At 49.7% G+C, this 139,719-nt stretch overlaps 5 protein-coding genes, 1 long non-coding RNA gene and 1 other non-coding gene across 11 annotated transcripts; 4 read left to right on the top strand and 3 right to left on the bottom strand.

The window, feature by feature from the left end:
• Nucleotides 1–4,301: 4,301 nt before the first annotated feature.
• Nucleotides 4,302–38,656, bottom strand: Ptdss2 (phosphatidylserine synthase 2). 2 transcript variants are annotated; one of them, XM_004654164.2, is made up of 12 exons: nt 38,526–38,656; nt 31,578–31,679; nt 21,244–21,326; nt 14,902–14,969; nt 9,232–9,366; nt 8,742–8,792; nt 8,170–8,283; nt 7,966–8,084; nt 5,930–6,044; nt 5,711–5,856; nt 5,424–5,609; nt 4,302–5,111 (listed from the first exon to the last, which is right to left on the bottom strand). In XM_004654164.2, exons 1-12 carry the CDS (start codon nt 38,639–38,641, stop codon nt 4,919–4,921), a joined length of 1,428 nt encoding a protein of 475 aa, XP_004654221.1. In that variant the 5' UTR covers nt 38,642–38,656; the 3' UTR covers nt 4,302–4,918. The 2 variants fall into 2 exon arrangements, with proteins under 2 accessions (XP_004654221.1, XP_044998092.1); XM_045142157.1 differs by lacking the exons at nt 21,244–21,326; nt 38,526–38,656.
• On the top strand, nt 28,798–28,900 carry LOC123458263. The gene has a single exon (XR_006635557.1). It is a non-coding gene; the product is annotated as a U6 spliceosomal RNA (small nuclear RNA).
• A 25,623-nt stretch (nt 38,657–64,279) lies between the features above and the next one.
• On the top strand, nt 64,280–88,249 carry Ano9 (anoctamin 9). The gene is made up of 24 exons (XM_004653893.3): nt 64,280–64,377; nt 73,552–73,599; nt 73,777–73,902; nt 74,055–74,203; nt 75,330–75,376; nt 75,473–75,531; nt 75,613–75,686; nt 75,909–76,043; nt 76,159–76,255; nt 76,396–76,456; nt 76,590–76,672; nt 77,079–77,183; nt 77,272–77,424; nt 77,505–77,541; nt 77,715–77,826; nt 84,704–84,761; nt 84,848–84,945; nt 85,221–85,363; nt 85,435–85,587; nt 86,229–86,373; nt 87,144–87,245; nt 87,329–87,422; nt 87,551–87,663; nt 87,762–88,249. The coding sequence occupies exons 1-24, from the start codon at nt 64,372–64,374 to the stop codon at nt 87,787–87,789; spliced, it is 2,226 nt and encodes a 741-aa protein (XP_004653950.3). The 5' UTR covers nt 64,280–64,371; the 3' UTR covers nt 87,790–88,249.
• Nucleotides 88,250–88,834: 585 nt separating this feature from the next.
• Nucleotides 88,835–100,096, top strand: Sigirr (single Ig and TIR domain containing). 3 transcript variants are annotated; one of them, XM_045130791.1, is made up of 10 exons: nt 88,835–88,943; nt 94,974–95,137; nt 96,245–96,443; nt 97,429–97,562; nt 97,644–97,784; nt 98,055–98,198; nt 98,718–98,820; nt 99,001–99,151; nt 99,310–99,499; nt 99,767–100,096. In XM_045130791.1, exons 2-10 carry the CDS (start codon nt 95,131–95,133, stop codon nt 99,928–99,930), a joined length of 1,233 nt encoding a protein of 410 aa, XP_044986726.1. In that variant the 5' UTR covers nt 88,835–88,943; nt 94,974–95,130; the 3' UTR covers nt 99,931–100,096. The 3 variants fall into 3 exon arrangements, with proteins under 3 accessions (XP_044986726.1, XP_044986736.1, XP_044986720.1); XM_045130801.1 differs by having other exon boundaries at nt 88,849–88,867; XM_045130785.1 differs by lacking the exon at nt 88,835–88,943 and adding an exon at nt 92,076–92,244.
• A 755-nt stretch (nt 100,097–100,851) lies between these two features.
• Nucleotides 100,852–108,879, bottom strand: Pkp3 (plakophilin 3). The gene is made up of 13 exons (XM_004654163.2): nt 108,534–108,879; nt 106,442–106,521; nt 105,691–106,325; nt 105,473–105,596; nt 104,769–104,973; nt 103,548–103,722; nt 102,942–103,059; nt 102,698–102,868; nt 102,403–102,588; nt 101,922–102,075; nt 101,549–101,741; nt 101,362–101,449; nt 100,852–101,140 (listed from the first exon to the last, which is right to left on the bottom strand). The coding sequence occupies exons 1-13, from the start codon at nt 108,763–108,765 to the stop codon at nt 101,105–101,107; spliced, it is 2,397 nt and encodes a 798-aa protein (XP_004654220.1). The 5' UTR covers nt 108,766–108,879; the 3' UTR covers nt 100,852–101,104.
• Nucleotides 101,962–103,900, top strand: LOC123454154. 2 transcript variants are annotated; one of them, XR_006633198.1, is made up of 4 exons: nt 101,962–102,204; nt 102,298–102,562; nt 102,748–102,826; nt 102,969–103,900. It is a non-coding gene; the product is annotated as an uncharacterized LOC123454154 (long non-coding RNA). The 2 variants fall into 2 exon arrangements; XR_006633193.1 differs by having other exon boundaries at nt 102,748–103,900.
• Nucleotides 108,880–117,215: 8,336 nt separating the features above from the next.
• Nucleotides 117,216–131,013, bottom strand: B4galnt4 (beta-1,4-N-acetyl-galactosaminyltransferase 4). The gene is given in 21 exon segments (XM_004654162.2): nt 117,216–117,580; nt 117,821–117,947; nt 118,278–118,431; nt 118,533–118,605; nt 118,698–118,851; nt 118,969–119,252; nt 123,218–123,714; nt 123,716–124,101; nt 124,166–124,266; nt 124,347–124,447; nt 124,537–124,646; nt 124,739–124,873; nt 124,980–125,046; nt 125,590–125,668; nt 125,888–125,955; nt 126,073–126,173; nt 126,249–126,339; nt 126,418–126,513; nt 126,595–126,690; nt 127,510–127,613; nt 130,841–131,013. Coding segments are annotated over 21 exon segments (3,099 nt in total). The 5' UTR covers nt 130,992–131,013; the 3' UTR covers nt 117,216–117,456.
• Between the last annotated feature and the right edge of the window lie 8,706 nt (nt 131,014–139,719).

The following is a 139,719-nucleotide window of genomic DNA, read 5'->3' as shown; positions in this document are numbered from 1 at the left end:
GTCCATCAAGTTGTGAAGGGATGCAGAAAGTGTGCTATATACATATAAACAGAGACTATTTGGCCATAAAAGTAATGAAACCTTGTCATTTGTGACAACATGGATAGAACTGGAGGCCAATATGTCAAGTGAACTCAGCCACAAAGACAAGTATGGGGGGCTGGGGAGGTGGCTCCGCAGTTAAAGGTGCTTTCTTACAAACCCTGCTGGCCCAGGTTTGATCCCCTAGTGCCCATGTAAAGCCAGATACAAAGTGACACACACATCTCGTGTTCATTTGCAGTGGAAGGAGGCCCTGGTGTGCCTATTCTCTCTTAAACCAATAAATAAGGGCCAGGCATGGTGGCATATGACTTTAGTCCCAGCATTCAAGAGGCAGAGGTAGCAGTATCCCATGAGTTTGAGGCCACTTTGACCACAAAGTGAATTCCAAGTTAGTCTGTGCTACTGTGAAACTGTACCTTGAAAAACCAAAATAAATATATATATATATATATATACATACATACACACACATACATATATATATGTGTATGTGTGTGTATGTATATATATATACATATCTCATATATATATATATTTGTGAGAATATATATATGAGATATGTATATATATATATACACATACATTATATATAATGTATATATGTATATATATACATATATATATATACACATACATTATATATATATAATGAAATATATATATATATATATATATATATATATATATATATATATATGAGAAAGAAAAAGAGGCAGAGAGAATGGACACACCAGGGCCTCTAGTCACTGCAAATGAACTCCAGATGCATACGCCACCTTATGCATTTGGCTTATGTGGGTACTGAGAAATTGAATATGGGTCCTTAGGCTTTGCAGGCAAGTGCCTTAACCATTAAGCCATTGCTCCAGCCCTGCACACTTTTTTTTTTTTTTTTTGAGATGGTGTCACATAGCCTAGGCAGACCCAAATGCTGAGATTAGTTATAACACAATTTAAAGTCTTTAGGCAAGTGGGATGATACTAGCACGTGGGAGGATGGGGCTGGAGGATTGCCATGAATTTGAGAACCTGGGCTATACAGAGTTCCATGACAGCTGAGCTAAAACAGCAAGACACTGTCAATAATCCAACAGTTAGCCAGATGTGGTGGCATATGTCTGTTCTTCCAGCACACAGGAGATCAAACATACAAGGTGGTCATCCTTAGCTGCATAGGGAGTTCAAGACCAGCCTGAAATTTTGGAACATAACGTTTCCTGAGCTCTTGCTGTCTAGGTGACTCAGTGCTTCTGAAGACAGGTGGTCCATGACTGCTCTCCTGAGGGCTGCAGCTGTAAAGCTGGGTGCAGTCACCAACCATAGCAGCAGCCACGTATGCATCTCCCGTCCTGACAAATGGTTCCTGTTCAAGAGCTGCTGCACCTGTTGTTGGTATACCCGGCTGTGCTTGCAAGAAGTGCTCATTACTATTACCTTTTTGGAGTGGGGGGTTCGAGGTAGGGTCTCGCTCTAGTCCAGGCTGACCTGGAAGTCACTATGTAGTCTCAGGCTGGCTTTAAATTCATGTCGAACCTCCTTCTGCCCTGAGTGCTGGGATTAAAGATGTGTACCATTGAGATGGGGAGGGGATGTGATGGCAATGGAATTTCAAAGGGGGGGGGATTACCATGGGATATGTTTTATAATCATGGAAAATGTTAATAAAAATTGAGAAAAAAAGAAAAGAAAAACAACAAAAAAATACAACTTAAAAAAACGATGTGCACCACCACACCTTGCAGTGTGTCTGAGTACAGGCATGCACGTGCCATGGCACATGTAGAGGTCAGTCCCTTGTTTTTAAGGATCCAAACCAGTATTCATGCTTGTGAGGCAAGAGCCATATCCCCAGGACCCACCATTGTCTATTTTACTGTACATTCTCTAAGGGTGTCAGTGGGTGTGGGTCAGACTCCAGCCCAAAGGGAGAGAAGTTTGAGCTCTGGCAGTGATGTCTGCTGATTGGGTTTTTCCTTTCTGCTTGGATCTGTGATAGGGAGCCAGCTTCTTTTGCCATTGATGGAACTTCCCCTGGACCTGTAAGCTTGAAGTAAACCCTTTCCTCCATAAACTGCGTCTGGTTTGCATGTTCATGCCAGCAACATAGAACTGACTACAGCTTCCTTCTTTTCCTCCTTCCCTTCAATATCTTTTTCTGTTTTGTTTTTCGAGGTAGGTATCACACCCAGATCTTTTGGGGTGTTATTTATTTAGTTGGCAGAGAGGCAGATAGAAAGAATGGGTGTGCCAGGGCCTCCAGCCACTGCAAATTAACTCCAGATGCATGTACCACCTTGTGCATCTGGGTTACATGGGTACTGGGGAATTGAACCTGGGTCCTTAGCCTTCCCAGGCAAGTGCCTTACCCACTGAGCCATTTCTCCAGCCCTCTTTTATAAGTTTTTTTTTTTTTTTTTTTTTTTTTTGGTTTTTCGAGGTAAGAGTCTCACTCTGGTCCAGGCTGACCTGGAATTAACTATGTAGTCTCAGGGTGACCTTGAACTCCTACCTCTGCCTCCCAAGTGCTGGGATTAAAGGTGTGCGCCACCATACCCGGCTTGTGTTTTTTGAAGTAGGGTCTCACTCTAGGCCAAGCCGACCTAGAATTCATTCTGTAGCTCCAGGCTGGCCTCACCTTCAATGATCCTTCTACTTCAGCCTCCCAAGTGCTGTTTCTTTTTCTTCTTCTTCTTTTTTTTTTTTTGGTTTTTCAAAGTAATGTTTCACTCTAACCCAGGCTGACCTGGAATTCACTATGTATTCTCAGACTGGCCTTGAATTTATGGCAATCCAACTCTACCTCCTGTGTGCTGGGATTAAAGGCGTGTGCCACCATGCCCGGCTTTCTTTTTAAAATATATTATTGGGGGTGGGGTGGGGAATAGGCGTGGCAGGGCCTCCAGCCACTGCAAATGAACTCTAGATGCATGCACCACCTTGTGCACCTGGCTTACATGGGTACTGGCGAATCAAACCTGAATCCTTAGCTTTCACAGGCAAGCCTTAACCATTAAGCCATTTCTCCAGTCCTCTCCCTGTTTCTTAAGATCTTGCTCAGTGGTCACCAACTTGCAATCCTTCTGCTTCAGCCTTCTGAATGCTGACATTACATGCATATGCTGCTATACCCAGCTAATGAAACTACTTTAAGATTCTTAAACTACCAGTTCAAAGGGCTGGTGTTATGGCTCAACAGTTTAAGGCACTCACTTGCAAAGCATGCTGGCCAAAGTTCAGTTCCTCAGGCATACATGTAAAAACTGGGCACATCGCCTGGCATGGTGGTGCAAACCTTTAGTCCCAGCACTCAGGAGTCAAGAGGTAGGAGGATTGCTGTGAGTTTGAGGCCACTCTGAGATTACATAGTGAATTCCAGGTCTGCCTGGGCTAGTGTGAAACCCTACATCGGGGGGCGGGGGGGAAGTGGCATAAGCATTCTGTTTGCAGCAGCAGTAGAGAGACCTTAGTGCACCCTCACCCCATAAGTAAAATAATGCAATATTTTAAAAAATACATTTGAGGGCTGGAGAGATGGCTTAGTGGTTAAGGTGCTTGCCCGCAAAGCCAAAGGACCTCAATTTGATTCCCCAGTTTCCATGTAAGCCAGATGCACAAGGTAGCACATGCATCTGGAGTTCATTTGCATTTGCTGGAGGCCCCGGCACACCCATTCTCTCTCTCTCTTCCTCTGCCTTGTTCTCTCTCAAATAAATAAATAAAAATAAAAATATTTTAAAAAGTACATGGGTTCAGGAGTTTGCCTGCAAAGCCAAAGGACCCTGGTTCAGTGCTCCAGGACCCTCATAAGCCAGATGCCCAAGGGGGCTCATGCATCTGGAGTTCGTTTGCAGTGGCCGGATGCCCTGGTGCATCCATTCTCTCTCTCTTTCAAATAGATAAAATATTAAAAAGTGATGTCTTTAAAAAAATACGTTTGAGAAGTAGCTGCCCTGTCCCAGGAATCCTACCCCATGCCCCATGGTCACCAGCCCTGTTCCCTAGTGAGACAATGTGGCAGACAGTAGGAACCATGGAAAGCCCAGTTGGTTGCTGCCCAGGATATGTTCTGTGAGCATCTGTGTCTGCTGAGCCCTCTCTTCCAGTCAGTCCTGGGAAAGCTGGGTCCTACACAGCCCCAGCTCCTAACAGATGGGGCAGAGCCTCCAAGCTTTGTCTCGTCCTCTGGAAGTTCCCTGGGAACATGGAGAGGCTGGGAAGGGGAAGGGTAGGGGCCAGAGGCTGTGCACCTTCACCGGTCACTTTATCACTGTCATTTTATTTGTTCTGTTTGCTCGCAGCAGATGTCCCTAAACTCAGGGAGCCACAGAAACATGACCCTAGTAGTGGGGCACAGGACCCCAGGCCTTAGAATCTCTGACTTGTTGCCCCTTGAGGGGCCAGTCTGGTGACCTCCCTCTGTCCACACACTCTTCAAGTTAGAATCCGGGTTGAACAAAGGCTCCAGAGAAAATGGCTCAGTGCTGTCTCCAGACCCACCACTTTGTAGCCATCTTGGTGTGACGTCCTTCATTTATGCTGCCAGGAGGTGGGTGGGGGCTGGAGGGTCTCAAGAGGCCTCTGCCTACCCCACAGCGAGTGAAAGGGCACTGAGATGTTTCTCCTGGGCTGTGCAGAGGTTGGGTGCAGGAAAGAGACAGGGCAGGATCCTCACTCTAGAGCTAGTCCCAGCTACTGGCCAGCTCACAGCCCCAGGAGCCAAGGGCACATGTGCACACCCACCAGCACCTGCACTCAGGTGCACAGGGAGAGGGAGGAGTGGGCTCTCTCCTGTTTTCCTTAGGCAGGGAGCACAAACATGGGACAGAAAAGGGACAGTCCTGAGGGCTTGCCAAGGCCTGTGGGGAGGAAGGGTTCATGATGTGGCTGAGGCCGCCTCCTTCCTAGATGCTGCTGCCCCCTCGTCGGCTGCTCCCTCCTCCTCTGCAGTCCCGGCCCCAAGCAGGTCATCGTCCAGCCCCGGGTGCCCATCCCCGTTGTTGGCAGCTCTGCTCTGGTCACTCTGCTGCTTTTGTCGCCGGGTCTCCTTGTACCTCAAGGTGATGTCCCTGTGGAGCAGCACAGGCCACTTCACCACCTGCCCCTATACCAGCCCACCAGGGACACTTTCATTCCATAGGAAGTCACACGCACTGCAATTTCAGGAGCGGCTGGATGGAGGCTAAGGTGGTGTGCCAGCCATGGGCCAGATAGCGCACCTCACGCCTCAGGAAGCTGGATCTAGATCTACCAAGCAGAGCTGTTGGGACTCACAGAGAGTGCAGGGGCTGGGGTGGCTGGAGCAACGAGGCAGGGGCAGGGATGGTTGGGAACCCTGACGGCCTCTTAGCCTGACAGCCTGGGACCCCAACCCCACTCACCGCAGGAAGAAGCGCCAGACGGTCCAGGTGAGCACCAGGACAGAGCCTAGAGTCCAGCACTGAGAGATGTAGAAGGGCAGCGACAGGGTGAGTGTGTGGGGGTCGTACTTCACGACGATGAGTAGTTCGGTGACTGTGATGGCTGCCACCAGCCAGGCCTGCTGGCCCAGCTTCCTGTGGGGCTTCCTGCAGAGAGGCAGCAGCTAGATGGCTTGCCCAGACCCCACAGGCCCTTGGCACTCCCAGGCTCTGGCCCCCCACCCCCAGGCCTGGCAGGCGGCCCTCACAGTTCATCCATGAAGTCATAGATCTCGCGCATGGCCACACCACCCACGTTCACAAAGAAGACCAGCCGCAGCAGGACCAGGTAATGTTCAGGGGGCATCCACAGTACAAACTTCAGGTAGAACGTGTTCAGCTCTGCCAGTAGGAACTAGGGGACGGGAGAATGTCAGCTCAAGTACAGACCATGTACAGTAGGTGCTCACAAGGCAGCTAGAACTTACCACCAGAATGATGCCACACACAGCTAGCCAGCGGTGCAGGCTGGAGGCGGGCTTCCACTCAAAGCGTACCCAGCTGTAGGGGGTGAACTGGAAGGCAATCCTCTTTATCTTGCCCCTGGGAATCAAGAGAGCAGCCTGAGGATGACAGCCTACCCTGTCCCCATGCCAGCTCTATTCAGTCAAAGGGCCGTGCCAAAGCCTGTGAAGGGAGTTACAGCCCTCCATGACAGACCCTGCTCTGACCAGAATCCAACCTAGATCATTTGAGGAGGTTGTCCTGTACTTGGAGCACCCAGAAAGGAGGGAGCCCCACTCTTGTCCCCGAGTCTTTTCTTTTTCTGTGGTGCTGAGGTTCAAGCCAGGGCCTTCTCTTGCCTCTGCCTCCCCACTTCGCCAGTGCTGGCGCTATGGGTGTGCCTACCTTGTCTGGCTCCCTAAGTTCTTTTTGTATGTCCTTACTTACCTATTTATGTTTTGGTTTTTCGAGCTAGCGTCTTGGTCTAGCCCAGGCTGACCTGGAATTCACTAGGAAGTCTCAGGGTGGCCTCAAACTCATGGAGATCCTCATCTCTGCCTCCCAAATGCTGAGATTAAAGGCGTGAGCTACCATGCCCTGTTTTTTCAGCGATCCTCCTACCTCTGCCTCCCAAGTGCTGGGACTAAACAACTGCCATGTCCTTATTTATTTTTAATTTTTTTTTTGTCTTTTTCTCTTATTTTTGAGATAGGGTCTAAGTTATTCAGGCTAGCCTTGAGCTCCTAGGCTCAAGAGATCCTCCTGCCTCAGTCTACTGAAGAGTGGAGTCTACATGTGTAAAAAAACTGTTGTTGGCATCCTTCCTTCCTTCCCTCCCTCCTTCTTTCCTTCCTTTTCTTTCCCTTCCTTTTATTTTTTAATGGCACTTGAGCCTCCAACCACTTCAAATGAACTCCAGATGCATGCGCCTCCTTGTGCATCTGGCTTTACATGGGTACTGGCGAATCAAGCCTGGGTCCTTTGGCTTTGCCAGCAGTAAGTGCCTTAGCACCATCTCTCCTTACTTTTTTTTCAAGGTAGGGTCTTGCTCTAGCTCAGGCTGACCTGGAATTTACTATGAAGTCTCAGGATGGCCTTGAACTCTTGGTGATCCTCCTACCTCTGCCTCCCAAGTGCTGGGATTAAAGGCATGTGCCACTATACCCAACCATTCTTTTTTTCAGGGGGTGAGTAAAAATATTTTTATTGCCGGGTATGGTGGCGCACGCCTTTAATCCCAGCACTTGGGAGGCAGAGGTAGGAGGATTGCCATGAGTTCAAGGCCACCCTGAGATGACAGAGTTAATTCCAGGTCAGCCTGGACCAGAGTGAGACCCTACCTCGAAAAACCAAAAAAAAAAAAAAAATTATTTACTTGCAAGCAGAGAGAGAAAAAAAGAGACAGAGAGAAAGAGAATGGGTGCACCAGGGCATCCTGCCACTGCAAATGAACTCCAGATGCATGTGCCAGCTTGTACATCTAACTTTATGTGGGTAATTAGGGAACTGAACTCAGATCCTTAGGCTTTGCAGGCAAGCACCTTCACCACTGAGTCATTTCTCCAGTCCCTTTTTTTTTTTTATTTTCTTAAATACCAAAGTAAAGATGACAGAGTCGTCAGGTGTGGAGGTACACGCCTTTAATCCCAGCACTCAGGAGGCAGAGGTAGGAGAGGCTAGCCTGTGACTACAGAGTTCCAGGTCAGCCTGAACTAAAGTGAGACCTTACCTCAGGGGAAGGAAAAAGAAAGATGATAAGAGTACAGTTAGCTACTTGGTGGCAACAGCAGGAGCATGGGGTTGGATGAGACAGGTTCACAGCTTCTTGTGCAGGGAGGTTGGGGGAGGCAAGGGCTGAACAAGAGGAGAATGGCTGACTTTCTAGCACCACAAGGGTTGAATGCACCATCTTCAGACAGAGACTTGCCCCACCCCACCCACCACTGCCCTGAGTAGTACAACCAGATCTTTTTGTTCAGGGCCTGTTGCTCTGAGATCCCTTCCAGAATCCCCAACATACTTGTATGTTGGAATGTTCCAGAGGCCCTGCCACTTGTACGTCTTCAGGGATAGCCATTCCAGGGTCTTCATGCCACAGTAGATGCCAAGACCATTGCAGATAAGCACATCCATTATCCACTGGGGCAGGAAAGAGAGGTGATGACCACAGGGCCCAAAAGACCAGGCCCAGGCCAACCCAGGCCATGTCTGAGCTGGCACTTACATGGTCCCACCAGCATTCACTGAAGTTGGGCAGCTGGTGCTCCAGGCTGTACTCCAGGAACTCGAACATCACGCTAATGATCATGCACATCCACCAGTCACGGATCATGAGGGTCTAGGGGTGCCAGAGCAGTGTTAGGCACACCCCACACTCCCTGTGGCATGCCACTCCAGCCTCAATTCAGATTTTTAACCAATGTGGAAGGGCCCACAGAGTGAGCTCGAACAGGAGCTGCTCCACCCACACTCTTGGCCAGGCTGCATGCTGTGTCACTTTGGCAGCATGAGTATAGGGCACAGCTGGAGCCCAGGTTGGTCAGGGCTACTTGCCTCATCATCTTGCACTTCCTTTCCCCAAATGGCCACAGTGCTGGGTGCAGAGCGCAGATCTGAGCAGCAAGGTTAGTGTTCCCACTCGTCTGTGGGCAACCTTGGCACTGTGCAGAAGTATGCACCCTCTCGGGTGACAAAGGGCTATCTACCCATCACTCAGGTCAACCGTGGCCAGAAATGGCCCAGAACACAGGGTGGGCCTGGAACCAGAGTGCCAAATCAACAAGAAAATCACCCTACCTTGAGATACCAGCCAATGAAGTGTGCAGGAACAAAGCCATCGAGCTTGTCCTGTGGGCAATAGGGCATGTCCCTCAGGCACAGCCTCCCACTCTCGCAACCCCCTCCCTAAGGTAGCTTCTTCCTGCCCCACGTTACCAGCAGGGTCCCAGGGGCCACACAACTTTATTCTACAGAGGCCCAGGATCAACCGCCACGATGACCTCGAGTTGCACCTGCTAGTTTGGGCAAGGGCAAGGTCTGAGACACATGGCTGTGGGCACCTGCACGTGTCCATGTTGACTCAAAGAGCCAACACTTGTCTGATGAGCTCCTCTCCTGAACAGGCAGGCCACAGGTCTGAACCAGGAGCAAACCCCACATGTGGATCCCACCCTACCCTGCGAGAGCCCAGGAAAAAGCAGGAGGGTGCAGTTCTGCCAGGGAGCCGTGCCTGAACCCACAGAGCTCTGGCCTGAGGTGGCTTTAGGACCAAGGACGATGTCCCTACCCAGATGTTGTGGAAGGGATCAGTCTTGTTGTCTGCATCGTAGATGAGGCAGTTTCCCCCGTAGTCCCTCTCTGGCAATGGGACGCCCAACCTGGGGTCGACATACTTCAGAAACTGCCGGCCATCCTGGACAGTCTGCAAGGCAGCACTGTTAGTAAAGCCAGGCTTGGGGGAAGCAGCCTGGATGGGGGCATGTGACCTACATCTCAGTCTGTCATGAGCATATCAGTCCTTTCTTCCCAGATAGGACTAGAGATCTGGGAGGTGGGGGAGGAGGTCCTGAGCCCCAGTGAGCCAGCAGGGCACAAATATCAACTCCCACTGACATTCCTTCCCAGGAGAAGCAGGCCATAGAGCCTTGGTCCAATGGCAACAAGCCATCACTGCTGCCCCAAAGCCATCACCCCACCTCCCTGGGTGTGCATTCACTGACATCAGCCAGAGTTCTGTCCCCTCAGTGCAGGGAGTGCTTTTGGATGCCTCAGAGGATGGCGGGGGCCTGGAACAGACCACCAGCCAGGACGAAGAGGAAGCTCAAAGGCCCGGAGACCCAAAAATAAAAGGGTCCAGAAAAAGGGACAGAAGTGAAACCACACAGGTGGTGAGCCATAGGACATGGCCACACCATGGGAGGAGAGGAAACAGTGAGTGGCAGGCTGTTCAGCTGTGGGCTTGGCTTCTAAGCTCAAAGTCAAGGACCACCTATGCCTGGTGCAGAGACTTTGCAGATAGCCACGTTGTTAATGTCATGTGCCCTCCAGCAGGATCCGAGGGCAGACATGCCAAGACAGAAACCTCCCTGAGATCAACTCCCAAGTGCCACCTTCCTGTGAAGGTCCCAAGGCTTCAGATGAGGCCAGAAAAGGTGAGTTCTGGGCTCAGCCACAGTTTAAACTAGATACCTGCTCCCAACCCCAGCCAATTACAGCTCCTGCTCAACAGGCTAGAAAAGCCCAAATTCCATGTTCTACAGTGGAGGGCAGGAGGGAAGCAACTAGACTGTGGTCAGGGTCTCTGAGAACGAACTCCACAACCACTAGAATCAGCTATGATCACAGGAATTTGTATACACACAGCCAACACACACGGGGCTGTGCCTTGCAGTTGACAGCCTGGGTGCCTGAGCAATATACTCAGTGCCCAGATCCAGATCTTACTCTTTTAAGACTATCTTTTAGTAACAGAATCCAAAAAAGGGACTGACTCCAGGGACCGGGCTAAGGCTAGGGCTAGGGTAGGGAGCACAGACATGTGGAGGCCCCTACAGTCTAAGTCAGCAAGGGCCCTGAGAAACAAAAAAAAAATCAAGAACTCTTAAAGATGGGGGTTGTCAAATAACACAGGCACCAAATGCCAATGGCCTAAGGAACTTGAGCAAGTGCTGGAGAGTGGTTAAGGCACATGCCTACAAAGCCAAAGGACCCAGGTTTGATTCCCCAGGACCCACATAGCCAGATGCACAAGGTGGTACATACATCTGGAGTTTGTTTGCAGTGGCTAGAGGCCCTGGTGTACCTATTCTCTATCTATCTATCTGTCTCTCTCTCTCTCTCTCTCTCTCAACAAATAAAATAAAAAGTTAAAAAAGCCAGGCGTAAGCTGGGCGTGGTGGCTCATGCCTTTAATCCCCACACTTGGGAAGCAGTGGTAGGAGGATCACCGTGAGTTCAAAGCTACCCTGAGACTACATAGTGAATTTCAGGTCAGCCTGAGCTAGAGTGAAACCCTACCATGAAAAACCAAAAAAAAAAAAAAAAAAAAAAAAAAAAAAAGCCAGGCATGAGCTGGGCAGGGTGGCACACGCCTTTAATCCCAGCACTACTCAGGAGGCAGAGGTAGGAAGATCACCGTGAGCTCCAGGCCACCCTGCGACTACATAGTGAATTCCAGGTCAGCCTGGACTAGAATGAAACCCTATCTTGGAAAAAAAAAAAAAAAAAGAACTTGAGCAAAAAAAAAAAAAAAAAAGGAAACCAGGGCAGGGCTGGAAAGATGGCTTAGCAGTCAAGGCGTTTGCCTACAAAGCCAAAGAACCCAGGTTCAATTTCCCAGGACCTATGTAAGCCAGATGCACAAGGTGGTGCATTCATCTTTAGTTTGTTTGCAGCAGTTGAAGGCCCTGACACACCCATTCTTTCTCTTTCTCTCTCTCTCTGTGCCTCTTTCTCACAAAAGAAAGAAAAAACAGTAAAGTAGCATTATAATAGAACCAAAGACAAAATAAATATCCAGGAGTCCATGCCAATATAAACAGATGATTAGATAATTAACACATTGTATCAAAGGGACAAATCTCCCCTACAGATGGGCTGGTGAGATGGCTTAGCAGCTAAGGCACTTGCCAGCAAAGCCAAAGGACCCAGGTTTGATTCCCCAGTACCTACATAAAGACAGATGCACAAGGTGGCACATGTGCCTAGAGTTTGTTTTCAGTGGCTGGAAACTCTGGCATGCACATTCTCTCACTCTCTATCTGCCTCTCTCATTTAAATAAATAAATAGAATATTCTTAAAAAAATCTCCCCAAACAGAAAAAATCCAAATAATATGCAGACAGATATACTGCCCTAAGGAAATAAAGCCCATGTCATGGCTCTTCTGTGACTTGGGTGGACAGAGGAATACCTAACAGATACTGCATAGCCAGAGTCAAGTTCAGTCTTACTAGGGAGGAGCCATGTAGATGCCTCCCAAGAAGAACACTAGGGGTGGAGAGATGGCTTAGAGGTTAAAGTGTTCTTCTGTAAAGCCCAAGGACCCAGGTCCATTTTCCCCAGTATCCATGTAAGCCAGATGCACAAGGTGGCACATGCATCTGGAGTTTATTTGCAGTGGCTAGAAGCCCCAGTGTGCCCATTCTCTCTATCTGCCTTTCTTTCTCTAATAAATAAATTTTAAAAATAAAACAAAACATTAAAAAAAAGGAAAAACACTAGATAAATTCTAACTAACCCTGATACCAAAGCCAAAAAGCAGTTCTAAGAAATCACAGACCAGTATCTCATGAATATGGATGCAAAAACCCTAAGAAATGCTAGGTGTGATGGTGCACACCTTTAATCCCAGCACTTGGGAGGCTGAGGTAGGATGATTACCATGAGTTTGAAGCCAGCCTGGGGATACAAAGTGATTTTCAAGTTGGCCTGGGCTAGTGATCCCTTACCTCAGGGGAGAAAAAAATCCTAAGTAAAACACTAGGATTTGGAAAATATGTACAAAACTATCACAGGGATTCATAGAGGGCTCAAAATCAAGAAAACTGAGTTTGAGAGATGGCTTAGCAGTTAGGGAGCTTGCCTGTGAAGCCTAAGGTTCAATTCTCCAGGTCCTTTGTAAGCTAGATTAGATGCACAGGATGGTGTATGAATCTGGAGTTAGTTTTCAGTGGCTGGAGGCCTTGGTGTACCCATTTTCTCTCTTTCTCTCTCTCAAATAAATAAATAAATTAGAAAACTAAGAAAACCAATTGTTCCAGGTCCAGTGAAATAGGTCTGTAATACCAGCACTTTGGAGGTAGGAAGATTACAGCAAATATGAGGCCAGACTGGGCTACACAGGGAGACCTTGTCTCAAAAACAACCAAAAAAAAACAAAACAAAACAAAAAACCAAGTAAAGAGAACTTAAGATAAAGAAAATGTAATGACCCTTTACGAACAAAGGAATATCCCACATAATTGTTTCACTTAATGCAGAAAATCCCTTTTTGACAATTTAATAATTGTTCATGATAAAAACATGTGACCAGCTGGGCACACGCCTTTAATTCCAGCACTTGGGAGGATGAGGCAAGAAGATCACTATAAGTTCGAGGCCACCCTGAGACTTCATAGCGAATTCCAGATCAGCCTGAGCTAGAGTGTGTGTGTGTGGGCGGCGGGGGGGGGGGGGGGGGGGGCAGCTAAGAGAACCCAAAGGTCCACTGCTCTTGGTGGGGAAAGACTGGAAGGAGACAAGGAGGTCCACCCTCACCTCTTGTGCTCAGTGCACTGCTGCTAGGCCCAGCGGGGACAGTGAGGCAAGAGCAGGAAATAAAAGGTAGCCAACTGGGGAGGAAGAGTGACACTATCTCCATGCAGGTGGCAGAAGCTAGAAAACAAAATCCCATGGGGCTACTGGAGCTAGTAAACAAGTTTGGCCAGGTTGCAGGGCAAATCAGTATGAAAATAAATTGTTAAGTTGTATTTCTTGCTGGGCGTGGTATTGCATGCCTGGCAGCTCCTCCAACCATAAAAAACCATAAACAGGGGCTGGAGACATGGCTTAGCGGTTAAGTGCTTGCCTGTGAGTCCTAAGGACTCCGGTTCAAGGCTCGATTCCCCAGGACCCACGTTAGCCAGATGCACAGGGGTGCATACGTCTGGAGTTCGTTTGTAGTGGCCAGAGGCTCTGGCACACCCATTCTCTCTCTATCTGCCTATTTCTCTCTCTGTCACTCTCAAATAAATAAATAAACAAAAAAATTGGAAAAAAAAAAAAGCCATACACAGAGGCTCACCTGTGCAGGACTGCTGCCGGCAGGAATGGAAACTCCTATCTCCATAAAGCCTGGAGAGTGTGAACGGGACAAAGCCAGATGCCTACTACCTCTACTGCGTAGACAGGCCAGGAATACTGTGGAATGCCTTCTGGTCATGGGAAGGGGCACTGTGCTGACCATACAGCTAGGTTGGACCTCCAAAGTATGAAGCAGTCTCAAGGGTGTGCACTGCCTATGGTGAGATTCTATTCAGTAACTGAGGGGCAGAGTTGGGAGACTATCAAGGGAACCAGTGAATTTTCTGGAGATGGAACTGCTCTGTGTCCTCCTGTGGAGATGTCCTGCAAATGCTCAGAAACTCACAGGCCTACATACCTTCCCCAAATGGTGGATTTAACACAACAATTAAAAAACTGCACACTAGGGGTCAGGTGTGGTGGCTTATGCCTTTAATCCCAGCAGGGGGAGGGGGAGATGGAAGGCCACTGTGAGACTACATCATGAAGCCCAGGTCAGCCTGGGCTAGAGTGAGACTCTACCTCAAAAAAACAAACAAAAAAACCCACACCAAACCCCAAAATAAATAAATAAATAAATAAAATTGCACACTGAGTTCGGTTCACCAAGTGAAGCAGAGCAGATCACTGGTAAATACACTGATGAAACACACCCTGATGCAAGACCAAGGTGTTTCCAGCCTGTCAGCTTCTTGCCAGTTGGGCCCAGGTCATGACAAAGCTCTTGAAATGAAAGCTGGTTAGCTAGAGGCAAAGACATCAGTAACTACTGTCCCTAATGTGCCTTGCATGCTCTCTGTTTTCAATTTATTTACTTTATTTTATTTATTGAGAAAGAGACAGACAGAGAATGGGAGTGCCAGGGCATCTAGCCACTGCAAACGAACTCCAGATGCAAGTGCCACCTTGTGCATCTGGCCTACGTGGGTCCTGGGAAATTGAGCCTGGGTCCTTTAGCTTTGCAGGAAAGTGCCTTAACCATTAAGCCATCTCTCCAGCACTGCTTCCTGTTTTGAAATCAGACAATCTGTTTTCTCCTCATGTAGGGCACAATGGTGGCCTATGCTCACACATTCCATATAGCCTTCACACAGGTCCATGTTGGGGTAAGGGACAACAAGGCACAAAGGTACCCCCATCATCTGTTCTCAGTTAACCAAGAAAAGCTGCTTACCTGGAAGAGGATGAAGATGAGAAACAGCTCATAGACCACACTCACACAGAGCCAAAACCTCCAGTAAGCTACAAGAAAACAAAGTGATGTCAGGGGCTTTGCCCCAAGCTCCAGGCCCCACCCAGCTCCTCAATGCTACTGATCCCAGAAAGAATCATCTTATCATGGGCATTGAATGAAGAGGTTCAAGGGACTATGGTAGAGTCTTTAAAAAAGCAAGGTCTAATTTAGAATCACACTCAAAGGTTCTCTCTGAAATGTGAAATGGCTTTCCTTCATTTTCTTCTATTCCAGTTTTTTGAGTCTTGTCTTACCACAACGGCATGGAAGGCCTGTAAGTGCTGGGTAGGAGCAGTGGTGGCAAATGCTTGGTCATGTGTTTGCAAGTGATGCTGCTGACTGCTTGGAGTTTGCAGCAGTTTCTAGTGGATGACTCTTACCACTAATGCCTGCTATGTCCACTGAGTGGACAGGTGCAGCCATACTGTGGAATGTCTGCTGGTCATTTTTTTTAATCTAATTTTTTATTCAGTTTAGCACACACAGTGAGAACTCATTGTAAGCCTACAATTCTAATCAGTGAACTTCTAAGCTTTAGTTCTGTAGTTACTTTTTATACATAAAAATGATTCCATGCTCAATTGCACAGTTCTATTGTCAAGTGCTCAACCTTATAAGAAATGGATTCTAGCAACTGGAAAGAATATTTTTACAAAACAGTAGAAAGAAAAGACGTCACGTACAATATAAAGCTATAGGTGGTGGCTATCATAAATGTAAGCTAGATGTTTAATGTCATTAAAGTAACTTTCATTAAAAAATAGGAATCTTGGGCTGGAGAGATGGCTTAGCGGTTAAGCACTTGCCTGTGAAGCCTAAGGACCCCGGTTCAAGGCTCGGTTCCCCAGGTCCCATGTTAGCCAGATGCATAAGGTGGCGCACGCGTCTAGAGTTCGTTTGCAGAGGCTGGAAGCCCTGGCGCGCCCATTCTCTCTCTCTCTCCCTCTATCTGTCTTTCTCTCTGTGTCTGTCGCTCTCAAATAAATAAATAAAAAATTAAAAAAAAAATAGGAATCTAGCCAGGCGTGGTGGTGCATGCCTTTACTCCTAGCACTCGGGAAGCAAAGGTAGGAGTATCGCCGTGAGTTCGAGGCCAGCCTAAACTAGAGTGAAACCCTACCTTGAAAAACCAAAATAAATAAATAAATTTAAAAAATAATATAATAAATAAAAGGAAAAATAAAATTTAAAAATAAATAAATAATAGGAATCTTTGGAGTTGACTTTCCATAGTACGATGCATAAATATCACAGAAACTCATGTTTCAGAAAGAAAATATGAAGGCCTCAGAGTCATTGTCAGCTGATGTACTCAACTACAGTTTCCAGTAGTAAACTTAAATACTATTAGAAATTAATCTCAGTGAATAAGCTTCAGGTGTGGTCATTTCTTACCATAGTTAAGAAAACCTTGTGATTCTAATCCATTAAATTTTTATCAGGAACTTTAAAAAATTATTTATTTATTTGAGAGTGACAGAGAAAGAAAGGGAGAGAGAGAATGGGTGCACCAGGGCCTCCAGCCACGGCAAACAAACTCCAGACACAGGTGCCACTTTGTGTATGTAGCTTATGTGGGTACTGGGGATCGAGCCTCTAACCTGGGTCCTTAGGCTTCACAGGCAAGCGCTTAATCACCAAGCCATCTCTTCAGCTCTTATCAGAAACTTTTACTCTGCATTTAAGAGGACATTTGGGAGCTGGGTGTGGCAGCACATGCCTTTAATCCCAGCATTCGGAAGGGAGAGGTAGGAGGATCACCAGGAGTTCCAGACCACCAAGAGACTACAGAGTGAATTCCAGGTCCACCTAGACTACAGTGAAACCCTACCCAGAAAAACCAAAAACACAGAATAAAATAAAATAAGGAAAAAAAAATTCCCTTTTGTTCCTGATACCATCGTGGCACTCAACAGCCAGCAGAGCCTACCACATGCACAGGATTAGGCTTACACCTGTAGGGGGTGGGGTGTCTCTGGCCAGCATGTGTACCCTGATCTACTACTTGGTTGACAAAGGCCAAGTATGACAAGCAAGAACTGTGATGTAGAAAGCTCTTAAGGAAATTTGCTCAAGTGACTCTAGGACACAAGATGGACACTTGAAGTCACAAATGCTCTTCATGTCTGAAGGGTGCAAAGAACCTGAAAGAAGGGCTGGAGAGACAGATGGCTTAGTAGTTAAGGCACTTGCCTGCAAAGCCAAAGGACCCAGGTTTGATTCCCCAGGATCCATGCAAGCCAGGTATACAAGGTGGTGTGTGCATCTGGAGTTTATATGCAGTGGCTGGAGGCACTGGCACACCCATTCTCTCCCTCTTTCTCTCTCAAATAAATAAATAAAAATAAAAATATTTTTAAAAAGAACCTGCAGGAAAATTCTTGCTGACTCTGGAGCTGTGATGGCAGCTGACAGTGGCACGGTAACCACATGATTGGGAGCTGGTGCCGCTAAAAATCTCACTCTCCTTTTTTTAAAATTTAAATTTAAATTTTTATTTTTATTTATTTATTTATTTTAGGTTTTTTCGAGGTAGGGTTTCACTCTGGTCCAGGCTGACCTGGAATTCACTATGGAGTCTCAGGGTGGCCTCGAACTCATGGCAATCCTTCTACCTCTGCCTCCCGAGTGCTGGGAAAATTTTTATTTTTTGAGGTAGGGTTTCAGTCTAGCACAGGTTGACCTTGCATTCACTCTGTAGACTCAGGGCGGCCTTGAGCTCATGGTGATCCTCCTATCTCTGCCTCCAAGTGCTGTGATTAAACGTGTGAGCCACCACATCCAGGCTCTCCCCCCTACCCCCACCCCCCCGTGTTGAGGACTGAACACAGGGCCTTGTGCTTGCTATGCAAGCACTCATCCACTGAGCTAAATCCCCAACCCCTTCTTCCTTTTTTAATTATTAATATTTTTATTTATTTATTTTCAAGCAGAGAGAAAGAGAGGGACAGAATGAGTATGCCAGGACCTCCAACCACTGCAAACAAACCCTAGATGCATGCACCACTGTGCATCTGCTTTATGTGGGTATTGGGGAACTGAACTAGGGTCCTTAGGCTTTGTAGACTAGTGCCTTAAACATTGAGTCATCTCTCCAGTCCTCGAAGTCTCTCTTGAGAGAAGAGGCCGACATCTGCAGCTACACATCTCTGACATATGACTCTTATGTCACCAGCTCTAAGGCTGAGCTCATCTCTTTTGCCATTCCCTTTTGTTTCCCATATTCCCCTTCTCAGTGACAGCCCAAACCAGAAATTGGACCATCCCTAACTCCTTGCCCACACTTAAATGTCCAAACAACTCCAGTGTCCCCTGGTGTTGGTGGCCCTGATGCTATTGCCCCCTGTCCAATGAAACATCAAATCTGAGCAACAATCTCAGCAATGCTGGGGACATCAGAAACCTTGGCATTTGGAGAGCCGTAGATGAAAGAAAGAACCAGCAAAGGGGTTGGAGATATAGCTCAGTAGTTGAGTACTTCCCTAGTATGCATAAGGCAGGCCCTGGGTTCAACCTCTAGCACTGCACACAAACAAAAAAGAAAAAAAAAAAAAAGGATCAGGGAGGGAGGCTATGTCTAAAGGGCGAAGACCTACTTCAAAGGGCTACACTTGGAATCACAGCCAATTAGTTTCCAAATGCAGTTTCCAAATGATACAACTCCCCAGACAGGTCTGCTGGAGCCTCATTGCTGCTGCTCTAATGAGGCCAGGTTGTTAATGGTCACAGGAAAGCTTGACTAGGGGTGAGGAGACAGGAAGAGCAGGAAATCCTTTTCTGGAGTGGAACACCCTTTATTTTGTCCCTTCCAGGGTGCTATTTACAGACTTCTCAGCCATGTCACACACCTTCTGTCTGACTAGAGGGTCCAAAGTTCCCTACTCAGTGAATCAACAAAATATAAGGAGAAAGGTGGCTCAGGAAAAGACTTCCTACATGAATAGGCAAAGAATGGTGAAGAAGCCTGGGACTTACAAGAAGCACACTGAAACTTCCAGTTTAGGAGAGGCAGAGCAGAGTTCCGAGTAACTGCTGAGTGAGCATGCATGCCAACAGTGACATAAATGGAGAGCTGCTCACGTAGCTCAAAGAAACCCTGTAAGGAGCTTCTGTAAGCTTCAAAATCCTGTTTTTGGTTTTTTGAGGTAGGGTCTCACTCTAGCTCAGGTTGACTTGGAATTCACTATGTTGTGTCAGGTTGGCCTCGAACTCACAGTGATCCTTCTACCTCTGCCTCTCAAGTGCTGAGATTAAAGGTGTGCGCCACCACGCATTGCCTTCAAAATCATTTGAACCACACCTGTGACTGATGGGAAACTAAAGGAGATGAGGGTCTTCCAGAGGCACTCCCAGTGTGCAGGGGCAAGGTGCTACCCGGCCTGTCATGCCCACTGCAAGGCAGCCCCCATGAGGAGTACCTCACTGACTGGGCTTACAGATTTCTTCTAGTCGACCCAATGAGCACTTAACTTTTCACCAAGTGTTTTGGTGCTTTTTTTAAAACAAATATTTAAATTTTATGTATTAGAGACAGAGAGAGGAGAGAGAGACAGAGAGGAAGAGAGTGAGAATGGGCACACCAGGGCCTCTAGTCAATGCAAACTAACTCCAGACTCCCACCATGCACCACCATGTGCATCCTGCTTGCATGGGACCTGGAGAATCGAACCTGGGTCCTTAGGCTTCACAATCATGTGCCTTAACCGCTAAGCCATTTCTCCAGCCCTTTTGGTGCTTTTTAAACCATTACTTTTCTTTTCTATGGTGCTGGCTAGCAGTCAAACACTTCTGAGGTAAGTCTAGCTGGGCTCAGAAGGAGACCTCCTAAGCTACATAGCCACCCTTAACCATCCACAGCAATCACAGACTGTGCTTCGGTTCCTGAAGGACACTGCTTAGAGCTTCTGGGGCCACAGGAGAGCCTTGCCCTTGGCCTCAGCACTGACTCTGGACAGACACGCCCCACTCCAGAAAGCTAATATGCTCATTGCTAACCTTGTATTTCTGCTCCTACAATGATTTATTAAGCAAATAATCAGATAAGTACATGCAGATTACAAAAACTCACGATTGCTATCAAAAAACTGCCTAATTTATTAGAAAATCAGCAGGCTGGACAGCACATGTCAACTACTCAGGAAGGAGGTTGAGGTGAGAGCTTAGGAGTTAAGAGAATAGCCTGGGCAACAGAGTGAGAGAAAAAATAAAGGTCCATACAAAAAAGCAGTGAAGGGTGGGGTATGATGGTGCACGCCTTTAATCCCAGCATTTGGGAGGCAGAGGTAGGAAGATTGCTGTGAGTTCCGGGCCACCCTGAGACTACATAGTGAATTCCAGGTTAGCCTGGGGGCTAGAGTGAGACCCTACCTCGAAAAGCCAAAAAAAAAAAATAATAAATAAAAATAAAAAAAATAAAGGGCTGGAGAGATGGTTTAGTGGTTAAGGTGCTTGCCGGCGAAGCCTAAGGACCCATGTTCTATTCTCCAGGTCCCATGTTAGTCACACACACAAAGGTGAGGCAAGTGCAAGGTCACACATGCCCACTAGGTAGTAATGCAAGCGTTTGGAGCCCTGGCACATTAATTCTATTGCTCTCTCTAAAAAGAAAAAGCAGTGAAGCCAGGCACAGTGGCACATGCCTATCGTCCCAGCTACTCAGGAGGCTGAGGCACTACTACTTAGAATCCATTACTATATACAGACACAAACACATCAATATTTAATAGTGATTATTAAAAAGCATTTAAAAATAGATTCTATATTGACACAATTCTCACTCCTGAGAGAGAAATGTTTCTAATCACTATGCGGTGACCCAGAGGGAATTAACACAGCTGCAGCCACAGGTGACCTCCTTCACTGGAGCCCTGGGATCAGGCAGGTGGCTAGGGCCTTCTAGCTGAGGTTCACAAGGGGCATTCTGATGCCAAGGATTTGTCAGAACTCAGGGTGGAAGGTGATAGAAACAGAACATCTAGCAACAACCCCTAGCTCCTCAGCCCTGACCCCTGCCATAGCTGTGGGGCACTAGTGCAGGAAGCGGTAGGAAGGGTCAGTGAGGAGCAGGAGGTGGAAGAAATCCTTGCAGCTGGACAAAGAGGTGAACAAGCTCTGGCAGTAACCTTGGGCTCCAGCTTGCCCTGCAGTGAGTGAGGGCAGGGGCTGCAGGAGGTGCCGGTAGGGGGAGGACAGGACAGTCACACCCTACAGCACAGACACAGAGCAGCTGCTCAGGACAGAAAGGCCATGTGGCACACATGGAAAAAAGAAATGGCAAGTTACCTGGATGAGGTCTGGAAAATGGCCCGTCTTTGGCTTGTGTGACTCCAAAACATAAGAAAACCAAAATACTGGCCACAATACCTCTGCAAATAAAGAACAAACAGCCCCTCAGTGTGCGTAAGCTTCTCCCAGGTAGAGGTGGGAGGCAGAAGGGACCCCCATGGACACCCACTGTGGCCAGCCCCTGGCACCCAGGAACAGGGCAGGAGGAAACAATTCTGGACAGGGTCTCAGTCTGGCAGCTACTTGGCAGGAGGTTGGTCCACACCAGATCATTCAACCTCCCGGCATGTGGCTGCCTGTCCATCTGATGACCCACAGGCAGCACACTTTTTTCAGATACTCTTGTGTTCAGTGGCTGTTCATAAGTTACAGTGTTCAGTGTCACCATTAATGTACTTACACACATAAAGATCAGGACTCATGAAACCCCTATAAGATGTTAGGATCTCTGGCTCTCTACCAGCACAGGAGAAGCAGCGGGTCTTCCTTGAGATAGCTCTTATCCTGTGGGCTTGCCTCCTCCAACACAATAGAAGCCATAGAAGGGACGTGCACTGCCTACATGCACACCAAACACTGACAACAAAGGTGTGGGTGGAGAACTGTGACCCCAAGAGGGATCCAGGGTTGTGCCACAGCAGGGGAGGGGCCTTGGGGCTCTCAGAACAGGCTGCAGCTGGAAGGCTACCATCTCTGCTGAGGACCAGTTCAGACAGGTGTTTATAGGAGCACCAGCATCAGCCACATCTGCCCCAGCTAAGTGTCCCTCTCTGTTTTACTTGACACAGTATCCTGAGGCCATGTCCTGTTGGGATGGCTGGCACAAGCTCAGAAGACTGAGGGATACCTGCCCACCCTGTGCAGCCAGGACGAGGGTCCTGACCTTGGAAGGACATTTGTGCTTTCCAAGGTATATGTGAGTTTCTGGACCAGTCTCCATACCACTGCGGTAGAGCTTATTGCTTGGCTCAGCTCAATAGGGAGGAGCCACTCTACCACAGAAGCATGAGGGAGGTGGCAGATGGCAAAGAAATCTTGCAGGGGCACCTCAAAGAGTTTCCTCAAGCAAGACACAGGCCCACTTAAGCTGCCTTCTACTGCTAGAGAGAAAAGATATACAATACCATTAAGTGGAAAAACAGTCTCCTACCTCCAAAAGGACAGAAATAAAGAGAATCATGATGAAGTGAGGCCGCCACTGTGCTAGAGACAAGCCTGTGTGACACCCATCAGGGTGCCTCAGCCATTCAGTGGTACAAGTTGATATGTAGTCACTTACTTAGGCTGGGTGGTATGGGAACTTGATCACAGCTACACTTTGCATATGCATGACAATTTTGAAGGCTAAGTTATAAGAATTGCTGAAGGAAGTAACTTAAAAGGAGGGAAAAAAAACTTACTTTTCCAAATAAATCTGCCACCAAATAAAGATTATACTCTACTCATCATATTTCTTCTGCCCGCCCCCCATGTCTTCCTTTGTCCAGGGTCCCACATGGCACTGGGCTGGCACATCTCCTTGGACAAAGGGAGCTCCTAGCACAACACAGCAATGATGCATACATAACAGCTGCTTCTAATGAGCAGGACTGGCCAATCAAGGTGAGGACTTCCCTCTGTCCAGATTTGCATGCTGTTTTCCTTGTTCTCAGACTGGGACTATGTGCTTGGGAGAAAGACCACAGGGACAAAAGTCCTTTGGTCACCACACAGAGGGTCCCCACTGTCAATCTGCTCTGTGATTGTCAAGTGTGCCTGTCAGGTCTCCACTGTAGAGCAACTCCTTTCCTATGCTGAGCTCTGGGGAAGGATGGGTTAAAGAACAGGGTTTAGCGTTTTCTCCTCAGGCTCCTCAAGATTAATGTGGGATTTTTCTGTCTTTCAACCCCCATTTATTGATTTAATCACTTACTTCAGCATGGACTTATGGATATTAACTTCAGACCTCAGGTTATGTTCCAACACTACTGATTTTGTTGCTCAAATTGTTCATCTGACCACAGCACTTTGGTCGCTCTATTGCTTTGACATGATATGTCATGTGAACTTTGGCTTCTCTGAGTTCCTGATTTTCTGGCAAGACAGGAAGCTCTGGGCCCATCTTGGGCCTTTCTTACCCCAAGCTCAACCAGCACTCAGGGAGCATAGTTCTTTTCCACTGGAGAATACTAGAAGCCAACATCCAGATGCTGGATGTGCGTACTGCCATTAGGGTGAGGCAGGCTCTGGCCTAAGTTCAGAAAACAGCACACACACTTAACTGCACTCACCTGGGCCCACAATATACAAAATCACTGTAGTGTGTGCTGGGTTTTGGTTTCAGTATCCTCCAAAGACATGAAAATCTATGAGCCTCAAGTCCCTTACATGAAGTGATATTTGCATATAAACTACACACATTTGAATGTACTTTCAATCATCTTTAAACTGCATGTAGTGCTTCAGATGTAAAGGACATTGCATACAGGGCCGTCATGTTGTAGCTGGAGCTATCATGCTGCATGCAAAGCCATCATGTTACATACAGAGTTGTCATACTGCACAATTCACAAAGGGAAAGTGCCTGTGCAATTTTTTCCAAATGTTTTCAATCAAAGGCTGGTTACAGATGGGCATGGTGGCTCACATCTTTAATCCCAGCACTTGGGAGGCAGAGGTAGGGGAACTGCTGTTAGTTCAAGGCCACTCAGACTACACAGTGAATTCCTGGGCAGCCTAGGCTAGAGTGAGACCCTACCTCGGGGGGGGGGGGGGGAGGCTGGTTAACTCCTCCAATGTGCAGCAGGTGGATATTAGAGGCTGAAGTGTTACAGATAGCATATACATTTCCACTTGTAACCATCTGCTAGCCCTGACCTCTGCTTTTGGTGACCTATCCAGTCCACTGATTTCCAACATTTGTCACACAGTCATAGACATCAATAGTACCAGCACCTGTAGGCTCCTTGAGTCACTCTAGGCTCTGTGCAACTCCTTTTTCTCTTCTCTTATAGCCCCTACCTCCCTAGTACCTCAGGAAAAAAAAATTATATATATATATATATATATATATGTCTTTTTAATTTATTTGCAAGGGGGGGGAGACAGAAAAGAGAGAATGGGCATGCCAAGGCCTCTAGCTGCTGCAAACAAACTCCAGATGCATGCATCCCTTTATGTATCTGGCTTAATGTGGATACTGGGGAATTGAACTTGGGTCATTAAGCTTTGCAGGCAAGTGCCTTACTTGCTGAGCCATCTCTCCAGCCCCAAAATCTTGATGCACATGTAAACTGATCTGGTCAATCTGCCTTCCTTCAAGGGCTTCTAGCCTCTAGTATTTTATTTCATTTTTTAAAAAAATTATTTATTTATTTGAGAGCGACAGACACAGAGAGAAAGACAGATAGAGGGAGAGAGAGAATGGGTGCGCCAGGGCTTCCAGCCTCTGCAAACGAACTCCAGATGCGTGCGCCCCTTTGTGCATCTGGCTAACGTGGGACCTGGGGAACCGAGCCTCGAACCGGGGTCCTTAGGCTTCACAGGCAAGCGCTTAACCGCTAAGCCATCTCTCCAGCCCTTTTATTTCATTTTTAAACAATATATTTTACTGGGTTGGAGAGATGGCTTAGTGGTTAAGGCATTTGCCTGCAAAGCCAAAGGACTCAGGTTCGATTCCCCAGGACCCACATTAGCGAGATGCACAAGGAAGCACACACGTCTGGAGCCCATTTGCAGTGGCTGGAGGCCCTGGTGCACCCATTCTCTCTCTCTCCCTGTCAAATAAATAATAAAAATAACATACAAAAAAAATTATTTTTACTTATTTATTTGAGAGAGAGACCAAGAGCAAGAGAGAAAGAGAGAGAGAGATAAAGAAAGAATGGGCACACCAGGGTCTCCAGCCAATGTAAACACACTCCAAATGTTTGAGCCCCCTTGAACATCTATCTGGCTTATATGGGTCCTAGAAAATCAAACTGGGTTCCTTTGGCTTTGCAGGCAAATGCCTTAACCACTAAGCCATCTCTCCAGCCCCTATTTCCTTTTTTGTGTGGTACTAGGGATGGAACACAAGGTCTTACCAATGGCAGGCAAGCACTCTATCATTGAGCCACATACATTCCTAGCCCCCTACATTAGTTTTTAATTTGTTCACATTAGGGACTACTCTATGTGTTGTTCCCTAAACCTGACAAAGGCATGTCACATGTTCATCATTACAATATCACAGAGCAGTCTCACTGCCATATTAATACCATAAACTCCCTCCAGTTCTCTTCCCTCTCCTGATAATCACTGAAATCTTCGGTCTGTTCAACATTGTGTAATCTACCTCTTCCAGAATGTTACAAGCATGTGACAGGCAATATGCAGCCTTTTCTTTTTGTTTGAGACAAGGTCTTGCTCTGTAGCCCAGGCTGACCTTGAATACACAATCCTTTTGTCTCAGCTTCCCACGTGTTAGTAGAGGCAGGCATCACCACACCTTGCATTGGATGCAGTCTTATCAACTGGTTTCCTTTACTTGAGAATATGCATTTATGAGTCCTGTCTTCATGATTTAATGGCTCATTTCTTTTATTGCTATAGAAATTATTCCACTGCATGAATATACCACAGCCTATCTATCTATTCACTTACTGGAAGGCACCTTGGCTGCTCCCAATTTTTGGCAACTGTAGTGGTTTGAATTAAGTGTCCCCCATAAACTCATGTGTGCATCTGGCTGTATGTGGGTACCTGGGAATTGAACTTGGGTTGTTAAGCTTTGTAGGTAAGCATCTTGACAGCTGAGCCATCCCTACAGCCTCAATTTAATGGCTTTTTTTTTTTCAAGGTAGGGTCTCACTGTAGCCCAGGCTGAAATGGAATTCAATATGTAGTCTCATGGTGACCTCGAACTCATGATGATCCTCCTACCTCTGTTAGATTGAAGGCATGTGCCACCACACCAAGTGAATTTAATGCATTTCTAATAAAGTTACAGCCCAGTGAGTTGGGGATGCACACACTGCTGGCCACAGGCAGCTGTAGGTCCCATACCACGTGTTATGCTTTTGTAAGTCTGGGGTTGCTTTACTTAGTGAATTCTGCCACGTGGCTGCTCATAGTTAATCATCCATGTGTAGTGACTTGGGGAATCCAGGTCCTCTCACCCTGATAGTTAATAAATTATTCTCTGTATAGATTTAAAAACCAGATATATTGCCACATACCTGTAATCTTAGCACTCAGGAGTTTGATGCAGGAGAATCTTAAATTCATGATCTGCCTGGGCTTAGTCAGTGTGAGTTTTATATATATATATAGCAAGATCCTGCCCATCCTTTTCTCAAAAGAAAAAAAAACAACAAATAAAGGAGGGGGGACTGGAGAGTTGGCTTAGCAGTTAAGTACTTGGCTGTGACGCCTAAGGACCCTGGTTCGAGGCTCGATTCTCCACGACCCATGTAAGCCAGATGCACAAGGTTGCACATGTACCTGGAATTCATTTGCAATGGCTGGAGGCCCTGGTGCGTCCATTCTCTATCTACCTGCCTCTTTCTCAAATAAATAAATAAAAATAAACAAAAAAAAATTTAAAAAGCAAAACCAAAACACTTTTCTAAAGGGTGAACACTGAAAATGCAGGGATGGGCTGATGAGATGGCTCAGCAGTTAAAGGCACTTGCTTGCAAAGCCTGCCAGCCTGGCTGTTGGCACAGTCCAGTGGTGCCTAGGAGGACATGAAATGAACATGTAACACAGAAGATATAATTAGAAGGAGGGCTAGGGGGGGTTCCCTCTGCAATGAAGCCCTGTCCTGACTTTACTGGCAGTTTTTATTGAGAGTTTCAGGAGTAAAAGATATGGACAGTCTAAACATAAGACAAATCACGAGTTCACATCAGCTCAGATTACCATTTGTTGACTTATGTTTATCAGGAAATCTTTGGAGAAGCTGATGAATTCCTTGTGTCCTAGGAATTCCACCCAAGGTGCAGTTTTCCATGTCCCCAGGCTTAGCCTGAGCAAAGATTAATCTGTTGTAAACTAGCTTTTATCCATACCTGGGTTCAGTTCCCCAGCTGCCTACATAAAACCTAATGAGCATTCTTTTGCAGTAGCAAGAGACCCAGTCTGGGAAGATGGCTCAGCCATTAGAAAGGCTTGCCTGCAAAGCCTAACGAGCCAGGTTCAATTCCCCAGTACCCACATAAAGTCAGATGCAAAGTGGTGCAAGCATCTGGAGTTGGTTTGCAGTGGCAGGAGGCCCTGGCATGCCCATTCTCTTTCTTCTCTTTCTCTCTCTTGTAAATAACTAAATAAAAATATTTTTTTAAAAATAAATGTATTGGGCTGGAGAGATGGCTTAGTGGTTAAGTGCTTGCCTGTGAAGCCTAAGGACCCCGGTTTGAGACTCGATCCCCAGGACTCACGTTAGCCAGATGCTCAAGGGGGCGCGTGTGTCTGGAGTTCGTTTGCAGTGGCTGAAGCCCGGCACACCCATTGTCTGTCTCTCTCTATGTGCCCCTTTCTCTCTCTCTCTCTCTCTGTCACTCTCAAATAAATAAATAAATAAAAATTTAAAAATTAAAAAAAATAGAAATGTATTAAATTGGGGCTGGAGGGATGACTTAGCAATTAAAGCCATTTACTTGCAAAGACTGCCAGCCTAGGTCTGATTCCCTAGTACCCACATAAAGCCAGATGCACAAAGTAGCACATGCATCTGGAGTTCCTTTGCAGTAGCAAGAGACCCTGGTATGCCCAATCATATTCTCTCTCTCCTTGCAAATAAATAAATGAAAACATTTTAAACAAAAAAAAGGAAACACATTAAATTATAACCAATAAAGTTGATTTGAGAAGAAAAACAAAGTTGTATAACAGCCCGTGTCTGTAGTCCCAGCTAATCAGGAGGCTGAGGCAGAATTGCTTGAGCTCAGAAGTTCAAGAACTCCAGGCAATACAGTGAAACCCCCATCTCAAAAACAAAGAATGAAGATTCACAAACTGAGATGAAAGCTTAACAAAAATGGATTTTACAAATTTTATCTTAACAATATAAATATTGCTTCTTAAAATATAAGTCTTGGGTTGGGATTGTGGTTCTATGTTAAAATGCTTTGCCTAGCATATGCAAGGCCATGGATTCCATTACCAGTATCACATCTGTGTAGTGTACACATGAAACCTACCCTAAAGGCATTAAACTCCTATTTAATGGACATGGGAACTAGGCGTGATGGCATATGCCTTTAATCCCAGCACTCAGGAAGAAAATGTAGGATAATCATAGTGAGTTTGAGGCCAGCCTAAGACTACATAGTGAATTTCAAGTCAGCCTGGGCTAAAGTGAAACCCTATCTTGAAAAAAACAGAAAAACTGGGGCCGTGAAGATGGCTTAGATGTTAAGGCCCTTGCACGCAAAGCCAAAGGACTTCGGTTCGATTCCCCAGAACCCACGTAAGCCAGATGCATAAGGTGGCACATGTGTCTGGCGTTCATTTCCAGGGCTGGAGGCCCTCGCACACCCACTCTCTCTCTTTCTCAAATAAATATAAAAAATGTAAACATAAAAAACAGTGCTCATTTCAGCAGCACATATACTAAAATTGGAACCATACAGAGATTAGCATGGCCCCTGCCCAAGGATAACACAGAATTCATGAAGTGTTCCATACTTAAAGAAAGGAAGAAAGAAGACAAAGCTAGGCTTGGTGGCACATGTTTTTAATCCCAGAATTTGGGAGGCAGAGGTAGGAGGATCACTGTGAGTTCAAGGCCAGACTGAGACTACATAGTGAATTCCAGGTCAGCCTGGGCTAAAGGGAGATCTTATCCTGAACCCTCCCCCACAAAAAAATAAAATAAATAAAGGACACGGGATAGGGATATAGCCACAGCACCTTTGCTTGACAAGGCAGCAGAACCATGGACAGTGCAGAGTAACTTGGAGTGACCTGAGTTTCCCAAGGAGCAGCTGAGAGTAGATTTAAGGCTCCACCAGTAGAATTATGAGGCAGCTCCTTCACACTCTTGAAGAGCAACAAGGTTGACAAAAAGTAAGAAATAGATGTCTAGTGTCCTGTGGAGATGGCAGTGGGACACTCCAGTGAGGTCAGTGCTGGGTAAAAAGGGAACATGCTGTGGTGGTTTGATTCAGGTGTACCCCATAAACTTAGGTGTTCTGAATGCTAGATTCCCAGCTGATGGAGATTTGGGAATTAATGTCTCCTGGGGGCAGTGCACTGTTGGGGTGAGCTTATGGGTGTTATAGCCAGTTTCCCCATGCCAGTGTTTGGCACACTCTCCTGTTGCTACTGCCCACCTTATGTTGGCAAGGGGGTGATGTCCACTCTCTGTTCATGCCATTGTTTCCCCTGCCATAATGGAGTTTCCCCTCCAGCCTATAAGCCAAAATAACCCTTTTTTTTCTTCCCCATAAGCTGCTCTTAATTGGGTGTTTTCTACCAGCAATGTGAACCTGACTGCAACACATGCCCACACAGGTCTACAGCATTTCCTCAAGCTGGGGGGTTTGGGTCTGACCTCTCTGGATCTGGGTCACCCAGTGTTGACAACAGGGAGAACAATGGCTCTATAGCTCACCTGGCAGGTGTCTAGTGGCAACCTTGGGGAACACGTCTGCATGGACTTGCTCTTCAGAGGGAGGGTATACTCTTCTTTGTGACAACTCTTGTCCAGGGATACTGGAGTTAGGCATCTCTAGCTAATTTTAGTTACCTTGTGCAGAAATTTCTATTTGGGGAGGTTAACACTTTCTGAGGTGTGGCCAGTTCCCATTTCTTGGGACTCCACTCCTGCTGTGCCTGTCAGATGCTGCAGACCCTCCATTCCCAGGTGCCCACAAATGGACTCACAGAAACCAACAGACCCAGTTGTTTTTGTTGTTGAGACAGGGTTTCATGTAGTCTAAGCTGGCCTTGAACTTGATATGTAATAGAGATGATCTTGAACTCCTGATCCTCCTGCCACAGTATTACTGCTGGGATTATAAATGTGAGACACCACACCCAACTAAGACTCAGTTCTACTTGGTTAATTCCCTCTATGCAGTCACAGGCAACTGCTACGAGCCTACTGCCTCCACACCCTAGGGGCCAGTGTGCCCAGGAGACCCCTCTGCCAGTACGAGGGCAGCGAGGGCAGAATGAGCTCTGTTCAGAGGCCCAGACAATGCAAACTCCTCATGCACTACTGACTCAGTTCCCCATGAGCATGTTGAACCTATAGGACCAAGCTATGAACTCTGGATGGGGCAGGGGTCTTTCCAAGAAAGGAGAGAGGGGCTAGCAGGCCTGCAGATAAGAGCAAGGAGGTGCCAGTAAAGGTCAGGTCAGATGTGGTGGTTTGGAGAAGGGCTGGTGAGCCTGGGAGCAATAAGTCAGTAAGCAGGGAGAAAAGTGTAGAATGTGGGCCAGGAACAGCAGGGACAACCAGGGAGGAGACGCTACCTACCTACGTCATGAGGAAAGACGGGAGCCTTCAGGCCCAACAGACTGACAGAAACTGTTTTTTTTTTTTAACCAGAAGTGCCTCCCTGTACCCAAAGACACAAGCTTCAATGCACTGTAGGTGGCTCTGAAGTGTCCCAGACAGGCTGGATACCCTTGTGTCCTGGAACCTACCACACTGATGGTGAGCTGCTTGGGGTGATGTGGTCACTTTCACAGGGCCCACAGATATGGGGAAGGAGTACAACCATACCCTCATGTCTATACCATATACACTATTACCCCATTAAAAACAAAGTGCTGGCCTAGATGTATCACAACAATGGAGGTCCCACAAGCATGAGGGTCAGCAACCAAGGCCAACTTGAAACCTCAATGGGCCTCTAACACCTCCCTCTGCCCCCACCAGACTCCTCTCTGGCCTCCTTTCCAGACCTCCCACTAGAGCAAGTGGGGCCTGGGCCCTCACAATGCCAACTGGCCTTGCTGGGTACAAGAATCAAAGGAGCAATGGGAGAAAGCAGCTTGTTCCTGCACACTGAGGACTGACCTTGGAACCTGCCAGTGTAGCAAGGACAGCCCCTTCAACCTGCCTGCTCTGGAGACTCGTGAGAAGGTCACAGGTGTTCATCAAATGTCCAGCTGGCCTCTTGTGATGGTTTAAATATTAAGGAGGTGTTGGGATCAACACCACTTAGAACCACCAGCTAGGGAAGCAGCAGCCTACGTTCACTTGAAAGGTGACATATACCCCAGGGTCCTAGTGTCCAGTCTCTGGGGAAGAAAAGCCATGGGAGCCAGCACCTAAGACATACACAAGTCAGGGGCAGGAACACTGGCCAAAGAGAGCATTGTAAGGACAACATCCTCCACACCGGTGTGGTTACCTCTTAGTGTTGTAAGCTGTGTCCTGAGGCGTTTCTTCCAGGAGGGTCACGTAGCCCAGTGCACAGGTGAGGATGAACAGCACAGTTAAGGTGTGGGCGCGCCTGAATCCAAAACACACAGTTCAGCGTCAGAGCAGGTAGTACTCATGAGACACACCTAGTCAACCAGCACAGGACAGGGCTGAGCATCTCATGAGAACTTGAGGAGTCTATGAGTACTACCCACAATCTAGGTGTGATCACATGACTAACATAAATTTAAAAACCTGGAAGGCTTTTTCTGAGATCTTCAAAATGACTTTGGGCTGGGCATGGTGGCACACGCCTTTAATCCCACCACTCGGGAGGCACAGGTAGGAGAACAGCTGTGAGTTCAAGTCCACCCTGAGACTACATCGTGAATTCCAGGTCAGCCTGGGCTAGAGCGAGGCCCTACCTTGAACCCCCTACCCCCACACACACAAAAAAAAAAAAGAAAAGAAAGAGAAAGCGAGTTACGGGGCCTGGAAAGATGGCTCAGCAGTTAAGGATCTTGCTTACAAAGTCTGGCAGCCTGGGTTTGATTCCCCAGTACCCACATAGAGCCAGATACACAGAGCGGTGCATGCGTCTGGAGTTCGTCTGCAGTGGCAAGAGGCCCTGGAGTGCCCATTCTCTCTTTCTCTCCTTGCAAGTAAATAAATCAAATAATAAAGAAAAATGACTTTGGAGTCTGGAGACCCCAGCAGTTAAAGGCACTTATTTGCAAAGCCTGCCAGCCTGGGTTCAATTCCTGCAACCATGAAGCATTTGTTGATAGTGGCAAGAGACCCTGAATGACCCAAAATACAAACATGTAAATAAATTCTTGTTTTCCGAGGCAGAGTCTCACTTTAGCTCAGGCTGGCCTTGAACCAAGTGATCCTCCTACCTCTGCCTCCTGAGTACTGGAATTTAAGGCATATACCACCATGCCCACATGAATAAAATTTTATTTATTTGAGAGAGAGAGAGAAAATGGGCATGCTAGGGCCTCCACCCACTGTAAATGAACCCCAGATGCATGTGCCACCTTGTGCATCTGGTTTTCATGGGTCCACTGGCTTTGTAGGCAAGTGCCTTAACTGCTAAACCATCCCTCCAGCCCTAAAACTTTTAAAAGATGACTTCAGCCCTTTGGTTTCTTTAGTGGTACTTATTCATATAATGATCTTCCCAGAGATTTTTAAGTGGATGGCCAAATGGGAGCAACCCAGATCATCTCCAACTTCGAAAAGGAGCATTATCTTTCCACTCTCTCTAAATACACTATGAGCATCAGTAAAATAAACAGCACTTTGCCACTGGGATCAATGTTCACACCATTATTCAAGTAGTCACCAAGTATCTGGCCTCCCCTGGCCCTGGGAAAGCTGAAGCAGGGAGGAGGAACCAGAGGAAAGGCACCAGCAAAACAGACTGAGCAGGACAAACTTCAAGACTGTTGAAATCGACAGCTGTTAGAAAGTAAGCTTCACCTCCCTGCTCTTGCCCAGCTCTCATATACTCTTGTGTCCACACACAGAAGGTGCCTTGCCTCTTCCAAGACGCCAGATCTGAGTAATAGTACCTCCCTGCTCCTCCCTGGTGTAGGCAGACACTGGGAAGGTCTCAGTCTCATGACCAGGCACTAGATGAGAGCTGGCCTGTGTAAATCCTAGGACTCTAGTCACTGCCAGGGGGCGAGTATGAGGACAAGCTGGTTTCCTGCCACGAGTGGAAAATACCCAGTTGTTGTTCCTCCCTAGAAATGACCATGCTCACCACTCCAAGTTGGTAGGAAGACAGGCGTACCCGGATCAACAGGGGAAACACGATGGCATTGCCAAGCTGGCCTATAAGTGGCTCCCAGCCTGTGACACTGGCCCTTCTGTCCTGCTGACCAGAAAGGCCAAGAGGTAACAATTGTCAAGTCATACTTCCCAGATGTGGCTAGTTTGGACAAGCCCTAGCCCACAGTGACTGAGAAAGACACCTTCCAAAAACCCAAGGCATCTAAGATCACACAAGTACTCAGGAGACTGCAGAATGAAAAACCTACTTAGGTCGTACTGGTGACAGCAGTCCCTAGTTACCCAGAAGGTTTGCTAGGGGCGCCGAGTAGTAAGATGCTCAGAATACACAGAATACAAATTCTCAAAATGTCCACAGATTTCATTCCTGGTGGGAATTGGGTAGGTTAGATAATGGTACTGATAGGTGGCAATGTCCATAGGGACCTTTCCAAGTGAGTTTGCAAAATGTTCAAGACAATTTTTAGAGACGTATGACAATCTATCTTTGCACAATGCCTGAGTCGGTGGCTCTCAGCATTTCCTGTCTCCAAGATGTTCCCCAGTGAATGGCAGTATGAATGCTATAGCATCCTGGCTACCTGGGATGCAAACAGCAGACCCTGTGGCTGACAGGCAGTTAACAAAAACTAAAACCTTCAAACACACCCCAAAGAAGCCCAGCTGTCTTTGTTTGTTTGTTTGTTTTGTTTTTGGAGATAGGGTCTCACTCCCTAGCCCAGACTAACCTGGAATTCACTGTCTCAGGGTGGCTTTGAACTCACAACAATCCACCTACCTCTGCCTCCCGAGTGCTGGGATTAACAGGTGTGTGCCACTGCACCCAGCTCCAACTGTCTTTGAAAATAAAAATTCTAAGGTTTTGCATAATGCAAAAATTTATTTTGGTGATGCTGGAACCTAAAATCATTTCTACAAATAAATACTTTTTAAAGCCAAGTGTGGGCATGGTTACACTAATCTGACTTAGGAGGTAGAGGCAGGAGGAATAGGAGTTTAAGGTCAGCCTGGGTTACATAAAACCCATCTCAAAAAAACCTCAAGGGCTGGAGAGACAGCTTAGTGGTTAAGACACATGCTTGTAAAGCCAGATACACAGGGTGGCACATGAATCTGGAGTTCATTTCCAGCAGCTGGAGGCCCTGGCATGCCTCTCTCTCTCTCAAATAAATATATAACAATAAACCCTCAAAACCAAAATATATTTTATTATTTATTTATTTGAGAGAAGGAGAGCAAGACAGAGCACGAGAATGGGCATGTCAGAGCACCCAGATACTACAAATGTACCCCACAAGTATGCGCCACCTTATTCTTCTGGCTTACATGGGTCCTGGGAAATTGAACCTGGGTCCTTTGGCTTTGCAGGCAAGCACCTTAACTGCTATGCCATCTCTCCAGTCCCAAGATATGCTTTTTAATATATCTATTATATATATAATATTTATATATATAATATATAATACTATAATATATAATACATGATATTATATAATATAATGTATATTTATTATATATGTAACTTCTTTATTTGAGGGAGAGAGAGAGAGGAGACAGAGAGAAAGACAGAATGAGCCAGGGCCTCCAGCCACTGCAAACGAACTCCAGACGCATGCACCCTCTTGTGCATTTGGCTTATGTGGATGCTGGGGAATTGAACTGGGGTCCTTAGGCTTCGCAGGCAAATGTCTTAACTGCTAAGCCATTTCCCTAGTTCCCAAAATATACCTTTTTGATTAACTTTTGCCTATGTTCACTTTCTGTAATATTTATTACTAAAATTTTCAGGCTGGAGAGACGGTTCATTGGTTAAGGTGCTTGCTTGCAAATCCTAACAGCCTGTGTTTGATTCACTCATGTAAAGCCACATGCACAGTGATGCATGTATCTGGAATTCCTCTGCAGTAGCTGAGGCCCTGTTGTACCCATTCTCTTGTCTCTTTTCTCTATCCTTGCGAATAAATAAAACTTTTTAAATTCTCTAAAGTACTAAAGAATGTAGATATGTATGTATGTGTACTATATGTGTATGGGTGCACCAGGACCTTTTGCCTCTGCAAACAAGCTCCAGACACATGTACCAGTTTGTGAGGATAGTTTTACATGGGTACTGGGGACTTGAACCTGGGCTGGCAGGCTTGCAATCAAGTACCTTTAAACCGCTGAGGTATCCCCCAGTTCCTTTTGCAATCATCTAAAAAAACTGAGAGAGCCGGGCATGGTGGTGCATGCCTTTAATCCCAGCACTTGGGAGGCAGAGGTAGGAGGATCGCCATGAGTTTGAGGCCACCCTGAGGCTACATAGTGAATTCTAGGTCAGCCTGAGCTAGAGTGAGACCCTACCTCAAAAAAACAAAAAAAGGGGGGGGGAGTTAGAGATATTGATCAGTGGTTAGGGCACATGCCTGCAAAGCCTAAGGACCTGATTTAATTCTTCAGTACCCATATAAAGCCAGATGCACTAAGTGGCACATGTATCTGGAGTTTATTTGTGGTGGCAGAAAGCCATGGTGCATCCATGCTCACTCTCTGTGTGTCTATTTCTCTTTCTCGCAATCTCTCAAATAAATAAAAATTTAAAAATTATTTGCATGTACATATGTATAGGTGTGCCAAGGCATCTGGCTGCAAACAAGAACCAGACCCTTAAACCACTTTTTTTTTTAAATTTATTTGTTTGAGAGCGACAGACACAGGGAGAAAGACAGATAGAGGGAGAGAGAGAGAATGGGCGCGCCAGGGCTTCCAGCCTCTGCAAATGAACTCCAGACGCGTGCGCCCCCTTGTGCATCTGGCTAACGTGGGACCTGGGGAACCGAGCCTCGAACCGGGGTCCTTAGGCTTCACAGGCAAGTGCTTAACCGCTAAGCCATCTCTCCAGCCCTTAAACCACTTTTTGTATCTGGCTTTATGTGGGTAGGCTGAGAATTGAACCTGGGTCAGCAGACTTTGCAAACAAGGACCTTTTACCTCTGAGCAATCTTCCCAGCCCCCACTTTTATTTTTTCAAAGTAGGGTTTCACACTACCTCAGGCTGACCAGGGAATTCACTATGTAATTTCAGGATGGCCTCAAACTCACAGCGATCCTCCTACTTCTGCCTCCTGAGTGCTGGAATTAAAGTCATGTGCCACCATGCTAGACTCATTTTTGTTTTTTTTGAGATAAGGTTTCACTACATGGCCCAGGAGGAACCTAAACTCACTACCCTCTTCCCTCAGCTTCAGGGGCTCACAGGCTTCAGATTGCAAACATGTGTCACTCTGGCTAGCTACAATAAAAATTAAAAAAAAAAGTTTTTAAAATCCTAGCATAGTAAGTCAGTGAGGGAGGACTCAGAAGCTCAATGGCATGACTGTACAAATAGTATCAGTAATTCTTACCCAGCAGGCATCTGGTCACCTCCGTGAAGCACCTTTCCCCTACCCTAAAAGCAAGAACCTAATCCATGCAGAGTTGAGGGGACAGGGAGATTCAGGGAGGCAGTACCTGAAACCAGCTATCTCTGCATCCTCTTCTGGATCTCCTCTAACCTGCTCACAGTAAGTTCTGCCATGGCTAGGCATCTATGTCTCAAACATCCCTGTGAGCCGGGTCCTTAGTGTCACAAGCCAGTGCCTCCAAAGAGAGCAGCTCCTATCTCTTGCAGTCGACACAGTGCTGAGGGAGGCCTGTGCTCCCAGCATCCCTTCAGCTAGTACTTTCTAGGGCTTCTCAGGTTCCAGGACTGTGCCAGTCTAAGCTCTTGTTTAGCACCTACTGTATAATCTAAGATGGTAATGGCACTCACTAGAAGTCTCCAAAATATAAACTGAAGAATAATTGAATGAGTAAATGAATGTAAAACAAAGGAAGGTAGTTCAGCCATTCCGTTCAGGACTCTCTTCTGCGGCCACCGCCTGTATTGTGAAAGGGTGATGCCTCCCTCATGTCTGAAGGGCACGGTAGGATACTTAACAGAGGCCAGGTGGCCAAAGGGCGTTCCGAGGTCAGAGAAGTCCACTGGTACTAGCTGGGGCCGCACTCCCAATAACTTGAGGCGTCCCATGCTTCTTTCCCTCCAAATGGCTCCACAGCCACCAGAGGGCATTATCCCTCAAAGCAGGGCTGGCTGGACCTCCCAGTAGAAGTGGTCCACACCCCAGGGAAGGTGCTGATGTAAGTAAGGTCTAGATGTAGAGCTGTCTCCCACACCCAACATACGTTATTTGCTACTTCCACTGTATCTCACCAAAGCCTCACCTGCTACTCCCACTTGCAAGCCAGAGATATGAGGCAGAGGTCCCTATCTGGGTGGTGACACCTTCCCCTGGATTGTCCAATCACTCCCAGCCAGACATCCCTCACTCACTGATCAGGTGTGCTCTCAGACACCATGGCTGCTCAGTTCTCTTAAAGAGCTGCGTCCACACAGCTCTCCCTTCACGAGAGTACAAACATCTCTCTCTGTGCACGTTGGGCCCACCTGTCTGCACTACCCCGGAACTCCAGTTGCCTGGCTGGGCAGAAAACGAACCTCCTGCAGTAAAAGCAAGGGCAAAGCCCTTCCTCTAAGAAGCGTGCTTTCTGACCTGTGGGTTTTGTCTGTCTCACAAATTAAGAAAGCTGAAATATTAGCCCAAGGTCATGGAACCACACCCCAGATCTGTCAGCCAGGACTCGTGTCACAGCCCTGCAAACAGAGCACCAAAGTGGCATCTAGACCCCCGACGCCCACCTACTAAAGGCAGTGGGAGGTTCCTGACCCAAGCTTATGAAGGGCCACGTGGTGCGGGGTCGTGGGTCACTGGAAAGGGCAGTGGTACCTTCTCTCCAGTTGGCACGCAGAAGTAATATCATGCATGCCCAGTGGGCCAGTGGACACTGTCACGGGGAAGAAGCAAGGGACACCAGCTGCCCAACAGAGTGGGAACACGCGTGTCGCGAGCATGCACCAGCGAGCCCCAGGGTACGCCCGGAGGGGCTGCTCCCGAAGCCACTACGCGCGCAGGCGACGCCGAAGGAGGCTCCGCCGAACCGGACGGCCGTGGGCCCCGGCTCTGGGTTCTCCCGACAGACCCAGGCAGGCCTCGGCGAGCTCCCCCGACTCCGACCCGACCCGACCCGACCCGACCCGAGGCGGCGTCCCGCCCCTCACCAGAAGAAGGTGTTGGTGCCGTCGTCGTAGACCTCGGACTCGGTGCTGCGGCGGCCCTCGGGCGGCGGAGACTCGGACCGCGAGCCCCCGGCGGCCCTGCGCTCGCCCCTCCGCATGACGCCGGACCTCCACAGCCCGCCAGGCCGTGGGCGGCGGGCAGGGGTCGCAGCGCCGCCCGGCGGGGTCTCCGCGGAGCGGGGCGGGGCCGTAGGGCATTGTGGGACGCGTAGTGCGCGCCGGACCGCGGGGCATGATGGGCACTGGCCGCCCGAGACCCGAGCCGGGCTTGGGGCCTGCCGGGACCGACGCCGTCCGGTTGCTAGGCGACCCGGCTCGCGCTCGCTCGCGGGGGCCCTGGCGGCGCGCTGGTGCTGCTGGAGTTCCGCGGACAGGCCGCTGGCAAATTAAGTAAATAAATAAATAAAATGAATAAATGAATAAATCACACCGGGCGTGGTGGCACAAGTCTTTAATCCCAGAGCTCGGGAAGCAGAGGGAGGATGATCGCGGTGAGTTCAAGGCGAGCCTAGGATTACAGCAGAGCGAGTTTCAGGTCAGCTTGGGCTAAAGGAACACTGTACCTGGAAAAGACAAAAAAACAAAAACAAAAACAAAACAACAAAAACATAGGACTGGAGAAATAGCTCAGCGGTTAAGGGCCCTTGCTTGCAAAGCTCTACAACCCAGGTTCCAGGCCTGACGCCCCACATAAAGGCCAGATGCACATAGTGGTGGTGCATGCATCTGGAGTTCCTTGGCAGGGGCACTAGGGTGCCGATATGCATTCGCTATCTCCTTTGTTTTGTTTTTGGTTTTCGAGGTAGGGTCTCACTCGAGCCCAGGCTGACCTGGAATTCACTCTGTAGTCTCAGGGTGGTCTCAAACTCACAGTGATCCTCCTACCTCTCTGCCTCCCGAGTGCTGGGATTAAAGGTGTGTGTCACCACGCCCGGCAAGATTCTGTCTCTTAAAGAAATAATATTACATCCAGGTATGGTGGCACACACCTTTAATCATAGGGGCAGAGATAGGAGGATCACTGTGAGTTTGAGGCCAGCCCAAGTCTACAGAGTATGTTTCAGGTCATCTTGGGCTGGAGTGAGACCCTGCCTCGAAAAAACAAAACAAAACAAAAAGGCTGGAGAAATGGCTTAGTACTCAAGGCGCTTGCTGACAAAGTCAAAGGACCCAGGTTCAATTCACCAGTACCCACATAAAGCCAGATGCACAAGGTGACACATGCATCTGGAGTTTATTGCAGTGGTTAGAGTCCCTGGTGTGCCCACTCTCTCTCTCAAATAAATAACAAATAAAATATATTATATTTATTTATTTATTTATTTGAGAAAGTCAGAGACAGACAGAGAGAATGGGCGCACCAGGGCCTCCAGCCACTGCAAACAAACTCTAGACAAGAGCCACTTTGTGCATTTGGCTTACATGGGTCCTGCAGAATTAAACCTGGTTCCTTTGGCTTTGCAGGCAAATGTCTTAATCGCTAAGCCATCCCTCCAGCCCAAATTAAAAAAGAATACATATATTTTTTTTAATTACAGAGGGCTGGAAAATGGCTCAGTGGTAAAAGTTCTTGCTTGCAAAGACAGATAGCCCACATTCTATTCCCCAGCACTCATATAAGAGGCACACACAGACATCTACAGTTGGTTTGTAGTGGAAAGAGGCCCTGACATGCCCATATTCTCATTCTCTCTCTCCTTCCCTCTTTCAAATAAATATGTAGTTTTTAAATTGCAGGCCTGGCATGGTGGCACATGCCTTATACTTAGCACTTGGGAGGCTGAGGTAGGAGGATCAGTGTGACTTTGAGACCAGCCTGGGGTCACAGAGTGTTTTAGGTCAGCCTGGGGTAGAGTGAGACCTTGCCTCAAAAAACAAAGAAAATCACTTGTAACCTCAGAGCTATAAAGCCCATTACTCCCTTTAATCTGCTAGTCTTTATGGACCTAAAATTCAGGTTGCTACAACTAAGGCCACTTGATTTCATTCTCAGTGGATAACTGAAGATAAATATATTATATATATATACATATGGTATATATATTATATATATATTACATATATGGTGTACATATAATATATATGGTATATATTATATATATAATATAATATATATTATATATAAAATATATATTATAATATATATGTAATATATAATATATAATATATATTCATATTCTCCCAGGGTTCTTTTTGCTTGTTTATTTTTCAAGGTAGGGTCTCACTCTAGCTCAGATTGACCTGGATTTCAGTATGTAGTCTCAGGGTAGCCTCAAACTCATGGAGATCCAACTACCTCTGCCTCCCGAGTGCTGAGATTAAAGGAGTGCGCCACCACACCTGGCTCCAGGGTCCTTTTCTAAAGTTTTATTATTATCATTATTTATTTATTTATTTATTTATTTATTTATTTGAGAGGGAGACAGGGAGGAAGAGAGAATGGTCGCACCAGGGCCTTCAGGTGTTGCAAACAAACTGCAGATGTGTGTGCCCCCCTAAGATATTTTAGAGAATGTTCATGTGCTGCTTAAAAGAATGTGTATTATGCAGCATTTGGATGAAATGTCCTGTAGATATCTGTTAGGTCCATTTTTTCTATGACCTCATTTAATCCAGATGCAACTCTGTTTATTTTTTTGCCAGGATGACCTGTTAATTGATGAGAGTGGGGTGTTGAAGTCACCCACTACCACTGTGTTTGGTGCTGTCTATGATCTTAGTTCTAATAGCATTTATTTGATGAAGTTGGGAGCCCCTATGTTAGGGGCATATATGTTAAGGATTGTAATGTCCCCCTGTTGGTGTGCCTTTAATCAATATAAAGTGACCTTCCTTATCTTTCCTAACTATTGTTGGACTGAAGTCTACCTTGTCAGATATTAGGATAGCGACCCCTGCTTGTTTTCTAGGCCTATTTGCTTGAAACACCACTTTCCAACTTTTCACCTTAGGATAGTGTCCTTCCTTTGTACAAAGGTAAGTTTCTTGGAGGCAATGAATTAAAGGACCCTGCTTTTTAACCCAGTCTGCAAACCTATGTCTTTTGGTTGGGGCATTGAGGCCGTTAATCTTAAGAATTATTGTTGAAAGGTATGTATTTATTTTTACCATTTTTCTTGTTTTGTAGTTCTGTTTTTACCTTTGCTCTCTTATATTAACTAGTATTTGAGTATGGTTTGTTTGTTCCAGGTTCCTTGTATGTGCTTTTCTTCTCTTCAGCATGGAGGATCCTTTAAAGTATTTTCTGTAGAGCTGGTTTTATCTTCAAATATTCCTTTAGCCTGCTTTTGTTGTGGAATGTCCTTATTTCTCCGTCTATTTGAACGGATAGCTTTGCAGGATAAAGTAACCTTGATTGACAGTTGTTATCTTTCAGAACTTGGAATACATCACTCTAAGCCCTTTTGACTTTTAAAGTTTGTGTTGAGTAATCTGCTGTGTTCCTCATGGGCTTGCCTTTGTATGTGACTTGATTTTTTCTCTAACTGCTTTCAATATATTATCTTTGGTTTGCATGTTTGGTAGTTTAATTATAATATGGCAAGGAGAGGTTCTTTCCAGGTTTTGTCTGTTTGGTGTTCTAGAGACTCCTTGTATCTGCATTGGCATCTCTTTCCCAAGTTGGGGGAAGTTTTCTTTCTACTATGCCTTTGGAATGAAATTATCCTTCTACTATACCCTGAATTCTTATGTTTTATCTTTTCATAGTATCCTGAATATCTTGAAATTCCCATTCATATAAACCTATAAGTTTGTCTTTCTCTTTGTCGGACTGTATTAGATCTGCCATCTGGTCTTCTAGTTTAGATATTCTGTCCTCTCCTTCAGCCATTCTACTGGTGAGATTTTTTGCAGTTTTTTATTTCACTGACTGTATTCTTCATTGATAGTATTTCTGACTGGTTTTTCTTTATAATTTCTATTTCCTTATTTATGTCTTGTATTGACCTCTTTATTTCATTTAATTGGTGTCCTGTGTCTTTTTGGATTTCCTCCTTCATTCCTTTGATTTCCTCTTTGGTTTCTTTGAACATATTTATATTCTTTTGAAATCTTTCTCAGGCATTTCCTCTAAATCAGTCTCACTGGAGGTCATTTCTGATGCATTAATACTTTTTGGTGGATTTATATTGTCTTGATTTTTTGTGTTTCTTTTATTATAATGTACATATTTTTGCATCTCGAATTAACTTAATGCTTGGATCTTCTAATTGTCTGCAATATTATTAGATGTTTCAATCAATCTGATGCTATATATCTTCAGTGTAGGAGCTTAAGGTGCTAGGTGTGGCTCTTAAGACTCTCAGAGTAACCACAAAAGTGACCCTAGGTGTTGGGTTTCCCTGCTATGAGAGTATTCAAGTAAGCTGAGTGGAACAAAATACAGGCAGATTCTAAAATTTAACTAAACAATGTACACAATCAATGAAAAACAGAAGAGTACTTATGCAAGAGTAGGTATTATGACACCAGATCCTCTAGCAAAGTCACAGTCCCTTAGGATGTGTGTTGCCCAACACACTTAATCCTGTCAACTAGGAAGCTAAGATTTCTGGTTTGTTGAGGGTTCCAAGTCAGCTTGTGACCAAGTGAGACCCTTCCTTAATGAACAGCAGAAGAGAAAACAAAGGCACTATAAATCAGGAAGCACCAAATGACAAGCCCAAAATATAGCTTATTTAAGAGTGGCAAATCCAACTATCCACCAGATTTTTTTGTTTGTTTATTTTACTTATTTATTTGAGAGCAACAGACAGGGAGAGAGAAAGAGGCAGAGAGAAAGAGAGAGAGAGAGGGAGAGAATGGGTGCACCAAGGCCTCCAGCCACTGCAAATGAACTCCAGATGCCTGTGCCCCCTTGTGCATCTGGCTAACATGGGTCCTGGGGAATTGAGCCTCAAACCAGGGTCCTTAGGCTTCACAGGCACTTAACCGCTAAGCCATCTCTCCAGCTCCATCCACTAGATTTAATATATAATTTACCCTGACATGGGTGCAATTAGCACTTCCAATTCAAACCTATATACCAGGCTTATTTGGCAGGTACTGAACTAGTGTAATCTCAGTTACTGTTTGGGATGGCTTTGGTTTCAATTATGCTGCGCTCCTGCTTAGGTCCTTCTTTGCTGCCCTGTGGGCTCAGGTAGGCTGGTTCTATCTGTGGGTCTCTGCTCTGATTGCCTATGCCAGGTGCTGTGTAGGTGAGCTCCCTTCCCCAGGTCTCTGGTGCTTGCGCTGGTGGTTGGGGAGGGGAGGCAGTGGATAGTGGCTGAAGTTCTCCTGCTGGTCTTGGTGATCTTCTTCCTCATGAGCCACTCCGTTGGTCCCTGCCATCCTCCCTCATGTTTCTTTAGTTTGCGGGGAGGCCAGTGTGAGTGGAGAGTCTCCTCACCTGGTTCTTCCTGTGCCTCAGGCCGAGCCTTGCGGCTCTGGCCATGAGGACCTGGTTCAGCCTCTGCTGGAGCTGCTTCTGTGGGCTCTAGATGCTCTGGATCTCTCCTACTTCTCTGCTGCTATTGATAATTTCTTCTTCTTCTTCTTCTTTTTTTTTTTTTTTTTTTTTTGAGGTAGGGTCTCACTCTAGCCCAGGCTGACCTGGAATTCACTATGTAGTCTCAGGGTGGCCTCGAACTCATGGCGATCCTCCTACCTCTGCCTCTGCCTCCCAAGTGCTGGGATTAAAGGCGTGCGCCACCACGCCTGGCTCTTGATAATTTCTTATACACCTCACTTTTTAGTAGAAGAGTGTATTTTGCTGTTTTTTTTTTTTTTTTGTGGTGGGGGCAGGGGTTCTCCACTAGGCTGCTTTGGCGTGGTTCCTATGCTGCAATCTTAACCCGACCAAACTGGCTATTTTTTAATGTGTGTGTGTGTGTGTGTGTGTGTGTGTGTGTGCGTGAGAGAGAGAGAGAGAGAGAGAGAGAGAGAGAGAGAGAGAGAGAGAATGTGCACGCCAGAGAGAGAGAGAGAATTGGTGTGCCAGGACTTCCAGCCACTGCAATTTAGTTCCAGACGTGGTGCCCCCATGTGTGCATGTGTGACCTTGTACACTTGCTTCAACTTGTGTGTCTGGCTTACATGGGATCTGGAGAGTCGAGCATGAGTCTTTAGGTTTCATAGGCAAGTACCTTAAGTACTAAGCAATTTCACCAGCCTAGTTTATTTATTTTTATTTTATTTATTTATTTATTTGAGAGCGACAAAGAGGGAGAGAGAAAGAGAGATAGAGATAATGGGCACACCAGGGCCTCCAGCCACTGCAAATGAACTCCAGACATGTGCGCCCCCTTGTGCATCTGGCTAACGTGGGTCTTGGGGAATCGAGCCTTGAACAAGGATCCTTAGGCTTCATAGGCAAGTGCTTAACCGCTAAGCCATCTCTCCAGCCCAGCCCAGTTTATTTTTAATAAAAATGTTCATTGAGGGCTGGAGAGATGGTTTAGCAGTTAAGGCGCTTGCCAGTATAGCCAAAGGACCCAGGTTTGATTCCCCAGGACCCATGTAAGCCAGATGCACAATGTGGTACATGTGTCTGGAGTTCATTTGCAGTGGCTGGAGGCCCTGGCATGCCCATTCTCTCTACCTGCCTCCTCTCTCTTTCTCTCTCTCTCTCTCTCTCAAATAAGTAAAATAAAATATTTTTTTAAAAGTTCTTTGAAGCCAGGGTTAGCGATGCATGCCTTTAATCCCAGCACTTGGGAGACAGAGGTAGGAGGACTGCCATGTGTTTGAGGGTACCCTGAGACTACATAGTGAATTTCAGGTCAGCCTGGGCTAGAACAAGACCCTACCTTGAAAAACCAAAAAAATTTTTAAAAATATGTTCATCGAGGACTAAAACAGAACTCAAACATCACCAGCTTTTTTTTTTAATTTTTATTAACATTTTCCATGATTATAAAATATATCCCATGGTAATTCCCTCCCTCCCCACCCCCACACTTTCCCATTTGAAATTCCATTCTCCATCATATTACCTCCCCATTACAATCATTGTAATTACATATATACAATATCAACCTATTAAGTAGCTTCCTCCCTTCCTTTCTCCACCCTTTATGTCTCCTTTTCAACTTACTGGCCTCTGCTACTAAGTATTTTCATTCTCACGCAGAAGCCCAGTCATCTGTAGCTAGGATCCACATATGAGAGAGAACATGTGGCGCTTGGCTTTCTGGGCCTGGGTTACCTGACTTAGTATAATACTTTCCAGGTCCATCCATTTTTCTGCAAATTTCATAACTTCATTTTTCTTTACCGCTGAGTAGAACTCCATTGTATAAATGTACCACATCTTCATTATCCACTCATCTGTTGAGGGACATCTAGGCTGGTTCCATTTCCCAGCTATTATAAATTGAGCAGCAATAAACATGGTTGAGCATGTACTTCTAAGGAAATGAGATGAGTCCTTTGGATATATGCCTAGGAGCGCTATAGCTGGGTCATATGGTAGATCAATCTCTAGCTGCTTTAGGAACCTCCACACTGTTTTCCACAATGGCTGGACCAGATTGCATTCCCACCAGCAGTGCAGAAGGGTTCCTTTTTTTCCACATCCCTGCCAACATTTATGATCATTTGTTTTCATGATGGTGGCCAATCTGACAGGAGTGAGATGGAATCTCAATGTAGTTTTAATCTGCATTTCCCTGATGACTAGTGACGTAGAACATTTTTTAAGATGCTTATATGCCATTCGTATTTCTTCCTTTGAGAACTCTCTATTTACCTCCATAGCCCATTTTTTTGATTGGCTTGTTTGATTCCTTATTATTTAACTTTTTGAGTTCTTTGTATATCCTAGATATTAATCCTCTATCAGATATATAGCTGGCGAAGATTTTTTCCCACCAGCTTTTTTTTTTTTTTTGACAGCAGAGAATTACATTTATTTGGGGGAAAATTAGGACTGCAATTTGTGAAAACATATTCATGTAATCTTGCAAACATGACAGCACTCCAGAATTTCAAGGGAAGAACACAGTGGATCTCTTCTCAAAGTTCAAATAAAGTTCCAGTTGATGTGTAAAAGACACTCAGAGATAAGCTTCTAAAACAAAATACCTTATTGTGAGAATAGCAAAGGAGAGAACCAAGCATACGTTTGTGTCAACTCAAGTTCACAGGAAAAAAGATAAAAGCTACACCTGTGATTCAAGAGTATAGACGGCTCGAACCCGACGTGGTGGCACACTCCTTTAATCCTAGCATTTGGGAGGCAGAAGTAGGAGGATATGCTGTGCGTTTCAAGGCCACCTTGAGATGACATAGTGAATTCCAGGTCAGCCTGGATTAGAGTGAGACCCTACCTTAAAAAAAAAAAAAGTGCAGAAGGGCTCAAACACACTGATTAGAACTCTATGGTTGTAGAGATCCAGAGCCAAGTAATCTTGGCATATCTTGAGTCCCCTTAGTAGTTACTCATTGTCCAACTTTGTATCCAACCTCACATCCCTTTTGACTACCAGGTAAAACCTCTGGAATGGATTAACTTAGCAGAATACTAGCTTCCACCAACCCAAAAGCTATGAATGCCATCAGCATTTAAGACCTGTAGCAGTAGAAAATGCTGATTTATGATTTTTTCTTTATTTTTTAACATTTTATTTATTTATTTATTTGAGGGGGGCATATAGAGAGAGAGAGACAATGTGCACACCAGGGCCTCTTGCCACTGCTAATAACTAGATGCATGTGCCACCTTATGCATCTGGCTTATGTGGGTACTGGGAAATTGAGCCTGGGTCCTTAGGCTTCACAGGCAAGCACCTTAACTAATAAGCCATCTCTCCAGCTTATGTTCTTTATTTAATTTTATTATTTTTTTGAAGTAGGATCTCACTCTAATACAGGCTGACCTGGAATTCACTATGTAGTCCAGGCTGGCTTCGAACTCACAGCGATCCTCTTACCTTTGCCTTCCAAGTGCTGGGATTAAAGGTGTGAGTCACAATGCCCATTTCCTTTATTTATTTTTTAAAATGTTTTTAGGGGTTCATTCAGTTTTATTTCTGTCTGATACAGTTGTTTAGTTTTTATTCTTGTGTTTTCTCTGCTACTCTTACAAGTATGAAGATGTGATATTAGTTTCTCCTAGAACTAAAGGAAGGAGAACAACAACAACGAGAAGAAAAAAAAAACAACAAAACCCTGGCTATAGATTTTACACATACCAATGAGAAAAATCATTATTTTCTTTCAAAATTACTGTAAATACTGATTCTTTTAAGGGCTGACCTTTCCTTCTTTACCAATCTGACATGGTTCTCTCATGATCTTCTTGATAAATTCCAACATATCGATTAGCATTGCAGCAGAAAGCAATACTGACATTAAAAGAGGTTTAAATGATGCCCTGCTAGCTCAGTCAGTGGAACACGAGACTTATGAGAAAGGTAAAGAACTCGTCATGCTGACAGAGCAACTAAGCAGGGATATAATGTTTGAGACCAAGAGTCCCTGTCCGGCTATAGAGTTGATCTAGACAGAGATTGTTGGAAACACTTGCTCTGGGCAGGGGAAAAGGACAATACACACTTCACAGCTATACTGTAACAATGGGCCCAATCTGCCAACTACTTATTTATTTTAGTATTTAAAAAATATTTTTATTGGCAAGTGTGGTGGTGCATATCTTTAATCCCAGCACTTGGGAGACAGAGGTAGGAGGACTGCTATGAGGTTAAGGCCAGCTTGAGACTAAGTAGTGAATTCCAGGTGAGCCTGAGTTAGAACAAGACCCTATCTCCAAAACCCAAAAATACATACATACATATATATATATTTGGGGGGGTAGGGAGCTGGAGAAATGGCTTAGCTGTTACAGTGTTTGCTGGCAAAGCCAAAGGACCCAGGTTCAGTTCCCCAGGACCCACATAAAGCCAGATGCACAAGGTGGGGCATGCATCTGTTGTTTGTTTGCAGCGCTGGAGGCCCAGGTGTGCCCATTCTCTCTCTCTCTCTCCCTCTTTCTCAAATAAATAAATAAATAAATAAATACTATTTAAATATTTGTGTCCATTGGCTTTGCAGGCAAGTGCCTTAACCACTAAGTCATCTCTCCAGCTTTTCTTTTATTTTAAAAAATATTTTATTTGCTTATTTGAGAAAGAGAGGGAGAAAGAGAGAGGAAGAGGCAGATAGAGAGAGAGAGAATGACACATCAAGACCTCCAGACACTTCAAACAAATTCCAGACACAGGTGCCACCTTGTGCAACTGGCTTTCGTGGATACTGAGGAATTGAACCTAGGTCCTTAGGCTTCACAGGCAAGTATCTTAACCACTAAGCCATCTCTCCAGTTCCCTTCTTTTATTATTTTTTTTTTAATTTTTTTTTAATTTTTATTTATTTATTTATTTATTTGAGAGTGACAGACACAGAGAGAAAGACAGATAGAGGGAGAGAGAGAGAATGGGCGCGCCAGGGCTTCCAGCCTCTGCAAACGAACTCCAGACGCGTGCGCCCCCTTGTGCATCTGGCTAACGTGGGACCTGGGGAACCGAGCCTCGAACCGGGGTCCTTAGGCTTCACAGGCAAGCGCTTAACCGCTAAGCCATCTCTCCAGCCCCCTTCTTTTATTTTATTTACTTATTTATTTTGGTTTTTTGAGGTAGGGTCTCATTCTAGCCCAGGCTGAACTGGAATTCACTATGTCTCAGGGTGGCCTCGAACTCACGGAAATCCTCCTACCTCTGCCTCCCGAGTGCTGGGATTAAAGGCATGAACCACCACGCCTGGCCCCTTCTTTTATTTTTTGAGATAGAATCTCATTATGTGGCCAGGCAGGCCTAGAACTCACTGAGTAGCAGCCTTGCTGGCTTCATATGCATGATGATATGCCTGCCTGCCTTAGCCTTTTAAGTTCTGGGATTACCGACACAGCCCTATGTCCCTACAGCCCTATGTCCCTATTACTTTGTCTTGTTTCGTAACTAATAAAAAGCTCATGTAACTAATTTCAAGGTGGAACATGTTATTCCTTAAATTGTGTTTTTAGGACATGTTCACTCATATTTGTCTTAGAATAAATTCTCTGATTCCCTTTGAGGTGAGAGATGTGTTTTGGATGAACACTTGCTTCAGTGAGAGAAATTGCAATGAAGGAGAACTTTTGAAAGCAGAGAATCATGTTAATAAAAATTGAGAAAAAAAAAAAAAGAAAGCAGAGAATCTAGGAAGCTTCAAAACACAGTGTTAGAGCAAGAGCAATGACAAGTGCCAATGTTCACTGGTGGAGACAGAGTACCTGAAGGCTGTACCTCAGAGAAGCATTTCAGATGACCTTTGCAAGCAAAGGGATTAGCAGGTATTCTAGGAAAGCGAACATGAGAGATCTGTTGGGCCCCCACTCCACCTGGTTAGTTTATTTGTTTATTTATTTATTTTTTGAGGTAGGGTCTCACTCTAGCCTAGGCTGTCCTGGAACTCACTTTATAGTCTCAGGCTGGCCTCAAACCCAAAGCAATCCTCCTACCTCTGCCTCCTGAGTGAGTGTTGGGATTAAAATCACACTCCACCACACCTGGCTTGGTTAGTTTTGCAAGCAAGTGCCCTTAACCTCTGAGCCATCTCCCCAGCCCTTGAGGCATTCTTTCCAGAGACCTGTACTCTGGTGATACCTGGATTCTGCACTTCTCCACAGAAAAAAAATTCAGACAAGTCAGTATGAAGCAAATGTGAAGTTTATTAAGTGATTCTAGGAGCTGGAGAGATTACTTAGCAGTTTATTTGCAGTGGCTAGAGGCTCTGGCATGCCTACGCTCTTTCTCTCTCCCGCTCTTTCTCCCACTCTCTCTCAAATAAATAAATAAAATATTTTTTAAAAGAAAAGCATGGGGTGTGGGTGGTTACAAAAGGAGAGGAGAGGACAGAACACACCCAAGCATGAGAATGGACTTTCAAGAGCCCCTCCTAAGAGTCTTTACCATAGATGTGCGGACAATTTTGGTGACACCTTAAGTTACATCCTTTTGTTTACTTGTTTGTTTTGATTTCTTGAAGTAGGGTCTCTAGCCTAGGCTGACCTGGAATTCACTATATATTCTCAGGCTGGCCTCAAACTCACAGTGATCCTCCAACCTTGGCCTCCTGTACCACCATGCCCAGTTGTTTTTGTTTTTTAAAGTAGTTTATCAGGGCTGGGGAGATGGCTTAGTGGTTAAGCGCTTGCCTGTGAAGCCTAAGGACCCCGGTTCGAGGCTCGGTTCCCCAGGTCCCACGTTAGCCAGATGCACAAGGGGGTGCATGCGTCTGGAGTTCATTTGCAGAGGCTGGAAGCCCTGGGGCGCCCATTCTCTCTCTCTCCCTCTATCTATCTTTCTCTCTGTGTCTGTCACTCTGAAATAAATAAAAAAAAAATAAAAATAAAAAAAAATAAAGTAGGTTATCAATCTAGCCCAGGCTGACCTGGAACTCACAGCGATCTTCCTATCTCTGCCTACCAAATGCTGGGGTTCAAGGCTTTAGGTTACATCTTAAAAGATTGCTATGGACTTAAAGTAGATCAGAGGATGGCTCCTGAGATGGGTAAGAGTACAATTGGTTAGTACGCTAGGTTGCATGGGTACTTTAAAATATATGTAATTGTCAGGGCTTCCAGTCATGGTAATGGAACTCCAGACACATGTGCCACCTTTTGCATCTGGCTTGTGTGGGTTCTGGGAAATTAAACCTGGGTCCTTAGGTTTGCAGGCAAATACCTTAAGTGTAAGCCATCTCTCCAGCCCATATATTTTTTAATTATTTATTTGTTTGAGAGAGAGGAAGAGGCAGAAAGAGACAGAGAGAGAATGAACGTGCCAGGGCCTCCAGCCACTGCAAATGAACTCCAGATGCATGCACCCCCTTGTGCATCTGGCTTACGTGGGTCCTGGAGAAGCAAACCAGGATTCTTTGGCTTTGCAGGCAACCGCCTTAACTGCTAAGCCATCTCTCCAGCCCATCCAGCCCATATATTTTTAAAATTATTTATTTAGCCAAATGTGGTAGTACACACCTTTAATCCCAGCACTTGGGAGGAAAAGGTAGGAGGATCACCATGAGTTTGAGGCCACCCTGAGACTACATAGTGAATTCTAGGTCAGCCTGGACTAGAGTGAAACCCTACCTTGAAAATCCCCCCAAAATTATTAATTTATATTCACAAGGAGAGAGGGGTGGGGGCACAGAGAATAAGAATAGGTGTGCCAGAGCCTCCTGCCACTTTGTGCATCTGGCTCTATGTGGGTCCTGGGGAATCAAACCCCTGCTGTCAGGCTTTGCAAGCAAGCACCTTTATGTGCTGAGCCCTATACTTAAAATTTACTTTTGGTGCGTTTGAGGTGTATATGTGAGAGTATAGATGCACACATTTCATGGCCCACATGTGGAGGTCAGAGGACAACTTTCGGGTATTGGTCCTCACTTCTGGCAAGTTCTCCTTTCTCCCCGTCATCTTGCAGTCATCATTGTAGGATCAGAGGAGCCCGTTGTGGCTTCTGGGTTTTATGTGGGGCCTGGGACTTTGATGCTCAGGCTTGAGTGTCAAGTGCTCTATTCACTGAGCCATCTCCCCAGTTTGAGTATATACTTTTACTGTAAGCAAGGTTTACAGTCTTGTTCGTGACATTCCCAGAAAATTATAGGTATGTATCTGTAAAAGGAGTAAGGCAATATTACAGGGCCATATATGTTCAGGTTTTAAGCACAGTTCATTGCTGTTTTAACACTATTTCTGAAAATGTTTCTATATGAAAGGAACATTGGAGGCTGGGGAGATTGCTTGTCCTGCAAACATGAGGACTTGAGTTTGGTGCAACCAAGCATAGTGGCTAGTGCCTGTCATTCCAGGGCTGGACAGGTGGTGACAGAATCCCTAGGGTTTACTGGTCAGCTACTTTAGCTGAATTGGCGAGCTATAGATTGAGTGTGAGACCGTGTATCAAAAACAAGGTGGAGAGTGACTGAGGAAAACACCTGACATTGACCTCTGGCCTCTATGTATGCACCAATATACATACATGTGCCAAGACATATGGCCACACTTACATTCATACATACATGCACACACATGCAAAAATGCAAAACAGGAATAATGTCCCTACATAGGCAGATTTCACAGGAAAAGTTAATTATGGTAGAATTCTTTGTTTTTGTGTTTTTCGAGTTAGGGTCTTGCTGTAGCTTAGGCTGACCTGGAATTCATTATGTAGTCTCAGGGAGGCCTCGAACTTGTGGCAATCATCCTACCTCTGCCTCCGCAGTGCTGGGATTAAAGGCATACACCATCATGCCCAGTTTTATGGTAGAATTCTTGGTTCTCACCTGGAGAGAAACTTCAACCAGACTCCAAGCTGACAGGCTACTTTCCCTTCTCATACCCCTTTGATTTTTCTTTCTAAAAATTAAAAAAAAATTATGAGAGAGGGAGAGAGGCAAATAGAGAATGGGCACGCCAGGGCCTGTAACTCCGGATGCATGTGCCACCTTGTGCATCTCCGCTGTCGTTTCATCCTGCCTCAGTGTTAGTAATTTTCTCGCATACCAGTTGAGAAACATCAAAACCGACTGAACCCTGTTCTAAATGGGTGAATCATATGGTACATAAATGCCTTGTCAATAAAACTGGTATCTTGTGATGGGCGCTTGCCCTCTAGGCCTTTCTGCTCGCCCCTTGCTCTCAGCCAGACCCGGCCCTCGAGGACGTGGGTGGGTGTGCAAGTGGGTGAGCTAGGGCTAAACAGCTTGAGAGACTCGGCATCCATCCTGCCAGAGCTCTTAAACAGCCGAGGGCGCGATGGGGCCCGCAGGATCCGTATGGACCGACCAAACGGCAGGGAACTGATTGGAGGAGCCCAGAGCGGAGCAGCTGCCGCCCGCCCGGCAAGCCCATCCCTTGGCAGTGCTCACGGGCATTTCTCTCGCATCTCCTGGACGTGACTCGCATTCCGAGCTTCCCCGGTGGAGTGGGGTGGCTCCCCGGGTGTGGAGCGCAAAGCCCTTCTTCCCAAGCCCAGAGGGTTCTCTCATCACCGGGCTTTACTGAGCGCCCAGCGTACACAGGCACCAGCGGCAGCGGCCCGACGCGCAGGCGTGGGCGGGGCCCGGGTGGGCGGGGCCACTGGCGCGGCGGGCTGCAGGGTGGGCGGAGTCGTGGGCGGGGCGGGGCCAGAGCCAGGAAAGGGCGGGGCCGTGGGCGGGGGCGGGGACAGACATGGGGGTGGCCTCAGCGTGCAGGCACGACCAGTGGAACGTGATTTGGGAGGGTCCCTGGGTGGAACCAAACCTGTGGGCGTGGCATAGGTTGGGGCTTCTGGCAGAGGAGGAGGGTGCGTCGCTGGTGAGAAGGGCAACTGGGGGCGAAGCAGAGGTGTAGGGCGGGGTCCTGTGGCTTGTGGGCGTTGCCTTGAGCAGGTTCCCAGAAGGGAAGTGATCCAAAAGGGAGGGTCCCATATTTTCCAGCCAGCAGGCCATGTGTTAGGTAACCTTCACTAAAGAGTTTTGGACACGTGCTGCCCCACAAATCTCTGTTGAGAGCTTCACAAGGCTGTGATGCCGGAAACCCTGGGAGGCAGGAAGTGGGCAGTGAGGGGGGGGGGGGTTCAGCGAGATAAGTTTGTTTTTGGTTTTCAAGGTAGAGGCTCACTCTAGCTCAGGCTGACCTGGATGGAATTCACTATGTAGTCTCAGGGTGGCCTCGAACTCACGGCGATCCTCCTACCTCTGCCTCCCAAGTGCCGGGATTAAAAGTGTGTGCCACACGCCCAACTAGAGATAAATTTTTGGGTTTCTGTTGTTGTTTAGTGCTGCTGAAAACCTTTAGAACCGGGCGTGGTAGCTCACGTCTTTAGTCCCAGCACTTGGGAGGGCAGAGGTAGGAGGATCGCCGTGAGTTCGAGGCCACCCTGAGACTACATAGTGAATTCCAGGACCTCGGAGAAAAAAAAAAAAAAAAAAACTTTAGAAGTAGACATTGGGCTGGAGAATTGGGGCTTATGATGGGTAAATTTTCTCTTTTCTGTTAACTATAAGATAACTGGCTGGAAAGATGGCTTAACGCTTAAGGTGCTTGTCTGCAAAGCCAATTGAACCAGGTTCGATTACCCAGGGCCCACATAAGCCAGATGCACAAGGTGGCACAAGCATCTGGAGTTTGTATGCAGTGGCTGAAAGCCCTGCCACATTCATTTTCTCTCTCTCTACCTGCCTCTTTCTCTTAAATAAAATAAATAAGTAAATAAAAAAATTAAAAAGATATTTGTGTTTCAAAGCAAGATACCTTTAAAACAGAATTATCTTGAAGGGTCATTCTGTACCCCAGGCCTACCTGGAATTCACGATGGAGGTCTCAGAATGGCCTCGAACTCACGGTAATCCTCCCACCTCTGCCTCCTAAGTGCTGTGATGAAAGGCATGCTCCACCATAGTTTTTAAAAATTAGAAAAAAAAAAGGGGGGGACAATCATCCAGGCATGGTAGCACACGCCTTTGACCCCAGCACCCGGGAGGCAGAGGTAGGAGGATCACCATGAGTCTGAGGCCAGCCTGGGCTAGAGCAAGACCCTACTTTGGAAAACCAAACCACAGCAAATAAACAAAAAACAGTGAGACAAGCTGAAGCCAGAAGGAAAGTAAGCTTTAATAGTTACAGAGTGAAGCAGGCATCTTTGGAAATGAGGGACCTAGAGCTGGGAGTCCTTTTGACCCCCAGTGAGAGCCCATCTTTTATTAGGGTTTGACAGTTTACTTCCTACAGTAAGACCCTACCTCAAAAAAAAATTATTTATTTGAAAGAGAGAGGGAGAAAAAGAGAGAGAGAATGAGCGTGTCAGGGCCTCCACCCACTACAAATGAACTCCAGACGCATATGGTTCCTGTGCATCTGGCTTACGTGGGTCTTGGAGAATCAAACTTGGGTCCTTTGGCTTTGCAGGCAAACGCCTTAACCACTAAACTATCTTTTCCAGCCCTTTTCTAATTTTTATATTTTATTTATTTATTTATTTGAGAGAGAGAGAGAGAGAGGTAGAGCAAGAGAGAATGGGTATGTCAGGGCCTCCAGCTCCTGCAAACAAACTCCAGTCACTGCAAGTAAACTCCATACACATGCGCCACCTTGTGTATCTGTCTTATGTGGGTCCTGGATAATCAAACCTGGTTCCTTTGGCTTTGCAGGCAAGTGCCTTAACCGCTAAGCCATCTCTCAGCCCTAGTTTTAAAAATATTTTTAAAGTATTTTATTCATTCATTTATTTGAGAGGGGGGGAGAGAGAGGGAAGCAGATATATATGTATATATATACATATAAAGAGAGAAAGAGAGAGAAAGAAATGGGCATGCCAGGACCTCTAGTCACTACAAACAAACTCCAGACACATGCATCACATTGTGCATCTGGCTTTATGTGGGTACTGGGGAATTGAATCTGGGTCCTTTGGCTTTGCCAACAAGCACCTAACCACTAAATCATCTCTCCAGCCCTGTTTTAGGTTTTTTTTTTTTTCCTTTTATGAGAGAGAGAATTGGCATGCCAGGGTCTCTGGCCACTGCAATCAAACTCCAGATGCGTGTGCCATGTGCACATGTATGACATTGTGTGCATGCATGACCTTGTGTGCTTGTCTTATGTGGGTTCTGGAGAGTCAAACCTGGGTCCTTAGACTTTTCAGACAAGCATGTGAACCACTAAGCCTTCTCTCCAGCCCTAATTTTTAGTTTTTTTTTTTAATTTTTTTTTTTTTTTTTGGTTTTTTCGAGGTAGGGTCTCACTCTGATCCAGGCTGACCTGGAATTAACTCTGTCATCTCAGGGTGGCCTTGAACTCATGGCAATCCTCCTACCTCTGCCTCCCGAGTGCTGGGATTAAAGGCGTGCGCCACCACGCCCGGCTCTAATTTTAGTTTTTTGAAGCACGATCTCACCTTAGCCTAAGGTGACCTGGAACTTACTTTGTAGCCTAGACTGACCTTGAACTCATGGTAATCCGTTTACCTCAGCTTCCCAAATTCTAGGATTAAAGGTGTCCTTAGGCTTCGTAAGTAAGCACTTAACTGCTAAGCCATCTCTCCAGCCCCAAGTTTCTATTTTTTTTAAAGATTTATTTATTAGGGACAGAGAGAGGGAGGGGGGGGGAGAGAGAGAGAAAGAATAGGTGTTCCAGAGCTTCCAGCCACTGCAAATGACTCCAGACACATGCACCACCATGTGCATCTGGCTTACATGGGACCTGGAGAATCAAACCTGGATCCTTAGGCTTCACAGGCATATGCCTTAACCGCTAAGCTATCACTCCAGTCCTTCTATTTTTTTTTTTTTTTTCTGTTTATTTGAGGTAAGGTTTCACTCTAGCCCAAGGTGACCTGGAATTCACTATATAGTCTCAGGGTGGCCTTAGAACTCTTAGCTATCCTCCTGCCTCCCAAGTCCTGGGATTAAAGGTGTGTGCCATCACACCCAACCTGGTTTCTATGTTTACATCTTGTTTAGAGATGCAGAAACTGAGGCATAGAAAGGTTAATGACCCCCACATTCAACTGTTTCATGTGCAGGAACTTCTCCCTGAACCCCAGGACTCCTCGGAAACCCTTTACCTGTGGTTGGACTGGCACCCATGTCTCACCTTAGTCAAGTCTCCAGGCTGCACAGATTCCCACGCTTGTCCCTGGGCACACATGGACTGGTAGTTCCATAGCAGAACGTCGACTGTGAAGCTTCCTGTCAGAGGCCCTGCTCTGGAACCAGTCAGGGCTCAAAGGAAATGGCCTGTTCCGGCCTTACCCAGGGACAGAGGGACCAAAGCTCATGTGGGTGTGGTCTGGCTTCAGAACTTAAGGTTTCCTTAGGCCCAACGAGTCACATTTATGGTGAGAAATGGTGGAACACTGCCGGAAATGCTTTCTAAAAATACTCTTGCAAGGAAAGGAGAGAAAGCCTGTGGATTTGTAAAGGAACAATGACCTATTTCTACTGAGGTGGTAAATCCCTTAAAATGTAGAGGTGAGTAGATTACAGAAAACGAACGTCATCAGCCACACTTGTCACCTGGCAGTTTCTTAAGAAATTTTGTCTACAGGACTATGAGCTCCTAAGACCAGGAGACTGAGCTGTCCCTACAGAGAGGTGCCCGTCCTACGTATGCAAGAGGGAAGACCAGCTTCAGAGAGACCTGAGGGGCAGCCTAGGGGAATTGGGTCTCCCCTTTAGGACATGAGGCTGGAGAGGGGGCATGTAGGTCCTGCCTAGACAGAAGGCAGAAAGCAGGTTATTGGAGGCACCCACTTCCAATAACCCAGAGGAAATGATACAGAAATTTTTGGGTTCCTCAGCAATGCACCAACAATTTTGGGGTGTCCCTCGATTCTTCTCTTAATGAATTTGATGAATGAAATCCACAGACTAGAGGGTAAAGGATAAGGTTCAGAAAGATTTTTTTTTTCCCCCAAGGTAGGCTCTCCTAGCCCAGGCTGACCTGGAATTCACTCTGTACTGGCCTTAAACTCATGGCAATCCTCCTACCTCTGACTCCTGAGTCCTGGGATTTAAGGTGTGTGCCACCACCAGCAGCAACTTCTGTTTTGAATGCTTGGTTCCCAGCTGATGACCATTTGGGAATTAGAGCCTTGCTGGAGGAGGTGTGTTGTTGGGGGTGACCTTATGGGTGTTATAGCCAGCTTCCCCTTACTTGTGTTTGGCACACTCTCTTGCTGCTGTTGCCCAGCTGATGTTGGCCAGGAGGCATTCTGGGTAAAGCTTCAGAGTACTTCTGGTCACATCCAGGCCATCAGGGTGAGAAACACATTCTTGAGGAACTAGAGGTCAAAGGACTCGTGTTAAGGGCAGGTAGAATTCACTCCTGCCTGAGCAGTTTCGCTGGACCCTGAAGCCCTTGTTGGCCTTGTCTTCCTGCCCCACAGGGTAGTCACTGGGTCGTGCTTAACAGCAGACAGCTTTTGGCGCCCTTTGGCCCTCTAGGAGGACGACAGGTGGTGAGGTCTGTAGTTCCAGGAGGAAGGAAAGGATAGCAGGGTCCAGGGTCCACAGAGAAAAGCCAGAGCCTGGCTCTGGACCAAAGTCCTCTGTCCAGAGGGGCAGGGCAGCACTGCTAACGGCCAAGGTGGATAGGCCACCCTTTCCAGCAGGGCCTTGTCTGTGGTGCTGTCGCTCTGTGCCAAATGCACTACCGAGCAGAGGCCAAAGACTATGGTGAGTCTGGGGAAAAGAAGGTTCACGATAGTAAACCACAAAATGATAACGTAATGTTAATAATAAGTTTATAAAACTGATATGTGGGGGCTAGGGAGATGGCTCAGCAGTTTAAAGAGTTAAAGCCATTTGCTTGCAAAGCCTACCAGTCTAGGTTCAATTCCCCAACCACCCACATAAAGGCAGACAGGGATTTGCTTGTAGTAGCAAGGGATCCTGCTGTACATACACACACACACACACACACACACAGGCACAAAAATAAATTAAAAAATAAAATTGAGGGCTGGACAGATGGCTTAGCAGTTAAGCTTGCCTGCAAAGCCAAAGGACACGGGTTTGATTCCCAAGAACCCATGTAAACCAGATGTACAAGACGGAGGATGTGTCTGGAGTTCATTTACAGCAGCTGGAGGCCCTGGCGTGCCCATTCTCTCTCCCTAACTACCTCTTTCTCTCTCTCTTAAGTAAGTTAAAAAATAATATAAAATTAATATGTGTTTGTGGTAGAAGGTTTGGAAGAAGCAAACTAACATACGGAACTACCCAGCTAATGTCACACAAACATGAATGAATTTGCTTCTCCAGTATTGTAATCATCTCAATTAGCAGATTGTTACTTGTCCATATATATATATATATATATGTTTATTTATTTTAAAAGGTCTTTATTTGGCTGGTCAGTAAGAAAATAAGTACTCTATTAAGTAGAGAGATAAACATTAGGTATAATGTGCACTGGCTAGCCAATATAGCTATTTCATTTTTTTTAACTTTTCTAAATTTTTTGGGTTTGGTTTTTGTTTTTTTTGAGGTAGAGTCTTGCTCTAACCCAGGCTGATCTAGAATGCACTATGGAGTCTCAGGGTGGTTTCGAACTCACAGTTATCCACTTACCTCTGCCTCTAGAGTGCTGGGATTAAAAGTGTGCTTGGCAAAACTTTTTTAGCATTCATGATCTCACAGTGGCTGATACTACCTACACAATACCTATAAAACAGGAGGGAAAAATGATGACATCAAAATAGAAAGAAGAGGGCTGGAGAGATGGCTGAGCGGTTAAGTGCTTGCCTGTGAAGCCTAAGGACCCCGGTTCGAGGCTCGGTTCCCCAGGTCCCACGTTAGCCAGATGCACAAGGGGGCACACGCGTCTGGAGTTTGTTTGCAATGGCTGGAGGCCCTGGCGTGCCCATTCTTTCTCTCTGTGCCTCTTTTTCTGTCTCTGTCTGTTGTTCTCAAATAAATAAATAAAAATGAACAAAAATTTTTAAAAATAGAAAGAAGAGAGACTAGTTGGAAAGAAGAAGGGATTCACATATATTAACGCTACTCTCACTTTTGGTTAAAGAATCTTCTCTTTTCAGATGGCAGTGACCTTGGGATGATTCAGAAGGCACCATGGTGCTGGGAAGAAGTGACAGAGGGGCTGGCAAGATGGCTTAGCGGTTAAGCACTTGCCTGTGAAGCCTAAGAACCCTGGTTTGAGGCTCAATTCCCTAGGTCCCACATAAGCCAGATGCACAAGGGGGCGCACACATCTGGAGTTTGTTTGCAGTGACTGGAAGCCCTGGCATGCCCATTCTCTATCTGCCTCTTTCTCTGTCTGTCTGTTGCTCTCAAATAAATAAATAAAGAAGAAGTGACAGAGGAGTGCTCAGCACTGAAATATCTCAATCACACCTTCCATGGCTCAGGGTCCATTGCGGAAGAGGTGGTGGAAAGAATGTAAGAGCCAAATGAAGGGTAGGACTCCTTACAACGAGCTTCTTCAGACATAAAATAGCCTGGATATCCATGACCTCACAGTACCTGAAACCACCTACACAAGACCATCGTAATAGGAGGAAAAGATCGTGGCCTCAAAACAAAAGATAGACTGATTGAGAAGGGGAGGGGATATGATGGAGAGTGGAGTTTCAAAGGGGAAAGAGGGGGGAGGAAGGGAGTTACCATAGGATATTGTTTACAATTATAGAAGTTGTCAATAAAAATATATACATAAAAAAAGAAGGGATTCGGTGGAGAGAGATTTGGGAGGGGAAGAAGGGAGGGGTGGTAGGAGGGGATTATTATGTTATATCGTCTATATGTATGGAAACTGTCAATACAAAGTTTAAAGAACATTCTTGGGCTGGAGAGATGGCTTAGCGGTTTAGTGCTTGCCTGTGAAGCCTAAGGACCCCAATTCAAGGCTCGATTCCCCAGGACCCACGTTAGCCAGATGCACAAGGGGGCACATAGGTCTGGAGTTGATTTGCAGTGGCTGGAAGCCCTGGTGCGTCCATTCTCTCTCAATCTCTCTCTCTGCCTCTTTCTCTCTCTCTGTCACTCTCAAATAAATAAATAAAAATGAATAAAATAATAATAATAATTATTATTATTCTTCTTCTTGCTTTTTGGCTTTCAAGGTAGGATCTTGATCTAGCCCAGACTGACCTGGAATTCACTATGTAGTCTCAGGCTGGCCTTGAACACATAGTGATTCTCCTCCCTCTGTGTCCCAAGTGCTGGGATTAAAGGTGTGCAACACCACGCCCAACTAAAAAAAAACTTTTTTATAGACAACCTCCATAGATATACACAATACCATGATCATAGTCCTCTCCCATCACCTTTCCTTTTCTTCCTGTTTTACATGTTTTAATTTCCTTTTTTAAAACAATATAATGTAAACATTTTCCTATCCATTGTCTCTTGGCATACTTTTTTGTTTGTTTTTGTTTTTGTTTTTGTAGGTAGGGTCTCACCCTAGCCCAGGCTGATCTGGAATTCATTATGTAGTCCCAGGGTGACCTCGAACTCATGGTAATTTTCCTACCTTTGCCTCTCAAGTGCTGGAATTAAAGGCGTGCGCCACCACGCCCAACTCTAGACAGGCTAGTTTTGAACTTGTGACAATCCTCCCCGCTCTGCCTCCCAAGTGCTGAGGTTATAGGCCTGGACCACCACACCGAGCTTGATGTTTGTTTCCAGCGTGCTAAAATATCCTGTCAGCCTGTGGTGGATTCCCTCCTACTCCAGCCAGGTTGCTTCAAATATTTTTATCATGCTTTCTGTTCAGCAGCTTTTGGGAGTCTAGGTCATATCCAGCATATCCAGAGCCCTTCTGCAGGGAATCAATTTAGAACAATGCAGCTGTGTATATATAGGTCCGTTGTATCTAAAATTGACAACTGCCTAGATGTGCAATAATAGGAAGATATCTGAGCAAGCATGATTTATTCCACTCACTTCAAGTTATGCTTCTGCCAAGTAAGATACACTCCTGTAACCTCAGCAGGAGGAATGCTTTGAGTCTGAGGCCAGACTAGGCTACAGAGTGAGATCCTGTCTCTACCCCCACCCCCCAAAAAAGAAGGGGGCTGAGGAAATAGCTCAGTGGCTAAAGACACTTGCTTGAAAAGCCTCCTGGCTGAGGTTCAATGCCCAATTCCCCAGTACCTACATAAAGCCAGATCCACAAAGTGGTGAGTCAAGCATCTGTAGTTTGTTTGAAATGGCAAAAGGTGTTGGCATGTCCATGTTTCTTTTCCTCTCTCTCTCTCTGATTCTGTTCCTGAACTCCCACTTGACAGGTGAGAAGCTGTGGCCACGGGCTGCTGGGTATGGTGGAGTACTTTCTCCATTAGAAAAAGGTGGCCGCCTTCCTCAAGCTTCTTTGTGGTATGGTCATAGCCTAGCGATGTGAGGGTGAGGTGCCTTTCACTTGTTTCTCTTCTGGAATGTGGATGTGACACCTGGAGCTTGAGCAGCTGTCTTGGAAGCCGGGGGGGGGGGGCGGGGGGAGGGGGGGGCCAGACATAGCCATCAAGTGTTTTAAGGTGTCAGAGCAACAAGTTAAAGGGATTCTGGGCCCTGGGTAACTGGCTTCCCACACCAGTCCTGAACTGCCAACTCCAGACTTCCATCATGAGAAAAATACAGGAGTATGCTTAAGCCTCCACCCTTTGTGATTTTCTGTCATGCAAGTACTTGTGCATATATCTATTTTTATTATTAGTATTAGTTTTTGGTGGGCTTTTTTATTTTGGTTTCATTCTAGCCCAGGCTGGAATTCACTATGTAGTTTCTGGGTGGCCTTGAGGCCTTGAACTCATGGTGATCCTCCTACCTGTGCCTCCCAGGTGCTAGGATTAAAGGTGTGTTGCCAGCCAGGTGTGGTGGCACACACACCTTTAAACCCAGCACTTGGGAGGCAGAGGTAGGAGGATCAAAAAAAAAAAAAAGGTGTGTGCCACCATGCACGGCCCTTAAGACTTATTATTATTATTTTATTAGAAAGAGAAAGAGAGAGAGAGAAAGAGAGCATATCAGGGCCTCCAGCCACTGCAAATGAACTCCAGATGCATGCACCACCATGTGCAGCTGGCTTACATGGATCCTGAGGAATTGAACTTGGGTCCTTTGGCTTTGCAGGAAAGCACCTTAACCACTAAGCCATCCCTCTAGCCCACTAGTGCATTTAATTGGATCTGCTTCATTAGTCCCTTTCCTCCCTCCCTCCCACCTTCCCTTCCTTTCTCCTTTTCTTCCCTCTCTTTTTTTTCTCTCCCTCCCTTCCACATTCCCCTCTTATTTTTGTCATCTCAGTTCCTGTCATGGGATCCTCCAAGCCACTCTACACTAACCCATGGCCTGACATGCAGGAACGTGATGCGTGGCTGGATGGTGCTGAACTAGAGTCGCCTCCATAGGATGCTCTGAAAGAGCCTCTGCCCTGTTCCTTAGCTGCATAGCTGCCTTGAGAAGTGGCCTCTTGCCATACTGGGTGATTGTCTATCACAGCCTAGTGTTCTGGTTCCCCCTCCTTGTTGAGGGGGGTGTCACTCACCTGATGGCCTCATCGTCCTCCCAGGATCATTCCCCCGGGGACACCATTCTGAGGCTGCTCTTCTCCAGCTGCTGCCTCAGTGCAGGCTGCACGGTGGGGCTTGTGAATCCGACCCCAAGCCACCCAAAGACTTTCCGCTCTAGTTACGGCAGAGGCCCAGATGAGAGAAAACAATTCCTTATGGGGGTCTGTCTAGCCCTCTCCTTTTCCCTCTAGGAGTTAAAACAAGATTTATTTATTTATTTATTTATCTGTTTTTTTTTGAGGTAGGGTTTTGCTCTAGCCCAGGCTAACCTGGAATTCTCTATGTAGTCTCAGGGTAGCCTCAAACTCACAGCGATCCTCCTACCTCTGCCTCCTGAGTGCTACTATTAAAGGCATGTGCCACCCTGCCTGGTTTAACACTAGATTTTTTTTTTTTTTTTGGAGGGGGGTAACGTCAGGGTTAGACTTTGGTGGTATCCTGGGGATGGGGGGTACTGTCTCAGTTAAGGTACTATATGTCACCCTATTTTCCTTGGAAGGGAATACCATGGACCCTATTTTACAGCCAAGCAGAGAAGATAATTGAGGGAGCCCTAGTGCTCATCTGCTCTTCCCCACTCCTGGAAGATGCCAGGGCTCCTTGGGGCTGGTACTGGTTATGTGCTTGGCTCTGGCTCCTCCCCAGAACACCTGGGCGAGCCTGCAGAGGAGAGGGAGGGGCGAGTCCCATGCGGAAGTCAGCTAACAGCCAGCAGTCGCTATCTGCCACCAGGCACCAGCACCCACTGCCCTACATTGATTGACTCAGGGACCAGCACGGCTGCCAGCATGCGGGTGAGTTGAGTCTGGAGCTCCGTGGGTCCATGCCCACAGCCCCTACAAATGCCACCCCCTCCCTGGAAGGCTCTGGTGACGGCTCTTGTCAATAGCCTGCCAGGCTGGGGAGTGTGTGGCCAGAGCCCACGAGGAGCCTTGGGACCCATGGAGGAGGTTAGGTGTGAAGCAGGACCCACAGCCACTTTCTAACCCTAGCTGGACTTCTGGGGACCCCAGGGCTGGGTTCTTGTGTGTGACCTGGGACTTCTTTGTCACAGAAGGGTTCTGCTCTGTGAAGGTGGGGACAGAGCTGCTGCCATCCTGAGGCACTGAAAGGGAGGTGCCTCACCCTGGTGCCAGGGTGGGATGGTCCGGCCAGCAGGAGGAGAGGGGCATGAGTCTCTGCTCACTGGGTCCTGCTCCAGGCAGAGGCTGGCTGCAATGCTAGGCTTGGATCCTGGGGAGTGGGGGGCTGTTGAGGGTCCCCTCCTGGAAGACATCTTTCCTTGTCTCAATAAGAGGTCAGCTGGGGGCTGGAGAGATGGCTTAGCGGTTAAGCGCTTGCCTGTGAAGCCTAAGGACCCCAGTTCAAGGCTCGGTTCCCCAGGTCCCACGTTAGCCAGATGCACAAGGGGGCGCACGCGTCTGGAGTTCATTTGCAGAGGCTGGAAGCCCTGGCGCGCCCATTCCCTCTCTCTCCCTCTACCTGTCTTTCTCTCTGTGTCTGTCACTCTCAGATAAATAAATAAAAAAATGAACAAAAAAATATTTAAAAAAAAAAAAAAGAGGTCAGCTGGGGCTGAGGCCAGTGCTTGGCATTCCCAGGGAGGAGGCCCAGAGTGAGGCGGGAGTGAAACCAGCCTCCCACTCGGGTCCCAGGCCTGCAGGTGAGGGCTGTGTGGGTGGCAGCTCCCTCCACCTCTCTCAGGCTCTCACTGGCCCTTCCAGATCCAGCTCAGGCAGCTGGTTGCCCAGGCCAGCGTGGAAGCAGTCTTTGGCCTGGCCACAGGATCTCCCAGCCAATCCCTTTCTCTAGTGCTAGCACCAAGCTAGAAGTGGACAAGGGGAGCCACCTGAGCCAGCCGAGGTGATCACAGTCTTTAAGAACTCAAAGGACTTGGTAGTCGTAGCATCTGCTGCTCAAATTTCTTCCATGGCTCTCCAATGCCCTTGCTAAAGTCCAGCCGCCCAAGAAGTGTTCTGATCTGATGTGTCTTCTGCCAACCTCTAGCCTCAACTGGTTGCTGCTTTCCTGCCCTTTATACTTGTAAAGCTGAAGTGCTGAGGCCTGAGTCACTGAGAGTAATATCTGCCAAATCCCCATAGGTGCTGAGGACCGAGTCCTTAGGACCAGTGAGTAGTGACTTAACAGTAGCAACTACCATGTTCTTAGAAGTCTAAGAACTGTGGGCTGGAGAGATGGCTTAGCAGTTAAGTGTTTGCCTTTGAAGCCTGAGGACACTGGTTCGAGGCTCATTTCCTCAGTACCCTCATAAACCAGATGCACAAGGTGGCACGTGCATCTAGAGTTCGTTTGCAGTGGTTAGAAGCTCTGGTGCACTCATTCTCTCTCTCTCTCTCTCTCTCTCTCTCTCTGTCTCTCTCTCTCTCTCTCTCTCTCTGTCTCTTTCTATGTCTGTCACTCTCAAATAAATAAAAATAAAAATATGAGAAGTGCTAAGAACCAAGTCTCTGCAAGTGCTGAGGACTGAATCCAGAATGCCAATTGCAACCTGCCTCTTGGGGCTGTTCCACAAACATTTGTCTCTCCCAGAAATACTGCCCCTGCTCTTTTGCCTCCCACCCCGCTAATCTCTTGTCCTACAAGGACAAGCCCAAGGCCACCTCCGCTATCCCTCAGACCGCTGTGTCCACTGGTACTACTCACTGCCCTCCAGGGTGGCACACAACACAGAGTTGCCTGGACACAGGAAAGAATGGACTGGCAGGTGACAGATGGTAATGGTCTGCCATAGGAAGGGATGGGGGACAGATAGGGGCCGCAGTTCTGAGAAGGCAGAGCAGATAGGGAGAGCTGTCAAAGGACAGGTAACCAAGCCTGGGCCAGCACAGATGGCTTTAAAAAAATATTTTATTTATTTATTAGAGAGAGAGAGAGAGAGAGAAAGAGGCAGACAGACAGATAGAGAGAGAAAATGGGCACATCAGGGCCTCTAGCCACTGCAAATGAGCTGCAGACACATGCATCTGGCTTGTGTGGGTACCGGGGACTCAAACTTGTGTCCTTGGGTTTTGCAGGCAAATGCCTTACCTGCTAAGCCATCTCTCGAGGATGATGTTTTTTATTTATTTATTTAAGAGCGACAGACAGAGAGAGAAAGAGGCAGATGGACAGATAGAGGATGGGCACGCCAGGGCCTCCAGCCATCTCAAAGGAACTCCACATGTGTGCACCCCTTGTGCATCTGGCTAACGTGGGTCCTGGGGAATCGGGCCTCGAACCGGGGTCCTTAGGCCTGACAGGGAAGCGCTTAGCCGCTAAGCCATCTCTCCAGCCCAAGGACGATGTTTTGAGCACTGTGGCAGTGCAGGAGGGGTGGACAATGAAGCTGTAAAGTGTTCAGTGGCCCAGAGCACTGGCCAGAGGGATAGAAGTGACCCTAGAACATGTATGAGGGAGAGGAGGAGGCCCACACACCTTCCGTGCACACCTGGGATAAAGCCATGCATATGCTCTGTGCAATCCAGCATCCAGGCCTGGTTGAGAGCCATGTGGCAGCCATCTCTTGCTCACTCGGACCCGGAGGCTGGATGGGGGTGGCCAGCTTGGGCAGGACTGCTCAGGTTTGGCTCTCCGCTTTCCTGACCCTCGGGAAGGAGTATTCTGTAGATGCTGTATGCCCACAGCAGGGTTCCAGAAGCTCTAGTCAAGCCCCGGCCCCTGTGCCTGTCAGGTTGGGGGTGAGGAGGACACCTACCTGTGTGGGGGTGATTCTGTGAGGTGGGGGCCAAGGTATCCCATTCTACAGGTGAGGAAACAGGCTCAGAGAGTCAAGGTTGGCCCTCTCTGTCCAGGGGGTGATGCTGAACCATGATCTTGCTGTTCATAGCAAGGAAGGTTGGGACTGAAGCCCAAGGGCCTCCAGCTGAATATGTGGGGACAAACTTGGTCTCTCCTGGGAACCTTAGGAACTCAGCAGCTTCCTGTGGGTGGAGCCTGATGGATGGGGATCCAGAAATCCTGGACTCTTCAGGTATATTGAGCAGTTTGCTTGGCTGGAGGTGGGGATGGCTTCACATGAGCTGGACCCCTTGTGAAAGCCCCAAGGGCAGTACTGAGAGGCCCGTGTTATCGTCCAGCGAGGATCAGTGAGATGTGTCCCTGGGCACACTGGCCCTTGAAGACAGCTGGACACCCCGACACTGAAGGCAAACAAACTCCAGACACATGTGCCACCTTGTGCATCTGGCTTACATGGGTCCTTTGCCTTTGCATGCAAGTGCTTTAACTGCTAAGCCATCTCCACATCCCACCGTTGTGTGTGTGTTTATTGTATTTTTATTTGGAGAGAGAGGAGGGAGGAGACCATAGGCACACTAAGGGCCTCTTGCTGCTGCAAATAAACTCCAGATCCCACTCTGTGTAGCTGGCTCTATGCGGGTACTAGGGCTTACAGGCTTTGCAAGCAAGAGCTTTATTTATTTATTAAGCAGAGCTCCCTCAAGCCCACGTTGGCCTGGAATTCACTATATAGTCTCAAGCAAGTGCTTTTTTAACCACTGGGCCCTTCATTGTGGTTTGTTTGTTGTGCTTTTAAATTTCTTTCTTTCTTTCTTTCTTTCTTTCTTTCTTTCTTTCTTTCTTTCTTTCTTTCTTTCTTTCTTCCTCTCCTTCTTTCTTTCTTTCTTTCTTTCTTTCTTTCTTTCTTTCTTTCTTTCTTTCTTTCTTTCCTTCTTTCTTTCAGAGAGAGAGAGGGGAAGATAGACTTAGAGGGAGGGAGAGAATGGGCGTGCCAGGGCCTCCAGCCACTGCAAACGAACTCCAGATGCATGCACCACCTTGTACATCTGGCTTACATGGGTCCTGGGGAACTGAACGTGGTCATTTGGCTTTGCAGGCAAACGCCTTAACTGCTAAGCCATTTCTCCAGCCCTTTTGTTGTTTTTTTATACAGAACCTCACTGTGTAGACCAGGTTAGCCCAGAACTTTCAGGATTTGTCCTGCCTATGCTTCTCAAGTGCTGGGATTGCATGCATGTACCACCATGCCTTGCCTAAAGGGCTGTTTATCTGCAATGCCTATGTGACTGGGTGGCCTGTATTTTACCTGGCAGACCTGGTAAAGTCTGCCAGATGGGACAGTGGGTTGGGGTTCTCTTACCAATATGCAGAGCCAGGAGACACATTTCACATTACAAATCCTCAGGAGGCTGGAGAGATGGCTCAGTGCTAAAGGTGTTTTCTTGCAAACCCTGGCACCTGGGTTTGGTTCCCCAGTATCCACGTAAAGCCAGATGTACAAAGTGGCACATGCATCTGATGTTCGTTTATAGTGGCTCGAGGACCTGGTGTGCCTAGACTCACTCCCTCTCTCTCTTATTTTCTCTCTCTGCCTCTTTCTGTCCCAAATAAAATTTTAAAAGTATTTATTTATTTGAGAGAGAGACAGCAAGAGTGAGAGACAGAGAATGGACATGCCAGGGCCTCCACCCACTGCAAACGAACTCCAGATACATGAGCCACCTTGTGCATCTGGCTTTACATGGTACTGGGGAAATGAACCTGGGTCCTTTGGCTTTGCAGACAAGTACCTTAACTGCTAAGTCATTTCTCCGGCCCAATTAAAAATATTTTTTTAAAAAAGCTCTCGGCACCTGCCAGGCGCTGTTTGTCACCTAAACCTAAGCCAGTGCATCTACCCACCCACCCTTTCTGCAGTTCTCCCCCTCCACCAAGTTTAGAAAAAATTCAGCCTGTCCCAAACTGCCTGGAAGCCCTCTCCTCTTCCCTGTACAGCCCATGCTCTTAGGAAGAAGCCCCTGTAATGGCTTAGTTTTAGTCCTCAGACACCTTACCTTGTTTGTCAAGAGTAAACGAGACAGACAACAAGAGCACAGCACCCAGTGCCCACCACCCACCAGGACAAAGACCACAGCACCTATTGCTCTGAATCTGCCCCACATCTTGGTGGAGCAGTTTTGATTTTCTTTCTCAATTTTACCATTTTTTTTTAAAGATGGCAAGTTTTTTTTTTTTTTTTTAATCTTTTATTTATTTATTTGAGGGTGAAAGAGAGAGAGAGAGGGAGAGAGAGAGAGGAAGAGAAAAAGAATGGGCATGCCAGGGCTTTCAGCCACTGCGAACGAACTCCAGACGCGTGCGCCCCCTTGTGCATCTGGCTAACGTGGGTCCTGGGGAACCGAGCCTCGAACCGGGGTCCTTAGGATTCACAGGCAAGCGCTTAACCGCTAAGCCATCTCTCCAGCCCAATTTTCCCAATTTTTATTAACATCTTCCATGATTATAAAAAATATCCCATGGTAATACCCTCCCTTCCCCCCTACTTTCCCCTTTGAAACTCCATTCTCCATCATATCCCCTCCCCATCTCAATCAGTCTCTCTTTTATTTTCATGTCATGGTCTTTTCCTCCTCTTATGATGGTCTTGTGTAGGTAGTGTCAGGCACTATGAGGTCATGGATATCCAGGCCATTTTATGTCTAGAGGGAGCATGTTGTAAGGAGTCCTACCCTTCCTTTGGTGCTTACATTCTTTCTGCCACCTCTTCTGCATTAGACCCTGAGCCTTGGAAGTTGTGATCAAGGTGTTACTCAGTATTCCAGTCACTTCTTTCCAGCACCATGATACCTTCTGAGTCATCCCAAGGTCACTGAAGTTTTTTTTAATTTAATTTTTTATTGACAACTTCCATAAGTATAGACAATAAACCATGGAAATTCCCTCCCCCTGACATTCTCCTTCACGATGCCACTCTCCATTGTATCCCCTCCCCCTCTCAGTCAGTCTCTCTTTTGTTTTTTATGTCATCATCTTTTCCTCCTATTCTGATGGTCTTGTGTAGGTAATGTCAGGCACTGTGAGGTCATGGATATTTAGGGCATTTTGTGTCTGGAAGAGTATATTGTAAGGAGTCCTACCATTCCTTTGGCTCTTATATTCTTTCTACCACCTCTTCCACAATGGATCCTGAGCCTTGGCAGGTGTGATAGAGATATTACAGTGCTGAGCATTCCTCTGTCACTTCTTCGGAGCACTATGGTGACTTTTGAGTCATCCCAGAGGTCACTGCCATCTGAAAAGAGAAGCTTCTCTAACCAAAAGTGAGAGTAGCATTAATATATGGGTATGAACATTATGAGAAGTGCTTACCATGCAGTTTGGTGAGCATAATATGTACATTTAGACAGACACCAGCAGGTGTTATACCCCTAGGGCTCATGGCTTCCCCCACTGTAGGTTTTCAGTATCAGGGATGTATTCCCACCCATGGACCAGGCCTCTAGTCCAATTCGAGAGAGAGAGCAGTTGGTTTTCCCCATAACAGACATGCCACTATTGTACCCATTGATTCATTTGGCCTGGCTGGCCAAATTTAAGGCTTGCCGTGTATACTGTTGAGTATCTCCACTGGTGATTTCTCTCTCTCCCATGGAGCTGCACACAATGTAGTTTTTCCCAGCTTTCTGTAAGCTGGTCTACACAGAGGAGGTTTTCAGCTCAGCTCCAGCAGGATTTCTCAATGACCCTGCAGCCAAAGCATGTGGGGTCTTCAGCAATATGGTGACATATCTTTATCCCACCTATAAGGTATTCCTAAAAAAGCATAGTATTAGCAGGGTTAGTATTACATACTTGTAAACCCAGCACCAAAGGCTGAGACAGGAGGCTCTATAGCGGTCCAGGCTAGCCTGGGCTCTGTATTGAGAACCTGTTTCAAACAAACAAACAAAAAAAAGAACAAAAGACAGAGATAGAGATGTAGTTCAGTTGGTGGCATGCCTAGGATCCACAAAGCCTGTGAAACCTAAAATCAAGGGTGATGGTGTGCAGCTATAATCCTAGAAATCAAAAGGTGAAGGCAGGAAGGATCAGAAGTCCAAAGTCATCCTTGGATATATAATGAGGTTGAGGCCAGCCATGGGAACCTGTCTAAAAACAAAACAAAACAAAAAAAAGGGCTAGGTGTGGTGGCGCATGCCTTTAATACCATCACGTGGGAGGCAAAGGTAGGGTTGCAGTGAGTTTCAGGCTACTGTGATACTACATAGTGAATTCCAGGTCAGCCTGGACTACAGCAAGACCCTATCATGGGGGGGGGGTGTGGAAACAGGGCAGGAGATATAGTTTAGCACTTAAGGAGCTTACCTGCAAAGCCAAAGGACGCAGATTTGATTCCCCAGGACCCACATAAGCCAGGTGCACAAGGTGGAGCATGTGTTTGGAGTTCATTTGCAGTGGCTGGAGGCCCAGGAGCACCCATTCTCTCTCTCTCTGCCTCTTTCTCTCAAATAAGTAATAAATAAATAAAACCAAACAAGCAAGCAAACTAAATGAAGCAGAAGGAAAAAACAAAACAAAACAAACAAAACCCCACAGCTTTACTTGTTAGTTGCTTTTCTTTTTCTTTTTCTTTTTTTTTTTTGGATTTTCGAGATAGGGTCGCACTCTAGTCCAGACTGACCTGGGATTCACTATGTAGTCTCAGAGTGGCCTCGAATTCACAGCGATCCTCCTGCCTCTGCCTCCCGAGTGCTGGGATTAAAGGCGTGCATCACCATACCCAGCCTGGACTTTTCTTTTTAAAAATTTATTTATTTATTTGAGAGAGAGAGAGAGAGAGAGAGAGGAAGAGAGGGAGAGAAAGAAAGAAAAGCTGTTGTACTTTACAGTTCTGAAGGAACTCCTTTGGAATGTTTCCACGTGGACTGTATTGTAATATTTTTTCTTTTTCTTTTTGGGTGTACCAGGGCCTCTAGCCAGTGCAAACACCCTCCAGACGCATACACCACCTTGTACATCTGGCTTATGTGGGTACAGGAGAATCAAACTTGGATCCTCAGGCTTTGCAGACAAGCACCTTAACCACTAAGTCATCTCTCCATCCCCATATTTTTAAAAATTATTTTATTTATTTATTTGAGAATGACAGATAGAGAATGACAGAGGCAGATATAGAGAGAGAATGGGCGCGCCAGGGCCTCCAGGCACTGCAAACGAACTCCAGACACATGCACCCCTTGTGCATCTGGCTAACATGGGTCCTGAGAAATTGAGCCTTGAACCAGGGTTCTTAGGCTTCACAGGCAACCACTTAACCACTAAGCCATATCTCCAACCCTTTTTGTTTCTTTTTTAATGAGCCAATGATTTAATTTTTTTTTTCCAAGGTAGGGTCTTATTCTTGCCTAGGCTGACCTGAAACATACTCTGTAGTTTCAGGGTGGTCTCAAATTTACTGTGATCCTCCTAACTCTGCCTCCCCAGTGCTGGGATTAAAGCCATGTGACACCATGCCTTGATAATTTTTTAAAAATTTATTTTATTTATTTAAGAGAGAAAGAGAGAGAAAACGCGTATGCCAGGGCCTTCAGCTGCTGCAAATGAACTCCAGACGCATGCACCACCATGTGCATCTGGCTTACGTGGGTCCTGGGAAATAGAATATGGGTCCTATGGCTTTGTAGGCAAGCACCTTATCTGCTAAGCTATCTTTCCAGCCCTACCCCCTGCTAATTTTTAATTATTTTATTTATTTATTTGAAAGCTGAGAAAGGGAGAGAGAGAGAGATTGAGAGAGATTGGGGGGGGGGAAGAGTGACAGAGAGAGAGAGAATATGAATTGGTACACCAGGGCCTCTTGCCACTGCAAACTCCAGATTCATGGGTCACTTTGTACATCTGGCTTCATGTGGGTCCTAGGAAGTCAAACCCAGGCTGTCTGGCTTTGCAAGCAAGTGCCTTTGACTGCCGTGCCGTTTCTCCAGCCCAGGGCCGTTGCTTGCGTCGCACCAGTTACTTTCTGGCACTTCATCTTCAGCCTTACTCCACCTGAAAATCCTGTTTGTCAACTAGCTTCTGGCTGCCTGGTCTCCAGCTTGGTGGGGGTCTTACCCACTCAGGGGCTAGAGTACCTGCTCAGAGACCGTAAGAAGAGGTCGGTGAAGTACCAACGTACCCCTGCCATCTCTCCATCCTTCTCCGTCCCTTAGGATGAAGACAGACTCCAGATCCCACTGATGGACATGGGTGCTTGTGAGGTACATCTATCAAAGCTCCCCCGCATGGCCCCACCCACCCCGCACCGGATGTCTTATGCCTGATCCCAGCCCCATAGCTCCTCCATCTAGTGTGTGTTCTGTATTCAGTTTCTGCCCAACATTTCTTCCCATCCCAAGTCCTGTGTAGGGTCCTGGTCCCACACCTCTTTCCTCCAGGCTGAGGCCTCTGAGCAGTGGGACTTTGTCCTGGTGGCTGATCGTCAGACCCAGAAAAGCCTGAAGCAGGTGCAGCGACAAGACCAATTCCTATGGCAGCTCAGGAGCAAGGGTTTCTACTTCAAGGTGAGTTAGTACCTGGCCAGAGAGCCATGGGAATGGAGAATTGTGGGGATAAGAGTTATGGAGATGGCCATGGCTTGTGCCCCAGAAGCAGGGAACAGGCCAGTGGCTATGCATGAGAAGGAGGAATAGAGGGTGCCCTGTGGCTCCCCCAGAAAATAGAGGACCAGAAACAGGTGTTCTTTGGGATCCGAGCTGACAACAGGATCTTTGACCTGTATCGTACTCTCCTCATGGAGTCCGACGGTCCTGGCCCGGGAGTTGAGCCAGCCAGACTAACCACCACCATCCCAGTCACCACGAGGTAAGGTTGGGCCCAGAGCCGGGCAAAGAAGACACTCTCCCACATGGCCCCAGCCTTGTCCTGGAAGAGCAAGGGATATATCCCAGACTCCAGCACCATCTGAGGCAGGACAGCCCAACCCCATGCAGTTCCAGAGAGGATGCTACTCTCTGTGAGCAGGGATCCATGCCTTAGTTAGTGTTGCAATGAGGATGTTAACAGCTCTACCCTCTTGGGGCATGGTGAGAGTTCCCTGTGACTGTGTGACTGGGCATGCAGAGACCAAGCCAGCAGTAGGGTAGGTAGTCATCCTTCTTGGACACTGAAGCCATCATCTTCCACAGACCCCTTCCTCCTCAGCTCAAAGACCCCTCCCCTGGACATCTGGCCTTGTAGAGCCTCCCGTGTCCTCAGGCACCATCCCCTCCAACCACGTTCAGTTCCCTTATCTGGTCCTTCCCCCATCACCTGCCCAGCTCCAATCGCAGCTCCCATGAAGCCTGGGACCTGGTTAGGGGACTCTGGCAAAGGTTGGTCATAGAATTTGATTACCAGACAACAAAGGGCTATCCTCCTCACACAGAGCTTGCTGACAGTGGAGATGAGTGAAAAGTCACAACAGTTGAGGTACCCTGAGAGAGGGAGGGACAACCTTGGGCAGTCCATGCGTTCATGGGAGGGAGCCTGGGTCAGGCATTCGGGATGTGCCCAACTGTGGTTCTGCAGTCAGATGCCTGTTTGTTGCCAGGCAACTTCTCTGAGCCTCCGTCTCGACACAGGCAAGATGGCTCATAGCTATGTAAAGAGGGTTTATGCATGTTAAGAATCAGGATATGTTGGGATGCATGGAGCTCACATCATAGGTGGGGTGTGCTCAGAAGTAGATTGCTCCAGCACCCTGATCATAGGGGGGAGGACACCATCCTGGGGCGTGAGGCAGGCCTGACCCTAGGAGGCATTCAGAGTGGTGGGCAGAGCCCTTGCTGATAGGTGGACTTTGGGTTCTGGTCAGCATTGGCTGATGGTCTCCTCCAGGACAGGGAAAAACCCTGAGCCTGGATGTGTGGAGGACAGGGCTTCATGGGGCTGGGTCTGCCAGGGTTTCAAAATACCTTCCTGACCCTTGACCCTTGACCCTTGATTTTAGAATCCGAATTGTGAACTTTATTCTGAACAGCAAGATGGAAACCGGTGGTGAGCAGGGCCAGGCAGGTGGCTGGGTGGGCACTGCCATGGGCAGGGTTCTCCTGCCCTCTGCTGCCATCTGATTGAGTTATCTGTGACTTCCAGACACCTTTGAGGATCTGGTGAAGGATGGGGTCTTTGAGACTAAGTTCCCTCTGCACAAGGTAAGGGGTGGGTCAGTCCAGAGCCAGCCTGAGGGTGAGAGCCCAAGGCAGGAAGCTAAACTCACTGTCTCCTGGGCCCAGGGGGAAGAACACTTGAAGAAGCGATGGGCCCAGTGGAGAAACATGGTCCAGGAGCAGCCAATTGATGAGATCAGGTAATACCATCTAGGTCACCTATGCCCCCACAGAAATACTTGTGCTCAAAACAAATGACATGTGACCCAGAAAACCCAATCCTGGCCCACAGATGTGCTCCTCACTCAAATATACTGATGCTGGCAGCACCTTCCCTCTGCCTCTCTCTACATGTGGCCACACCCCATCAGGCACATGGGCCCCTGGGGGAGGGTATCCCTGATGGGGCAGCTTGCCCACAGGAACTACTTTGGTGAGAAGGTGGCGCTGTACTTCGCCTGGCTTGGCTGGTACACCTACATGCTGGTGCCTGCTGCCCTGGTGGGCCTCATCGTCTTTCTGAGTGGGTTTGCCCTGTTTAATGCCAGCCAGATCAGGTAGGTTGGGGTGTGGGGTTTGGGATGAGGTTGAGAGACAAGGTGGGGGCAGAAGGCTGGGTGGGCCCTGAACCTGGGAACCTGGGAATTGCCAGCCCCACCTCTGCACCCCCAGCAAAGAGATCTGCGAGGCCAACAATATCTTCATGTGTCCTGTCGGAGACCACGGCCGCAGATACCATCGGCTCTCAGAGCTGTGCACCTTTGCAAAGGTTTGATGCCACTGGGATTCACCCAGGGCCCACGCAAGGTCTGGCACAGTCTGTCCACCTAGAGGCGGGGAAGAGGAGGCACCTGGGGACGTGGGTGGGAGGCTCAGCACACAGTCCATCATCTATCTCCCCCATGCTAGCTCACTCACCTCTTTGACAACGAGGGCACCGTGCTGTTTGCCATTTTCATGGCTCTGTGGGGTGAGTTGCTGCCAGACATTCCTGAGTGGGGGGGAGGTCCCCCTGGAGAGACAGCAGGTCTGAGTTCCAAGGCCACCTCGGCTCACCCCAGGGCGTGCCGTGCCATGCCACGATGCCCCCCTTCTTGTTGCAGCCACGGTGTTCCTGGAGATCTGGAAGCGGCAGCGTGCGCGCGTGGTCCTTCACTGGGACCTGTATGGGTGGGACGAAGACCAGGTGAGGCAGGGCAAGCATCCAGGCCGTTTGCTCTCAGTGACCCATCTGGATGACACCCGTGCACTGCGTCGGAGCCATGTGTTGTGCTTGGTGTATGTCCCCCTTCTAAGGCATGTGTCCTAACATCTGAGGCATGGCCCCTGTGTGAGATGTATGTCCCTGTGACCGAGGTATTGTTATACTGTGGCATGTCTCTGTGTCCGAGACATGTCCCTATGTCTGAGGCATGTCTCTGTGACTGAGGCATGTCACAGATCTGAGATATGTGCCCCCCACCCCACGTCTGAGGCAAGTCACATGTCTGACGTGTGTGACCCCGTGTCTGAGACATGTCACACAACTGAGGTGTGTGTCCCTGTGTCTGAGGCCTGTCCCATATATGAGGCTTATCTCATGACCTCCCCAGGAGGAGATGGCCCTTGGGCTCATCAACTGCCCCGACTACAAGCTGCGGCCTTACCAGCATTCCTACCTGCGCAGCACCGTCATCCTAGTCCTGTCTCTGTTCATGGTAGTACTGGGAGCTGTGGTTGGGACTGGAGGCCTGGCTGTCCCCACACTCATGCCTGGAGCCTCCCCGACCCCGCTGCCCTCCACAGATCTGCCTCATGATCGGCATGGCCCACGTGTTGGTGGTCTACCGTGTGCTGGCCGCTGCTCTCTTCAGCAGCTTCCTGGAGCAGCAGGTGACCACAGCTGTGGTGGTGACCGGTGCCCTGGTGCACTATGTGATCATCGTCATCATGACCAAGGTAGGAGAAGGGCAGGTCAGAGCCCTGGGCTGCTCCGCAGAGGCCCCAGGTGAGCCGCATTCAGTGCACTCTTCCCACAGGTCAACAAGTGGGTGGCTTTGAAGCTTTGTGACTTCGGTGAGAGGTGGGCCCTGTCCCTTTTGGGGTAGGGAGGCTTTTATCTGGGGTTCTTGGAACTGTTGTTAGACATAAGGTGGGGCTTCCTGTTCTGGTGTGTCTCACTTGAGAGGCGAGGGCTCTGGTGTCACAAGCAGTCTGGGGAGAGATGGGATGACCACTTCTTGTTCCAGAGAAGCCCAGGACCTTCTCAGAGCGAGAGAGCAAGTTCACCGTCAAGTTTTTCACCCTGCAATTCTTCGCCCATTTCTCCTCTCTAATCTACATCGCCTTCATCCTGGGCAGGTGTGTTCCCCTAGCAGGCTCCCCTGGCCTCAGACCTTCCTGGCCGGTTTCCTGCCTTACAAGGGGCCAGATGTGTTCCTTTTAGAAAAATTTTATTTATTTGGGGGAGAGAGAGATAACAAATTCATGTACCACCTTGTGCATCTGGCTTTACATGGGTACTAGGGAACCACAGCTGTATTCTTTTTTTGGGGGAGGGGTAGCGTCTCACTCTAGTCCAGGCTGACCTGGAATTCACCATGTAGTCTCAGGGTGGCCTCGAACTCACAGCAATCCTCCTACCTCTGCTTCCTCCCCAAGTGCTGGGATTAAAGGTGTGTGTTACCATGCCTGGCTGAGATCTATTCTTTTTAACTTAAAAAAAAAATCTGGGCTGAGGCGGGTGTGGTGGCGCAGTCCTTTAATTCCAGCTCTCGAGAGGCAGAGATAGGAGGATCATTGTCAGTTCGAGGCCACCCTGAGACTACATAATGAATTCCAGGTCAGCCTGGGCTACAGCAAGACCCTACTTCAAAAACAAACAAACAAACAAAAAACCAGGGCTGGAGACATGGCTTAGTGGTTAAGGTACTTGCCTGCAAAGCTTAAGGACCAAGGTTCAATTCCCCAGTGCCCACATAAGCCAGATGCACATATTCTTTTGAGATTCTGGGTATAATAAAGATGTTCCCCTCATTTTCCTAATTTTGAAATGAGTTTTTTTTGGTTCAGTCAATACATGTCCTTTTATTTTATTATTTTTAATTTGAGAGAGAGAGAATTTGTGCACCAGGGCCTCAGCCACTGAAATCTAACGCTAGACACTTGTGCCACCTAGTGGGCATGTGCAACCTTGTGCTTGCCTCACCTTTGTGCATTTGGTTTATGTGGGATCTGGAAAGTCAAACATTGGTCCTTAGGCGTCATAGGCAACACCTTAACCGCTAAACCATCTCCCCAGCTCTATTTCATTATTTAAAAAATTTAAAAATAAATATTTGTAAGCAGAGACACACACACACAGAGAGAGAAGAGAGAGAGAGAGAGAGAGAGACAGACAGACAGACAGAATAAACAAATAGGTATGCAAGGGTCTCTTGGCACTGCCAATGAACTCCAGATGAATGCACCACTTTGTACATCTGGCTTTATATGGATATTGGGGAATTGGACCTCAGGCTGACAGGCTTTGCAAGCAAGCACCTTTAACAACTGAACCATCTTCCCAGTCCTATTTTAGTTTTATAGATGAATTTTTAAAATATTTTATTTATTTATTTAGTTTACAGAGAGGGAAAGAGAGAGAGAATGGATGTGCCAGGGCCTCTAGCCACTGCAAATGAACTCCAGATGCATGTGCCACCTTGTGCGTCCGGCTAACATGGGTCCTGCAAAGACTCCCTCCAGCCCTATTTTTATAGATTTATGAGAGAGAAAGAGACACACAGGGAGTATAGGCATGCCAGGTCCTCTTGCTGCTGCAAGTGACCTCCAGATGCATATTCCACCTTGTGTCTGGCTTTATGTGGGTACTGAGGAATCAAACCTCAGATCTTCAGAATTTGCAAGCAAGTGCCTTTAACTACTGAGCCATTTCCACAGCCCTCATCTTTTAATTTTGTTTTAAGTAAATAATTGCCTTTTTTAATGTCTGTAAATTTTATAAGACATGTACATTTTGCCAATCAATCCCAAACATTGTACCAGAACCCTTTGAAATCTCACAGAATGTTCAAAAACATATGGGTTGGGTTGGAGAGATGGCTTAGTGATTAAGGCGCTTATCTGCAAAGTCAAAGGACCCAGGTTTGATCCCCCAGGACTCACATAAGCCAGATACACAAAGTGGTGCATGTGTCTGGAGTTTGTTTGCAGTGGCTGGATACCCTAGTGTTTCCTTTGGTCTCTCTCCCTCTGCCTTTTTCTCTCAAACAAACAAATAAAATAATAAAATAAAATAAAATAAGAAAATTTAAAAATAACATTTAAAAAAACATAGGGATCCCTCAACCTGAGTTGTCCTTGGAGAGTCTTCCTGGCATGTAGTCCCTGAGGAGATCTTCATTTAGTGTATTTCCTTTTTTTATATATATTTTTATTTTTATTTATCTACTAGAGAGAGAATGGGCATGTCAGGGCCGCTAGTCACTGCAAACAAACTCCTGATGCACATGCCACCATGTGCATCTGGCTTATGTGGGTTCTGGGGAATCAAACCTGGGTCCTTAGGCTTCACAGGCAAGTACCTTAACAACTAAGCCATCTCTCCAGCCCATTTTGTCTATTTTCTTTTCAGTGCTGGGGATCAAACCCAGGATCTCATACATGCCAAGCAAGTGCTCTGCCACTGTCATACCCCAGCCCTAGCTGCAGTATTTTCTTGAAGATACCAGCTAGAAATCCCCCTAAATTCTTACTTGTTCTATAATTGTCTCTGATCTCATAAGAACCCAGAGTTTTCTTTTATAACCTTTTACGTCTTGGATCTTCCACTTCTGCTGAATATTTGCAGCTATCTATTTATGTCAAAGAACAAAAGACTGAGTTGGTTTTTCCTGGCAGATGTGGTGGGTCTTTGTGACAATAGCTTTTGTTTGTCACATGTTCTGTGCTAAGTGCTTTGGCTCATTTAAAGCACACAACAGTCCTATGGGACAGGGACTCTTGTCTTTGTTTTATAGGGGAACGAGTGAAGCCCAGGGTGGTTAAGACACTATCTCAGGGCTGAGGAAGTGGCTTAGTGGTTAAGATGTTTCCCTGCTAAGCCTAAGGACCCCGATGATCCCCCAGGGCCCATGTAAGCCAGATGCACAAGGAGGCGCATGCATCTGGAGTTCGGCTGCAGTGGCTAGAGGCTCAGGAGTGCCCATTCTCCCTTTCTCTCTATCTTCCTCTTCCTCTCAAATGAATAAAGAAAAAAAAAAGAGCTGGTGTGGTGGTGCACATACCTTTAATCCCAGCACTCAGGAGGCAGAGGTAGGAGGAACGCCATGAGTTCAAGGCCACCCTGAGACTACACAGTGAATTATAGGTCAACCTTGTCTAGAGTGAAACCCTACCTCAATCTCCTTCACCCCCCCCCCAAAAAAAATAGAAACTATCTCAGAGACTCACTCAATAGGCCATCTTTGGCTACAAAACATAGGTCCTCAGTCGCTATGTACAGATTGTCTTATTTAGCATGCAGGGCCTTTTGGAAAGGGGAAGTGAAAGTACAGGTGTTTCCAGTTCTCACACTATGAGGAGAGAAAGCTCCCTCCTGATGCAGTGAGTTATTTTGTTGTTGTTGTTTTGTTTTGTTTTGTTTTTAGGTAGGGTCAGCTAAGGCTTAGACCTGGAATTCACTATGTAGTCTCTGGGTGGCCTTGAACTCTCAGCAATTCTCCTACCTCTGCCTCCCGCATGCTGGGATTAAAGGTGTGTGCCACTGTGCCTGGCATGATGAAATGAGTTTTGTCCATTTGTTCCTCTCTGATTGCTGGTCTTCATGCCATGTTCAAAAGGGACTTCTCGGGCTGGAGAGATGGTTCAGCAGCTAAAGCGCTTGCTTGCAAAGCCTAATGACCCATGTTTCATTCTCTACACCCATGGAAAGCCAGATGCACAGAGTGGCGTAGGCATCTGGAGTTCATCTGTGGTGGCTGGAGGTCCTGGCACACCCATTCTCTCTGCCTATTTCTCTTCTATCTCTCTTGCTTGCCAAAAAAGTTTTAAAAAGTGTTTTTCTTAAAAGAGAGACTTCTTGATCCCACATTAAAATAAATAAATAAATAAATATGCTTAGCCAGGCTTGGTGATACACACCTTTAGGAGGCTGAGGTAGGCTCTCTGTGAGTTTGTGGTCAGTCTTGGGCTATAAAGTGAGGTCCAGGTCACCCTGGGCTATACTGAGACTGTACCTCAGAAAAAAAAAAATGCTCAGAGGTACTTTCATGGAATTTATGTCTTCAAAATGTTTATTTTAGAAGCTGGGAGTGGTGGTGTACACCTTTAATCCCAGCACTCAGGAGACAGAGGCAGGAGGATCACCTTGTGTTTGAGGCCACCCTGAGAATACAAAGTATTCCAGGTAAGCCTGAACTAGAGTGAAACCCTACCTTGAAAAAAACAAAACAAACAAAAGTTTATTTATTTACTTACTTGAGAGAAAGGAGAGGAAGACACAGAAGAGAAAATATGGGCATTCTAGGACCTCCTGCCATTGCAAATAAACTCCAGAAGATGTGCCATTTCAAACATCTAGCTTTATGTGGGTACTGGGGAATTCAACCCAGGCTATCAAGCTTTGTAAGCAAGTGCCTTTAACCACTGAGCCATCTCTCTAGCCCATGCCTGGTATTTTTTTTTAATGTGAGTACTGGGGTTCAAACTTACTTTACCCATTCTCCCCACCTTTTTTTGGAGATAGCATCCCCCACTATAGCCCAGGCTGGTCTTGAATGCTCAATCTTCCTGCCTGAACCTCCTGAATGCTAAGATTATAGGCATGTTCCAGTATGCTTAGTTATGACTGATATTATCTCAAGCCCATTTCATAGTGGGTAGTCCCTCCCTTCCTTCTTTTCCTTTCTCCTTTCCATCCTCCCTCCTTCCCTTCTTTTCTTCCTTCCTTCCTCCCTTCCTTCACTCCTTCCTCCCTTCTTCCATTCCTCCCTCCCTCCTTGTCTCTTTGCAGATCAGGCTTGCAGTAATCTTTCTGCCTAGGCCTCTCAAATGCTGGGATTACAGGTGCGTGCCCCTGTGCCAGCCTCCAGTGGTTTTCCTGCATACTGGAGAGCCAGTTCAGCTTGATAAGTGATTTTGCATGGCCCTGGGTGTGCCATTGGTTGACTGGCCTACTCAATCTTCTAGCTGGTTCTTTTGATTTTTCTAGGTCATATTTCCTCAAACAGTATTTTTCCTTTGTAAATTTATATTAGTTATATTTTATATTTCTCTTGCCTATTTTTGAGTAATTCCAACATCATGCTAAATGATAATTACCATGATCTGGGTCTGGTGGCACATACCTTTAATCCCAGCATTCAGGAGGCAGTGGGAAGATCACTGTGAGTTCAAATCCACCCTGAGACTACATAGTGAAATCTATGTCAGCCTGTGCTACAGCGAGATCCTACTTCAAAAAACAAAAACAAGGGCTGGAGAGATGGCTTAGCGGTTAAGCGCTTGCCTGTGAAGCCTAAGGACCCCGGTTTGAGGCTCGGTTCCCCAGGTCCCACGTTAGTCAGATGCGTAAGGGGGCGCACGCGTCTGGAGTTCGTTTGCAGTGGCTGGAAGCCCTGGCTCGCCCATTCTCTCTCTCTCCCTCTATCTGTCTTTCTCTCTGTGTCTGTCACTCTCAAATAAATAAATAATAAATGAACAAAAAATATTAAAAAAAAAACAAAAACAAAATGATAATAGTTACCATGAACTTCAATGGAAATGCTTCTAGGACTTCAGTGTTGACATAAGCCCTGGTGTTTAGGAGAGCTTATATATTTAAAAATATATTTTATTTAGGGCTGGAGAGATGGCTTAGTGGTTAAGGTGCATGCCTGTGAAACCTAAGGAACCAGGTTCAATTCTCCAGGTCCCATGTAAGCCAGATGCAGATGCACATGGTGGCGCATGCTTCTGGAGTTTGATTGCAGTGGCTGGAGGCCATGGCACACCCATTCTCTCTCTCTCTCTCTCTGTGTCTCAAGTAAATAAATAAATCTTAAGAAAATAAAAATAAAAACATTCCCCAAAAACATTTTATTTATTTGAAAGAGAATTAGCTTATATTTATATCATGTGTTAGAAAGCAGATAATTTTATTAATGTTATGGACATTTTTATTTTATTTATTTATTTTGTTTTTCGAGGTAGGGTCTCACTCTAGCTCAGGCTGACCTGAAATTCACTCTGTAGTCTCAGGGTGGCCTGGAACTCACAGCGATCCTCCTACTTCTGCCTCTTGAGTGCTGGGATTAAAGGTGTGCACCACCACATACAGCCTAGGATGACCTTGAACTCCTGATTCTTTGTCTTGGGAGTGCCATGATTATAGGCATGCACCACCACACGACTTAAGAGTAAATGCGTTTTATTATTTATTTGTTTGAGAGAAAGAGGCAGATAAGAGAGAAAGAATGGGCGCATCAGGGCTCTCATTGCTGCAAATGAACTTGACACATGCGTCACCTTGTGTGTCTGTGGATCCTGGGGAATCGAACCTGTGTCCTTTAGCTTTGCAAGCAAGCACCTTAACTGTTCAGCCATCTCCAGCCCGAAAATAAATACTTTTTTTTTTTGTTGTTGTTGTTTTTTCGAGGCAGGGTCTTACTCTAGTTCAGGCTGACCTGGAATTCACTGCGTATTCTCAGGATGGCCTCAAACTCACGGCGATCCTCCTACCTCTGATTGAAGGTGTGTGCCAGGCTGGAGAGATGGCTTAGCAGTTAAGCGCTTGCTTGTGAAGCCTAAGGATCCCGGTTCGAGGCTCGATTCCCCAGGTCCCACGTTAGCCTGGAGCTCGTTTGCAGTGGCTGGAGGCCCTGGCGCACCCATTCTCTCTCTTCTTTCCCTATCTGCCTCTTTCTCTCTCTGTCACTATCAAATAAATAAAAATAAACAAAAAAAAATTTTTAAAAAAAGGTGTGCACCACCAAGATCAGCTCAAAAGTAAATACTTTTAAATGCAAAATGACAAGGAATTTCCATGGGGAGAAACTAAGACCATGCTTAGGGTACAGCTGAACCTAAGAATGTACCTGCGTGAGGTCAAGTTAGCACCTAGGCAAGTGCATGCGTGGTGTGGGGTGCCTCAGGGTACTCCAACCACCACCACCATTCCTTTCCTGCCTCTACCATCTCATGTCCACCAGGGGCAAGGCACACCTTGCTTCCTCTCAGACACTGATTTCCACACTAGGATCAATGGTCATCCTGGGAAGTCCACGCGCCTGGCCGGTCTGTGGAAGCTAGAGGAGGTCAGTGTGTCCTGGGGTCTCGCTGCTCTGCTCCTGTACCTCCTCTTCCCTTGTGCTCCAGCCCTGACCTCCCTCTGGCTCCACAGTGCCATCTGAGCGGCTGCATGATGGACCTGTTCGTCCAGATGGCCATCATCATGGGTCTGAAGCAAACCCTGAGCAACTGCGTGGAGTACCTAAAACCGTGAGGCCCCTTTCCCCGCCCTTGCCCAGCTTCTCACAGTGACTACCCCAGAGCCCCCAGTCCCCAGCGTCCTTCCTGTGCATTATCACTCACTTTTTGTTGTTGTTTCGAGGTAGGGTCTCGCTCTAGCCCAGGCTGACCTGGAATTCGCTATGTAGTTTCAGGGTGGCCTCGAACTCGCGGTGATCCACCTACCTCTACCTCCTGAATGTTGGAATTAAAGGCGTGCGCCACCACGCCTGGCATCACCATTCACTTTTACTCTGTGCCCGCAGGTGGTTGGCCTACAAATGCCGCTTGATGCCGGCCTGTGGGTATGGCCACAAGTCCCAAGACCCTGAGCTGCGGGAGTGGCGGCAAAACTACCTCATGAACCCTGTCACCACCTTCAGCCTCTTTGACGAGTTTATGGAGATGAGTATGTTGGGGCTGTGGAGTGGGCCAGCTGGGTGGCCACCCAATGCTTACTGTGACTCTCCTGCCGTGCAGTGATCCAGTATGGCTTCACCACCATCTTTGTGGCTGCCTTCCCACTGGCACCACTGCTGGCACTCTTCAGCAACCTTGTGGAGATCCGCCTCGATGCCATCAAGATGGTCCGGCTGCAGCGGCGCCTGGTGCCTCGCAAGGCCAAGGACATTGGTCAGCAGCGGAGGGTGACCCTGGGCTCTCCATCATTCCATCCTAGGCCTGGAACCTCCTTACTCTGACCACCCCCCAGGGTCCTCCAGGGATGGGGTTTGAGCCTCATGGGCTCAGTCCCTAGGAGAAGGAGCCCCCAGTTTCTGGTTGAAGGGCTTGTAGAGTTGGACCCTGAGGGGTTGGGAGGGAGGGTCCTGTAACTGGGGGCAGGAATGTAGAAACCAAGGCCTCAGTCACTCTGACTGGCTGCAAGGAGGAAGATAGTTGTTAAAGAAACAGAGGCGGGGTGCTGAATGTGGGAAGACGTGTTGGGAGGATCCAAGTCCTGGGCCAGGTGTAGGGGTCCTAATCTGGGTGGGGCACAAGGGGTAGAACAGTCTGCTGTGGAGTTCAAGATGACGATGGACAGGGATGCCTGCGTCCCCTCCTTGCTCGTGTCAGGGGGAGAGTGTACTATAGAGCAAGGCCATGCTAAGTCTGTCTTGGCTGGGAATTTCTTCATGAATACGTTGGGCCCTGTGCCTACAATGCCCTGGGCAGAGATGTGACATGAGCCTGTAGCCAGCCAGGATTCCAGCCTTTGTGGATATAGGCTGTACCAACAATTAGGTCTGGCTGTCTCATCCCACTTCTCTGGACAGGGATCTGGCTACAGGTGCTGGAGACCATTGGAGTGCTGGCAGTCATTGCCAATGGGATGGTCATTGCCTTCACCTCTGAGTTCATCCCCAGAGTGGTCTACAAGTACCGCTACGGCCCGTGCCGACAGCCCAACTCCACAGATGAGTAAGGCCTCCAACTATCCAGAGTCCCTTGAGAAACTTTCTGTCACAGTGAAACCCTAAGCTCTGCTCTCCCGGGAGGGCTGCTGCCGGTGCTACTGAGGCTGAGACCTGGCTACTCACTGCCCTGCCTATGTGACTTCAGGCACCCTGGCTGGACTCTAAGAATAACTAACTGATTGGACCCTTGTTGGGGAGGGAGGTACCAGGCCTGGTTGTTACTGAGCAGATGGTACCTGATCGACATCCTTACAAAGTCAGATCCTCTCTCCTCTTCCAGCATGAGAGGGCAGAACAGAGCCAGGCCCAGCTCCCACTGCACCTGCAGACTGAGTCTCCTGGAGCAGTCCTAGGAAGTTGTTTTTTTTGTTGTTGTTGTTTTGTTTTTTGATGTAGGGTCTCACTCTAGTCCAGGCTGACCTGGAATTCACTATGTAGTCTCAGGGTGGCCTGGAACTCACAGTGATTCTTCTACCTGTGCCTCCCAAATTCTGGGATTAAAGGTGTGCGCCACCACGCCCTGCTAGTCCTAGGAGTTTTACCTTAGCCCCTGGTGGAGAAGATAGCTGATGGCATTTTTGAGGTCCCTCACCCTCCTTCTGCACTCTAGGTGTGGCCCTATGTTTGGCCAGCAGGCACCATTCCAGTGCAAGGTAGTGGTGTATCCTGTCCCCAACTCCCTTGCCTGCCAGTCACAGATGAGCTCCTGGAAGGGGGAAAGGGGCCCCATGACTTGAGGAGTCCAGCTAGCCCACAACACTACTCTCTCCCCAGTTGCCTCAAAGGTTACATCAACCACAGCCTCTCTGTCTTCTACACCAAGGACTTCCAGGACCCTGTCACGATAGAGGGCTCAGAAAACGTGACTGAGTGCAGGTCTGGAGTCCCTTACCCTCACCCCCTCTGCGAATGCCCTTTGAACTCCTGACTCCTAAACATCAGGTACTTCCTTACGCCAGGTATCGGGACTACAGAAATGCCCATGACTACAACTTCTCTGAGCAGTTCTGGTTCATCCTAGCTATCCGCCTGGCTTTCGTCATTCTCTTTGAGGTGAGTGGGATTCGATGAGGTCCTGAGTGGGCGTGAGGGTAGCTCTCTGCAGCCCTATCTCCACCCCAGCCTCCAACCCCTAAAAGTCTTGCTCAGCCACTGACCTTGCTGGCTTCTGCCCGTCCCAGCATGTCGCCTTATGCATCAAGCTCATTGCTGCATGGTTCGTGCCTGACGTTCCCCAGTCAGTAAAGAACAACGTTCTGGACAAGAAGTACCGGATTCTGCGGGACAAGATGTGGTAGGGAGGCAGAGGTGGGCTTGGTTGGGGTCGTCCTAGGTCTGTGGGTGGGGGCCAGGCCTGGTCTTTGACCCCTACCTATTCCAACCTGCTTGCAGCTTTAGTTCCAAGAGCACAGATGTGTAGACATCCTGGAGCAGGCGGCGGAGCGCTGCCTGCCGAAAGCCTGGACTAGGAGTCTCCACCTCCACGGCCCGCCCCTGCCCACAGCTGTGCGCGCGCATGTGATGCGGGGCCTGTAAAAAGGTCCATGTGAGGCCCTGGGAGGACTATGTATATGTGGGTGAACGGAAGGGTGTTGTAGAAGGCCCCTGCATATAAGTGGGTATCCTAGGAAACCCATGTATACTCAGGGGTCCTGGAAGACCCTTGCGTATGCACGGGGTGAAAGGCGTTCCATGTATACTTAGGGCGTCTGTGAGCAGTACAGGTGTGTCTGCGGGGCCTGCTGCATCTCACTTAGGGCTCAGGCTTGGCACAACCATGATTTGAATCCTTAAGGGACCGTGGCGCCCACAGAACTGGGGAGTCTGAGCTTCTCATGCAACCCCAGTGCAGGAAAATTGGCCCAAGTTCCCTGGATTTCCTTCCCCCAGGTCCTATCTGTTGCTTCCTGGCTGGTGGGGGTACCCAGTGCCCACCTTTCTGGCTCTCCTTTGATGGGCCTGGCTCTTTTCAGCCAGTAGAACTTTCTATAATAAAATTAAAATGGCGTGTGTTGATTTTTGGATCTAAAGGTGTAGAAACAAGGTGTCCAGGATTGTGTCTGCCCTGGGCTAAGATAGAGGATCAAGACCAGGAGCACAGAAGGTCTGGAATGTGGTAGCCTCAAGACACGGCCTTTCTCTGGTTTTCACCAAGTGAAGAGGGTTCTTCCTTCCAAACACGTGAAGTTTTGGGGGTGGCAAGAGAACCATAGGGTAAGTTATGGGTGGGATACGGGTCAAGTCAGGCTTCCAGGAGGAAAGGGAAGAGCCAAGGCCGCAGGGGCAGAACCATCTAGGCAGCCCAGCTGTTCTTAGCGGTCTGGACTGGCTGGGCCGGTTTAGCCACTGCCCCCAGGCCCTAAAGGCTGAGCGTAGGACAGTCTAGCAACAGCCTCCGGCGTTCAACGGGCCACTTGGGTCCGCCCTCACCTTGGCTGCGGGGCGGGGCTGCACCTGCGGCTGCGGCCGGGGCTGTCGCTGCAGCGCACCGGGGCCAGGTGAGCTGCCCCGCCTCCGCGCGAGCCCCAGGTCTGGCAGCAGGTGGGTGGCAGTGGCGATTTAGGACTGGCGGAGGTGAGTGACGATCGCGTTCCTCGAAGCCGATGCCGGCGTGGTGCTGGAGGGCCCGGGGCGCTCCACGCTCGGGAGGAGCCCCGGGGCCGCGGTCCCGCAGGAAGTGGCTCTGAGCCAGGCAGGCTTCCCGCGCAGCCCGGAAGCGCGCCGCGTCTAGTCCCCGTCCCCAGCCTCGCTCTGCCCGACGTGGTCAGTCGGTAGCTTCCTCGTGACCTTTAGTTCAAGAGGACGGGAGGCGCGCAGGACCTCAACTCTGCTCTCCTGCGCGGATCCCCAAAGCCTAAGCAATCACCCAAGGGCGTCCGCAGCGGAGTCAGACGCCGGGCTGTGGCCCGGGGTTCGTGGGGAGCCGGGTGGAGCTTCCGCCTCCCGCGCGTGCCGGCCCTCGGTGCGCGCCCACGCCCGCCGTCCGCGCGCTACCCCGGCCGAGCGCGTGCCCGCCGGGCGCACGTGTCCCAGGCTGGCCCTGGTCGCCAGCGCCCTGTGGGGTCTCGGGAACGGAGGTCGTGCGCCTTCCTGGAAGGCGGATCGTGGGATGTGGTGGCCTGGTGGGCTGGGAGGAACGGGTCCCCGCGTGGCTGCGGCTTGTTGTGCACGCTCCTTCCTTCACCGTGACGTCCAAGGGCTCCGCACGCGCCAGATGCCGCGCGTCGGAGAGGAGCAGGTGCCTCTTGGTGGCTGCGGGGTCTTGAGCAGAATGCCAGGCTCTGGCCTTGGGACTCTCAGACCGTCAGTCACACAGCCCCCAGGTTGCTCACCCAGCAGGGAGCACAGCAGCAGAGTTCCAGGCGTGAGAACGGAGGTCCCGGGCTTCGCAGGAATCGCAGCGTGGGGCAGTGCAGGGCGACCCACAGGACGGACTGGAATTTAGATTCCAGGGTTCTAGGAGGGGCAAGAGCAAGCGTCTGAGATGATCTGGATTTTTATTTTTTTGGCTTGTTTTTCGAGGTAAGGTCTCGCTCTTAGTCCAGGATGACCTGGAACTCACTCTGTAGTCTCAGGCTGGCCTCGAACTCCTCCTACCTCTGCCATTCGGAATGCTGGGATTAAAGGCGTGAGCCACCACCGCTGGCCCTGATCTGGAATTTTATGCTCACCCAGCAAAATTGACCTCTGGCTGGGGTGAGGGGTGGACATTACCAGACAGAAAGGGGAGGGGGTGTCCAGTCACAACCCTGAAAGAGAGTAACAGACTAGGAGCAGGAGCCGCAAACATTATGGCAGCTACCCAGGGTGGTGAGGTCCATTGGCAGCTTTGGTATTAGGAGCTTAACTCTTCACTTCTGGCCTTGGTGCTCCTAGACTTCACTGTGCCTCAGTTTCCTTACCTGCAACGTGGGGGACACAGAGCTGCCTCTAGGGAAGTCAGACAGTTACTACTGTCCATGGAGTGCTTAGCAGGATCTTGGCACAGTCAGGTAGCAAGCAGATTCACAAGCATTAAGCAAAGGGCGGGGGGGCCATCTTGTTCCTTCCAGCTTTTCCAGCCCTGAGCCCAGGGTGCACCATCGTCTCAGGGGTCATGAGTCCCAGAACTCAATGGCTTGAGAAGGGTTAGGACATGGTCAGAGGAGGAGGTAGGAAAGCCTACTGCTGCACTGAGAATGCTCCTGGATGGCCTGAGCAGGGAGACCATAGGGGAGCCTCCAGGACCCATTTCTGTGTGGTAAGGGCAGGGTTAAGGGCTGGAGGAGACCCTTGTCCAATTCTGCGGGCAATGTCACAGGGCCCCAAGCCCAAGCCAAGTAAGGGAAATCAGTGTAACAATAGGTGACTTCCAGTTTTCCCCCTCTCCCCACCGCATTAGAGAAGGCGCACCTCTCCCATGTTTGCCTCTTTCTCTGGAAAAGGGGCTCTGCTCTCTCACCCCAGTCTGAAACTAAGGTCCCCAAGATTCCACAGTCTTTTGCAGCCACTCATTCATCTGGGCCTATTGCCTGGGAAGTGGACAAGGAGAGGGCCAGAAAGGCCTGCTGTAGGCCTCATTACTGGCTGCCATTTTCGGAGGGATCCCCTTTGCTCTGGCAAGTTAGAGGTCAGGCACACAAGGACTGCTCACATATATATATATATATATATATATATATATATATATATGGCTGGAGAGATAGCTTAGTGTTTAAGCGCTTGCCTATGAAGCCTAAGGACCCTGGTTCGAGGCTTGATTTCCCAGGACCCACGTTAGCCAGATGCACAAGGGAGCACATGTGTCTGGAGTTTGTTTGCAGTGGCTGGAAGCCCTGGTGCGCCCATTCTCTCTCTCCCTCTTTCTCTGTATGTCACTCTCAAATAAATAAATAAATAATAAACAAAAATTTAAAAAAATATACATATATCTACACATTTATTTATTTATTTATTTGAGAGAGAGAGATAGAGAATGGGCATGCCAGGGCCTCCAACCACTGCAATGAGCTCCAGGCATATGCGTCACCTTGTGTACTTACATGTGTGCTTACATGGGTACTGGGGAATTGAACCTGGGTCAGTAGGCTTCACAGACAAGTGCCTTAACTGCTAAGTCATCTTTCCAGCCTTGACTGCTCATTTTGTGGGAGAGTAATTTAACTCCTTCATGCAGCGTCAAAATTGGGGTTGTTCAGCACTTGGAAGGCTGAGGTAGGAGGATCGCCATGAGTTTGAGGTTAACTTGGGCTACAGAGTGAGTTCTGGGTCAGCGTGGGCTAGAGTGAGAGCATACTTTAAAAATAAAAGCAAAGGCAACCCCCCCCACCCCCGCCGAAAAGAAAAAACAAAGAAGAAAAATGGGAGTGTCCAGGAGGCAACCCCTTATCCTCTGCCCAGCGTGTCCTTCTGTGTTTGTTAGGGTGATTCTGGCTAGGGGTCACCTTGCTACAATTCCTGCATATCACCCCAACCTCTGCCCCTCTGAGCACCCACCCACACCATGCACTGAGACAAATGCAGTCCCTGGGGTCTGGGGTGGACTCCAGAGAGGAAGGGCCTCCTGACTCAGAGTTACAGGAAGAGCCAGGCAAGGCGGGGGTAAAAGCCACCAACAGCCCGCCCCCCGCCAGGGGAAGGGGTGGGTACCTGGGTGGGGTTTAGGTTTAGGAGAGGATGTGACTACAAGGCCAGGAAACTAAGGGGAAAGTTCTGATTCAAATATATATCAACAAAAGCCAGGTTCTCACTGAGCTTGGCAATGCATCGCGGGCAGCCTCTGTATTGTGGCGGCTCCTTGGGACCCAGCTGAGAGGACAGTTTGCTCCCAAGTCTACATCAATGACTTCAGGGATTGACTCCCCGCCAACTCCCAGGAGGAAAGAGCCGGAACCAGGTGACCGTGCCCTCTCTGCTGCTCTGAGTGAGCTTGTGGCCTTGAGGCCTGTCCATGAAGCTGGGCCCGGCTCAGGGGTGGCCTGTGGTGCCGAGGTGCATGGGAACACTCCACACGTGTGCGTGTATCATACCAGGTTGCTCATGGTCATGAGCTCTGCTGGAGTGAGCCTGTGAGGTGAGGTGTGTGCAACCTGAGCCCTGAGGGAGGTAGTAAGAGGTGGGTGTGGCAGGAAGTGTGTTGTATGGAAGGTGCATGTGTGCGCAGCAGCCCAGGTGAGCTCAGTGCGGCCGCGTGGGCCAGAGGGCTGGCTGTGTGTGTAGTGGATAGAAAGTGCAGGGCATGCCTCACATATCAGAGGTTTCGGCTTCACTTTTGGCAGGGTTTGAGGCTGCTTTGCAGGGGTCTTCAGAGCTTGGGGACATTGAGCTGTTCTAGGAGATGGCCCAAGACCTGCTGGGCTGGGGTGAGAGACTATTTTCATTTTCATTTTCATTTTTTTTTTTTTTTTGCTTTTAAAAAAATATATTTTATTTATTTGAGAGAGAAAGAGGTAGAGAGAAAGACAGAGGAATGGGCATGCCAGGGCCTCCAGCCACTGCAAACGAACTCCAGATGCATGTGCCTCCTTGTGCATCTGGCTTACATGGGTCCTGGAGAGTCAAACAGGGATCCTTTGGCTTTGCAGGCAAGCGTCTTAACCGCTAAGCCATCTCTCCAACCTGAGAGGCTATTTTCAACAGGTCTTCTGAAGGTGGTTCAAGGATTTTCCTAGGACTGCCCTCCAGCCCAGAGAGCTCCTGGAAAGACTGATACCTTTGCCAGCCCTAATAAGAATGTGCCTCATGCTGTAGTGGTTCACAGGGAAACTGCTGCTTAAAAAGCCAAACCTAGAGGGTCTGGCTGGCCTGCTGCAAAAGGAATGGGGAGTGATTAGAGGCTCATTCTCATCAATGCCTCTGGGGCTGTAGGGGTTGCAGAGACCTCTGAGGCAGGCCAGACCTACAAATTTCAGGACTTGATCTCATGTTTTTGCTGCCTATGTGTCCATTCAGCAAGAGGGGCTGGAGCAGGAGCTCAGTAAACGTATTGGATAAGGTGAACCTGGGGAACCCCAGGAGGATGGATCGTCCCTTGTAGGGCCGTAGGCTGGTAAAGAAGAGCATCTCAGGCACCTTCTTGCAGCCATGTCACTGAGGAGCTTTAAAAACAATTGCGTGTGTTCATGTGTTTATATGTGTGTGTACATGCATGTGGAGGCCAAAGGTTGACATACAGTCACTTTTTTTTTTTTTTTTTTTGAGGTAGGGTCTCACTCTAGCCCAGGCTGACCTGGAATTCACTATGTAGCCTCAGGGTGGCCTCAAACACAGCGATCCTCCTACCTCGATTTCCCAAATGCTGGGATTAAAGGTGCACACCACTGTGCCCAGAGCGGGTCTTATTTTTTTTTTTAAATGTTTTATTTATTTATTTGAGAGAGAAGAGGGAGAGAGAGGGAAAGAATGGGCACGCCAGGGCCCCCAGCCTTACACATGTGCCACCTTGTGCATCTGGCTTATGTGGGTGGGTCCTTTGGCCTTGCAATAAGTGCCTTAACCGCTGAGCCATTTCTCCAGCCCCTGTCTTATTTTTTGAGACAGGATTTCTCACCAAACCTAGGGCTCACCAGTTTGGCTTGACTAGTCTTTGCCTTTCCAGATGTGAAATTAAAGGCACATGCCATCACACCTGGCTTTTACATGGCTGCTGGGGATCTGAACTCAGGTCCTCATGCTTATATGGCAAGCACTTTATCCACGGAGCCATCTCCCCAGCCCTCACTACCCAGCTTTTTAAAAAATGTTATTTATTTATTTGACTGAGAAAGAGGGAGAGAGAGAGAGAGGATGGGCGCACCAGGGCCTCCATCCACTGCAAATGAACTCCAGACACGTGCGCCCCCTTGTGCACCTGGCTAAGTGGGTCCTTGGGAATCAAACCTGAGTCCTTTGGCTTTGCAGGCAAATGCTTTAACTAAACCATCCCTCCAGCCCTCACTCCACAGCTTTTTGAGTCTCAGGCGAATGTACTTGTTGCTGTGGACTGAGAATGTCCAGGTCTCTGTATAGGAGGGGAGTAACTTGCAGATGCCTAAAATGTCCTTCAGAGTGATCTCTGTCTCATCCTGGCCCCCATTTGTCTCTCCCAGCTTGATGAGCTCAGGACCCAGCTGAGCCTTAGGATGTCTATAGGTGTGATATGTCTCTCTTCACATTTGTGAGTGACTGCATCTAGAGTAACACCTCAAAATTGGGAGTGAGCTTGGGCCAGGATTGGGCAGTTAGGTTCCTACCACGTGGCAAGAACCCATGGCTTACCTCATCTTTATCCCTAGTCCTGGCCAGGTGATGGGGTATCCCACCTCCACTTGCATGCCACAGTCCATTCCAGGGGACAGCCAGGAATGAGGTTACCATTCATGAAACCAGATCCTGCCTGGTGTGCGTGTCCCACCCTGGATAGTCACAGTGGACCCCGAACAAATGAAGGTGGTCCACAGCACCCTGAGCCATGTGAGGCAATGCCACTAAGGCCATGGTGGTGTCCGGGGAGCTCACCTTGCATTCTGGGGCTGGAAAGGGTGGCAGGACAGCTGCCTGGTGCACGGCCAGTGCTGCTAATGTCTTGACAGTTACTGGTTAACTCATCCTGTTCTTGTTTAACTTGTTCCCTGGGGATGGCAACAGCCTCTGACCTATCTAGGCACCCTGTCCAGCCAGCCAGCCAGAGAGACCAAGAGAAGTCCTTCCCAGACCTTGGACCAGTGTTCTTGGTTAAGGAGCCCTGTGGAGTCAGGGGTGGCACCAGTGACCACCTTGCCCTGGAGAGGCCCCGGCGAGAGCTATGGCAGGTAGGCCCGGCAGAGATGAACAGGCCTGACTCCCCACCCCCAACTCCTGCCATCAGCCACACCGTGTTCTCTGCCTGGACTCTGTGCTTGGACACACACTGGAGGTAAAGGCCTCTGCTCACTCCTCCTCCCCGGCCCTTGTTCCTGAACTCTGGGCAGGCAGGCAGGATTGGCTTCCAGCCCCCTCTCTTGCTCAAGGTTTCCAGGCCTTGGCACATGGGAGTCAGTAAAGCTCAGGCTTCCCAAGGATGGGGTTTGTAAATGTGGGCTGAGGTGTTTGAGTGTGCCTTTCTAGCTTCCTGTCAGGCCTTAGGGGCGTGGGGAGTGCTGGCTTGTGACTAGTGGGGGGTCCTGGAAGTCCAGTCTTCCCACCCGGCCCATCCCCTCCCTGGGCTGACACAGTGTTTATTCTGTCGATGTGCTGATGCCCACTCCCTGAAACCCCTCAGCAGGGGCAAGTCAGGCTGGAGAGTGAAGAGTCTGGCTTCTCCTCTGAAGGTGAAAGGAGATGGGTTAAGCTCATGTTCTGGGGCTGGAGAGATGGCTCAGTGGTTAAGGTATTTGCCTGCAAAGCCTAAGGACTCAGGTTTGATTCTCCAGTGCCCATGCAAAGACAGATGCACAAGGTAGAGCAGGCATTTGGAGTTCGTTTGGAAGTGGCTGAAGGCCCTGGCATGCCCATTCTCTCTCTTTCTCTCTCAAAGAAATAAATAAGTATATTTTTGTGGGAAAAAAGAAAAAATCATTTTAATAAATATATTTTTAAAAATAATAAACTCATGCCCAGCAGGGATAAGCCTACAGATGGGCCCTTTGTGGCTGGGCTGGATCAGTTCAACTATGACTGTGGCCACTCCCCTCCCCTCCCTGCTAATCTTCTCCCTGAGCACACGACAGTCACATCCAGGGTTAGCAAGCAGAACACAGACTGCTGGGAGAAGAGGGCCAAGCAGTGGGCTCTGGCCCGTGGAACTCGTGGATGTACATGGTGTGAGAACTCAGCAACACACCATTTGCCCACTGCTGTGTTTTGCTCCGGACCACGCAGTCTGTGGATACAGTGGGAGCTGGCCTCCTGATGCGGCTGATACTGCCTTCTCTCTGCAGGTGTCTGTGACAGGGCCCCGAACTTCCTCTCTCCATCTGAAGACCAAGCCCAGGGGCCTGCCCTGGGCACTGCAGTTGCTTTGAACTGTACAGCTTGGGTAGTCTCTGGGTCCCAGTGTCCCCAGCCTCCAGTCCAGTGGCTAAAAGATGGGCTTCCATTGGGCAATGGAAGCCACTACAGCCTCCATGAGGACTTCTGGTAAGGTTGGGGTGTGCAGGGTCAGCCTCTGTGATCTACACTCTTCATTATACCAAGCTGGACCTGGGTGGGAGTAGAACCTGGCCAGACCTGACAAGGATAGAGTGCTCCTGTTGATACAGATGGAGGGTTGATCGCTTAGGGGACAGACCCTCTGATCTTCATGACTCGTATAGAGGCACTCACCTTGGAGACTGCCCAGGGATATGGGTACCAGAGAACCCTAGGTCCTGAATGGGCATTGACTAGCCAAGCCTTGGATTAGAGGACCCATAGAGCCCAGATCCAAGCAAGTAGTGACAGTTTTGAAACAGAGCTATACCCTTTCTTTCTTTTTCTTTTTTTCTTTTCTTTTCTGGTTTGGTTTTTCGAGGTAGGGTCTTGCTCTAGCCCAGGCTGACCTGGAATTTACTATGTAGTCTCAGGGTGGCCTTGAACTCATGGCGATCCTCCTACCTCTGCCTCCCAAGTGCTGGGATTAAAGACGTGCACCACCATGACCGGCTCCCCTTTCATTTTTTTTTTTTTTTGTTTTTTTGTTTTTCGAGGTAGGGTCTCACTCTAGCCCAGGCTGACCTGGAATTCACTATGGAGTCTCAGGGTGGCCTTGAACTCACAGCGATCCTCCTACCTCTGCCTCCCAAGTGCTGGGATTAAAGGCGTGTGCCACCACGCCCGGCTTCCCCTTTCATTTTTTTAAAAACAATATTTTATTTATTGGAGAGAGAGGTGGATAGAATGGGTGCGCCAGGGCCTCCAGCCACTGCAGACGGACTCCAGATGCATGCACCACCTTGTGCATCTGGTTTACGTGGGTTGTGAGGAAACAAACCTAGGTCCTTAGGCCTTACAGGCAAGTGCCTTAACTGCTAAGCCATCTCTCCAGCCAAATCTGCAGCTTCCTTGGGTGAGTCCCAGACAGGTGAGACTTGGCATCACCCGTTGTTCATGGGCCACAGGTGATGTCTGGTCTTGACTTCCTCAGGGTCAGTGCCAACTCCTCAAAAGTGCTCGTGTCCAGTGTCCTGGTGATCAACCTGACCAGTGCTGAGGACTATGGGGCTTTCACGTGCTCTGTCCGGAACATGAGCTCGCCTTCCTTCACGCTTTGGAAAGCTGGTGAGGGAAGTAAATGGGTGTAGAGGGCAGGGGGTTACAGGGGTCCTAAGGCTGAGGGACCACGATTTGCTTTGTCTGCAGGCCCAGCCGGCCACTTAGCTGCGGTGTTGGCTTCCTTCCTGGTCCTGCTGGTTCTGCTGCTGGCGGCCCTGCTTTACATTAAGTGTCGTCTTAATGTGCTGCTTTGGTACCAAGACACCTATGGCGAGGTGGAGATGAACGGTGCGTGCAGTTTGCCATGGAGTTTGCGGGTGCAGGGTCCGGGAGACGCACGCTGGGATCAGCCCTGGGTGGGGGACGGGGTGAACGCCCTGCAGGGTTTTGGGGTGTGTAATCCAAGAAAAAGAGAACGTCTCAGAAAAGCACGCGGCCTGTGGTCAACCGGAGGAAGAGTCCCTGTGACTCGTTTTGCTTTTCCTGAGAGGTGCTGCTGGGCACTGGGCTGAAGCCCCGGTAAAAGTGGCCACGCTGACTGACCGCCGCCGTCCGCAGACGGGAAGCTCTACGATGCCTACGTGTCCTACAGCGACTGCCCCGAGGACCGCAAATTCGTAAACTTCATTCTGAAGCCCCAGCTGGAGAGGCGTCGGGGCTACAAACTCTTCCTGGACGACCGAGACCTCCTGCCGCGGGCGGGTACCACCCGGGCGCCGCCCCAGCCCCACCCTCACCTCCATCCCCATCCCCACCTCCATCCCCATCCTCAGCCCCTTCCCTTCCTCACCCCATCTCCACCCCCACCCCACCTCCATCCCCATCCTCAGCCCCTTCCCTTCCTCACCCCATCTCCACCCCCACCCCACCTCCATCCCCATCCTCAGCCCCTTCCCTTCCTCACCCCATCTCCACCCCCACCCCACCTCCATCCCCACCCCACCTCCATCCCCATCCTCAGCCCCTTCCCTTCCTCACCCCATCTCCACCCCCACCCCACCTCCATCCCCATCCTCAGCCCCTTCCCTTCCTCACCCCATCTCCACCCCCATCCCCACCCCACTTTCACCCCCATCCTCAGCCCCTTCCCTTCCTCACCCCATCTCCACCCCCAGCCCCACCCCACCTCCAGCGCCCCGCCCTTCCCGTCCCTGGTCCCTCCTTCGCTCCACCCCGCCCCGCCCCTCACCCGCGGCCCCCCTCCCACGCCTGCACCCGCAGAGCCCTCCGCCGACCTCCTCGTGAACCTGAGCCGCTGCCGGCGCCTCATCGTGGTGCTTTCCGACGCCTTCCTCGGCCGCGCCTGGTGCAGCCAGAGCTTCCGGTGCGTCTCGCGCACAGCTGGGCGGATGGGGAGCGTGGGGGGGTGGGGAGGGGGATGGTGGGGAGGGGGGTGGTGGGGAGGGGGATGGTGGGGAGGGGGGTGGTGGGGAGGGGGGTGGTGGGGAGGGGGAGCTGTCCCCAGAGGTGGGCGCCCGGCCTGATGGCCTTGCTCCGCCCGCAGGGAGGGTCTGTGCCGCCTGTTGGAGCTCACCCGTAAGCCCATCTTCATCACCTTCGAGGGCCAGCGGCGGGAGCCCACGCACCCTGCTCTTCGTCTGCTGCGCCAGCACCGCCACCTGGTGACCCTGCTGCTCTGGAGGCCCGGCTCCGTGGTGCGGGGTCGGGGAGGGGAGTGTTCGGGAGGTTATGGGGCCCTGGGCGGTGGGTCTGGGGACCCGCCGGTCAGACTCCATCAGTGCTGTTTGGGGCCAAGTTGGTCAGGAGCGTCCAGTTTGTAGAACCATGCTGATCGTCCCACCCTGGCCCCCAGACGCCTTCCTCTGAATTTTGGAAAGAGCTGCAACTGGCACTGCCAAGGAAGGTGCAGTACAGGCCGGTGGAGGGAGACCCCCAGACCCGGCTGCAGGACGACAAGGATCCCATGCTGATCGTGAGAGGCCGCGTGGGGCAGGGCTTGGGCCTGGAGCCTGAGCTGGATCCTGACCCTGAGGGAGACTTGGGTATGCCCACCTCTGCCTCGCTGCTCACATAGGAGTCAGACACAGCTTCAGGGGACCTTGGAAAGGACCCCAGGGATAGAGAATTACACGTTAAGGGCTCTTGCCTAATATGGAGTTTTGATCTCCAGCCCCAGCAGCCTTCAGTGCCTCTCCACTTGAAGGTACTCTGCTCCAAAGTTCCCCTGGTACTTCCTGGGCTACAGGGAGTGACTCCTAGGCAGTGGGTCTTAGTAGGCAACAGCCTTAGGTCTTGTGGTATCCCCTTAGGTGTCCGTGGGCCTGTCTTTGGGGAGCCACCAGCTCCATTGCATACAAGTGGTGTCTTGATGGGAGAGGGCCGTGGCAGCGATGTGGACGTCTCTGATCTTGGCTCTCGAAACTACAGTGCACGCACGGACTTTTATTGCCTGGTGTCTGAGGATGATGTGTAGCCTTCACCCTAGCCCAGAGCATGGGATTATTGGGGGGGGGCAGATGTGGGGCACCGGGTGGGAGCCCTTCTGCCCAGGATCACAACCCTTGCCTTTTATAGCCCTGGGCCCTTCATTGAAATAGTGGCTCCCAGGTGCCACAAAATAAAAGTCCTCTTGGCTCTTGGCGAGGCCTGCTTCTCTTCTGAATGAACACCACTAGGCCTCATTGCTTCCATCTTTGGCTGAGACCTTGACCCCTCCTCCATTTCTGATCCTCACCAGCACTCAAGCTGGCCATCTCAGATCTGCCCCATATCCTGAACCACCCCTGGCATGTCCCTTTGTAGTAGCTCCCAGTCTCCCTCCCTGATACTTACTTGGAGGTATGACTGTCCTCAGCCCCTTCTCCTCTGGACAGATCCTAGGGATCTCAAGTTCTGATCTCCAGAGATGATTTTTTTTTGTTGTAAAATTATCAGCAATAACCTTAGTGAGGTGAATGGAGGTGTCCCTGAACCTTCTGGACCCCAACCTTGGACATCAAGTCTAACCTCTGGCCAGGGCACCTCACCTAATGCCAGCCAAAGGAAGGCAGAGGGTATTGGGTGTATTTAATGTGTGCGTACTGCTCACGTGGCTCTCTGACTCTTCCTGAGTCAGTGCTCAGGGAGGTCTTCAGCTCTGTTGTGTCTGTGCCCCAGGCAACACCTGTCCACCCTGTCTCTCTGCTCCCCCTAGTGGATGCTCTGTGCCTGTCCCGGGTCCTCTGACCTTAGGTCTTGAGTGTGAACCTGGGTACTCAGGGGCAGGTGGGTATGCTTGTGGGCATGTTGCAGCAGCCAGCCACAGAAGCACACGGGGCTGCGGCTGTGTTCACAACCAATTTTTATTCCCAGCACTGCTGTGCCAAGGCACCGCCAAGCCACAAGCAGCCCCACCTTTGCCATTGTGACTGGGTCACCACCCCATGCACCAGAGCAGCTCAAACCCTGCCCCATCCCCTGCCCTGCAGAAGCCAATCCCCAGCCGCAAGCCCCTGTCCCCTCCCACGGGCCCTGGCTTCTTCAGCAGTGCACAGAGGGCTCTGGGGAGAGGTCTCATGGCCATCTGCTCCTCCATGGGCTGTCGAGCAGCCGGAGCTGAGCCTATCTCTCAGAAGCCGAACCATTCCACCTTCTCCAGGAGGCCTCGCCTACGGGCCCAGGAAATCCTCCTTCCGATAGCCCTTCTGCAGTGGAGAAGGAATGGGGGTCAGGATCTGCTGCCTGGCTTTGCTGTCCTTGAGACCCTGCCCTCCCCACACAGTGCTACACAAAGCCTGGGCCTCCTGTCTCTGGGTTCTGGACTTCCCACTCCATGTGGGTTTCTATGACACTCCCCTGACAACCTGCAGTCTGCACTGGGCCCTACGCCCCAGGACCCCACTGCCTGGGGCTCTGCAGAACATACCGCCCGGAAGTCACGGTGAAGCTTGCTGTACTGCCAGAGGTTTGCCAAGAGGCTGGAGGCTGCTCGGGAGGACTTCTCACTGTCAGGACTAGGGGTAGTCAGGAGGGTTAAGGTCAACTCCAGGTGGCATAGTGGGTGGCATCTGCCCCGTCCCCACCACCCTGCTGAAGGTCGGGTCAGTTCTCACCCGTCTCTCTTCTTTTTGATGAAGATCAGCTTTCGGAGCCCATCAAAGTAGAGCAGGTCCCGAGCGGCAATGGGACTGGCCACCACCAAGTTGTTGAGCACAGCTATGATGTTGACCAACACCTCAGCCGGGGGACACTTCTCACCCACGCTGCCAGGGAGCTTCTCGATCAGGTGGCTCACCACTTTGGTGGCTGCCAAGAAGTCAGCGTCAGTCTCCCACACTCCGTGATGCCCTGGCACCCAGGGTACCTTCCTCCCCTGGGGGCTGATGTGCCTGCCCATTCCATCCAGGCTGCTAGGCAGAAGCCAGAACCTGGGGAGTCAGGCTCTGTGCCAGCCTGGGGTGGGGGGGGGGACACAGATTGACTCACACATCTCATCCTTGTTCCTAGCATTGCGTGACAGGTTTCGGATGAGGCCAGTCAGCGAGCGCAGCTGGTTGTGGTCAGCAGTGCGAACACGGTCTAGCAGGGGGTTCAGGATGCGCTCCTGCTCCAGGGCCAGGCGGCTTAGCACCCCTGCCCACTGTACGGAAGGGCCAGGAGGGTGTTGAGTCCCAGTGGCATCCCAGCCAGCACTGAGGCAGAGCTGCTTTTCTACCTCCTGCCTGGTACCTCTGTCTGCTGTGTTCTGGCCCATCCAGGACAAGAGCAGGTAACCCCTTGGCTCAGAATTTCAGAATCTTAATGTACACAGAGCCCCATCCCTCAGGCTGAGCATGGGTGCCATCACATATCTCACTCTCAGGTGTCCCTTCCCCAACAAGCTGTGAAATCCTGAGGCGTGGCCACCCACCCAGGTGCCCCTGCTGTCCAGCACAAGCCCCGAAGCAGGACCTGTCAGTCCACTGACCCTGCGGTCGCCCGCGGTGATGTTCTGCAGAGCGCCGGCGGCTGCCTCTGTAGTGTGCCGGTTCAGCTCACAGCGCTGCAGCAGCCGGTTGTAGAGCCCCACAATCTGGGGGCTCCACAGCCACTCGAGACCCTTGGGGTCCTTGGATACCTCCGCAAAGGTGAGTGCGTCGGCTGTCAGAGGCAACTGGGTGAGGAGAGGGAGAGGGGTCAGCCGGAGCCAGGGATGCAGTGGGGGGGGGGGGTGTGAGGCCCGGATTCCCGGCCCCTGCCTGTCCTCCCAGGCACAGGCCCACCTCACGCAGCCTTCGGCTCTGCGGTGTGAAACAGCCCACCACTTCCCCAGGCGGTGCCCCGGTCAGGTCCCTGCGGCCCCGGCCCTCAAGCCGCTGTAGCGCGGATGGCGGCATCTCGTCGTACAGGCGGTAGGACAAGTTCCTTAACACACACACGGCGTTTTCCACGCTCTGCAGAGAACAGAGGGTGGTCAGAGCGGGCCGGAGCCCCTGGGGCCCCCTTGGCATACCAGCTGGCCCTCACCTTGTCCTCGCACTTGCCCACGTCCAGGGCATGGTTGATGTAGGTGACCAGAGCATCCACTAGCCCATGGCACTCGCGCATCTTCTGGCGAGTGGCCTGGGAGGCTGAGCTGAGGTTCCTGGGGATAGAAGCAGATCAGAACTCCCGCAAGAGGCACACCAAAAGTCTAACCCCCAAGAGACCCTACTGGAGCTACTCCACGGACCTCTGACCAGAAGCCCGTGCCCTGGAGAGGAGATCACTGGGCAGTGATCTCTGTTTCCCGAGTTGGGCCTGGCTCTTGTGCTCTTGATGTCCCTAGAGCCAACCAAATACCCCTTGCCGTGTCCCTCTACATACCCATCTTCCAATCTACGAAAAGTCTGGGGAGATGACTGGGAAACCTGACTTAAACCTGAGCGCACAGCTCCAGGGTCTACCGACACCCATACCCCACAGCCATACCCAGCTTGACCCACTCTTGCTTTAGCCCGAGCCCAGCTTCCCTGGCTAGTTTTCTCCTGGTTTCGAATGAACATGCTGACTGTAGGCATCCCTGCTCTTCCCATGGGCACCTGGCTCTTCCCCCTCAGCATCTCCCGAGTCCAATGCCTCCACCCAGGGCACCTGAGAAAGCCAGTAACGTTGTAGAAGATCTCCGCCTCAGAGGCATTCTGCTGGAGAAGGGGAGGTCCCCCTGCCCCTGATAGGGGGCTCAGCACCAGGTCTGTGAGCTGCTCCAGTGTGTCGCGGGCCAGGCGGTCCTTCAAGTGATCACTGGAGGACAGATTCCATAGGATCCCTGGGTAGGAGGCCCAGATATGTGGTCAGTTCTCTAGCCCTTCTGGCTCCTCTGGGGATGGTGTGAAGTAGGGCTGCCTTCACCTTCATGGTACCTGGCCTTGCCTGAGATCCCTGCTGGGTACACTTTTAGTGTGACCCTTGAAGGAATGGGTAGGGACCAAGCAATAGAAATAACATTTGAGGGGCTGGAGAGATGGCTTAGCGGTTAAGCGCTTGCCTATGAAGCCTAAGGACCCCGGTTCGAGGCTCGGTTCCCCAGGTCCCACGTTAGCCAGATGCACAAGGGGGCGCACGCGTCTGGAGTTCGTTTGCAGAGGCTGGAGGCCCTGGCGCGCCCATTCTCTCTCTCTCTCCCTCTATCTGTCTTTCTCTCTGTGTCTGTCGCTCTCAAATAAATAAATTTAAAAAAAAAAATTAAAAAAAAAAAAAAAGAAATAACATTTGAGGACATGAGGCCCTGGGAGGTAGGGCATTTGCCTGACACGTTTGAGGCCCTAAATTCCAACCCCAGGATCACAGAAAAATAAAAATGAAAGAGCCACAAAAATAGTGTTGTGCAGGCATGGTGGGACATTTCTATGATCTCAGAATTTGGGAGGCTGAAGTAGGAGGAAGACCATGAATTTGAGGCCAGCCATATTGCGACTCTGACTCAATAACAACAACAACAAAAACCCAGCTGGACATGGTGGTTCATGCCTGCAATTCATCATTCAGGAGCCTAAGGAAGGAGGATTGCCATGAGTTTGAGTCCTACCTCTCAAACAGTAAGCTGGGAGCCAGCTTGGTCTACCACAGTGAGACCTCCTTTGCTCCGAAAGAAATCCAAAACAAAACAAAACAAAACCAGCAAAAAACCCAAGATGGGACAGGGAAGGCAAAATAAAGACACAGATTTTAGAGAACAAGGACGGGCGGGGGGGGGGGAGAGGAAAATCGTGATGAAGAGAGGAGTCAGCTGAGAGGGGACAGAGGGCAGGTGAGGGGGAGCAGTGCAGGGAAGGAGGGACACGGTTACTGACAGAGCAAGAGGGGCGAGGGCACCTGTGACGTTCTTGCGCAGTTCGTCATCCTGTTCCCGTAGTGTCCGCAACAGCTCGAAGATCCCATTCTCTTCCACCAGAGCCAGCTTGTTGTCTGCGTTATCATAGATGAGGTTGCGCATGGCACCTGTGGCGTGGCGCTGCACCTCCTGGTTGGCATGGTTGAAGAGCTTCACCAGCCTGGGTACCGCCTGAAGGCTGCGAGCCTGTAGCACATGTATGCAGATACACACGGCTATATGATGACTGGGCAGATGTGTGGAAGTGCATGCACATGTATGCATGTAAGTGCAGGTCTTTGCATATGTGTATAGGTGACGCGGGCATACGGAGAGGGTGCGGGTATATGGAGTCAGTGCAGGGGTATGTTGGTGACGTGGATGTCCTATAGGAAGAGTACAGGTGAGGGAAGTGTATAAAAACACATTGAATCCCAGCACTCGGGAGGCATAGGTAGGAGGATCACTGTGAGTTCGAGGCCACCCTGAGACTACACAGTGAATTCTAGGTCATCCTGGGCTAGAGTCATACCCTACCTAGAAAAAAAAAAAAAAAAAAAAGGGAAGCTCTGGACAGGGTGGGGTCAGGCCCAGTCAGCCTGATGATCAGCAAGGGGGCCGAGGGATGGAGGTCAGGGAGAGCGGAGGGACAGGGCGGGGTCTCCAGGGCCAGCAGGGTAGATGACGGGTGGGGTGGGGCGGTCACCTGTTTCTTGGCTGCCGCGTCGCTGTAGCACCTGTGTTGGATGTAGGCTGCTCCTAGCACCTGAAGGTTGGGGTCTGAGGCCATGAGGTACTTGACTGCTGAGGGCAGGTCTATGTCATCAAAGCTGCAGAACCAGGGTTCAGGGATCATGGCTGACCTTGGGTTTGGGCCATGCCTTGCGGCTCAGTCCCCTCCTTGCTCCAGGCCCAGTCTCTTACCCGCTGCTGAGCCTCTGCAGAGTGCGGTGGCCTGCATAGCTGTCTAGCCCTCGCACATCAGGTAGGTGGCCTGAATCTGCCAGGCTGAGACTGAGGCTACGTACAGATGGGGCTCGGGCCACGGGCTCCAGGCCAGTCCCTGATACTGACCCAGGGCCCCCACGGCTCCGGTGGCTGCTCTGAAACCGCTGTAGGGTCCTCATGGCAGGTGCACGGATAGTTCGGCTAGGGGGGCCCTCAGTGGTCTCTGGCCAGTCCAGGACCCCTGCCCGGCTGGAGCTGGAGCTGGCCTGGCGTTCGTAAGCAAAGGATCTATAGGTGGAAGGGGCTGCAGGCTCCAGCTGCTCTGACACTACGCTGTAGCGGTCGTCCAGGCCCCCAGGTCCCAGCCTCAGTGAGCGCAGGGACAGCGTGTCATAGTCAGCCCGGCTGGCCACCCCACCACGCTCATGGAAGGACACTGGTCGGTTGGACATGGGTGGGGTAGGCTGGGCACCCCCATACCCCACCACAGCCCCAAAGGCACTGCCTCCATTGTGGGTGGAGCTCAGCCTTCGACTGCAGCTCAGGTCCACAGCAGAGCGGGAGGACCAGGAGGCTGGATTGTAGGCTGGCTTGGCCACAGGTCGGAAGGTCTGTGGGAAGGGAAGGCATAGTGAAGGGTTACCCTGGCATCCTCTGCCGTTGACCCAAAGCCCCAAGCCTCCCATATCGAGCCTCCCCTTCAGTATAGACTTCACAGCTGACTCACCGAGGTCTTATCCCCATTCAGGCCTTGAGATCGAGAGCTGAAGCCAGTCTGAAGAGTATGGTACTGACCCCTGGATGTACCTGTGGACAGGGACAGTGGCAGCCTGACCATGCTGGATGGCAAAATGCTGGCATCTTTTCTCCCCTTGGATAGATGTCTCTATGATGCCCAGAGTGACCTAAGATTCAGGCCAGGAGGCTAGGTGGGCTCTGAGGCTAGTACTTTGCCCGCTGGTAGTGCCATGACCTCAGCTTGTTTTATCCAGTCCGCCCTGGTGGGCCATCCTCTCAGCACCCCCAGCTGTACCTTTTCTGCCCAAGGGAGTTCAGTCAACTCACCCTGCCAATCTCTGGGCTGCCTGGGGAATATGCCAGGGTCTCCATCAACTGTCCAATGTCTGCCAGGACACAGCACCCAACCCTGTCCTCCAGGAAGCCAGCCCGGCCTGCCCCAACCCTCGGTGACCTCTTCTGAGCAACTTCTGTGCACAGATCCCATCTGTGCCGTAGTCCCGGGGAAGTGACACTGTCTTGGCCGAGGATGTGTTCTACCTGGGCCAGTCTGCCCTGATGGGCACTGGCCTCTCCCACCTGGCAGAGCCCCAGGCAAGAACCACACCCGGCCCCATCCAGCTATGTATTAGCCGAGGGCAGGGTGTCAGCCCAGCTCCACCGTAAGTGGAGAGAGAGGTGGGTGTGTGGGAAGGGAGGGCTGGAAGCTTGGAATGACAGATAGGTGGATGGAGGGGTGGGAGAGACGGAGGTGAGTGAGGGTCACGGGGGTGGATGGTGAATGGGCAGCTGAGTGAATAGGTGGCAGGTGCTGAGCGGAGGGATGAATGCCTGAGACCAGCCAGGAAAGACCCTCCTAAGAGGTGATGGTAGCAGTGCAGTGGTCTGAGTGGGGTTCAGCCTCTGCCAGGGTCTCTGCATTGTGGGAGGGCAGAGCAACTGATACAGAGGGTATAGTGTGAATAGAAGAGGGCCCCACTCCTCCCCCAGCTCTGCTCAGGGGGTGGACAGTCTGGGGACTCTCCCACCTAGTGAGATCCCCAGACCCACCCAGGTTAATGAGGCTTCTAGGCAGGGGCTGTTAACCCTTTGACGCTAGTGAAGCCCAGCCTGGGGGGCACACCCCAGCCTGGGGACCTTACGCCCACCCCCAAATTACTATCCTCCTCCCCCTAATTGGCAGGGTAGCCAAGTGGTAATTAACCCTCCCCCACCCCATGACCCCTGGGCACTGACTTGGCCCCAGTAAGGCTGAGGCTCAGAGAGATTCAGGCAGCAATCCAGTCCCTGACTAGTCCCTGAACTAGGCAGACCCTTTCCCTGTAGACACTGGCTAGAGGCCAATTCTAGGAGCCCTCCAGATATCATGTGGACCACTGTGAAATGGGTGTCTGACTAGAGGCTCTTTGTACTGCCTCAACTTAATTCCTGGCAGGTGAGAAAAAGATGTTTGTAGAATGACTGTCCTGAACTCAGCAAGTCTCTGTGATTCTCCCCCCACCCCACCCACAAACAAACACACCCGCCCTTATACAGAGTGTCCCTGAGGGGTACTCTGCTGGCTGTTCTCATGGAGAATATCTGGGTCACTCCTGCCAGGCCCTGTCCTGCAATTCCTCAGGGAGCCCCTATTCCAGACAGGCCCAGGTTCTGTCCACGATTGCCCCACCGCTCGTTGCTGTCGGCTGGGGAGGGCCTCTGTCTTGAGCCTGCGGTGTGCGCCTGTGTTTTGTGTGGCCAAGCACGGATGTGTTCCGGGTTTGTCGACAGATAGGCCTGGCCTTGTGTCTCCCTGATCCTTCTTGTGGAAGGGAACAAGTGGGTCCAAGCCGAAACAGGTCCTTGAGACCCTGGGTATCCAGGGGGTCCTGGCTGGGGAGGAGGAATGCCCCACCCAGGCTGCTCCCCACGCCTGTTGGGGCGGGGCGGTGACTCAGAGCAGGCCTCGGTGAGTCAAGGCCTGCACCTCGAGCTTAGGTGGCCTCTGTCCCTGACACTGCCACACCCGCCCTGGTCAACTCTTGCCTGCTACCGCTGTCCCCCGTCGCCACTTGTTGCCCACTTTGCTTGAGATGGCTTACCTCTGATGGTCTCCGTGGCGCCTTCGGACTCTGCTGCCCCATTGTGCCTTGGCTGCTGGCCCAGCTGCAGGAGGCGGGCTCGGACTTGTTCTTGAACTCGAGCCGCCCGCAACCGATCAGCCTCCGGTCCCTCGGCGCTTCGGCGATCCAGCTGCAGGTCCGAGGGCAGAGCCAGGGAGCACACACCAGTCTCAGGCTGTAGGGCCGACAGGAGGAAGTTACCGTCCTGCATGGTGGCAGGGGCGCCTGGCCGGCCCACCTGGCCTAGGCTTCTTCCTCGTCTAGTCCCTTAAGGCCCCTTTCCCAAAGTCCTTTCCTGGCCGGTGCGCTTAGAGCCGGCCTTGAAACAGACGCCTGCCCAGCCCGGAGCTCGGCTAGGGGCGGGGACACCTGGGCCAGGTGAGAGGGAGGGGCCACTGGCTGCTGAAGGTGGAATTTGGGCGGAAGAACCGGCCCTGTGTGTCCTCAAGTCCTGGCCTGGCCTTCCCTATTCTCCTATCCCAGGAGAGCGCCACAAGGACTTAAGTTCTACTTGCTCTCAGCCAGCCAAAGGCCTGATCAGGCCCTGCAGACCAGCATCCTGAGTTTGAGAGAGGGGCAGAGAACCTGTTGGGAACCCATTGACCGCCACTCTCAGCCAGAGGGGAGGGGGGACATCTCAGTCTGGGTTCTGGGAGCTCTAGTTCTCCAAAGAAGAGGAGCCTCCCTGACAGCCTGGCCCAGGAAGGGAGAAGGCCCAGTGGGGTAGGTATCTACAGACTGGTTGAGAATGAAGGACATGAAGGCTGAAGTTTTAGGGTTGGTGCAACATCCTGTAGGCCTTTGCCCTGGTCCTTGGAATTCAGTGAGACCCCCCCCCCAAGAGGCAAGTAGACAGATGCCCACCCGCAACGTGTGAAGCCAGTAACCTGTCTGAGCCCTGATCTCTATAGAGGCCTCAGAAGGGCCGTTTGGCCCTCACTGGCAACTCTCCCCAGCTCCTGCCCCCCAGCCCTGGGGTGGGAGGCCCGTTCCCAACACATGAGTCAGGGCGGGCAGGCAGGACCGCCCCAGGGGGTTGACTCAGAGGGGCCTGGGCTCATGTCAGCGCCTGCCAGACTGGGGGGCAGAAGCTGGTGGGGGCAGGGCTGGACTGGAGAGGGTGGGAGGGCTAGAGGTGGGGGATATCAGACCTTGTCCTTAGAAAGCCCCCTAAGCAACCCTGTTAGGTGGACCAACATGCTCTGAGTCAGGTCTGGCATCCAAGTCAGGTTCTAGGGCCCAGGGGACAAAACCAGGAGGGCTGGAGCTTGGGGAAGAGTCTCTCAGGTGCTCCTCCATCAGCATGCCTAGTCTCTACCTATTTCTAGACCCTGGCTCTGGGTTCTGTCCAAGCTGTCTTCCCTCATGGCAGGCCCTTGTCCCAAGCCTTGATCCCCTAAAGACATTTGCCTTAGCAGAGGGTTACTGAGGCAGATGCCTGGGAATGACCAAGGCTTAAAAGGAGCCAGCAGTTATCAGAAGGTTGGAGTTGAAGAGGAAGGACTGGAGGGTAGAAGCTAGAGGTCAGTGGGAGCTTGGGGAGGGGTCCTGGTGGGTGAGGACCCCTAGGGTGGAGCCAGGCTTGGGGCCACTGGACCCACAATAGGGCTGACAGGGCTGGGAGATCTACCTTGCCACCGGCTTGGATCGCGCTAGTCCTCTGGCTCATCCTGGAGGCCACTGCTGCAGGCCAAGACGTCCTGGGCTCCATCTGGGTCCCAGCTCTTGTGGTGGGCTCCGTCAGGGCCCAGCTCCTGTGGGTAGCAGCCTCTGTCTGAAGATGGCACCGTGGGGGCATCCGAGGGTGGGGTGGGAACACTGCACACCCATCTCATCAGACCGGTTGCTTTCCTGGGAGACGTGTTTCGTGTGGAAAAATCCCGGGAGACAAGTTTGTGCGGCGCCGTGAAGCCTGGAGGCACACGCCTGGCCCAACAGAGGCCCGCCCAACACCAGGTCCACCTGGGGCTCTGCACAGCCAGGCCAGGTCAGAGGTGCCAAAGGGCTTTGGTCGGACACGAGGTGAAGGGCCAGAACCACACAGGGCTGCAGGGGTCCTAGGTGTCATTGGAGTCAGAAGGGGTGGAGTCACTGCGGGTATGGGGACACAGCCTCCATGGAGGTTGAATTGAAGGCTAGAGGGCAGCCTATGGGCTTCCCACGACCTTCCCTTGGCAGAGAGGCCTTCAGGTGCCACCATCGTGACCAGTCTTCCTGCACGGACCAAGAACAGCACTCATCCTCCCCCAAGCCAAGTCATGTGGAAAAGCCTGGAATCTGGGTACTTCCTCTAGTGAATAGAAGGATGGGTGTTGCCCCTTGGGCCTATCCCTGTGGCTTTCAGCTACCCGCTTTGAACTGCATTCAATGTCTGTGACCAGTGTCCACTCAGTGTCCTCTTCACTCTCTCTGGAGCCACCGTGTGGAGGGAGGGTGAGGAGGCTGTTACAGGGCTTACCTGGACGAGGTGGCTTGATGCCACACAAGGGGCTTCCTCAGGGAGTTTAGAAACAGACAGTGGAGTTGACCCGCCGCTGTCCCATCAGGTTAAGATCTTGGAACGTCAGGGTCCTGAAAGGTGAGTGAAGCACTTGGTGGGTGGACTCCCCATGCCCCTGTGTGGCTGTCACTTCCCAGAGAGGAGAGCAAGGTGGCCTGCGTACTTTGCGTAGAGGAGGGGTTGGAGGACTCCTCTGCGCTGGATGTGGGCAGGCATTCAGGGGAGGAGCTACGGGCGGGGCACCGAGGCTGAGCCTGTGGGCTGGGAGCCCGTGGGGTAGGTAAAGGGGTAGTCGGTGGGGCCCCTGAGGAACAAGGTGAAGGATGGGAGAAGAGTGTGAAGACACTAACAACAAACTCTTCCAAGCTCCCAAAGAAGTGGGGTGCGGGGCGAGGGCGTGCCGGCACGGCCTTGGCGGGATTCCATGGGTGTGGTGGGTATATCTGCCAGACGCCAGAGGTGAGTGATCCTGTGCTAGAGACAGTAATCTGGGCTCTATTAATTCCTGCCCAGGGACCATCTTGTCCGAGGTGCCTACCCAGATTTGCCCCATGGTTGCCCCCCCCCCCGCCCCTCCCCAGGCAGAGTGGCCTTCTGCCCCACCCACAGCCTGGACCTACTTCTGTGCCGCTTTCATTGCCACCTCTGTCTCTGCCCTGGCCTGACCCAGGGTAGCAGGTAGCTGCGAAGTACAAGTCGGGTTGCTGGCATGCGTGGGCACACGTCCACCAGCATGTCAGTCCATTGTTCGTTGGTTCCTCGAGTGTACACTGTCTTTGCGTCAGGCACATGTGATGTAACAGTGTGGATTTCTCCCTGGAGCTCTCCTTCCTGGAGATCGTCTAGAGCAGTGCCCTCGCCACGACAGGACCCCAAAACAGAACCAAGCACCAAAGATGGCAGTATAGCAATGGGTGAGAATGGGAGGGCCCATGCCTTTTTTTTTTTTTTTTTTTACGAAGGAGTCGATCACTGTGATGAGAAGGGAAGGAGTTAGGGGTGGTGGCCTGTCGCAGGTGGTGTAGAGAAATGCTGCCCCACCCCCCTGAGCTGTGCCTGGAGAGCAGACCGATGTGAATGACGTGTACCAGGTAGGGTGATGAATTCTTTTGTTCACCACACCTTGTCCCTAATCCTCATGGGAACTCCAGGGAGAGCTCTGATGATCCTCACTTCACAGATGGGGGAAAGGAGGCTCCATAAAGCTAAATGCGTTTCCAGAAATGACCAAGCAAGCCAGGATTGTCTAGAGGCACTTCTGACCCTGAGTGGCAGCAAAGCAGGAGTGGTACTGGCTGGTAGAATAGGGGTTTTGGAAAAGCCTGATGATTGCCCCCCTAGCTTCCCTAGCACTTCCTCTGAGGGGACTTCTCTCAGGGGTGCAGTTTTAGTCTGGCCTGAAGCCTGGGCCCCTTCATGACTCTCTGGCCCCGTGGAGACCTTGGCCGGCTACAGGCAGGTTACAGTGCTCACACCGAGCCTGCCAGCTCTCGGCTGGGACAACTCAGGGCTCACTCCCTCAGGGTTTAGTGCAGCTGTTGCTGATTTCCACAGCTGCTTGCCTCCCAGGGTTAGCAGGGTCACTGACCACCCTGGTTGATGTCATGGGGAGTCTCACCTTCCACCCCCCACCCCGAGGTGGGGTCTCACTCTAGCCCCGGCTGACCTGGAATTCACTATGTAGTCTCAGGGTGGCCTTGAACTCACAGAGATCCCCCTACCTCTGCCTCTGGAGTGCTGGGATTAAAGGCGTGCGCCACCATGCCCGGCTTGGTATAGTCTTTTTATACTATTTATTTGGACAGAGAGTGAGAGAAAAAAAAAAAAAAAAAAGAAAAGAGAGAGAGAGCACGGGTGTGCCAGAGCCTCCTGTAAATACTGTAAATGAACTCCAGACACATGCGCCACTTTGTGCATCTGGCTTTACATGGGTGTTGGGGAATAAACCTGGGCTGTCAGGATTTGCAAGCAAGGGCCTTTAACTGCTGAGCTATCTCTGCAACCACAGTCTTTTTTTTTTTAAATTATTTTTTTATTTATTTGAGAGCGACAGACACAGGGAGAAAGACAGATAGAGGGAGAGAGAGAGAATGGGCGCGCCAGGGCTTCCAGCCTCTGCAAACGAACTCCAGACGCGTGCGCCCCCTTGTGCATCTGGCTAACGTGGGACCTGGGGAACCGAGCCTCGAACCGGGGTCCTTAGGCTTCACAGGCAAGCGCTTAACCGCTAACCCATCTCTCCAGCCCACACAGTCTTTTTTTGTTTGTTTGTTTGTTTTTCTTTTTAAAGTATTTTTTATTTATTGGCGGGGAGAGACAGAAAATGAGAACACGAATGGGCATACCAGGTGAACCCCACATGCGTATAGGTGCTGCTGTGTGCATCTGTGCGTGCAGCTTCACGGGGGCCCTGGGGAGTCAAACCCAGGCCATTCCCAGGCATTGCAGGGAAGCACCTTTGGCCATCTGTCCAGCGTGATAGTGTTTCTTTTGAATCTGGCTTGAATTTCCTTTAGGAAAGTTTTCTTCTGTTTTCTCATATGTTTTTTCTTTCATTTTTTTTTCTCTTTGTGCTTTGTCATCTATTGTCTTCTTATGGGTCACTCTTTTATTTGTTTGTTTATTTATTTCTGAGCCCATATGTCACTGTGTAGCCCTGGCTGATCTGGAACTCTCTTTATAGACCAGCCTGGCCTTAACATACAGTGATATGTCTGCCTCTGCCTCCTGAGTGCTGTGATTATGAGAGTGCATCTCCACCTCCTGAGTGCTGAAATTATAGGTGTGCACCATCATGCCCAGCCTTTTTTGTTTTAAATATATATGTATATAATCTTATTTATTTATTTTGGTTTTTCAAGGTAGGATCTCACTCTAGCCCAGGCTGACCCGAAATTCACTATGTAGTCCCAGAGTGGCCTCAAACTCATGGCAGTCCTCCTACCTCTGCCTCCTGAATGCTGGGATTAAAGGTGTGTATCACCATGCCCCGTGATATTGTTTTATATTTTAAAAATATTTTTATTAGCCAGGCGTGGTGGTGTAGGAGGATCTCTATGCATGCAAGGCTACCCTGAGACTAATTACAGGTCAGTCTGGGCTAGAGTGACAACCTACCTTAAAAAAAATTAATTTACTTATAAGCAGAGAGCTATAGAAGAGAGACAGACACAGAGGGCATGGACATGCCAGGGCCTCCAGCCACTGCAAGCATACTCCAGATGCATGTTCCCCTTTGTGCATCTGGCTTTATGTGGGTACTGGGGAATAGAACCTGGGTCCTTAGATATTGCAGGCAAGCGCCATTTAACCAGTAAGCCATCTCTCCATCACTCTATTGTTTTATTTTTGAGTGTTACTGCTGTAGCTCAGGTTGGCTGTGAAGATTCTCTGTCTCAGGAGTGTGCCTCACCTGCCTTAGTTAATCCAGGTGTGTACCACCTATGGGTCTCGAGGGTTTTTTTTTTTTTTTTTTTTTTTTTTTGGTTTTTCGAGGTGGGGTCTCACTGTAGCTCAGGCTGACCTGGAATTCACTATGTAGCCTCAGGGTGGCCTCAAACTCACTGTGATCCTTCTACCTCTGCCTCCCTAGTGCTGGGATTAAAGGCGTCCACTGCCACGCCTGGCATTCATGGGTCACTTTTATCTGTTATTTTACATGTTATTCTCCTTCTGTCAGCTTTTTCTTAAGTTTGTCACCCGAGTTCCTGACTTGGTTTCCAACAACTTTACTTTTTGAAATTGTTAAAAGTGGTGTGTGTGTTTTGCTTGGGACCAATCTTAGGGCCTTATACATGGTAGGCAAGTGCTGTACCTTTGAGCTATATCCCAGCCTTAAAGTGGCTTTTATTTCTGTAAAGACTGTATTCTCTTCTCCCATTTCCTTCTCAAGTACTGCCAATAACTTATTTCCATGGTGTTCATCACCAATTTTCCTTTTTTTAAATGCTTTTTATTTATTTATGAGAGAAAATGGGCATGACAGGGCCTCTAGCCACTGCAAATGAACTCCAGGTGCACGTGCCACCATGTGCATCTGGCTTACCTGAAGAATTGAACCTGCGTCTTTAGACTTCGCAGGCATGCACTTTGACCGCTAAGCCATCTCTCCAGCCCCATCACTGATTTTCTAGACTTTCCTCAAGCGCCTGTTCTCTCCCTCTCCCAGGGGCAGGCAGGCCTTTCTTAGGCTTGCTTTTCCTGACACTCCACTGATTTATGCAGTGTCACTCACTTGGATCCACTACTGTCTTTTCTTTGCTTCTCTATAGCACTTGTCACCAGCTGACACCAGGCATCATCATAGTTGTTTGTGGGGTGCCTCTCCTGTGCTGGCTTGGATGTAAGTTCTCCAAGGACAAGGTCTGACCCATGGTTAGCATGAACTCACAACTGTGGTGGTAGCATTATCTGAAATTCTCTTCTGCCTCTGGGATAAGTCTTCTGATGTGTGTGTTTCACTTGCCTTTACCTTACGCTTCTTTTCTTCTTTCCTCACGTTTGAACTCTTTTCCCTTTTTGAGGTAGCCTCACTCTAGCCCAGGCTGATCTGGAATTCACTGTGTAGTCTCAGGATGACCTTGAACTCACAGTGATCCACCACTGACCTCTGCCTCCCGATGGCTGGGATTAGAGGCGTGTGCCACCATGCCCAGAAGAACTTTTTTCTTTCTTGGTACCATGTATTTTGTTTCCTTGAGACAAGATCTTGCTATATAGCCCAGATTGGTCTCAAACTTGATTCTGCCTTAACCTCCCAAATGTTGGAATTACACGTGTGTACCACCATGCCTGGATATTTGTTTTTGTGGCTTTAAAAAAAATTCTATTTTTTTATTTATTTGAGGGGAGAGGGAGAAAGAGAGAGAATGGGTTTGCCAGGGCCTTCAGCCACTGCAAACTAACTCCAGATGCATATGCCACCCTGAGCATCTGGCTTATGTGGGTCCTGGGGAATTGAACCTGAGCCCTTAGGCAAGAAACTTAACAGCTAAGCCATCTTTCCAGACCTCTTTTTGTGTTTAATTTATTGATTTTTACTCTTTTCTTAATTTTTTTCTTGTTTTTTGAGGTAGGGGCTTTCTCTAGTCCAGGATGACCTGGAATTCATTCTGTAGTCTCAGGGTAACCTTGAACTCATGGTGATTCTCCTACCTCTGCCTTCTGAATGCTGGGATTAAAGGTGTGTGCCACCACCTGGCCTTTTCTTAATTTTATTTGATTTATTTGAGAGAGAGTTTGAGGGAGACAGAAAGAGAGAGACTGGGTGTGTCAGGGCCTTTGGTCCCTGAAAATGAACTCCAGACACATGTACACCTTGTGCATCTGGCTTATGTGGGTCCTGGGGAATCGAACCTGGCTCCTTTGGCTTCACAGGCAAATACCTTAACTGCTAAGCCATCTCTCCAGCACTCTTTTTGTTTTTGACAGGGTCTGGCTGTGTAACACTGGCTTTTTAAAAAAAAAAAAATTATTTGAGAGAGAGAGGGAGGAAGGGAAGGAGGGAGGGAGGGAGAGAATGGGCACACCAGAACCTCTAGCCACTGCAAACGAACTCCAGATGCATGTACTACCTTGTACATCTGGCTTATATGGGTCCTGGGGAATTGAACCTGGGCCCTTATGCTTCGCAGGCAAGCACCTTAACCACTAAGCCATCTCTCCAGCCTTAGCTCTGGCTTTTCAGTCAACATATGGCACTGAGCTCATACCAATCCTCCTGCCCTAACCTCTGGAATGCTGGGATTACAGGCATGTGTCACCATGCCCAGCATAGTAGCATGCATTCTTAAACCTTTTTTTTTTTTTTTTTTTTTTTTTTTTGTGGCTGTTGTGAAGCATGAGCATGTTGAAAATTCTTCTGGACTAGATATGGGGAGGGAAGTGTGGGCATCTGGGGCTTTTGTTAGTCCTTTCCACCTGTGGCATGGTAGGCCAAGGTGCCACTAGAGACAGTGTTGCCAACATCAGCTGGCTAAGCAGCAGTGCCGTGCGGAAAGGCCTCATGCCGTTCTGTTGTTAGAGTCCATAAAAACCAGGAAGAAACCACAGAAGTCTAAAGGCAGGTAGGGAATAAGGGAGGAAGGCTGTTGTACTCCAGGTGACCCTGGCCACCAGGGCTCTGCCTCCCAAGAGAGCAGGCACAGAGAACAAGTCAGAACTAAAAAAAAAAAATATTTCATTTCATTCTGAATAAAAAACAGAACAGACAGAACTCTTGGAAATCCTGAAAACAATGACATTGCTACGGAAAAATTTCACAGAAATCATCACGGAGCGTGGGGACACCGAAGCATATCCACCCTGCCGTGAAGGCTGCCTGTCCAGGGTCGCGGAGGCGGCCTCTGGGGGACGGGCCCACAGCTGGTAGCAGACAGCAAGGCAGAGGAGAGTCACCGGTGCTCAGGCTCGCTCTGCCCGGGAGCCCTTGCGGCTGCGAGTGGCCCACATGCCCCGCTTGGAGTGGTAGTGGTGGTAGAAGTGCCGAAGTCGAAGCCTCTCCACCTCCAGCCCTGCCTGCAGGACCCTGGGGTGGGCAGGTGTGTGGGGGGGATGTCAGCACCCTGACTCGAGGGTGGGTGGGGGGGATCCTGACGTTGTGCGACCCTGGAGGTGGAAGTAGGCTCTGGGGAGGATGAAAGGGTCTACGAGAGGAGGGTCTAGAGAGGAGGTCAGGGTCTGTTTAGCTTGTGGGTCCCTGGTCAGTCCACTCTCACACTGGAGGATGGGGTGTCTGAGTCTGAGGGAGGGGGAGGCAAGCAGTCACCTGTCCAGAAGCTCCCAGTCCTCGCCTCCCCACTGGTCACGGAATTCCTCAGTGTTCATGCCTCCCACACGGTCAAAGTCTGACTTGTAGATCCCAAAGAGGCCAAAGCCATTCACCTCCCAGTAACCTTAGGGTGTGGGGGAGGGGGCAGAAGACGGTGGTCAGGCCGTGGTGGGCCTTTGAGGCTTTCTCCCCAGGGAGACCTCAGAAGGGGATCCCAGGCAGTGCCCTCAAGTGAGGTCACCCTCTGGTGTGAGTGCACAGGCCACGGAGTGAGGTTCTTAGGAATTCTTCATGACCCTTGAGTTTCTGGGGTCCTGGGTACTCCTCGGGCATTGATAGGACCCCTAGGCCTACCCAGGCGGTTGGGAGGCAGCTCCACGATTCTTGGGCTGCGCCTGGGTGGCTGTGGGGACCCTGGCAATTCCTGGGCAGGGGTGAACACTCAGGACCTTACCATGTGGATTTCTTGGAGAGCTCCCACAGCCCAGACGCATGACCACAGGGGCAAAGGCCAGCTTGCCCTCCACACAGTGCTTGCGGATGCTGTCCAGGATGTTGGGGGGGAAGTGGATGTGCAGGTCGCAGAGGAAGACGATGCTGCTGGGGTCCTGTATGTAAGTCGAGAGGTCCTGAGCCTTGTCCGCTTCTCCACGGCAAGTTCCTGGCACCCTTGCGACTTCCCTCCCCTCCACCCCTCTGGCCCACACACCTCAACGGCATCTACTCCAGCTTGCAGACCTGCAGAACGCTCGAAGTTCCCAGTTCGTCTCAAGTACTGGTACCTGGGAGCAAAGAGGGTCGCAGTCAGGCTCCGAAGACGGGTAGAGCGGAAAGATCAGTGGTCTTCCAAGGTGGTAGCGAGGGACGCAGTTACCGAGGCAGCCGTGCCACACGCAGGGCCATCTCCACGTCCATGTCTTCGCTCTCGAAGTCCACAAGGATGATGTTGAAACGCGAGTCCCCGGTGTGCACATGCAGCGCGGCCATGTCTGCCAGAAACTGGGTCACCCAGCGTGCCTGGTTCTTCACTGGGGAGGAGAGACGGTCCAACTCTACCTCCGGGCTCCCCCACTCGGGAGACCCTCGTCCCAGCCACCCTCCTGCCCTCGCTTCCCTCTCCCCAAGGCCCTGGGGCGCACACGCACCTGGCACGATGAAGTGCACCATGACGTCCTGACGCCAGGCCAGGCGCAGCGGCCGGCAGAGCTCAGGGCGGCCGTCGGGGCGCGTGGGCACGGCGGGAGGGGGCTCGGGACTCTCGCCGTCCTCGTCGCCCACGCGGGCTCCGGGCAGCCTCAGGAAGACGTACTCCGACAGGCGCAGGCGGCCGCCCCCGCGCTCTTGCAGCTCCAGCTCCAGCAGGAAGCGGCTTCCGCGCGCCGAGTCGCGGCGCTTCTCCACGTTCACGATGCGCAAGAGCGCGAAGCGCCTGCGAGGCAGGGCTGGTGAGGACCCCGACCCACCGCAGCCTCAGCCCCGCCCCGCTTCTCCTTCGCTTCCTGACCAGAGTCACGCTTGCGGCCTGGCCTAGGAGGGGCCAGACGGAGGCTAACCTTTGGCACCACCTTCCCAGCAAGTAGGGAAGGGTGCACTAGGAGGCCCTGAACTCAGATCGGTCCTCTCCTTTCTGGAGTTCTCTTTTCCTTTGCTCTGGGAGTGGGGAGAAAGCTCCAACCTTCCTGAGCTCCTCATGGCCCTGGTTTTGCTTCTTCCAGCCTCCCACAGAGCCTTTAGGCGGAAACTACTGGGTCTCCTGTAGCCCCTCCTCTGTCGCACCCTACCCTTCTGGCCTTTTCAACATAAGGGCCCCGTGGATTTGAATTTAGGCGTCTCAAGGCTATTGTCCAGCCCACTACACTGCTCAGTCTGATTGAGTACAGCCCAAGCGTTCAACACCTCATGGCACATCTGTGGTCCACTCCTAAAAGCCAAGATCCTACCTAGTCTGTCCACTGCAGGATGAACCTAGTTTTCCCTCCGCTTTTGCTTTGCCCACAGCCTCTCAGTCTGGAATGCTCACCCTCCTGTTGGCTTTGCAATTTACCTGCCTCTAGGCCCAGCTGGGACACCCCACGGTCATGCAGCATGTGGTACCCCATCACCCAAGCTCAAGGGGTTCTTCTTGTGCCCTATTCATGTTTTCTGCCCTACGGCGGCAGCCAGTGGTGCTCTGCTCTGGAAAATGTCTGTCTCCCTGCCCACTCCAAGTCAGGAGCCCTACGTCTCAGGCTGCAGAGATGGCTCAGCTGTTAAAAGAGTGCTTGCATGCGGGCTGGAGAGATGGCTTAGCGGTTAAGCGCTTGCCTGTGAAGCCTAAGGACCCCGGTTCGAGGCTCGGTTCCCCAGGACCCACGTTAGCCAGATGCACAAGGGGGCGCACGTGTCTGGGCTCATTTGCAATGGCTGGAAGGTGAAGCACTCCCCATTCTCTATCTGCCTCCTCTTCTCTCTCTCAAATAAATGAATAAAAATGAACAACAGCAGCAAAAAAAAAAAAAAAAAGTGCTTGCATGCAAAATCTGCTAGCCAGGAAAGCCTGATGCACAAAGTAGTGCTTTTGTCAGAAGTTCATCTGTAGCATCAAGAGGGCCTGGTGTGCCTAATCTCTATTTTTTTTTTTTTTTTTAAGCCAGGGTCTCACTGTAGCCCAGGCTGACCTGGATCTCACTATGTAGTCTCAGGGCAGCCTCGAACTCATGGCAATCCTCCTGCCTCTGCCTCCCAAGTTCTGGGATTAAAGGCATGTGCCACCATACCTGGATAAATAAAAACATTTTTGAAGAACCTTTGGGGCTGGAGAGGTGGCTTAGCGATTAAGGTGCTTGCCTGCAAAGCCAAAGGACCTAGGTTCAACTCCTCGGGACCCACATAAGCCAGGTGCACAAGGTGCCGTACATGTCTGGAGTTCATTTGCAGACGCCAGAGGTCCTGGTGCGCCCATTTTCTCTATCTGCCTCTTTCTTTCTCTCAAATAAGTAAATAAAATATTAATTTTTTTAATGAAAAGATAAAAAGAACCTTTGGTCTCAAAAGCTCTTGGTCACCACCCACGCTAGCATCCAGGTGAGCAGAAGTGGGATGAGAGCCATGACCACTCAGGTTGAAGGTCACAGGGCAAAGAGCTGCTCTCAGAAAGCTTAGAGAGCTGGGGAGATGGCTCAGCCATTATAGACACTTGTCTGGAAAGCCTGTGCCCAATACCCACATAAAGCCAGATGCACAAAGTGGTGCATGCATCTGGAGTCTGCAATGGCAAGAAACACTGATATGTCTATACTTACTCTTTCCTCACAAATCAAAAGATTTTTTTTTTTCCCTGAGGCAAGCCCAACAGACTGGCCTTTTTTTTTAAATGAGAGAGTGACACAGAGAAAGAGAATGAATTGGTGTGCCAGGGCCTTCAGCCACTGTAATCAAAGTCCAGATGCAGGCGCAATGTTGTGCGCATGTGTAGCCTTGCACATGCATCACCTTGTGCATCTGGCTTATGTGGGATCTGGGCAATCAAACATGGGCCCTTAGACTCTGCAGGCAAGTGCCTTAACTGCTAAACTATCTCTTCAGCCCAGATTTTTTCTTATAAAATGGAAGCTTAGGGGCTGGAGAAATGGCTTAGTGGTTAAGCACTTGCCTTTGAAGCCTAAGGGCTCCAGTTCGAGACTTGATTCCCCAGCACCCACATAAGCCAGATGCACAAGATGCAGTATGCATCTGGAGTTTGGTTGCAGTGACTGGAGGCCCTGGTGCAGCCACTCTCTCTTAGAGCCCAAAGCTTGCTCTCTGGGCCCCCAGGAACCAAGCCTCTCTCTTCAGTGGTGGGAGGGTCCCAGGCCACCTCATCACTTCTACTGCCATGTTCTCATCTGAAACTGTAGCACACCTGAGTACAACCCAGAGGGGCCAATCCCTGCCCTGTTCAAAACCTCCTGAGGGTTGGAGAGATGGCTCAGTGGTTAAGGCGCTTGCCTGCAGTGCCCAAGAACCCTGGTTCAATTCCCCAGCGCACATGTAAAGCCAGAGGCACAAGGTGGCACACGCGTCTGGAGTTTGTTTGCAGCGGCTGGAGGCCCTGGCATACTCATTCTCTCTCTCTCTCTCTCTCTTCTATCACTCTCTGTGCTTGCAAATAATTTTTTTTTTAAGTTCTTTAAAAAGACATGGTGGTACACACCTTTAATCCCAGAACTTGGGAGGCAGAGGTAGGAGGATCACTGTGAATCTAAGGCCACCCTGAGACTACGTAGTAAATTCCACGTCAGCCTGGGCTAGAGCGAAACCCTACCTCAAAAAACCAACAAGGGGGCTGGAGAGATGGCTTAGCGGTTAAACGCTTGCCTGTGAAGCCTAAGGACCCCAGTTCGAGGCTCGATTCCCCAGGACCCATGTTAGCCAGATGCACAAGGGGGCGCACGTGTCTGGAGTTCATTTGCAGTGGCTGGAGGCCCTGGTGCGCCCATTCTCTCTCTATCTGCCTCTTTCTCTGTCTGTTGTTCTCAAATAAATAAATAAATAAAATCTTAAAAAAAAAACCCAACAAGGAAGAAAGAAAGGAAGGAAGGAAGAAAAAGGGCTGGAGAGATGGCTTAGCAGTTTAGGCACTTGCCCGTGAAGCCTAAGGCCCTATGTTCAATCTCTCTCCAGATCCACATAAGCCAGATGCACAAAGGTGATGCAAGCACAAGGTCACACATGTGCACTAGGTGGCGCAAGCATTTGGAGTTCAAGTGCAGTGGTCAAGGCCCTGGTGCACCAACTCTCTTAAAACAAAACAAAACAAAACAAAAAACTCTTGAACCTGGCTGTGTCCATTGTCTGACAGCCAGCCACCCTGGCCTGCTACCTCAAACAGGCTGCTGCCCTCATCACTATCCAGGGCTGTGTCTACCTTTCCTCAAAGATAAAACTACACAGCACAGCCTCTTGGAAGATAAATTAGGTCCTCACTGTCCCCTCCCCACAAATAATTTGGGTGGAGACAAGTTGAATTCCTGAGGCCTAGGAGACCAGAGCAGCCTCTGGGGCAGAAGAGCTGTGTCTAGACTCTTCCAGAGTTAGGCACAGACTCCCGGTGAAGACCTTGCAGTGCTGTGCAGGGAAAAGAGGGGGTCTGAGCCTGACCCTTGGTTGTCTCTGGCCTTGGGAAAGGCCTGTGTGCCCAGCATCTGGCTGACCCTGACTACTAATCTCTGTGTTTTGAATTCGTCCTTGGGTCTAGGTCCTAGGTGACAGAGTTGGGGTTCTGAGCAACAGGAATATGGAAGCCAGTCCTGGGTGGGGCTCCAGGGAGGACCTCAATCCAGACGCGGGCAAGAACAGTAAGCAACTGGGGAGTGGGCAGGGGATCACAGGAGCACTGCTGAAAATCTGAGAGTGCTATGGCAACCTGCCCCATACCCGCCATGGTGCGCATTGAGTCGCTCCATGTACTGAGCCACCACGTCCACGGCTTCCGTCTCTGGCAGCTGCAGGTTCCCCGACACGTTGCAGCGCAGGTCATTCCAGTCGGAGCGCAGCAGCTCGAAGTCCATGGCGCCCACGCTGAACGTGCGCTGCCAGTCAATGGCGTCCTCACGCCAGCGGCCCAGTGGCCTGTCAGCGGCCTCCTCCTCCTCCTCTTCACTGTCTTCTGATGCCCCCTCATCACCAGGGGCCCCATCATCTTCTTCCTCTTCACCCTCTCCCGGCAGCTGGGGCCTGGACACCTGAGACAGGCTCAGGAAGGAGGTCACGGGCTGTGCTTCCGCTGAGGAGTTGGAGTGGGGTGTGGGTGCTTCGAGTCCCTGTGCATGTGTCTGGCCTTCCCGGATGGTCTGAGCCCCAGTTGGGGGCCTTAACTGCGTGGCCTGGGGGCCACTGGTCCTATGACTCTGTGGTCGAGGAGGATGGGGGGGGTGCCCGCAACTGTACTCTGGGAAGGGGCCTAGGACGCAGGAAGACACCTGGGAAAGGTGGCCAGGGTGGGTCACGCGGTGCCCTTGGGGAAGATCGCTGTCCAGGCCGAACCCTGGTTACATAGACCTTCGAGGGGGGCCTTTCAGCAGCTCGCGGGGGTGGAGCTCGGCCCAAGAACAGGGGCAGCGGGCGGGGAGCCCAGCTCAGTGCCCGGGAGTGTCTGGGGGTCTGGTCATCCAGGGGGCCTGGTGTAGATGGGGCAGGGGAGGCTGCAGCCCCCGTGGGGGCCACTGGGGCAGGGGTCTTTCGGCTCCGCGGCAGGGACGCATCCGTGGGCTCCAGACTGTCCAGCGGTTCTCGCTCGTCCTCGTCCTCATCCAGGAAGTCTGCAGAGAGTCTGGTGAGCAGGTGGCATCAAGGCAGGCAGGCTGGGGGCACAGGGACACTCACCATCTGGGTTGAGGAAGAGGAATGCCCTACGCTGCAGCTCCTCTTCTTCATCTTCTTCTCCCTCTTCCTTGTCCATCTTCATGTACTTGTAGAATCCAAACCTGGCAGGGAAAGGGCGTCAGGGTCAGGCCCAGTTGGGGCCTTGCCCTCTTGCTTCTGATGGGGTCACCGACCCACAGACCTTTCCAGATACAGCGGTGACTCTCGGTAGAAGCATTTGTTGTCACTCTCCATGTGAGTGAGGCGGGTGTGGTCACTGGGATAAACGAAGGACAGGTACACCTGGGGGCGGAGTGGAGGGGCTCAGGGCTGGGCTTGGGGAGAAGGGCTAGAGAGGTGGCTTCAGGAAGCCTCCCTCACTGGGCACTTACAAACTGCAGTCCCTGGTATCTGGCAATTGGAAAATCCTTAAGGATGTAGGTGGGCGCATAGGCACAGGGCTCCAGTACTTTCTCCAGGCTTGACGGCTCCATTCGAGGAGCTGTGGGAGATGTCCCAACATGTGATGGCCTGGCCTGGCCTGGTCCTCATCCCAACCCTCCATCCTCACCTCCCTCAGAAGCCCCTTCTCACTGAGGAAGAATGTGTCTCTGGGGTCTGGCCTGAGCATGTCAGCGCTGGGTTCCTCTTGGGGCAGGGCTCCCCCCACGTGGCTAGCTGGAGACTGAGGCACATGGGCCACGTGGTCCATCTTCAGAGATGACTCATCTGGAACCAGAAGGCTGTGTGCGGCTCCTCCATATCCTTCTTCACCCCAACCTGAGACCACCCATCAATACCCAGCCACTTCCCTGAGGGGGTGGCCAGCCCGCACCTGTGTACAGGGAGATGTGAGCAGATCCAATGACCTCAAACTTCAGACCAGGCAGGAAAGCTCGCCACTGCAGGGACAGGAAAGAGTGCGGGTTTGGGTGGGCAGCCTTCCCTAGCTAGGGGTGAGAGGTCAATGGGAGCAATCCCTGAAAGGATGGAAGAAGCTTGGGGGCAGGGGAGGAAGGGGCCCAGGGGACAGCTGGTAGGATGTACAGGAGGCTGAGGGGCTCTGGGAGCAGGTCTGGCCCCCTTCCTTTTTTCCCCCATCTTCCTGACATCCCTGACTTGGTTATGCCTTCCGGTATCACACACTCCTTGGTTTTTCACTGGTGCCTTCCTGAGGTCACTGCTGGACTGACCACCAAGGGCCAGACCTAGTAACACCTGCCACCAGATGCCCTTCCATATCTCCCAGAAAGGCCACTTTAGGGGAGCTTCTCTGTGCCCCAAGCAGGCTCAGTGTACACCCTGACCTGGGTCTACCTTCCTGAGCATCTGCTTTGGGACTCAGACTAGAAATATCTTGGGGTTGGAGACCACCCTGCAGTGCCCTACAAGGAGATGGGAGGTGTGTGTATGGAGAATTCCTTAGAAGGCTGGGTCACACTCACACCCACTTCCACGTGGTCTGAACCCTTGTCATCTTGCTTATGCAGTAGTTCAAAGTAGTATTTCCGAGAGGCCATGAGTCTGTGGATGTAAGAAGCCAGCGCTTGTCTCCCATCAAATGGATGGAGAGCCCAGAGAAGGGTGGGCAGGGGGCACTCATACCCCTCTGGACTGGTCTGTCAAGAGGATGGTGTTTGTGCAATATGGGCAAAGGTGGCCAGGGTGAGGAGACACTTGGCCTCTCTAAATTGCCAACGTATACATTCACGGTCATATGAGTGTATATCCTCGGTCACTCACCGCCGGGGCTTGGACACCTGGGAGCTGAATTTGGTGAACTCTCCTGGTGCTGTCCACTCTGAGCCAGTCTAGGGAACAAACAGGGGGTACATCAGGTCCCAGCTTCCCAGAGGTTGTAGGCCAGGTGAAGACAGATGGAGGGACTGGGGCAGGTGGGCAGAGCCTGGGGTGAGGGTAGCGCCTACCTTGCCCACAAAGGCTACAAGCTGGGCACCTGCCGGGCTCTCATCTAGGCTCAGCCAGAACTCAGAGTTGTCATCGGAAGCCACAGAGAACTGGATGTCTCCTAGTCCACAGGACAGGGGCTCAGGGGGCTGGACCCTTCACGACACCCCACCCTGGGCACACCCTACCCCCGCACCATCTCTCGCTGGGTGGATGAAGCCAAAAATCCGGAGCCCATAGTTCTTCCACTTGGGGGACACAGCCAACTTCTTCACGGTGGTACGAGTCTGGGGGGGGCAGCGACTACTGACATCACAGCCCACTGCCCACCCTGCCCCCCACCCCCTCTCTCCTGCTGCACTCACGTGAGGAAACAGTGGAAAGTGAAGGTTCCTTCTCAGGTGGCCCACCGCGCCCCCACACCAGTCCTCAAACACGTGCAGGTTTACCTGCCCCTTGAACTGGGGACCAGAGGGGGATTCAGCTCTTGCATAGTCTACGCCGCCCCATCTCCCAGTCTGTCAGAGCCCAGTGGAGCTTACCTCCTCCCGCCACGGAGGTGTATGGTAGGTGAGGTTCAGTGGGGGTGGCTTGCCAGCGCCTCCGGGAAAGAGCATGTTTGAGTCCAGACCCTCAGGCTATAGGAGAGACAGGATGGCCCCATCACACATCAAAAAGGCATTCAGGGGCTGGAGAAATGGTTCAGCAGTTAATGACACTTTTTTTTTTTTTTTTTTTTGGATTTTCAAGGTAGGGTCTCACTCTAGCCCAGGCTGACCTGGAATTCACTATGTAGTCTCAGGGTGGCCTTGAACTCATGGCGCTACTTCTACCTCTGCCTCCTCAGTGCTGGGTTTAAAGGTGTGCACCACCACACCCGGCTTAAAGTCACTTTCACACAAAGACTGACCTCTCAGGTTCGATTCCCTAGTAAACCCACGTAAAGCCAGATGCACAAAGTGGCACATGTGCCTAGAGTTCATTTGTGGTGGCAAGAGGTCCTGATGCACCTGTTCTCCACCCCCTCCCCAGTTCTGCTTAGAAATAAATAATAAAAAATATATATACTTAAAGGCAGTCAGGCTCACAACCACACACAAAAAGTCTAGGCACATACAGTGAAATACAATTTCAAGCCTGGTGTGGTGGTATACACCTTTAATCCCAGCACTCAGGAAGCAGAGGTAGAAGGATTGCCCCAAGTTTGAGGCCACCCTAAGACTACACAGTGAATTCCAGGTCAGCTTGAGCTGGAGTGAGACCCTACCTCGAAAATCCAAACACACACACACCCCAAAAAACTTCAACTTATACTCCCAGCATGAACACCTCAGAAAACCCGCCCAGGCAGGCATGTGGCCACTTACAGAATCTCTCTCTCTCTCACACACACACACCCTGTGGCCATGGCCATCTGTGCCCTCACACACACATAGTCCTTCTTGGTCACTGCTTACCGCCTGCTCCTCCTCACGACTCTCACTAGAGTCCTCTGCCCTCTGTGTGGATGGCATCACCCGGACGCCCCGGCTATCTGTCACACCAGTCAGCTTCTCGCCATCTGCAGGTAGCATGTGAGGCACATCTGAGCCCAGGAGTTCCTAATTCTGGGCTCAGCTGGAGGGGCGGGGGAGGGGCAGGAAGCTTCATCCCACCTGGCTGGAGCAGACAGGAAGGCTTGCTGCCCAGGTCCTGCTCCCTCATGTCCACACCCTTCTACAAGCCACTCAGAGTGAGGTACAAGCCCTCTACCAGGTTCTCCTCAGTCCTTGGAAGGTACAGCTATGTGTGCCAATAGGCTTGGGTGAATCTTTTCTTAAAAATTTTTTGTTTTGGGCTGGAGAGATGGCTTAGCGGTTAAGCGCTTGCCTGTGAAGTCTAAGGACCCCGGTTCGAGTTCGATTCCCCAGGACCCACGTTAGCCAGATGCACAAGGACATGCACACGTCTGGAGTTCGTTTGCAGTGGCTGGAGGCCCTGGCGCACCCAATCTCTGTCTGTCTATCTGCCTCTTTCTATCTCTGTCTGTTGCTCTCAAATAAATAAATTAAAAAAAATTTTTTTGTTGGGCTGGAGAGATGGCTTAGCGGTTAGGCGCTTGCCTGTGAAGCCTAAGGACCCCAGTTCGAGGCTCACTTCCCCAGGTCTCACGTTAGCCAGATGCACAAGGGGGCGCACGCATCTGGAGTTTGTTTGCAGTGGCTGATAGCCCTGGCGCGCCCATTCTCTCTCTCTCTCTCTCTCTCTGTCTGCCTCGTTCTCTGTCTGTTGCTCTCAAATAAATAAATAAAAATAAACCAAAAAAAATTTTTGTTTTATGTTTATCTATTTGAAAGTGACAGAGAGAGAGAGAGAGAGAGAGAGAGAGAGAGGGAGGGAGGGAGAGAGAGAGAGAGAGAGAGAATGGGTGTGCCAGGGCTTCCAGCCACTGCAAATAAACTCCAGAAGCATGTGCCCCCTTGTGCATGTGGCTGACGTGGGTCCTGGGGAATCGAGCCTCGAACCAGGGTCCTTAGGCTTCACAGGCAAGCGCTTAACCACTAAGCCATCTCTCCAGCCCTTGGGTGAATCTTTGCATGCTCACACCCATTTGGTAGTCTTCACTGAATGGCTCTACCTTGGAAAAAACTCTGTGTCTTTTCTATGTATTGGAGCATCTGCCTCTGGACCGTTCCCAGATCTGAAGACATGTCCACAGCCTGCTCCCTCCCCAGTCTTGAGGCAGACCATCTCTGCATCCCATTTTATCCTACTTTCTGTATCTTCTCCCCTAAACTGTGTACCTGAGTATCGCACGGTATCACTGAATATCGATGCCGCAGGATCTGAGCCTCCAAGAGTGGGAGGCTTCACTTTATCCCACTTCTGTCCCTCCTGGTGTTCCCAAAGAAGGACACCCAATCTAGGAATCTTCTCTGCTTCAGAGCCAAGTTCAAACCCAGACACCAGACCACTGTGCCCATTTGGTCTTGGCTCCAGCCCCATCCCCGGATGAGGGGCTGCCCGTGGTCTTCTGCCTCTTGAGAGTTCTACAGTACCCCTCACCTGTTCTTCATTCCACACCCTTTCTACATCACTCCTGACCATTTAGGAGGTGAGCAGCTAACAGGCTTCTGGCCAAATTCACATAACTGGACCTGGATGGCTGGCCCACCAAGCTAAGTTCAGAAATGTGACGTCTGGGGCTATAGCCCAGGCTGCCACCCCTGTCCTACAGGAGCTGAGCCCCAGTTAAGTAAGTGTTCAGATAGGCCTGTCCACTCTCATCAGAGGACATCTGCATGCACAAGCTGCTGGCCTACGCAATGTTGCCTGCACCGACTACTGACCAGTAAGGAAAGCCTTGAGCAAGTGCAGCTTCTCAGGAACCCCTTAGTGTCTGGTGGGAGCCCACGTGGCCAGATAGAAGACAGGGTTCCCAGCCTACCTAGACATGGACAAGAATGTGTGATATGGTGGTCAGGACCCCACCTGCACAGCTCAAGTGGTTCCTAGCAGTGTCACTGGGCAACTTTCATCTAGGACCCAGGCAGCCGCTGCCCACCCAGGAGGAGGCAAAGCCAACTGACCAGCCTCCCAGTTGCCCTTTAGAAGTGGACCTCTCATACCTCCACCCCCTCCTGGTTATGTGCAGACACATAGGCTGCTCAGGAAGTCAGACTGAGGGAGGAGGTCTGTGGCTGCTCAGAAACCCACAGAGGCAGCTGGTGGGGGCTGGGTCTCTTGGGTACTGGGTCAGCTCTGGGTCAAGACCAATTTGCTGAGAACTGGGCTGGGAGTGTTGTGTTTTTTTTTTTTTTTTTTTTTGTTTTTTTTTTTTTTGTTTTTGAGATAAAGTTGTATAGGAGTATCATGAAGCTGTTGCAGCTGAGACATGCCTGGGGGGCCCTAGATCCATGAAACCATGTGTCTAGGCACATGGGACATCTGAAGGCGGAAAGGTCGTCTGCAGGGGGGAGGTAGAAAGTGGGACCAAACAGGGAGCTTCAGGGCCCTTAGGTGGAGGCTCAGGATGTCATGAGGCAGTGTCACTGTGCCGGAGTCTCTGGGAAGAGAGACACCTGCTTCCTTGTCCTCACATCTCCAGGACTCCTGTCTCTCTCACATGGATCAGGGGTAGCCTGGCTGGGCTCTCCTGCTTGGTGAGGTCCACTCCCTCACCTCTTCTATCAGCCATCTCTGGAGATCCTCTCCCACTATATGGGTCCAAGGTCACCATCTCCAGGGGCCCTCCTAGGTTCTCGCCTACAGGGCGCGCAAGGCCCGGGACTGCTTTGTTTGTGGGTGTGTTCCCTGCTCCCTCTGGGATGTGAGCACCAGGAGTCCAAGCATTATCACTGCTTCTCAGCGCACAAGCATCTTTCTTAGTCCACAGGTGTACCCAAAGCTTCCAACTGCTCGGACCACTCTCCCAATCTCCTGGGAGTTGTATAGCTGGATCCCCGGGCACCTCCCTCTCCAGCAGCCAAGAAAACTGGGGAGAAAACTGAGGTCTTGCTGAGTAGGCAAGGGCCAGAGCGGCCTCTGGGGTAGGGGTAGAGATATAAGAGGCCACGGTTAACCCTCCCACTACCGGATCAGAGCTGTACCAGGCTCCACAAAGGCCAGGGACGCTCGCCCATGAGGGTAGTGCGCGTCCACGTTGACGTCACCGGGCGTCCAACCTAACCGAGCCCCCTCCCCCCAATGTCGCGGAGTTGGGAGGAGCAGGCGGGCGGGGTCTTTGGGCTGTCTGACCCGCGCGCCCTGGGAGGCCCCGGGCCCTCGCGCCACGCGCCCCTCGCGTACCTCGCCCGTAGCCCAGCCGCTGGCGCAGCGCGCGGCCGGGGCGCACCAGGCTCCGGTGCACGTACGTGAGCCACGCGGCGCAGGTGAGCAGCAGCAGCAGCAACAGCAGCTTCATCTGCTTGCGAACCTTCTTCACCGGGAACCACGGCATCGCTGCGCCGCGCTCAGGGGCGTCGCTGCGGACCCCCGGCCCCGCCCGTCCCGCCCCGCATCCCCGGGCCCACCCGGCCGCGCTCAGCGCCCGCGGCCTCGCATGGCCCTTTGTCCGCCTCCGGGACTACCGGCTGCGGCCGCGACCACCTCTCCCCCCCTCCCTCCCCCCCAGTCCCGGGGCTGCTCGGGCCGCGGTCGGGGTGGGCGGCGGGAGCGGCTCCACGCGGCGCCCCCCCCGCCCGGCCCGGCCCGGCCGCTCCCGCTTCTCGCTCCTGCGGTCGCGGCGGGACCGAGCAGCATCCACGCTGCGGTGCTACCCACCGTGAAACGGGACCAGCGGCCGCGCGGCCCGAGCCAATGAGCCACGGCCAGCCTGCGCGCAGCCAATCCGCAGCGCGCGCAGGCGAGGCGGCGCGTTAGGGTGTGCCCGCACCCCACGACGCGCGCATCCACCTGGGCTGCGCGGCCCGGAGAGCGCGGGGATGCGGGGGCGCAGGGACAGGAGCGGCAGTGAGGGGGACCCAAAACGCTGGGGGAACGGGCTATGAGGGGAGCCAGACGGAATGGGGGCGATGCGGGCTGCAGTGGGAAGGTGTGGGAGGCAGGGTACGGGTGTCGGGGTGGGAAACCGCCTGCATATCTTGAGGTGGATACGCACGCGAAGAGAAGTCTGGTAGGCCACAACTGAGCTGTCATTCTGACCAGCCAGGCTGGGATGTGGCTTTTAGCTGTGTGGCTGGGTACAGGTGAGGTGAACGATGGGTTTGTGCCGTTTGCCTTGGTGTACACTTCCTTCCCATCCTTGCTGACGCACTCCAGACCCTGCCTGCCCGTCTGTCTCCACCCTCTTTTTCCCTGGTCACCACCCTGTGGCCACTCCGCCTCAATAATAGTAGCTTGCAGAACCAGTGGGTCGGGAATGTGGACCGGGCACAGTGTAAGACTCCCTTCCTCCATATCATGGCTTAGGGTGGAATGATGCCCTCCAGCCCAGCATGCACCGGGGAGCCCCTCCCTTCTTGGTCTGCCACTTGAGGTACAGGCATCCCAGCTTTGTCTGCAAAGGTACTTTTTTTTTCTTAAAAAAATTATTTATTTGCAAGGGGAGAGAGAGAGTAAGTAAGTATGGGCGCACCAGGGCCTCCTGCCACTGCAAATGAACTCCAGATGCATGCACTATTTTGTGTATCTGGCTTTATGTGAGTACTGGGGAGCTGAACCCAAGCTGGTAGGCTTTGCAAGCCAGTGCCTTCAACTGCTGGGTCATCTTCTCAGCCCCCCTTGTCTTGTTTTTATTTTTTAAAATCATTTATTTGCACGTGTGTATGTATTAGGGAGGGTGGCACCACGGGGCTTCTTGCCACAGCAGATGAACCTCAGACCCTTGTACCTCTGGTGTGTCTGGCTTTACCTGGGTACTGAAGAAATCAAACACGCGGCCAGCAGCCTTTGCATCTCCCCAGCTCTTGTTGTCATATGTTAATACTGCCCCATCACCAACCTGCCCCCCTGAAGACATAAAATAAAATTGTCCACTTTCTTGTTTGTGTTACCCTCTCTTGTGTCCGGGAAATTTGTGTCTTTTCAAACGTCAGCCATCACTGCTGTTTGCATCCCTTCCCCGCCGTCGGTCTATTTTCCTTATAGAAATCCACTGCCTACTCATAGGATGTGTATCAAAGAGAGGGGCGGGGGGGGGGCGGAGGGATGAATGAGCACACCAGGGTCTCTGCAAACAAACTCCAGATGCATGTTCCACTTTGTGTGTCTGGCATTACGTGGGTGCTGAGGAATCAAATCGAGAATGGGCAAGATTTGCAAGTAAGTATCTTTTAACCGCGGAGCCTCTCCCCAGCCCAGGATGTGTGCATCTTAAACATCTTTTTTTTTTTTTTTTTTTTTTTTTTTGGTGTGTGTGCACGTGGAGGTCAGAAGAGAACTTTGGGTGTCAGTCCTTACTTGTCCTTTCATCTTGTTTGCGGCAGGGTCTCTCATCGTTCGTCACTGTGTTTGCCAGCCCAGCTGGCCTGTGAGCTTCCAGGCGATTCGCCTGCCTTCCCCGCCCTCCTCAGTCTAGGTTCACTAGAATCACAGATGCTCATGCTCTGACATCTGGCTTTATGTGGGCTTTAGGGATCTGAACTCAGGGACTCATGGTTGTGTGACAAGTGCTTTACCCACTGAGCCATCTTTGCAGCCTTTAAACATTACCTTAATGGCAGTGTTTTATGTCATATCTTACATCTCACATGTTGCTCATGGCTGTTTCCTGGTACTCACACTTATTCAACTAAAATACATTACCTACTATCTTTACAAGCTAGAGATTTCAGGGTTCAGTAGTGAGTGAGAAGATAAGATCTCTCACTTCAGGGAGCTTATGTTTTACTAGACAGAGACAGATGACTGAGCAAATATGGTTTTGTATTGTGGAAAATGCTATAAAGAAAACAGAGTGGCTGGGCGTGGTGGCGCACGTCTTTAATCCCAGTGCTTGGGAGGCAGAGGTAGGAGGGTCGCTGTGAGTTTGAGGCCACCCTGAGAATACATAGTGAATTCCAGGTCAACCTGAGTGAATGAGACCCTACCCTGAAAAACCAAAAATAAATAAATAAATAAAAATAAAGAAAAGAAAAAAAAGAAGAAAACCAAGTGGGGTAACAGCATAGAAAAGAGGTGAGTATTACTTTAGACAGAGTAGCCACTCTGGGGCAGCAGCTTCTTGTATGATAGTAAGTGACATCTTTAAAACATTATTTATTTGGAAGCCGGGCATGGTGGAGCACGCCTTTAATCCCAGCACTTGGGAGGCACAGGTAGGTGGATCACCATGAGTTCGAGGCCACCCTGAGACTACATAGTGAATTCCAGGTCAGCCTGGACTGGAGTGAGACCCTACCTCGACTCTCCCCCAAAATATATATATATTATTTATTTGGGAGGGAGGAAGAAAGAGAGAGAGAAAATGAGAATGAGAATGGCTGTGCCAGAGCCACTTGCTGCTGCAAATGAACTCTAAATGCTTGTGCCTCTTCATGGATCTGGCTTTATGTGGGCACTGGGTAATCAAAACCAGGCTTCAGGATTTACAAGCAAGCACCTTTAACCACTGAGCTGTCTCCCCAGCCCTTAAGTAGCATTTTTACAAAACAAATGATGGAAAGGAGGAGAAGTATTTGGGACCCCGTTGCTTTTGTGAGTCACCAACCACAGGGCTTCCTCTACTCATCTGGAAACCAGCAAGTATGATGAAGGGTGGAAGGCAGAACAACTGGGAGGACAAACTAGGATTGGCTAGACCCAGCTGCTCATGTGCCACCCACCTGATTGTGATAGCTGACCAACCCCAATCTCATAGGGAAGGGCCGCTGCCTAACAGAGCCGACAACAGTACGTACCACCCACAGCAACCTCCTGATGAGCATGCACACACGTGGGGGGAGGTGGGGTCTTAGTGTAGCCCAGGCTGACCTGGAATTCACTCTGTAGTCTCAGGGTGGCCTTGAACCCACGGCAATCCTCCTACCTCTGCCTCCCAAGTGCCAGGATTAAAAGCATGCGCCACCAAGCCCAGCTTAACACACTTCTTTTTTTTTTTTTTAAATTTTTATTAACATTTTTCATGATTATAAAATATATCCCATGGTAATTCCCTCCCTCCCCACCCCCACACTTTCCCGTTTGAAATTCCATTCTCCATCATATTACCTCCCCATTACAATCATTGTAATTACATATATACAATATCAACCTATTAAGTATCCTCCTCCCTTCCTTTCTCCACCCTTTATGTCTCCTTTTCAACTTACTGGCCTCTGCTACTAAGTATTTTCATTCTCACGCAGAAGCCCAGTCATCTGTAGCTAGGATCCACATATGAGAGAGAACATGTGGCGCTTGGCTTTCTGGGCCTGGGTTACCTGACTTAGTATAATACTTTCCAGGTCCATCCATTTTTCTGCAAATTTCATAACTTCATTTTTTTTTTACCGCTGAGTAGAACTCCATTGTATAAATGTACCACATCTTCATTATCCACTCATCTGTTGAGGGACATCTAGGCTGGTTCCATTTCCCAGCTATTATAAATTGAGCAGCAATAAACATGGTTGAGCATGTACTTCTAAGGAAATGAGATGAGTCCTTTGGATATATGCCTAGGAGAGCTATAGCTGGGTCATATGGTAAATCAATCTCTAGCTGTTTTAGGAACCTCCACACTGTTTTCCACAATGGCTGGACCAGATTGCATTCCCACCAGCAGTTAACACACTTCTTTTAAAAGACTGTTTAGTCAGAGCCACATGTTGGGTCATGATATGCAGAGACATTTATCGTACCCATAACTGTGGGCTAACTCTAGAATGCATGACCCATATACCTCAACAAGGAGAGGCCAAGGGGAGGGGATAGGTCATGGATGAGCCTAATAATGGTACCAAACTGACTGTATTTGCTGAGTACAATAAGATAATAAAATAATTTAAAAATAAAAGACTGTTTAATTTCCACTAATGACCAAAGTAAATCTAAACTTTTGTTTCTTTTTTTTCTTCCTAATAGCATGCAACTCTCTCAACTGAAACAGACTGTCTCTCTAGAGAAGTTTGAGTAAAAGTTTCAAATCTGTGTTTGTGTGATGCTCATTCTGTGTGTGTGTGTGTGTGTGTGTGTGTGTGTGTGTGTGTGTGTGTGTGTAGTGTAGTGTATGGGTGTGCCAGGGCCTCTGGCCACTACAAATGAACTCCAGATGCATGCGCCACTTTATGCAACTGGCTTACGTGGGTCCTGGGTAATTGAACCTGGGTCCTTTGGCTTTGCAGGCAAGTACCTTAACTACTAAGCCATCTCTTCAGCCCAATATGCATTCTTATAGCTGGATCACATTCCTTGCATGTGTTTGATGCAAACACAGGAACAAAACACTAACTGCTCACAACACATCACAATGCTGTTTTTTTAAAAAAATGTTAATTTTTTAGAGAGTACATGTGAGAGAGGGAGAGAGAATTGGTACACCAGGGCCTCAGCTACTGAAATTGAATGCCAGATGCTTGCGCCACCTGGTGGGCATGTCTGACCTTGTGCTTGCCTCACCTTTGTGTGTGTACCCTAAGATCTGGAGAGTTGAACATGAGTCCTTAGGCTTTGCAGGCAAGCACCCTAACTGCTAAGCCATATCTGTAACCCAATGCTATGTTTTTGTTTTTGAATCTTTTCTGAAATTTATACTTCTTTAATTAGTTTATTTGAGAGAGAAAATGAGGCAGGATATATATATATGGACAGAGAGAGGGAGGGAGAGAATGGGTATACCAGGGCATCTAGCACTGGAAATGAACTCCATATGTATGTGTCACCTTGTGCATCCGGCTTTACATGGATACTGGTCATCAAACCTGGATCCTTTGGCTTTGAAGGCAAGTGCCTTAGCAGCTAAGCCATCTCTCCAGCCTCACAGTGCTATATTTGATGGTAGGAGAACAAGCGAGGGAAAGGGGAAGGCGGAGTTGGTCCTGTGAGGGGAAGGGGGAAGGGCTCACTGCGCAGGCTGTAAGCCGCACTGAAGTACTCTGCTGCTTTTGCCCTCAGCAAGCACCTCAGCTGGTTCTTTGCCTGGTGTGGGGAGAACCCAAGTTTAAATTCCTCAGAGGTTTGTGCTGTTCTCAGTTTTCCTTGAACGGGATGGTTCTACCTTTCTGTATTTGTTTCCGTGAGACTTATGAGTGCTAAGAGACACCTTCGAGGAACTCCTGTCTTGTAAATGTAATGTAGCCTTGAGCTCCTCGCTGACAGGAGCAAACATTCCTGCCAGCACAAGGACTGTTCTTTCCGTTGATCCCCTGCCCAAGGGCCAAGTGGACATGTCTCAGCTTCAGTGTGAAGCGTCCCCTGGTGGAGCACCCCAGGGTTTTCCCAAGACTAAAGGGATTCCCAGGACTGGAGGCTTTCAGCTTTAAACCCAGAAAAGTCCTGGATGAATCGATCTTTTGGAATTTAAGACCTCTAGACCAACAGAGTGCAAAGCTTTAGGAATGGTAAGAAATGAGGTATGATCATCAAGAAAGCAGTGCTGCCAGGCGTGGTGGTGCACACCTTTAATCCCAGCACTCGGGAGGCAGAGGTAGGAGGATTGTTGTGAGTTCGAGGCCAACCTGAGACTACATAGTGAATTCCAGGTCAGCCTGGGCTAGAGTGAGATCCTACCTCAAAACAAACAAACAAGAAAGAAAGAAAGAAAGAAAGAAAGAAAGAAAGAAAGAAAGAGAGAGAGAGAAGAAAGGAAAGGAAAGGAAAGGAAAGGAAAGAAAAGAAAAGAAAAGAAAGAAAAGAAAAGAAAAGAAAAGAAAAGAAAAGAAAAGAAAAGAAAAGAAAAGAAAAGAAAAGAAAAGAAAAGAAAAGAAGAAAGAAAGCAGTTCTATTTCTGCTCCTGACTCCTGGACACATGTTCCCTGGCTGGGAGGAGCCATAGGGTGGATGCTGCTGCAGATGATGTCCCTGTCCCACAGTATTGTTACTCTGATGACACTAAGACAGAGCTCTGAGATGCCATTCCACCATTTGGATAGGCATATGGCCAGCAAGTGAGTTCCCTGGACAGAGCTATGCTGTGTGGGATAACATGAGGGTAGTGAGTCCTTGGGTGGTTGTTGCAGTTACTTTCTCATTGCTGAGCTGAAACACTGACCAGAGCAGCTTATGGGAGGGAAAGGTTTGTTTCAGACTTAAAGTTAAAAAAAAATTGAAAATATTTTATTTTTATTTATTTTTAAACTTACTTTATTTGAGAGAGAGAGAGAGAGAGAGAGAGAGAGAGAGAGAAAGAGGCAGATAGAGGAGAGAGAATGGGTGTGTCAGGGGCTCCAGCCACTGAAAACAAACTCCAAATGCATGGGCCACCTTGTGCATCTGGATTACATGGGTACTGGGGAATCAAACCTGGGTCCTTAGGCTTCACGGGCAAGTGCCTTAACCACTAAGACATCTCTCCAGCCCTTTAATTTTTTTTTTTTTTTTTTTAATTTTAGGGCTGGGGAGATGACTTAGAAATTAAGGTGCTTGCCTGCGAAGCCTAAGGACCCATGTTCTACTCTCCAGGTCCTAAATAAGCCAGATGCACAAGGTGGCCCATGTGCACAAAATGGCACACGTGTCTGGAGTTTAATTGCAGTGGCTGGTAGCCCTGGCATGCCAATTCTCTCTTGCACTCTCATAAAAAAAAAATACAATGTTTAAAATTTTTTTTTTCCTTTTATCCATCATGCTCTCTCTTTTCCGAAGTAAGGTCTCACTCTACTCCAGACCAACCTGAAATTCACTATGTAGTCCCAGGCTGGCCTCAGACTCATAGCAATCCTCCTACCTCTGTCTCCCTAGTGCTGGGATTAAAGGCATGCGCCACCACACCCAGTTTATTCTATTTATTTGTTTAGTTAGTTCTGGTTTTTTGAGGTAGGGTTTCACTCTAGCTCAGGCTGACCTGGAATTCACTATGTAGACTCAGGGTGGCCTCGAACTCATGGCGATCCTCCTACCCTGCTTCCTGAGTACTGGGATTAAAGGTGTGTGCCATCACACCTGGCTTTTATTTTATTTTTTTAAACTTATTTTAAATGGCAACTTCCATAATTATAGATAGCAAAAAGAGTGTAAGGGCCAAAGGAAGGATAAGACTGATTACAATGCAATCTTCCAGACACAAAATGGTTGGAATATCCATGACCTCACAATGCCTGGTACTACCTACACAACACTCCCATAATAGGAGGAAAAGATGATAACATCAAAATAAAAGGTAGACTGATTGAGAGGAGGAGGGGATATGGTGGAGAGTGGATTTGTAAAGGGACAAATGGGGGAGGGGGAATTATCATGGTTTGTTGTGTATATGGAAGTTATTGATAAAAAAGGTCAAACATGGTGGTGGATGCCTTTAATCTCACTCAGGAGACAGAGGTGGGAGGATCACCATGAGGCCACCCTGAGACTCCATAGTGAATTCCATGTCAGCCTGGGTTAGAGCGAGATCCTACCTTGAAAAACCAAATAATAATAATAATAACAACAACAAATAATAAATTTTTAAAAGTTAAATAAAAGAAAACCCAGGGCCTGTTGTCATGTTGCGGGTATTGGACTTGAACTCAGATTTTTGATGAGGTTTACCTGGTGATTATTGGTTTTTGTATTGGTCCAGTCTCACCTTATTACAATGCCTCTTTTTTAAATTTAAATTTTTTATTTAAGTTTTTTGAGGTAGGACTCACTCTAGCCCAGGCTGAACTGGAATTCACTATGTCATCTCAGGTTGGTCTTGAACTCACAGCAATCCTCCTAACTCTGTCTCCTGAGTGCTGGGATTAAAGATATGCACCACCACGCCTGGCTTATGATGCCTTTTGCAGTAGAAATGTTTACTCTGTGCCATTATGTATTAGAAGCATGCAACTTGTTTTGATTTCACAGGACCCATACTTAAAGGACAGTCTTAAATCTCAGATGAAACTTGGGACTTTGGAATAGTCTTAAAGTTGGTAAAGCTTTTGAGGACCTTTGAAGTTATACTGAATATAATTTTCATTGTGAGATGTTCATGAGTCTATGGGGGCCAGCACCAAATGTGGTAGTTTAAATCTGATAGTATAAATGTATGACCCCATAGACTCAGGTGTTTCATTAAAATTGAAAGACTGGGGCTGGAGAGATGGCTTAGCGGTAAAGCGCTT

This window comes from Jaculus jaculus, chromosome 1 (genome assembly GCF_020740685.1).
Source record: "Jaculus jaculus isolate mJacJac1 chromosome 1, mJacJac1.mat.Y.cur, whole genome shotgun sequence".
NCBI classification, from domain to species: Eukaryota; Metazoa; Chordata; class Mammalia; order Rodentia; family Dipodidae; genus Jaculus; species Jaculus jaculus.
The sequence above is the reverse complement of the archived record's forward strand: the minus strand, read 5'-3'. Positions and strand labels throughout refer to the sequence as shown.

What these genes read in the sequence shown, in the direction of transcription:
- Sigirr (XM_045130791.1), top strand. An exon ending in AGCCTCCATGAGGACTTCTG is followed by an intron (nt 96,444 to 97,428) that starts GTAAGGTTGGGG and finishes TGACTTCCTCAG; the next exon opens with GGTCAGTGCCAACTCCTCAA. An exon ending in TGACCCTGAGGGAGACTTGG is followed by an intron (nt 99,500 to 99,766) that starts GTATGCCCACCT and finishes GTATCCCCTTAG; the next exon opens with GTGTCCGTGGGCCTGTCTTT.
- Ptdss2 (XM_004654164.2), bottom strand. Translation starts at nt 38,641, where the DNA reads ATGCGGAGGGGCGAGCGCAGGGCCGCCGGGGGCTCGCGGTCCGAGTCT. An exon ending in GGCACCAACACCTTCTTCTG is followed by an intron (nt 31,680 to 38,525) that starts GTGAGGGGCGGG and finishes TTTTGGATTCAG; the next exon opens with GCGCGCCCACACCTTAACTG. An exon ending in TCATCTTCATCCTCTTCCAG is followed by an intron (nt 9,367 to 14,901) that starts GTAAGCAGCTTT and finishes GCTGCCTTGCAG; the next exon opens with ACTGTCCAGGATGGCCGGCA.
- Pkp3 (XM_004654163.2), bottom strand. Translation starts at nt 108,765, where the DNA reads ATGCAGGACGGTAACTTCCTCCTGTCGGCCCTACAGCCTGAGACTGGT. An exon ending in TGAATGGGGATAAGACCTCG is followed by an intron (nt 106,326 to 106,441) that starts GTGAGTCAGCTG and finishes CCCTTCCCACAG; the next exon opens with ACCTTCCGACCTGTGGCCAA. An exon ending in TCACCGCGGGCGACCGCAGG is followed by an intron (nt 102,076 to 102,402) that starts GTCAGTGGACTG and finishes CCTTCCGTACAG; the next exon opens with TGGGCAGGGGTGCTAAGCCG.
- Ano9 (XM_004653893.3), top strand. An exon ending in TCATCGTCATCATGACCAAG is followed by an intron (nt 77,425 to 77,504) that starts GTAGGAGAAGGG and finishes CTCTTCCCACAG; the next exon opens with GTCAACAAGTGGGTGGCTTT. An exon ending in GAAAACGTGACTGAGTGCAG is followed by an intron (nt 87,246 to 87,328) that starts GTCTGGAGTCCC and finishes TCCTTACGCCAG; the next exon opens with GTATCGGGACTACAGAAATG.